This window comes from Artemia franciscana, unplaced genomic scaffold (assembly GCF_032884065.1).
Source record: "Artemia franciscana unplaced genomic scaffold, ASM3288406v1 Scaffold_1174, whole genome shotgun sequence".
Lineage (NCBI taxonomy): Eukaryota > Metazoa > Arthropoda > Branchiopoda > Anostraca > Artemiidae > Artemia > Artemia franciscana.
Genome location: NW_027062754.1, coordinates 1 through 140997, shown reverse-complemented (window position 1 = coordinate 140997; position 140997 = coordinate 1). Strand labels below are relative to the sequence as shown.

Genomic DNA, 140997 nt, shown 5'->3' with positions numbered 1-140997 from the left:
AAATCTAGGTGGTCAAAACTGCAATCATTTTTGTTGCAACATTTTGATCGGAAATTTAAGCATATATGCAAAAACCGACACTTTTTCTTCAGTCTGCAAAACCCTCGTTCAAAGAACCGGCAAAGCATGTTGTATTTACGAGTTCTTACGTCACTTTTCTCTTCGAGCGTCGGAGGGGGGGGGCATTTGCACTAGTTGATGACGTATTATCAGGTTCATTTCGTCTGACAAGATCGCACAGTCGTGGGCTAGGCTTGGGCTAGATGTTATGTTTTGCAATTTATTATCAATGGGTGCATTTCGGTTAGCAACAGCGATATCTTTGTCCGTTTACGTTGACTGGGTAACTTGGTCACGGGAGATTTGCGAAGGGTCACAAGGGCGGGTTTCGATAGCCACCGAAAGTTCTTGTTTCAGCTGGGCTATAAGAAAGTCTTTAACCTCCAAATGGCCTGTCAACACTTTAATTTGATTGTTCTTTTCCTCCATTTCTGACAGAAACGTTGAGTGCCTTGTCCGGATTTCTAAATTTTCTGCTTGACACGCCAATAAACTTGCATCCAGGGTCTTAATTTTCTCACTTAGACGGATTGTTTCAGATTCATAGTTGGGAATGTCAACACTTTCCGCAGACGGCTTAGTCCCTTTCGCTATATCAGAGTTAGTTTTAGGTCCCGTAATAATTTGTGTGAAGAGATGCCGATTCCGCTTCCTCTTACAGGTCTCTTCACACTAGGCTTTTGTGGGGGTTGAGATGCTTGCGACTTCGGAGTCACGGGTATTTTTTTTGCAAGACATTCCATGCATAACCATTCGCCGGAATGGCCCTTTAGTCCGATTTGGGCGCATTTATTAACGCCCGCGTGGTACCAACGGCCGCATCCTGACACGCATTGGACATAATTTGTGGTTACCAGCAGTCGGCACTCGGGACAATAGTTTTTTGGTTTCGACATATCATAGTTGCTTTGGGACTCGAGTGCAACCCAAAGCAACACACTGAAGGAAAGGAAGAATTATTCAATTTTAGTTTAAGTAAGGCACATAAGCAATCTTGAATGCAATTAAATAACACCTCAGTCACTTAGATGTTTTCGCAATTAATAATTAGTTGTCTAATAATTCAAGTTCTGATTATAGAAATATTTTCAGTAGAAGTCCATAGGGAGATCAAATAACTAAATAATCCAAGTTCAATTAAGTTCAAGTTCAATGAAGTCCATAGGGAATCACGATTGAGTCTTACTGTATAATGAGATTATATCCAGATTGTAGTTCAATTAAGAGAAGTCCATAGAAAATCACGATTGAGTCTTACTGTATAATGAGATTATATCCAGATTGTATCAATAAAGGTGTTTACTGTATGAACTCTCAAACAAGACTGTAAACAAGACTTGTAAAGGCGTCGAGGGCTAGACATGTCGTCGAAGCATGAATCATAGCTTCATTTTCACACTGTTCTTTTCTTTCTGCACGTTGACAGCCAGTGACCTTCAACTAGCTGCCAAAAGTGTGGATTTTCGCTGCTCCTTTTTATTGAGCTTTGATTTCTCTTATTAGAAAAGTCTGCAACTGGCTCATTTGACTCCTCACTTTTAAATTTGGTTTTTTTGTTGCTAGGTTTTTTACTTATTGAATCAGTGAATGAACTACTTTATTACCTTTTATCTGTTTTAAAGCCAATCCGAACTTTGTCTCTCTATTTTCCCTATTTTCTCCACCATTCCCATACGTTTCAAAATAACCTTGTATTTCTTCAAACGCGCCAGAATTGACTGAACACTGATCGCCAGAAGTTCCACTCTACCTGCACTGTGTTAATCCTGTTATGTGAACTGTCTGATCCAATTAGGAGTTTTTTGACAGCACTTAATTGTTTTGAATGTCTTTTGCTTTCAAATCGTTGCTTTGAAAATCGGTTCAGATTATTTTCTGGACTTCCTTTGGTGTGTACCAGCCAAAGGAAACAAATGGTTAAAAACGATAAAATGGATAGGCCGGTTTTTGATAACGATTTCTGGGAGAGGAATGGCGGGGGGACATTTTATAGGCAAGGGAAAGGCTAAGAAGCCTTCAGAATGGCTTTTTAAAAAGGTAGCATGGACTTGATATCAGATATATATATATATATATATATATATATATATATATATATATATATATATATATATATATATATATATATATATATATACAAGCTATGTAAAAATATATAGAATAAGCACTTGAAGTACTACTTAAGTAAAATTTTGGCAAGTACTTGATATTTGATACTTAAGTAAGAATTTTGAGAGTACTTATCACTTAGTACTTAAGTAAAAAAACAATAAGTACTTAATACTTAAGTAAAAGTTTGGATGACTTGTTGCAGCACTGTTACCAACCATAGAAAATTTAACCCAGACTGTTTTATATTAAATTTTCTATAAATTGTCTTACAGACAAGTATGAAGGGGAGGTGGTTAACCCTTTAGTTAAGAAGCTGATTCACCAAGGGCGGTTAGCCAAAAGGTAAACTAAATGCCGTAAGTAAAAATATGCTTAAAAATATACAGTAAATATATATTTTTTTTCAAAGAGAAGCATTCAGATCAAATGAGCAAGCTAAATACCTCTGGTAAAAAATACATGAGCAGCCTTGTATTTTTTTCTCCATGGATATGTAATGTCAGATATGAGAGATTCTACAGAATCATTTGTAGGACTCAAAAGATAAACAGCTTCCAAAGAAGGATGTGGCTCCCTACTTCTGTCTAATAAATCTTCAATAGCTGAAAATGAAAGTTAGATCTTTTCAATATTTTGACAAAGCACTCTTAAACAATAGAAAAAAACACAACAAATTAATTGAACACTAATTTAGGCTAACTCATTTAATAATAGTTCAAATCAACAAAAGAAATAGTATAATTCTAGAGAAGGCTCTTTAGAGAAGAACATATGTTAAGGAAACAATTCATACTTCATAATATGAAGAATAATTGTAACTAGCGCATTTTGCATGGAGCACCACTATACTTTACCCTCCACTCCAACCCCTAATGTGCAAACATATAGCCCAAATTATATAGTTCTCCTCTCATCTCCTAATGTGTCTCTCTTGTTTTAACCTGTGTACCTATAAATTGAACCAACTGCGACGAAACAAGAGATAGAAAAACAAGCGACGGACGGCAGACTGAATAGGAAATATATAATTTGGGCTATTGAACATTATCGGGGGGGGGGGGGTAAAGTATAGCAGTGATGCATGTAAAATGTGTTAGGTACAATTTCTGAATATTATGAAGTATGAACTGTTTGCTTAATATGTTTTCTTCTTTACAAATCCTTCTCTAGGTTTATATCCAAAAATTTTCTCACTTCTACCAAAAAGAAAAAATGGTGTTTTTTATACTATACAAATAAGTGTTTTTATACAAAATTAATAGTACTAAAATTGCACTTACAAGATAATAATCAGGAAAAATTGCGTTAAAAGGGAGGGAAGGACAGTTTTACAATTTCTAGAAGGTGTTTTCAGAAGAAAAACCCATAGCCTCCCCAAAAATTGTTCAAATGTGACTGAATTTAATATCAATCAATTCAGTATTTTTTACAGTTTTCTTACAGTATCAATTGAAATTGCCATGTTTTTTAGATGCATTCTAATGTGCCTTTTATTTTGACACTGTTTTGTCTCTGTTTGACTGCATTGAGCCTGGTCTGAATTGGTGTGGTAAGGGTCATAAGGACTCTACACTTTAGTGAACTTATACACAAATTCTAGACAGTGGATTTCTACCAAGTGTTACTTTATTTATAAGATACTTAGAAACTACCATGCCTTCCTATTCTTTATTAAGCTCCTTGTAAAATATATAAGCCGATTAAAGAGACCACACCCCCTCTCATTCCCAAAATATAACTGCGTAATCAAGAGAAAATGTAGGACCATGTATAATCCTTTGTAAGTATAATCTCAGTTAATGTGTTCACTGGTTTATTTTAACTGATCGAAATTGATTTATTTATTGACATTTGAAATCAACTCATGGTATGTATACAAGATTTCATCGCAATTCGGCTTTAGGAACAAGAAATTAGCTCAAATATCAGAACCATCTAAGTTTAATTCCACCTTTAAAATTAATACGCAATATTCCACATTTATTAACGACTTTCAGCCGAAATGGTGATTTTTTCTATTAGATACGAACAAAGCTAATAAAATTGAGAGACAAAAATGAACTTACTTATTTTTTCTGCATTAATTTCATAGACATTGTAAAGCAAGAGGAAACCATTTTCAATGAAAGTCGATCAACAACAAGATTTCTCCAATGTGTGCCAATCTCATTACTTCTGAGAACTTCGCTCATGATTTCTTGTAAAAAGAAAGAAATAAGCATCAAAATATGCAACTGGCAAAAGTAAACAAATTTGAAAATTATTGCCAAGGACACAAAACGTAACGCAAATAGAATTGGATAACTTTTGGAAAACTTAAAAAACCTAAAAGATAAAACAAAATTAAATCCTAAAGAGAACATAGAACAGATTGTCAAATTTTAGGGACAAAATCAAAGGGTACACATCATGAAGAGAAAATCCTACCTATATCCCTTCTTTGCTTATCCGAACTTGTTAGAGAAGGAGCAATTTCCTAATAAATGTATTAAGTAGTAGTATCTTCTTCAAAATGAAAATGACTTGGTCTTAAACAGATTCAAGGACAAAGGAGGATGCATACAGAAGGGGCCTAGGTCTCAAAATAAGATTTCTGAGTGTCTTCCCCAGGCTGCCAGAAAAGGAATTCTTTTATTACTTAACGTTAACTTTTCACCTGTTTTAATTCCTCTTTTAAGCAGCATATTCTTTGTAGCATTTTTCTTCAACCCTCTTGTACCCTGAACTCCCAAAACTCTTCAATTTGATAACATTTTTAGCTAGGACACTAATTATCTGAATAGTTTAAGTTCAGGAGAAATTACTTTTTCATTTGATGCCACTTCTTGTATGCAAAATGCACAAAAATAATACCAATGTAAAGTGTAGACACTAGAAACACAGAGAATTTTCAACTTCAATTTAGATAGTGTAATTATATAATTGCCCAAAAGTGGACATCACAAGTGGACCAGCTAACAGCATCCCCCTCCCTACAAAACAAAACAATTGGGAAGTTCAGAGTTTCTGAAAGAGACCTGGCATTCTGGAGGTAGGTAGAATACCAATAAAATAGTTCTGGTGGAAAGGTAGAATACAATTAACAGATTTGGTACCTAATTTCCCATAAACAGGGGAACCAAGTCTGCATACCTCCAATAAAATTGTTTTTTTCATCAGTGGGCACATTGCCAATTTATGAAAATGTAAATGAGGATAGGGGTAGGGGAAAGGATTTTTTCAAATTGTTTAATAAAGATACAAAACAAAAGGTTTTTTAATCTAGAGGAGGGGGGCATTTTTCTTTATTGAAAAGACCAAAAGAAGCGTTTTCAAATCTTGAAGGATAACCCTCCTCCTTTCTTAAATTAACATCCAGGGCAGTCGGGTACTGCAAGCTAAAGTAAGGTGCTAAATTTATCAATTATGTGTTTACCAGATCAAACAGGAACATTAAACGTTAGCATGAAAGTTAAATTTGTTAGTGTAGTATGTTAAAATTGTGCATATTGAAGATTAAAGGCTGGAGTACTGATGGGCATATAAATATATTTTCCATTTCTATTCTTTGGCCTGTTACATATTCTATTGGCAATAGTTTTGTGCATGGTCTCTTAAAAACCGAACATTATACCATAATGAAAAGATTCTTAGTTCATTTATTCAAGAAAATTCTACCAATCCAATTTCCAAAGTTGATTCCAGTTGAAATGTGTCCCAACCCGCCTGTCCTTAAAAGCTGGGTATAGCTCTAGGATACATAAAAAAAATCCTGAATTAGTTGTTGTTGTTTTTTCTTTGTTTTTTTCATTAGCTTTATGAGCTAATAGTAGATGATAAATTAGCACAAAACAAAGAAACTGTGAAAGTGAGAAAATTTTGCGTTAGGATGGGGAATGGATGGAGCTAACTGGGGTAAACTCAGAGAACAAATTGACACAGTTTTTCTGAACTTTATGAAGCAAATATCTCAGTATTATAGTGTTTAGTTCAAAATAAGTCATGGACAAAACAGTTACCATTTGAATAAATATTATTATTTACTGAAATGAGTCTTATTTGAGAGTTTGTTGGGTAAAAACCTTATTTTTTCATATATAAGAAAGCCTTATTTGAGTGTCCGTAAGGTAAACACCTTATTTTTGAATATAACCTATTAATACAGTAAGGTTATGTGATTTTCCTATGGGTATTTATTGAAAATTCGTTCATAATCAGTTTTAATTCATTTGCTGGCTAACCACATTCTGCAGATGAAGGATGACAGATTGCCAAAGATTTTCCTTTTCAGGCAACAGTCTAGGACTAAATGGAAAGCAATTCGTCTGCGGTTGGGGTGGGAAGATGTCATAAAGAAAGATTTAAAGGAAATGGGAACTTCCTGGGAGGGTGTTAAGAGGGAGGATTTGAATAGATTGTGATGGACAAGGAGCATGCTTAGGTGGCCTCAGGTGAGATATCGTACCAAAATTACCAATCTTTCTCTTGATATGTTTTCTGAAGAATGGACACAGCCCATTGTTGTTCCTCTCCAGCTATAGGTCTGGCTTGGGTTAAATACCCAGCAGTAAGACAACTAATCATGACTTCAACAGTTAAATCATCACAAAATGTCTATTATACCACCCACAGAGCCAAGTATTTCACCCATTTTTTTTCCAAAGTTATCTTTTCTAAGTATGTCATGAGTTTGAATGCTTTAACCACACACAATATTAGTAATTTTAAATGCGTTATTCAACAGTGGAGCCTAATCATGGATGCACACTTTAACATAGAGCCTAAACTTGGAAAATGTCTAATATCAGACACAAGATCCTAAAGTTAGAAATAAATTTTAAAGAACAAGTTTTTTCAACTGAAAGCAAGGAGCAACATTAAAACTTGAAACGAACAGAAATCAATACGTGTATGAGGGGGTTCACCCTGTCATCAATATATCACTTGTTTTAAATAAAAATTATAAATAAATATAAAAAACAACTTTTTTGAATTTAATTTCAGATCGTTTTTAAATAAAGCTAGGAAATCCAGTGCCCCCTTTATGGAAAGTCCCATCCCCCATGGAAAGATCTTCCCATGTAAACCCTACACTTCAAACCCTATCAGAAGAAAGTCCCTCTGAAAATGTCTGTTTACTTTGCAATAACATAAACTACTCACCACAGCACTAAGTTGCCTCAGGCCAACACAGCTACGCATGCTCCCCCTCTTAAACAATCAATTCAAAGCCTCCCTTTATACACCCTCCCAGCAAGTTTCCATTTCCATTAAATCTTTATTTATGATACCCTCCCACCCCAAACAAGGATGACCTACTTTCTGTTTAGGCCTAGAAGATTAGTCAATAAGGAAAATCTTCAGCCATCTGTCATCCTTCATCCTTAGAGAATATCCAAGGCATCTCAACCTTTTTTTTTATTATAGCCCTAGAAAGTGGGATTGAACCATATTTTTCGTAGAGCCTAGTGTTTGAAATACGGTCAGTCAGCCAGGTACCCAGTACAATCTGTAGTTGATTTCTCTTGAAAAGTTTTAGTAAATATTCATCTGCTTTTCAGAGCACCTATGGTTCAGAGCCATTTTTTACCATTGTCATCACTGTAGCTGCCAATATTGTGATCCTGGTTTGCAGACGTATCTTCCTATTCTTTCACAGTTTTTTTTTTATTTTGGCTTAATATGAAAGAACACCCTGAGCCTTTGCTATTCTATTTTTAACACCTTCACTGCTCCCACCATTTTTACTAATAATAAAACCAAGGTAAGTGAAGTTGCCCACCTGATCAATCTTTTCGTTACCTAACGTCACCATTTCATCTTCACTTATTAATAACCCTAGTGACTTAGTCTTCTTAACATTAATTTTCAAACCTATTCTAGCACTCTGAACTCGCAAAACCTCTAAAAGTTAATTCATTTTGCTCAAACTTTTATTCAATATGCTTAAATCTTCAGCATAATCTAAGTTCAGTAGAGTTTTTCCTTCCCAGTTGATTCTGTGGTCTCTGGTTGCCATTCCTCTGCTCCTCAAGACAAATATCAAGATAATCTATATAAAGGGAGATAGAACACAACCCTGCTTAACTCCTGAAAAACAGCTGCTACCCTCATTTCCTACCTTAACCACAGCAGTAATATTCTTGTACCTAGCACTAGTTACTTTAATGTATTTGTCTGGTATACCACATAAGGATGAGACCTTTGCTAAAGCTCTTCTATCAACAGAATCAAACACTAGCTCATAATCTATAAAACTGAGGACCAAAGGTGTTTGACAACTAATGCACTTCTCAATTATTAATCTAAGAGTAAAAATTTAGTCCACACATCCTCTACCTTTTCTAAAACCACACTATTCTTCTCTTAAAACTTTGTCTATAGCATCTCTCAGTCTAAAAAGTATCATATTACTAAGTAATTTGCTACCTACAGACACTAGACTAATGCCTCAATAATTACAACACTTGCCCTTATCACCTTCCTTATACAGTGGTTTAATGTCAGAGCCACCATATTTAAGAAACTCATTTACCACCCTATCAGCACCTGGAGCCTCATTATTTTTTAATCCTTTTAGTACTGTTGTTAATTCTTCCTCATAAAACAAATCTTCCTTCACATCCAAGGTATCAGTGTAACAGTTTAAACAGAGTCTGTAGAATTAACAAGAGTTAGAGATAGCTTGGAGACATCAAACTCTGCTGGTTAATAAATATACAAAGCAAGATAAATAAATATAAGAAGAAGTGCTAAAAATAACCTGTACCTAAAACTTCAGATAAAGTGAACACAAAACAAGAGTTTAAAAAAGAGCAAAGGTTTTATTTTTAAAAGAAGTTTGGTTTTTGGTTTAAATAGTACTGTTTAAAATAAAATTAAAATAGTTTTATAACTTGTAATATAAGTATAATCTTGCATAGTCTTTGTACTGAAATAAGAATTTTAAGATATTTAAATAAACTGACTACTAACTAATATGTGAACAAATAAAACGTTCCAAGGTATTTTAAATTATTACAGCAAGACTCATGTCACGCTGTAGAAACCAGTAATTTTTCATTATGAGATTGAAACAGAACAATTTATTGTGCTCACATCTAAGCGAAGCTACCAATACTCGCCAAGCTCTCAACACCAACTAACTCTTCCAAAGCCCTTTTCATGCCTTGTATCCAATCCTTGTTTGCAATTGGTACTTGTTATTTAACATGAATCAATTCATACAAACAAAAACATTTCCAAAGCTATACCAAGAAGAGATTTAATACATGGTAAACAAACCATACATCTAATAAAAAGAATTCTTACATCAGAAATTTTTTGATTTTCCTCTATACCTTTACCTGCAACTGTATCTTGGTTAAGCATATTCTCAGAATGTTCTGTCTATCTTGCTTTAACTCATTTCTTATCACTAATTGTGACCCCATTCCTATCTTTAACTGGGAAAAGTCTAGATTGACTAATCCCTCTAAGTTCATTAACATGCCAGTATAATATTTTACTATTATGACATCTAGCTGATATTCCAGATCCTGAGCAATAATCAATGGCCTCTGCTTCAGACCTTCTTTTTTTGTATACTACTACTGCTACTAATAACTCACTGCAGCACCAAGCTGCCTGAGGCCAACACAGCTACGCACGCTCCTCCCCCAACCTAGTCTATTTAAAGCCTCCATCTACACTCTCCCAGGAAGTTCCCATTTCCTTTAAATCTTTATTTATGACATCCTCTCAACCCAGGCAAGGATGACCTGCTTTCTGTTTAGCCCCAGACGGTTGGCCAAAAAGGACAATCTTTGGTAATCTGTCATCCTTCATCCATAGAACGTGGCCTAGCCATCTCAACCTTTCTTTCATTATAGGCCCAGAAAGCGGGATTGAACCACACTTTTCGTACAATTCACTGTTTGAAATACGGTCAGTCAGCTGGGTACCCAGAACAATCTGTAGGCAATTTCTCTGGAAAACATCTAGTAAATTTGCATATGCTTTTTGGAGTGCCCATGCTTCAGAGCCATATTTGACCACTGTCATCACTGTAGCTTCCAATATTCAAATCTTGGTTTGTTGACTTATCTTTCTTTTCTTCCAAAAAATTTTTAACTGTGAAAAAACACCCTGAGCCTTAGCTATTCTACTTTAAACATCTTCACTGCTCCCACCATCTTTACTAATAATACTACCAAGGTAACTGAAGCTCCCAGCCTGATCAATCTTTTCGTTACCTTATGTCACCTGTTCATCTTCACTTATTCCTAGCCTTAGTGACTTAGTCTTCTTAATATTAATTTTCAAGCAAATTTTAGCACCCTGAACTCGCAAAACCTCTAAAAATTCATTCATTTTGCTCATACTTTCATCGAATATGCTTAATTCATCAGCATAATCTAAGTCCAGGAGCGTTCTTCCTCCCCATTTGATTCCATGGTCTCCAGTTGCCTTTCCTGTGCTCCTTAAGACAAAGTCCATCAAAAAGATCCATATAAAGGGGGAAAGAACAAAACCTTGCTTAATTCCTGATTTAATACAAAACCAGTTGCTAACCTCATTTCCTACCTTAACTGCAGCAGTATTATTCTTGTACATAGCACAAATCACTTTAATGTATTTTTCTGGTATACCATATAACGATAAAACCTTTGTTAATGCTCTTCTATCAACAGAATCGAAAGCTTGCTCATAATCGATAAAACTGAGGACCAAAGGTGTTTGACAACAAAGGAACTTCTCAATTATTAACCTAAAAGTGAAAACATGGTTGACACATCCTCTACCTTTTCTAAAACCGCATTGTTCTTCCCTTAAAACTTTGTCTACAGCAATCTCTCAGTCTAAAAAGTATCATATTACTCAGTAATTTGCTACCTACAGAGACCAGACTAATACCTCAATAATTACAACACTCACTCTTGTCACCTTTCTTATACAGTGGTTTCATTAAGGTTTTCCTAAAATCATTGTGTACCTCCCCTTTTTTAAAAATCATGTTCATAATCTTCAGTAGCTTATTCCTAACCTCAGAGCCACCATATTTAAGAAACGCATTAATCATGCTATCAGCACCTGGGGCTTTATTATTTTTTAATCCTTTTAGTACTGTTGCTAATTCTTCCTCCCTAAACAAATCTTCCTTCACATCCAAAGTATCACAAACATTTTCATTTTCATCTATATCTTTTCCTGCAACTGTATCTCGGTTTAGCACATTCTCAAAATGTTCTACCCATATTTTTTTTTAATTTTTTCCTTATCACTAATTGTGGCCCCATTTCTATCTTTAACTGGGACTAGTCTGGATTGGCTACTCCCTTTCAATTTATTAACATGCCAGTATAACATTGCACAATTATACTATCTAGCCGCATCTTCCAGATCCTCAGCAATTTTATCCATGGCCTCCACTTCACATCTCCTTAGTTCATATTTTAATGCTTTCTCCACTTTCTTTACATACCTTTTGTTTTCAAATGACCTATCACTCAGATAATTCTTATACAAACCCCTTCTACTCTCTATTAAACCTAGGGCTTTTTCACTAATATTCCTAGTTGCAGTCTTAGCACTCTTCCCTAGGATACCATCAGCAACTTCACAAATTGTTTTTTTGAAATTATTCTATCCATCTTCCACATTGTCAAATTTTAAACTCTCAAGTTTAGTGTTCAACTGTTCCTGGAATTTTTTTTTTCAAATTTTCATCCTGAAGTCTACCAACATCATAACTTTCTGGGAGGGAGTTATACTTCTGGAATTTCAGCTTTAAATTAATCTTAGACACTACTAGATGGTGATCTTTACTTTTAACATCAATAACAACACTCCTATACACCCTAGTATCTTGTATTGATCCTGCTAGTCTTCTGTTTACAATAATATAATTAATAAGGTTTGCTCTTTTACCATTGCGTGAATACCATGTCAACTTAAGGGCTATTTTGTAACCAAACACTGTATTGGTTATAACTAGGTTGTTATACCTACGAAATTGCAAAAGCCTATAGCCATTACTGTTTTCTTTTCCTACACCAAATTTACCTAGGCTAGGATACCATCTATCCCTATTTCTAACAACCTGGGCATTAAAATCTCCTAGCAAAAACAACATATTTCTACCTGGTACCCTGTCTATTTGGTCCTGTAACTGTAAGTAAAATTCATCTGAGTCACTAGTATCTCCATCAGTTGGTTCAATGGGGGCATATACTACTATAACTGATACCCTGAAGTTTTTAGCAATTAGTATTCTATTATTAATACCTTCCCAGCCCAAACAAGACTTAGCAGCTTCCTTATTCATCATGAGCCCTACTCCCTATCTATGTACCCCATCCTTCCTTCCTGAGTAAACAAATTCTATGTCACCTAATTTCATGCTTCCTACCCCTGGGATATGAGTTTCTGAAACTCCTAATAAATCCAGTTCAAACCATCTGAATTCGTCAGTCAAAATGTCGATGGAATAGTCATTGTTTAACATCATAACATTCCAAGTTCCAATTTTCATGGTCTTTAAATTTTTGAAATTATTTTGGCCTCAGGAAAAGCAGTGATCCCGGATACCAGTGCAGGATGGGGACCAACATATCTTCTCAAGTCTACACCAAAGCGCTTAATCCGGCTTAGAACCGGACAGCAAGAAGTCCCTGGGACCTCCAGTAAGTTGGAGGCTTTGTGCAATCCTGGGCCCATCTTGGTCACAACATGGTTTTCAGAACTTGGCGTTGCTCTTCTATCAACAAGAGTCAAAATCCTGCATAGACCATCCCAAGCCAATTACCTCCAACTCATTATATATTCATGCCTACAAATATTATGCTACTACAGGGAGGGATCCCATAGTTGTCCATAAATCTGGATCTTATGCCCTGTCAGTTGTCCTCCATTTTTTGGTCAATTAAAAAGGGCAATAGAAGTTTTAATTTCTGTTCAAATAAGCCCTCTCACAATATTCTACAACCATTGGGTTGATACCATCATCCCTGGGGAAAAATAAAAAATAAACATGCATATGTGATCTTTCTTCTGGCCAAAAATACAAAAATTCTGCATTTCTGCAGATAAGGGCTTGAAACTTCTACAGTAAGGTATTCTGTTTTTTATGAATCTGATGATTTGAATTTCATCAGATTCTATGACTTTTAGGGGGTATTTTCCTCTTTTTTGAAAATAAGAAAATCTGATAAACATTATACATTTGAAATCAGTATAAAACTTAATTCTTTTGATGTAACTATTGGTACCAAAATTCCATTTATTAGAGTTTTGGTTACTATTGAGATAGGTCGCTCCTTACTTACACTTCATTACTGCAAACTGTTTGACAAAGTGTCAAAATCAAAGATAGGCTCAACCATGGATATATATATTCTAACAGCAAGAGTTTTAAAGCACCAACAATGTGTTTAAATTAGATGTGATAAATTAGAAAGTTTAACTTTTGTTTGAGCTAAACATTAAAAAAAAAAGTCTATCTAGGTTACAGTAAACCAATCCTAACAAGCTCAGCCCCAACTATCAGCTGATTTCAACTATCTAGGGCTATGTACATACAATATATCAAAGATTAGGAACCTAATATCCACCATTATTAAAGACAGATTTTAATCAAAACGTTCTTAGGTATTGTCAAGGTTCAATCAGTTTACTGGTTTCATTCTCCATAAGGATTTAAGCTAAAAAAGTCATAACATTAATTCCTTTTTTTATGCTCTTTTTAATTACTGTGGTTACTTTTCAGACAATTCACCTCACCTGTCTGATAGTCCTAAATATAACCCAGAATTTATATAGCAAAACATTATATTTAGCTGTATTTTAAATAAAAAAAGGGCTAAAAGAAAACACTAAAACAAAGAAATTATTACTTTATAGTATGCAGGATGTTTCTACAGGAATCATTATCATGTTTCTTTTAATTTTTACCATATTCACTTTTTAAATCATTTCAAATAATATTCCAATAAATTGTCCCAAAAGAGAGCAGATACCAGAATCCATAACCACTAATTCTCCAATAAAGTGATTGCCCATCAGATCTACCAACGTACTCAATCATAGATTGAAATAAACCAAATGTTTGTGGGCATTAAGCCATGACTAATTTTAGAAAGAGCCAAGACAGATAGCCCAATTGAATGAGAGGCAAATCTGGCATTAAACCCCCTTATTAGGATTGTATAAAAATAATGCTAGCTCATTTGTTAACAGATATGTCTATCTATTATCAATCATTGCATAATTCCTAGGGCAGAAGAACTAAGGCAAATAGTTATAGAACCTAAAGTTTTCCAAGTGTTTGGTCTAATGGCATTGGTAAATGGTGGGGAGTAAGCATGCATCTCTTACTTAACCAATATTTGTTGGTTGTCTTTTAGCAATGTACACCTACCTAGAGCCTTAGGTAGGTTGACCAAAAATACAACTGGATTTAGGAATACAAACTAGAATTTTTTGAGACAATACAGGTTACCTGTTATACAATACATCAAGAGATGAAAAACAAATATAAAAAAAATGTATGATTAAGCTATATTTGGAACCATTATTGAGGGCAAGTGCATTGTTAAAATAGCAGCCATGATATTTGGAAGGTTGAAAAATATGGAATCTAATGGTATGATATTGTTCTTTCTGTTTTAATATGTTTTTAAGTACCAGGAATGTATTACAATACCAGCTAGCTTTGCAATACCAGGAAGGTATGGCAAAGCTACTGTGTTAGCCCTCTTTTAATTTTTTTGTCTTAAAATTTGCCAACTTGACAGGTCTATTAGCTATTGGAAATTAGACAAAACAACATTACACCTTAAGTTTCAGTTTCCTTTTCTCTACTTTTAGTTCTGAGGCAATTCCTGCTAGTTGAGTAAAAGTTTAGGCCATATCAATGTTTTTTTTCTTTTGAACTTAGGAAATGTATTTGCAGATCTTTGAAACCTCATAAATTGGGATTGAGCAAAGTTGTGAAGCTCAAAATACTTTTTTTTTTATTTCATTCAAGTAAAAGATCCATTTTGCATGGTTTAGAAAAAAGGATTTTTGAAGGTCATCAAAGGTCTCTAGATAAGGTAATTTACCTGTTTCTGGCATGCTACATTTACATTAGCAGTCAAGTCTATAGGGATATTAAGGTATTATGGAAATATTTGCCTACATTTTGTGATGAAGAAACAATATAACAAATCAATTACATTTTAGTAAATGTAACAGTACATTCTAGTGTAAAAACCAGAATGCAATTGAGCAAAATTATGCAAATTCAAACACTTATATCTTGTTACTAAATAGAAATTGAGAAAAATTATATACATCAATGAATTGCTAAAAATCTAAGCTATTCATCAGTATGGTTATTATCAAATTATTTTGGATTAAACACTTGAAAATGTTAGTTTATAGACTTACTTACAAATATCTCTTTATGGAAAAACCAATTATCTAATTTTAATGTACATTTCCTTTCAGTGTTTCAGCTTTATTCACATATTAACAGAAATCAGATTTATTTATTCTATAAATAATGAAAATTAAACAATTTTTTCTTTTTGCTTGATTGTCAAAACAGAGACCACATTTTAAATTTATGATGACAGGCAAAATGATTGTATTGATGAATAGGGCTAGCATAGAGGGCAACTGAATAAATTTATCAAACAGTTTGTGGTAACAAACTGTAGTAAGGAGCAACCCGGCTCAATAGTAAACGAAACTCTAAAAAACGGAACTTCGATACTAAAAGATATATCAAAAGAATTGGATTTTTATGCTGATTTTAAATATATAAGTTTTATCAAATTTAGTCTTTGTCATCAAAAGTGACGAGCCTGAGAAAATTTGCCTTATTTTGGAAAATAGGGGGTAACACCCCCTAAAAGTCATAGGATCTTAACGAAAATTACACCATCGCATTCAGCGTATCAGAGAACCCTATAGAAAAAATTCCAAGGTCCAATCTACAAAAATGTGGAATTTCGTATTTTTTGCCAGAAGACAAATCACGGGTGCGTGTTTATTTGTTTTTTTTTTTTTCCCAGGGGTCATCGTATCGACCAAGTGGTCCTAGAGTTTTGCAAGAGGGCTCATTCTAACGGAAATGAAAAGTTCTAGTGCCCTTTTTAAGTGACCAAAAAAATTGGAGGGCACCTAGGCCCCCTCCCATACTCATTTTTTTCCCAAAGTCAACGGATCAAAATTTTGAGATAGCCATTTTGTTCCACATATGTTCGAAAACCATAATAACTATGTCTTTGGGGATGACTTACCCCCCACAGTACCTGGGGGAGGGGCTGCAAGTTACAAACTTTGACCAATGTTTACATACAGTAATAGTTACTGGGAAGTGTACTGATGTTATCAGGGGGATTTTTTGGGTTTGGGTGTGGGGTTCAGGGGAGGGGGCTATATGGGAGGATATTTCCTTGGAGGAGTATTTCATGGGGGAAGAGAAATTCAATGAAAAGGGCGCAGGACTTTCTAGCATTACTATAAAAAAAAACAATGAAAATATAAACATGAAAAAGTTTTTTCAATTGAAAGTAAGGAGAAGCATCAAAACTTAAAACAAACAGAGATTATTACGCATATGAAGGGTTCTAAAAATGCTTTAGCATAAAGAGCGAGGTATTTAGGAGGAGATAAATACTTCGCTCTTTATGCTAAAAATTTTTTAAATAATTTCAACTATTTATTCTACGGCCTTTCTGATTCAGGGGTCATTCTTAAAGAATTGGGATAAAACGTAAAGTAAGTTACATAAGTTATGTACGTTTGTTACGTAAGTTAATTCTTAAGTTACGTTTTTTTTTTACTAATAAAAATGTTCGTTAAAAATTAAAAGATCTAGTTGCCTTTTTGAGTAACCGAAAAATTGGAAGGCAACTAGACCTCCTTCCCCACCCCTTATTTCTCAAAATCATCTGATCAAAACTAAGAGAAAGCCATTTAGCCAAAAAAAGAATTAATATGCAAATTTCATTTTAGTAATTTATGTATGGAGAGCCAAAATCAGACATGATTTTAAATAAAATTAAATAAAAAAAAAACAAGTTTTTTTAAATGAAAGTAAGGAGCGACATTAAAACTTAAAATGAACAGAAATTACTCTGTATATGAAAGGGGCTTTTCCTCCTCGACACCCCTCTCCTTGCGCTAAAGTTTGATTCTTTCTCGCAACTCTACTTTTTAAAACAATAAAAAACTTTAGTACAAGGAGCGGGGTGTCGAGGAGGAAAAGCCCCTTTCATATATGGAGTAATTTCTGTTCGTTTTAAGTTTTAATGTTGCTCCTTACTTTCATTTAAAAAAACTTGTTTTTTTTTTTTTATTTAATGATTGATAAAGGCAGAGATCTTGTTATTCACATAATGTATTGCTGTATTAAAATGGGGCAGTCCAAAACCCATCTTGATTTTTCTAGAATGCCAAAGAAAAGTTGTCTTTCCTAAAGAGGCCTTTTACTCTAGGCCAATGACATGCATGGAAGATTCATACAAAGTACATAATTTATGCTACATATTTGACTATTGGATGGGTGTTAGTAAATTAAAATGAAATACTTTTGGGAATGATACAGCCTAAGTAAGTATTTTCAAATTTTCAAAGTTGTTTTCAGAATTTTTAGTATTTTTCTGATTAGTTCAATAACTACAGTGTCAAGTGCCAAATAAAATGAACCAGGATGAGAAGGTAAAACAGGGAGCAACAGGTCCTCCATTGCACCAGACAAGAGTGCAAACACTTCTCAGTGTATTCTATCCCTCTCTGGAATAGCTTGTCCAAAGTCTCCATCCAGTCTCTAACCAGAGAAGCCTTCAAGAGGGAGAGACCGGCTCAATACTCAATGACTGAACTCTCCAACGGTTAAAAAAAAGCTCCCTAAAAGTTTTAAAAGATTTTGCTTCACCCTCCATGATGTAGCCTACCTAAGCTATTGAACTGGCCTTTGCAACCACATTTGTGGACATACAAGGATTTAACCTAGTTCATTTCTTTAGTAGCTTGCATAAAATTCTATAATAAGCTTACTTTGTCGAACAAGGCTTTTAAAATTCATTTTCACAGGATTATTGCTAGCCTAATGTTTTCCATGCGTTCCAGGCGAAGGGATGTGCTCCAGGCAGAGTTGCCACATTGTCAGCGTAAAAAACGCCCTGGGATTTTCAAAATAAGCCCGAACAAGCCCCAAAACATTTTATCGAAATAATCCACTTTTGAGACTTAACTTTATAGTGAGCGTGTCCAAAAGCTCGTTCCACGGGGAATGCTACATCTGGATGCAAGATTAATGCTGAATTTTCAGTCCGAGAGCTATTCTCATCGTTTTTTCTTTAAACTTCAGGAAGAGTCGTAATTTTGTTTATCTCCCTTCAACATTCGCAGGGAAGAAGGATAAACCTACCCAGCAGACGGGAATACTTGACTTTTTTTGCCGCTTCTAAGTTTGAAATATAAAAGAATTACCTTAAGCTGTATGGCAGCTTAATATATTGAACTCAGGGCTTTTTTTCTGAAGCTAAGCCTTTGCATTGAAAAACTTATGGTGCGAAAGTAAAACTGTCTACTTGGAAACAAATTCGTCCATGGAATTCTTAGACTCGAGGCTTTTGAAATCAAAGAACATTTATTCAGACGTAGGATCAAATTTGGACGATTTAATTGTAACTGCTGCTATTTTAGATGAAAGCAAAATAAAAAAGACAAAGGGGCCATTTCCCAGCCGAGCCCCCGAGGCAAATCTTAATATGTTAGTATTCCTTACAGTTTTAGTTTTCCCTCCAAATTTACACCTTCCAACAGAGTTGCCGCCTCTCCATACCCTTGCGAAAGCTATAGCCCTATACAAATAAAGCCACTTTCCCATGCCCTATCTCCCTAATAAGGGATAAATTGTTTTAATATGTCACTAAATATTATATTTTCTTTATTTATCTGTTTAGAAACCTATTTTCAAGCAAGATTATAATCTAAAAATTACCTTAAGCTACGTGGCAGCTAAGTATTTTGAACTTTTATGGTTATTCAAGACAATACTTTTCACTGAAAACCTTCTTTTTTTTTCTTGTCACCTAGTTTTAATGAGCGCGGCTTTTAGCTAATTCTTAGTGCATTGACATCGTAATACAACAACAAAAAATTCACTAGTAACAGAAAACTCAATGAGATCTCTTCAATAAGCAAAATAATTTTAGTGAGCAAAACAGAATCATGACCAAAATATCAAAACTAGAAATACACAGGCTTAATTACGTCTTTGGATAGAGTGGTAAAAGGCAAAAAAAAGAAAATAATTGAAGGTTGAAATTCTGTATCACAACGGAAAAAAATTTCAAGAGAATCAACGTAATGATTGAAAAGCTCTCAAAACTTTTGGTACATTTTCTTAATACCTCAAGCAAGGTAAATTAAAAATAATTTCTAAGACATGAAATGTAATGTACAGTTTTCGACAAAAAAAAAAATGCTACAATAACTAAAAAGCTAATTGCAATTTAAAAATTCAGTGTCATCACCTTAGGAAAAATACGTATATTAAAAGTTGACTATTTTGTAATACAGCATTTTGGTTTTTATATGCAGCTTATCAATCGGTTTCTTTTACCAATCAGGCTCCAGTCCGAAGACTCGTAGTTTTCACAGAGTCTGAAGAATTCCGACATTTGTTTTTCTTTTTTTTTGAAAACGCTGGTTTCTTATTCGATTTCTATTCGTATCTTGAGGTGCAAACTGAAAAAAATAATCCTATTAAAAAATAATGTCGTATCTTATTTTCCACATTATTTGCTAGAATAATCAGGAAAACGTAGAATATTAAGCTTTTTCGTTGGATTTTTAACCTTTTTTTTGGAAAGTGCTTGGGGGTTATGAAGTGTGTCTCCATCTGTTTCAAAAACAATATCGTATTTGGCGTCTTCCTCTTGTAGATGATTAAATAAAAAAAAAACTAGTTTTTTTTAACTGAAAGTAAGGAGCGACATTGAAACTTTAAACAAACAGAAGTTACTCCGTATATGAAATGAGTTGTCCCCTCCGCAGTCCCTCGCTCTTTACGCTAAAGTTTTTAATTGTTTTAAATAGTAAAATTGTGGCGAAAAGTCAAACTTTAGCGTAAAGACCGAGGGATTGCGGAGGGGACAACTCATTTCATATACGGAGTAATTTCTGTTCGTTTTAAGTTTCAATGTCGCTCCTTACTTTCAGTTAAAAAAAACTAGTTTTTTTTTTGTTTAATTTCTAAACGTTTTTGAATTAATATATGTTTGATTGTGGCTCTCCGCACATAAGCTATTAAAATGAAATTGGCATATTAATTTCTTTTTTTGGCTAAATGGCTTTCTCTTAGTTTTGATCAGACGATTTTGAGAAATAAGAGGTGGGGAAGGAGGCCTAGTTGCCCTCCAATTTTTCGGCTACTTAAAAAGGCAACTAGAACTTTTAATTTTTAACGAACGTTTTGCTAGTAAAAATTATACGTAACTTAAGAATTAACTTAAGTAAAAAACTTTTATATTCTTATATTTTTATTATGTATATGAGGGAGTTTGTCCCCTCGTAAATACCTCGCTCTTTAAACTAAATCTTAACTTGTGTCCGAATTCTTTAAGAATGACCTCTGAATCAGAAAGGCCATAGAATAAATAGTTGAAATTACTAAAAATACTTTGGAATAAAGAGCGAGATATTTATCTCCTACTATATACCCCGCTCTTTATACTAGAGTATTTTAAAACCCCTCATATGCGTAATAATATCTGTTCGTTTTAAGTTTTAATGTTACTCCTTACTTTCAATTGAAAAATTTTTTCATGTTTATTTTTTCATTGTCTTTTTTATAGTAATGCTAGAAAATCCTGCGCCCTTTTCATTGAATTACTCTTCCCCCATGACATATTTCTCCAAGGAAAGATCCTCCCACATAGCCCCTTCCCTTCAACACCACCCTCCAAACCAAAAAAAAAAAACCCTGAAAACATATGTACACTTCCCAATAACCATTACTGTACGTAAACAATGGTCAAAGTTTGTAACTTGTAGCCACTCCCCCAGGGACTGTGGGGGAGTAAGTCATCCCCAAAGACATAGTTTTACGGTTTTTGACTATGCGGAACAAAATGGCAATCTCAAAATTTTGATCCGTTGACCTTGGGGAAAAAATGAGCGTGGGAGGGGGCCTAAGTGCCCTCCAATTTTTTTGTCACTTAAAAGGGAAACTAGAACTTTTCATTTCCGTTAGAATGAGCCCTCTTGCGACATTCTAGGACCACATGGTCGATACGATGGCCCCTGGAAAAAAAACAAACAGATAAACACGCACCCATGATCTTTCTTCTGGCAAAAAATATGAAAATCCATATTTTTGTAGATAGGAGCTTGAAATTTTTGTTGTAGGGTTCCCTAATACGCTGAATGCGATGGTGTGATTTTCGTTAAGATTCTTTGACTTTTAGGGGGTATTTCTCCTATATCCAAAATAAGGCAAATTTTCTCAGGCTCGTAACTTTTGATGACAAGCATTAAATTTGATGAAACTTATATATTTAAAATCAGCATGAAAATTCAATTCTTTTGATGTATCTTTTAGCATCAAAATTCCGTTTTTTAGAGTTTCGTCTACTATTGAGCCGGGTCGCTTCTTACTACAGTTCGTTACCATGAACTGTTTGAGATGTCTCTATTCGATAGTTGTAACTAGTAATCTGCCGTAACAAATAGTCCTTTTTGACTCACTTTACTTAGCTTCTTCTTGTTTTTTTAGTGAATTGTGGGGTATGGTTAAACTTTTCTTTAAATCCGTTCGCTTTCTTTCCTCGGAAGTTTTGTAAAAGAATGAACTTGAAAAAAAAATCTAAAAAAAAACATTATTCTTTTGAGTAGAAAAAGCCCAAAACAAGCCAAATAAAACAAACAATAAGCCCAGTTTCTTGCCCCAAGCCCGCGACAAAAAAAAACGCCCGCCCCAGCCCAGAGAAATAAGCCACCGGGGCTTGAAACAAGCCAATCTGGCAACAGTGGTTCCAGGCAGTATTTCTCTGTCATGATGACAAGTTTTCCGTTCTGTTAGACCAGAAACTCAAAAAATTCCGACGACTGAGAATGAAAAATCCGTCAAAATTTCCGTCGAAAAATCCTAAAAATCCATAACAAAATCTGTCCAAACAGAACTCTTGTGGTAGGCAGTTGTTACAAGCAGAACAGTGTGCTCTGTTGAAACACTTCCTGGAGTTTAATGGGCAGTAAAACGAGAAAAAGAAGCTGAAAATTCCATTTATTCACCCCTTGAAAAAGGTGGTGTGAACGGGGATAGATAAGAGGGTTGGACAAATGATGAGCTGGCTACTTGAATTTCACCTATAATATTCTCAAGCCGAATTGCAGATTAGTAAGTTCGTTCTTACCAAGAGTTGTCTTCCAAGTTTGTATCTTGTTTCTCCCTTTTTGTATTTTTAATTTAACTAGTGACCCACCCACCCCCCACGAAGATACCAAAACAGTTGTAAGATCGATGTTTAACAGTTCATAGATATTTTTCATATAGTCTAGCATGTCGCCGAGCATCTCGTTGCCTGTGAATTGCTGAATGACTTCCACAACTATCTCATTTGTAAAAAGAACATAACTTTATGAAACCAAGTGTGTCAGTGACGCTTGTGCTTGAGTTGGGCTAGATTATATGTCGGGACGCTCGTTTTTCAGTCTCTAGACTAGACTTTCTATCTGATCGTACAGCTCAAGCATACAATACTCTGTTAAGTGGTATACGAATCAGCCCATTGTATGAATAATCAGGCAACTAAACTAACTCAGTAAAGATTATTCTTTTATCGTGATAAAACAAGATCTGCAGTTACTCATACTAGCTTCGATCTGACTGCAATGTCTCCAGAGATTTATAGGCGAGCATCCCAAGATATGCCTCTTTCAAAGTTAGACATTCCCTGATATTTTCAGGGTCCAACTCCAACGCAGACGTCTCTCTGACTTGGCTGCTTTCATAAAATTCATAGTCAAATTACGAATCAGCAGCTCCACTTTTGGTTTTATATGATGGAAGAGCGGGTTTTCACTTTGGAAGAGTGTTAAAATCATTGAATAATTCCAAAGCATAGGTGGCAAATTCAAACTGGATTCTCAGAATTGGATTAGCCAACGCTTGTGCCGCTCGATCGTTAGCGTAAGTAGGGTCTTCAAGAGCTAACTCTTGGAAGTAGAGTTGCAAAGGACTCCACTGTTCGAGAATCCTTTCAACATACAATTTAAGTGAAAGCCAACGTGTCTGCCCTGGCGAGAGCATTTAATGGATATATGTGTCCGTGAATCTTTGGAAGGCAACGAAGTCGCTTTTTCTCTTAGCACTCATATTGAAATGGGCATACATGGTACAACACAAATCTTGTAACCCCTTTGGTAGCTTCTTACTGGCATAATATGCTATTAGATGTATTATATGGCTGCTACACTTCGCAAAGGTGATCCAAGGATACTGAGTCTTGATCTTACTGACAACAGAATGTTCGTAGCCAAACATGGTATTCCAGTTATCCGAACATTAGCCGATCCGGTTCTCGAGTGGTATCTTTCTTTCTTTGATAGCTTCCTCGACAAGTTCAAAGACTGTCTCTGCTCTTGAATCAAGAAATTCGATCATATCCAGCAGGTCAAATTCTATTTCAATTTCTGAGTTGCAAAATATGACGGCAACAGCAAGTTGTCTTAAAACGCTGACATCAGTTGTCTCATCGATAATGGCTGTGAACTGAGTTGACTCGAGTTTTTTGCAAAGTGTCTCATTAAGATAAGGTCTAGCCCTTAACGAACAATGTTAGCTGCTTTCTGTTTCCCAGGAGCAACCTTAACAGCTAAAAACTCATTTGACAGGCTTTTCACAAGTAGCACTAGCTTTTCTATCAGGGAGAAAGCCAAAGGTGGCAACCAGCTTGGTTTCCGTAGTCTCAACGTCTCTACGATCAACTGCAAACACATAATTGATGAGAACAAGGGTTTTTTTCATAGAGTCTATACTCCTCAATAGTTCCTGATGCTCTTCAGATTTTGCATATTTACCGAGCTTAGTTTTTCCACAAATAAACCTCTTTTTACAGTACGTACAAAATTCCTTTTCATCACTGGATTTATCCCTTGCAATCCAAGTTGAAAACTCAGGCATTCTCAGCCAACTAGACTGAAACTTGGACCTCATCGGGCATACTTTTTCTTAGCTGACGTTGATTCTCTTCTTTTTCTTCTATCTTCTTCGCTATCTATTTCCGTGGTACTAGCTGCATCTTCACTATCGTTAGCATCGGAATCAGTGTTAATTATATATGAAAACATGGCAGCTATACTTTATATCTAGATAAAATTTGCTACTAACGAGTGTGGAGTGTCCTTTGACAGTTACAATGACACAGGAGGAAAAAAAGCTACATTGGCCAATAAGAAGTATATATGGTCGAAGTTGAACTTCCATTAAGGCTCAGCCCCATTGTAAGAGACAAATCCACAATGAATTTTTAGAAGTAGGTCTAGTCAGTATAATTACCAAACAACTGTGGAGTTCATTAAAATGTAAAAATAACGACGAGAGTAAATTATGCTTAGAAACTATTAACATAAAATGTGTAGAATCTTCTTCTTTGTTCTTCCCCTGAAGAATATCCAATTTTTTTAACCAAAATCTATTCAGTACTAATAGAAAAAAATCACACTGAAAGATCCTATACTATTTTGATGACAAAGACATTAAATAATTTGACTCATTTGCGAAAGGGGTAGGCCCATTTTGATAGTCCCATTTGCTCCAAGCTACTGAAATTTTCACAGGTGATACTTCACCTAGCCATGCTCCAAAGAAAAAAATATTCTAGCCTGTATTTATTTTATTATTCTAACAGCTGATCAGACCAGATTATAACTAGACCCTACAGCCTAGTCATCTCTGTTATAGATTAATGTAGCAAACTTCTTCAACTGAAAAATTAAATAAAAATAAAACACTAGATTCTAGCTCTGTGTTTAACTACCTTGATTACACTGGCAAAGAGTGTCCTTAAGATCGAGTGGCGGACCCAAAGGGGAGGGGAAGGGGGCGGTTGCCCCCCTCCTAGACACCTTTATTTAATGGGTTTGTATCTTGGCTAGAATTTTTTTCAGTACGTAGAGCGACCGAATCTTTTATTGCATTCGTTTAACAACTCGAATATTAAAAAAGATTTCGATTTCTTTTTACTTTGTCAAAGCAAGTTGAAGCGAAATCCAGTGCTTCCACTTATTTATCTTTAAAATCTTGCCAGGAATCTATGGCATCCTGAAAAATCCTGCTCAAGAAGTCCGAAAATTAAGTCGAAACTTTACCTTTATAGAACTTTGATAACTCTTTTGTGCGACTAAAGTGTTTGAAAGAATACACTTCCTTCTTTTTTACCAGGAAATTACCCATGAAAATTGGAAATTTTCATGAATCCAAACATCAGTTCATGATACTGTCCACTTTATGAAATGCAACAAATAGACTAATAGTTGGGAGTGCATAGAAAATAGCTTCTAGGCCTCATATGATTTGTAAGCCGTACTTTTAATAAGCACTATACAGATGAAAACAAAATTGGTACGACCTTTCTCTCTTATACAACCTTGACACAAAGCATAGCTCAAAATAAAATAAAAGTAAGCATCGTTGTACTTTGTTTTTGTTTACCGTCCTCCCACTATAGCTCGGCTGTCCTCCGACAAAACTTAGTATCTACACAAAAAATCAAATTTGAGTTAGGAGTGGAACCCACCTAATCAGACCACGAGGAATCCAATAATGAACTTGGAATATTTATTCAAGGCTTAGTTTCATAGATCTCACCTAGTATCTACACAAGGTCTCAGCTTTATTTCCGGGCTTTACCTATTGTTTGGGCCAGAACAAGAACTGGGTTTTATTCACAGCCCTTGTAGAAATAGTGAACAAAGTTTTTGGGCCGGACCCTATTATCCTGAGATACCTTACAAAGGGACATAGCCATAATGCAGTAGAAGGATTTCACAGGAACTTCAAGGTAAATATGAAAAAAATGGGAGATACATGACTTTGGTGATCTTCTAACTTGTGTTAATGGATCCAGGAAAGGAGTTAATACCATCACTATGGACAATTCTTTCAGGAATTGGACTTCAAAGAAGAGAGCCTGCACAAAAAAGGTGAAGTTGCCTCACCTGAATCCTATTGTTGATCCAACCCATGAGTATTATGGCACTAATACTCACTTTTGTCATTCTTTACTCAATAATCATTAAAATTACTCATTTGATAATCATCATAATGTGAGTTAAGTTAATAAACTGCTCCAGGTTTGTTGTTCATTTGCAATAAATTTGAAGTAAACACAAATTAAATTTCGATTTCAACCGGGAACACATTCCTAGTCAGATTTATGTTTTCTATTATCTTTCTTTTTTTTCTCCACTGATTCGCTTGATTTTAAGGAATGTACAGAATTTGTAATAGTCACCATCTGCCTTTTTTTCGTAGCATTGGATATTATGACAGGAATGTTAAGAGAGGCAGGCAATTGCATAGAAAGCGTTATTAAAGTTAAACTGAAAAGTTTCTGACTCGAACATTGAAGCAATTTTGATCTATTTTTACTCGTAGTGACAACGAGAGAAACATCGAATTTGCCCACATGGTTCAGCACAAACGTGATCGCTTACAAAGCCGATGAGCCAGCCATGAGAGATGTCCATGAGAAGTCCCGTGTCCTGTTCACAACTTTTAATCATTGATCGTGGGGTAGATGGCGTATCACCTCTGTTGCATGAACTCACATTTCAAGCCATGGCATATGATTTGCTTCCAATTGAGAATAATGTCTACAAGTTTGTTTTTAATTTGTTTTATATTCTTTTATTTTATTTTTTACTTTTTTTTTTAATCTCCTCTTTCTAATCTATTGAATCTGTAATGTGCCGCTAAGCATTACTTCTCTAGCTTCTTAATGAGAAAATTTTTCGCTCAGAAAATGTGAACATGATTCTTTGAGACTTTTTCTAATATTTCCGAACAGGGCTGCGGAGTTGGTTATAAGTCAGTGCCGAATTCAACTCCAACTGTGACTCCAGACATTTTCAATATACTGACTCCAACTTCGACTCCATTCAGCAAAAATTTGCTTAAACTCCGAATCCACAGCCTTGTTTCGGAAGAAGAGGAGCAGTTCTCCTCCCGGAACATCTGTTTTGTTTCCTCGACTATTTTTTTTGGTCGAATACAACCTTATTCTTGCTTTTCTTTTCTTTTGTTTTTTATCCTTTGTTTTCTTTTCTTTCTTTTCTTTTTCATTATTTATTATACCGGAGCTCTAATGTGCCGGATGTAACGTGACAAAACGAAAAAGAGGCTTGAACTCACTTGACGGACCGTAATTTATTTGTCAGAGGTAGTTGGGTCAGTTTAAAGGAACCTTGCTAAGATAATCCCTTGATCCATTGATAATCCTTGACTATTAATTAAGTCGCATTTCATCCAAATTCTGCTAATGCAAACCTTACAGCATTTATAATCAAGGCAAACCCTTATTGGGAAGACGAAAAGAAGGCTGGCAAATATGGAGCAGTCCATATTATTGACCTACGGATAAAGTTAACATGGGAATTGATGCCATTTATCATGCTCCTTCTGAATATAGTAATTGCTTTTGTCGCAAATTTCAATTCGAGTTCTTTTGGAACCCTTGAAAATGAAATTAAAAACAGTTTTTTTAATTTATAAGAAAATAACCCCCTGGTTTATTTCGCAGTCAACCTGCTGCATCTTTTAAAGCATCTTTCAGGAGGAGGCGACTACGAGTTGTTTTCCCTCCCCAAAAATCTTGAAACTTTAGATTTTTTGTATTAGTTTCTACATTTCATTCAAGAATAATATAATATGCACTGGGCAACCCAAGGAATATATACAAAAGTAGTGATTACATACATTATATAAAAGTATGTATTACATACATACATATATAAAAGTAGTGATTACAGACGCATTAAAAGCAAAACCAAATAAACTTCCATTTGTGACGTTTGTACCTCACCTCCATTGCATTCAATCCAAAATTTCCCATCATAGCAACTGTTTTTTGTACTCACAAAAAAAGTTTATGTAATCACAAAAGTGATTACTTTATAGCTTATGCAACATAGATAAGTAATATTGGTTTTAATGAAACTGGTGCCTATAGTTGCATAAGAATATGAGAAAATTGAGCAGCGCTGTCATTTAGTTCTTCTCAAAAATCAACCCAAAGGGTAATATCCTAGGGCTGTGAGACGCCCCGTCCCAGTTTCCTTCCTCTCCTGTTATAACTTGAAGCCTTTTGAGAAAATGAAGATAAAAAAAGAGGACATAAAAGTGATATCCAAGCAAGAAAAGATTTCATTGTTGTTAAAGGTTGGGCGGGGGACCTAACTCTCTTGAACAGAGTTTTCAATAACGCTGATTTTCGTTTCGATCTGACACCATTCCCTTAGTCTTCAGAGTAAATATATAAATAATTATTTAAATAATCAAATGGAAAAAACAGGTTTCTATTTCAAATGAAAGTAAGGAGCAACACTAAAACTTAAAACGAACATATATTATTCTGTATATGAGGGGGACTGTCCCCACTTCGATCCTTCCCTTTTTAATCTGAAGTTCAACATGTTGTCCCGATTCTTCAAGAACCACTGCTTAATCACAAGGACTGTGGAATTGAAATAAGAAGCTGTTTTAAAGTTGTAATAACTTTAGCTAAAAGAGCAAGGTTTCGAAGAGTGGGAAGCCCTCCCTCACGGACGGATTAATTATGTTCGTTTTAAGTTTTATTGTTTCTCCTTATTTTCATTTGAAATAAAAACCTGTTTTTATTTTAATTTCTCAGCGTTTTTGAATCATCCCAGGAAATCCCCCTACGCGGAACATAAATTCTGCCCGGAAAATTTCCTGGCTATAGAAAACTCTCCCAGCCGAAAATCCTTAATACCCCCATATATATTTCTCCCAAGAAAATTTCTATATGCTTCCCAATGACAACATAGCTTACAGTCCTTTCCCCAGGGCCTTTGGGGGATTATGTGCCCAGTTATATGCCCCGAGGCATATACATTGGACCTTTTAACTATACAGAACCAAATAGCCGTCTAAAATTTTTTATCGGATGTCTTCAGAAATTAAAAGAGCGCAAGAAGAGGGCCAGTTGCCAACCAGTCTTTTTGGTCACTAAAAAAGGGCAATAGAATTTTTAATTTTTGTTTGAATGAACCTACTTCCAAAACTCTAGGACCATTTGTTTGGTATCATCACCGCTGGAAAAAAAACAACAAAAAAACAGTAAACAAACATACTTGCATTTGTAATGTGTCGTCTGGCAAAAAAAAACAAACAAAGTTCCACATTTTTGTAGATAGGAGCTTGAAACCTCTACAGAAAGTTTCTCTGATATGCAGAATCTGAAGATGAGGTTTAAGATCACTTGACCTTTTCAGGGTGTTTCCTCTTTTTAGAAAAATAAGTATAATTTTCTCAGGCTCGTTGCTTTAGGTGGACAATATCATCTTTCGTGAATTTTATATATTTTAAATCGTTATTAAAATCCGTTTTTTGTGGCACTTGGTATTGACCAAGTGACATATAGCAATCGCAAATTCTGTCGGTCCCGGTTTTGCTACTTTAGGCTCTTCGAGGTAAGTTAGGACGATGAAAATTGGCAGGCGCATCAGGGACCGAGGCAAACTAAATTAGAAATAGCCGTTTTCCCGATTTGACCATCTTGGGGGGAGGGGGGGTTGGATAATTTAAAAAATAGAAAAAATGAAGTATTTTTAACTTACGAACAGGTTATGGGATCTTAATAAAATTTGATGTTTGGAATGGTATCGTGTCTCAGAGCTCTTATTTTAAATCCCGACCAGATCTGATGACGTAGGAGGAGTTGGAGGGTGGGAACCTAAAATCTTGGAAAACGCTTAGAGTGGAGGGATCGGGATGAAATTTGGTGGAAAAAATAAACTGAAGTCTTAGATATGTGATTGACATAACTGGAATGGATCTGCTCTTTTTTGGGGAGTTGGGGGGGGGCTAGGGTTAATTCTGAAAATTAGGAAAAATGAGGTATTTTTAACTTACGAAGGAGTGATCATATCTTAATGAAATTTCATATTTAGAAGGACCTTGTAGCTTAGATATCCTGTTTTAAATTCCGACTGGATTCAGTGTCATTGGGGGGAGGGGGAATCGGAAATCTTGGAAAACGCTTAAAGCGGAGAGATGAGGATGAAACTTGGTGGGAAGAATAAACGCAAGTCCAAGATCTTTACTGAAATAACCGGAACGAATCTGCTCTCTTTGGTGGGGCTCGGGGGGGGGGGGGGTAATTATGAAAAATTTGAAAAAAGAGGTATTTGTAACTTACGAATGGGTGATCAGATCTTAATGAAAATTTGATATTTAGAAGGATCTTGTGCTTTAGAATTCTAATTTTAAATCCCAACCAGATCCAGTGACATCGGAGGGGGGCTAGAGGGGTAAACCGGAATTCTTGGAAAACGTGAAAATCGAGGTATCTTACGAATGGTGATCGGATCTTAATGAAACTTGATATATAGATGAATCTTATGTGTCAGATCCGGGGACATAGAGGATTGGAGGGGGGAGATTAGAGTGGAGATATCGCGATGAAACTTGATGGGAAGAATAAGCACAAGTTATAGATACGTTATTGGCATAATTGGAACGGATCCGTTCTCTTTGGGGGAGCTGGGGGTTGTTAATTTGGAAAAACTAGAAAAATTGAGGTATTTTTAATTTAACAACGGATGACTGGATCTTAATGACATTATAAATTTAGAAGGAGCTCATTTCTCAGAGCGCTTATTTCAAATTCCGACCAGATCTGTTGATATTGGGGGAGTTTTAGGGGGTAAGCGGAAATCTTGGAAAACGCTTATAAAATGTCGTAGATTCGTGATTGACTTAACCGGATTGGATCTGCTCTCTTTGGGAGAGTTAAGGGTTGGGGCAAAGTGCTTTGACGGATTTGGTGCTTCTGAACGTGCTAGGACGGTGAAAATTGGTAGGTGTGTCAGGAAGCTGCACAAATTGACTTGACAAGTCGCTCTCCACGAAGTCATTGTCACGAAGTCTTGACAAAGTCATTCTCAAAATATTTCACCTATATTACTTTAACTTTTTCCTTACCACTAATTGTGGCCCCATTTCTATCGTTAACTGTGATTAGTCTGGACTGGCTATTCCCTTTCAATTTATTAATATTCCACTATAATATTTTATTATTATGCCGTCTAGCCGCATCTTCCAGATCCCCAGCAATTTCATCCATGGCCCCCACTTCACACCTCCTTAGTTCATATTTTAATGCTTTCTCCACTTTCTTTACATTCCTTTTGTTTTCATATGACCTATCACTCAGATAATTCTTGTACAAACTCGTTCTACTCTCTATTAAACCTAAAGCTTTTCACTAATATTCCTAGTTGCAGTCTTAGCACTCTTCCCTAAAACACCATCAGCAACTTCACAAATTGTTTTTCTGAAATTATTCCATCCATCTTCTACATTGTCAAATTTGAAACTCTCAAGTTTAGTATTCAACTGTTCCTGGAAGTTTTTCCTCAAATTTTCATCCTGGAGTCTACCAACATCATAACTTTCCGGGAGGTAGTTACCCTTCCGAAATTTCAGCTTTAAATTAACCTTATACACTACTAGATAATGATCTTTTTAACATCAATAACAGCACTCCTATACACCCTAGTATCTTTTATTGATCCTGCTAGTCTTCTGTTCACAATAACATAATCAACAAGGTTTGCTGTCTTACCATCACGTGAATACCATGTCAAATTACGGGCCATTGTGTGACCAAACACCGTATTGGTTATAACTAGGTTGTTACACCTACAAAATTGCAAAAGTCTAAAGCCATTACTGTTTTCTTTTCCTGCACCAAATTTACCTAGGCTAGGATACCATCTATCCCTATTTCTACCAACCTGGACATTAAAATCTACCAGCAAAAACACCATATTTCTACCTGGTACCCGGTCTATTTGCTCCTGTACCTGTAAATAAAATTCATCTGAGTCGTTAGTACCTCCATCAGTTGGTTCAACAGTGGCATATACTACTATAACTGATACCCTGAACTTTTTAGTCATAAAATGAGTAATTAGTATTCTATTATTAATACCTCCCCAGCCTAAACAAGACTTAGCAGCTTCCTTATTAATCATGAGCCCTACTCCCTGTCTATGTACCCCATCCTTCCTGCCTGAATAAACAAATTCTATGTCACCTAATTTTATGCTTCCTACCCCTGGAATATGAGTTTCTGAAACTCCTATAAATCCAGTTCAAACCGTCTGGATTCGTCAGTCAAAATATCGATACAATAGTCATTTTTTAACGTCGTAACATTCCAGGTTCTAATTTTCATGTACTTTTAAATATTTGAAATTATTTTGGCCTCGGGAAAAGCAATGATCCCGGATACCAGTGCAGGACGGGGACCAACATATCTTCTCAAGTCTACACTGAAGTGCTTAAGCCGGCTTAGAACCGGACAGCAAGAAGTCTCTGGAACCTCCAGTAAGTTGGAGGCTTTGTGCAATCCTGGGCCCATCTTGGTCACAACAAGCACTTGGTGATGCTTTTCTATCAACAAGAGTCAAAATCCTGCACAGACAGTCCCAAGCCTATTACCTCCGACTCATTATATATTCATGCCCACAAATATTATGCTACTACGAGGGGGGGGCAACCCGTAGTAGACAAATTAGCTAGGAAGAGATTTTTCAGCCCGAAAACGCCCTTCAAAACAAACCAAGCCCTCTTGAACGTGTTTCCACTGACCAACAACTATCGTCACTTTTTCTGATTTTTACCAGTAAAGGCAGAGGTTATCAGGGAGGTATTTTCTAACTTTCCCCTTGTTCGCCCTTGCGTTCAGGTATATTTTTAGTGATCTATCATCAATAATTTACTATTAGTGTCCTATCAGCCTTGAATTGGATGAAAGGGAGATCAATTTTGGAAACGAAATGATGTAAGCCCATTGACCGTAAATTTGAAGTGGTAAATGTTGGCAGACAGAAAGAGAGAAAAAAGAAAGAAAAACATTTATCACCTAACTACCCTATAAGTGCCAATAATCAGCCAGCCTTGCAACGTCAGGTATAAACCGGCATTCTAAATAGAAACCAGACAAAATCGAGGGGGTACTAACTTTCTTAAATCAAGTACACCAGGTTGCGCGTACTGACCAAGGCAAAAGTGTGCCAGAATTGTGAAAAGCATTGCAGGGACTGTGGCACGCATGGTAGAATTATTCCTTGTATTGCGGAGATGTGTGGCACAGTTGCCGCTCCGAGATGTACATCAGATGGCGGAAAGTTGACTTATCAAGCAAGATCCCATCTCTCTAATATTTTGGTCCCAGGTGCAGGGACACCGATTTGGAAGAAGACAGGGGGTGAAAATCCCTAGATTTTGGGATATACCTTTTCGGTGTTTCTACTGAAAAAATTGCACCTCCTCACCTCCGATTGTGAAACGTAATTTTTTTCTGTATCTTCATTTTGAAATTTGGAACCACCCCCCCCTTCATAATTTGCTTTTTCGTGACATGACTTGTGTATGTGTGCACAGAGTAAATATTTGGTAGGACGGAACCAAAAGGCTTTTACCAACTGAAGTGAGGGGGCGGTAGTAAACACAAAAGAGTATTCTTGGTCCGCAGTAGTTTTCAATTTTTTCCAAAAACTTTCTGAAGTAATTCCCCTATCTGCCCCCTCCCTAAGTATTTTTAAAAACCACACTGCCTTTCCATGACGCACAAATAACACTTCAATAGGGAAAAATCCTTTTATTTGACAGTGAACCAATAGCAATAATCTCTGGATATTTCGGTCGTATTTACAGTGGCCGTCATCAGCAGATAAACTTCATATATGTGATCAAAATATCCATATTTTTTTTCGTTTCACTGTAGAATAAAAAAAAACCTTCTGGAATCTTATTTTTACTACCCCCTCCCTTTTCTCTGAGCCGACGTACTCTATATATCTACAGCTTTACCATGATTTAAATTTTTTGTAGAGCCTAGCTGGCATATTTTTGCAGTCTTTCGAATGTAGGCCTAGACACCTATTCAAAGCTTGTCAAGTTACACCAATAGGAATGGACATAGTACGAGTAACTAACAAAAAAGAAGAAGGAAAAAGTAAGATATTGACATATTCTCAAAAAATGTGTAAATATAATACTTCACTAGAGGCCAGCACTAACTAAAAATTTCATAATTTCTGTATTTGCACTAATGACAGCAATACCTTTTCTATTCAATTCAATAATAAATTTAACATTTGCCATATATGTGTCTTATGTTCTTATAATTTTGAAGCTTAGAGAAAGCTCTTTTTGTATAGAGCTTTGCCTCATTTTGGTAAGTAGCTTGTAAAATCATTGTGTTGCGGAGCAACACTACTGCTTTCGTAGTTTGTTGCGGAGCGACACTACTGCTTTCGTAATTTTTTTTTTTTTTTTTTTCACCGTGATCAGCGACCTGTAGCTCCGAAGTGGTAAGAGTTAAAAATTTGAGATTTTTCAGAGGGAAGGGAAACGTGAAACAGAGTAAAAAATTTCTAGAGAAGTTCTTAAAATTTCTAACAATTTTCCATAAAAAAAAATAAAACCGTTTTTTTCTTAGAAACTCTGCGTTCGATGTTTGGCGTCAAGTTAAGACGACCCTAGCTTCGGAAATAAACTTGTTAGAAATACAGTTATGCTGAACTCATGTAGAACTTTTATTTGTCTCTTCGAGAACCGGAGCACAAAATTCCGTAGCTCTTACAGATTTCCCGGAAATAATTCCGGAAAAGTCCATCTCGTTCCGATTTTTTTGGAATTTTCTCAAATTTTCGATTTTGATGTTTCTTATATTTTTATCGAGTAGTGCTATGAAAAGTATGCAAGAAGAAGTGAAGTGTTCTATATACCAAGTTGCTTCGTTCTCTAAGAAATAATTTCCGAAGTTTCGACGTTCTAGAGGTAACTTCTGTTCTGGACCATCTAGAATTTTTTTTCTAACGGGGTTCGACAGGTCTCGATCTCCTAACAACTGGAGCTTACAATAGTTTCTCCGAAATAAAATTCTTTCTTTGGGTTTTTCTATTTGGAAGTTTTGTCATGCCCTCGGGGCAATTTAATTTTTTTGGTGAATTTGGTTTGTTTTATAGTTTCCTAGTTTAGACCATCAAAAGTTAAGCAGAAAACTATAAGACGTTATTTCCGTATCTCTTTCAGATTTCCCGGAAATAATTCCCGAAATGTGCGTATCGAAACATAATACTTCGAATTGGCGTCAAGTTAAGACGGCCCTAGTTTCGGAAGTAAACGTTTTAGAGATAAAATAATTATGAACTCATATAGAACTTTTATTGATGTTTTCGAGAACTGAAGCATGAAATTCCGTAGCTCTTACAGGTTTCCCGGAAATAATTCCGGAAAAATCAATCTCGTTCCGATTTTTTGAAATTTTCTTAAATTTTCGATTTTGATGTCTATTTTATTTTTATCGAGTAGTGCTATGAAAGTTATGCAAGAAGAAGTGAAGTGTTCTTTATATCAAGTTGCTTCGTTCTCTTAGAAATAATTTCCGAAGTTTCGACGTTCTAGAGGTAACTTTTGAATAGTTAGGAAAAGGTAACTTTTGAAAAGTTAAATGGAACAATCATCGACCATGTGTATACGGATAGCGATGTGTCTAAGTGTGGTGTTGCAGTCACATATTTCAGTTACCACAATTTAAGTTTTGCTGTATTTGATATTTGAACTTTTTCTTATTTTAGTTTCTTGGTTGTCATTATTCATGTAGTGCAAACTGTGGTTTAATTTGTATCGTATTATTCTGTTGTACAGGACAAATTCTAAAAGTTAAATTTGATTTCTAGTTTCAATTATTTAAAGAAATTCTGGTTTATCTTGAAATTGTAATTATCCATCCTATAAATATTCAGAATTGTCAACTGTGTTATTGTGTTATTCTCGTTTATTTCTGGACCAGCTAAACATTTTACCAAACTCAGTTTAGTAGGAGCTCGAAATAAAACCATATCAAAGATGCTTCAAGATAACAATCGAAGCCGCATTAGAAAAATGTCCTCTGAAGGACATAATAGAGACTGTTGCTCCGCAACTGTGTCCCGTAGGGCACAGTTGCACGTGTTGCTCCGCAACTGTGCCCTAAGGAACAGGGCACAGTTGCTGCAACACTTCCCGTTGCACAGGCAACGGAGGTCTAGTTTTCATTAGCCTTTGAGCCAGAGAGGCTTCAAAACATTAGTGACTATCTACCCATACCTTCGATAGAACGTGCATGCTTCTGTAAATTCGACTAGCGAATAAAGATTTGAACAAGGAAATATTTTTCTCTTTCAACCTAATTTAAAGGGATATGATAGGCCCCCTTTTGTTTTGGACATGAAAATGTTTACAACATTAAAAAATTACCTAATGACTGAAACTGTTAAGAACCTGAAATGGAAAAATAGAGTCAACTGATAAAAAATTAACTTACAGGTGGACTGCAACAGTGTTTCTAAGCCGATGGCACGCCAAACTTCCGGGATATTGTTAGAGTCTCGAGATGGTACGTGGCGTTGTTTGAAATTGGTATCTGGTACCGAAGACGGCTCTTTAGATTCTAACTCTAGAATGCTAGGCAAATATACGGGTGCGTCTGAGATTTAAAAAGTATATTACTTTGGAAAATTCAGCAAATGATAAGGGAGGTGATCAAAAAGCCATAATCTGCTTGCTATTAATACTACTACAACTATGACCACTACTACTACCACACTATTCCATTTATAGTATTAAGGGGAAATTTGAACTAAATCAAAAGACGCTATGTACATGCACATTGTCAAAATAACGTATCTCAAGAGTTGATTTGGGTATTAAGTTGAAACTTTTAGAGAATACTTAAAGGGGAAGATCATGTCATCAAAAAGCAATATATGTGCTGCACTACTGCAGAATACTACTGTTGTTGTTACATTTACTACTACTACTACCGCTTCTATTACGACAACTTATAGGGTTAAGGGCAATAAGAAAAAAATCTTAAGAAGTATATAAACATACAGGTTATCAAAAGGACATATGAGTAATGTCATAGCAATGGCTAATTGTATTAAGTTGAAACTTCCAGGACGTGATGAGAAGGATGTTCAACTGACCAAAAGGTAAAAGGTTAATACTACTGGTAATAGTAGTACTACCGCTATTCAATGCTATTACTAGTAATATCAACACTACTACTGTGACAACTATTACAACTATGCCTAATGGCATGAAGGTGAAATTTTCAAGAGATTTTAAGGAGGGAAAATGAGCTGAATTAGAACAGGCCCTCTATATACAGGTTGTCCAAAGGATGTAACGGATATATCTTAGAAGCAGTTAGGTGTGTGAAGTTGAAACTGACAAGGCTTGCTGTGAGGGATTTTGAACTAACCAAAAGAAAATATTTGCACCCTAATAATTCTGCTTCTACTCATACTATTATTGCTGTTATTATTACTACCTCTCTTACTGAAAAATAATAAATGCCAATAAAGCTTAGGCTACTACAATTAATTCTACAGCTACTACTACTACTGCTGTTAAAACTAAGGATATTAAGGTGACAAATTTGAGATATTTAGAAGCTCTGTGGAACTAAATCAAAACACACTATGCCAACACAGGTTGTCAAGGGGACGCATCAGAAATGCTTCAGGAATGGTTTGATGGTATGTATTAAGCTAAACATTCAGCATGTGTTGAAGGGGATGTTGAAGAAACCAAAGATGCTATGCCCATACTGCTATTGATGCTGCTACAGCTATTGCTACTACGTAAGCTGAGGGTATTAAGTTGAAGCGTTTAAGGAATATTTAGGTGGATGTTGAACTAAATGAAAAAAAAAACTATGAGCATGTGGACTTTCAAAAAGGCGACAAAGTAATATCTGAAGAACAACTTATATTATTAGTTTAGACATTTAAGGTAAGTTGTGGGGGATTTTGAACTATCCAGAAGGCACTATATGTATACTTCTAATACTATCACTACAGTTATGACACTAAAGGTATTAAGATCAAAATTTTAGGAAATATTAAGGAGTTTCCAGGAAAAACTCTAAGCAAGCAGGTCTTCAAAAGGGAATATAAGAAATATTATAGGCAGCATTACTCTATAATGGCTAGAAATGTCATGAAACTTTTAAAGGAGCTAATTCAACTGAAAATTAAAAGTTCTGGTGCCCTTTTTTAGAGTAAGAAGAGATTGGAGGGCAAGCAGCCCTTCTCTCAAGCCTCTCCATTTTCCAAACGCATCCAGTCAAAATTTTGAGCCAGCCAATTTGTCCAGCATAGTAGAACGGTCCAACAACAATGACTTTAGGGATATTAGGCATGTCAACTCCCCACAATTATACAATTGGCCCATTATGCCTTGAAAGTAAATGCTACTTTAAAATCAATTAAAAGGCATTGTGTTTTTGGTTTCCAATAAGACATCTTAGTAATATATTGAGAACGACTAGGGGTAAAAAGTTGAAACTTTTGGGAATACTACTATTACTACCTCTGATCTTACAATTTAAATAAACAAATAGATTATAAGGATATCCAGGTTGTCAAAGAACATAAATGGAATCTCTAAGGAGTTGTATTAAGTTTTATTTTTCAGAGCAACTTCAGAAGCAACTTAATACAATTAAGTTAAAAAAACACTGTTTGAGTCAGGATTGACAATAGTTGAAATAGCACCTCCAACAAACTAATAGCACCCCATACTGGATTCTTGTAGAAGAAAATGAAAAGATTTAAAATATTATTTTTTACATGAAAAATACTATGTCAATAAAAAAACAAACAGAAATTAAATTAAAAACTTTTCCACAAAACAAATTTTTCGAAGAAAAGCAAAGAGTTCCAATAAGCCAAGAATGAGCAAAAATAAAGTAAAATAATCTTCCAAGCGTAAAACTGTCACAAATCACTATCAATAAATAGATGACACTTAAAATGAACTGAAATTACAGTAAATAGCCAAGTCAAACTCAAAACGAGCAAATTTTATCAGGAGTAGGGCTGATAACCCCCCCCCATGCCTTCTCAAGACCAGAACACAATTTGCGCTTTACTGAAAACAAAATACGTTTGAAATATTTTTCAGTTTTCTTACATTCATAAATAAAAAATTATCAAAACTTTCGGGAATAAATATCAGTATATATCAATTAATTAGCTTTCATTAACCTTCGTTCTGCCTTTGACACTGTTGACAGACCGTCCCTTTAGCTAATCCTAAAAGCTGCGGGCCGACCCGCAAAGATAGTCAGCCTATACAAAGAACTTTACAGCATCACAGAAAGTGCCGTCTTGATTAACGGGAAGATTCCTTCTTCCTTCCCCAAACAAAATGGAGTACGGCAAGGATGCGCTGCTGCACCTGAGCTATTTAACTGCGTCATCGACCACATCCTGAACGAGACGCAACATGCCCACCCTTTCGGCATCAGTTATGCCGGGAGGACTTTGTCTGATGTTGTCTTCGCGGAAGATGTAGCTGTCCTTAGTGACAATCCCGACCAACTTAAGTCTGCCCTCGTGACACTCTCCTCCACAGCCTCTAGAGTTGGGCTGCAAATCAATGGAAGAAAACGAAGATCATGCCCATACAAAAGACCGCATCAGCACCACTCTCAACTATTGAGATTAACAGCCAAGGTGTCGATGTTGTGAGGCAGTTTACACATCTTGGATTAATTATATCCTAAAGTGGCACACTTGACGCCGATATCTCAGCTGGATCAGCCAAAGCAAGCTCTTTGTTCGGGCGACTCATGAGAGAAGTCTTTCACAAACCGCAAATTAGCCGCCATACCAAAGCCTGAATTTACAACGCCCCAGTCTCAAGCATCATGCTGTACTCATCTGAAAGATGGCCGATAACCCAGACATAGCTAAGAAGGGTCGATGCTGTTCAGGCTAGACACCTTCGTTGAGTCGAAGGCTTCAAATGGCATGACAAGATCTGTGATACTGAGACCCTCAAGACCTTCAAGCTGGCGAACCTTTCTACCCAAGTAGAAGCCCGCTCTACAAGGTGGTACGGCCACCTACTCAGTCTCCTGCTAAGTACCCCCGCAAGTATCATCTCGGAATTTAATCCCTAAGAAAATGGCAGGAAACACCCTCGTGGTTTGACCACGAGCTAGATGTTCTGATGTAAAAAACCAGCACCTGCTCAATCGCAACATTAACCTAAATGAGGTCCCATCCCGAGCCCTGGACAGGGCTACCTGGAGAAAACTGACGGTGTTGTCAACCAGTTCACTCTACGCTGGCGGCACTGCTGAACAAGAGCGATAAGTAAAGTAAGTAAAAGTAAGTATATATCAATTAAAGTTACAATCCACGGTCATTTGTTTTTTTGTTTTTTCCATATATATATATATATATATATATATATATATATATATATATATATATATATATATATATATATATATATATATATATATATATATATATATATATATAAATATATATATATATATATATTGTTCAAAATTTGACGAAAAGCTAAACTGATTTATAATAGTCAATCAATCCCACAAAAGGTTGATTTTTTATTCAAGGAGAGAAATATCGCTCGATCAGAAACGGAGATGCAAACTGAAAAGGAAGGAAAGCCATCATCAATAGGAAGTAAAACCGATAAAGAAGGTAAAGAATTCTCCATCTTGAAAAATATATAAAATATATAAATGCGTCTGATCAAATGTTGTTCAAAATAGACCGAAAATCGTATAACAGAAACTCGAGGCATGGATCCATCTAAAAAAAAAAAAAAATTATCTCTATTTATTAAAATAAAACGCTCGCAATCTGCCTTAATACCCATGGCTTTTCGTTTATATTATTTAGAATAGACGCAGGCTCATAGAAACTGGCGTAGCTGTTACGATCAATGTAGATAATTGGGCATTGTTCATACTTTCCAAGCAATTTTAAAATTGCCCTAATATTTATATAAAACATGATGATCTATACAGAAAATATTATATTACCGATAAAATATGACTACTATTTGAAATTGATTGTGCAGTTTGAAGAAACTGTCATCCATGTTTCAAAAATTTTATTCAAATTTTTCATTTATAGATTTGGCATTTACTTTCAAATCACATATAGAAAATGTAAAATCCTAGACTTTCTACTTTTTAAAGCAACTTTTACTGCGGAGACATCTAGAGCTATATAGCTTCTTTTCTTTACGGCACTTGTGACATACTTACAGCCACAATGATTACAGCTTAGCCCCCCTCCCACCTCCCCATCTTGGGCGACATTCCTACACTCTACTTTAGTGAAAACACTGACGTTGGAATTTCTTCGGCAAAAATCTATAAATGATGTCTGTTATTTCAAGAATAAAGGCCACATTCTCTGGCTATGTTACGGTCAGTTTGGTTATTCAAGGCAATTTTCATGATTTTTTGTTATTATTAAAAGTTCCCGGTAAAATAAGAGCACTTAACAATTTTGTGTTTGTCTACAACAAGCAAGAATAATTTGTTACATTGTCATATCATTCAAAACACTGCTATTATTTTTATATGTATTGCAGGGAGTTTCAGAAACTTATTTCCCAGGGGTAAGAAACATGAAATTAGGTTGTACAGAAGTTAATTTCCCAAGCTGGAAGGGTAGGGTGCATAGGAAGGGAGCAGCGCTCAAAATGAATAAGGAAGCTTTTAAGTTTTGCTTGGGTTGGGAAGGTATCAACTATGTTATTCTAGTTGCTCATTTTACGACTAAAAAGCACAAAGTATCAATCGCAGTAGTATATACTGTTGTAGAACCGACTGATTGATATTTTAGTAACTCAGGCAAATCTTACAGTTACAGGAACAAATAAAGAGGATCCCAGGTAGAAGTATGGTAGATTTATTAGGGGATTTTAATAACCATGTTGTTAGAAATAGGAATAGATGGTAGCCCAGTCTAAGTAAACCTGGTCTAGGAAAGAAAAATAGCCACGGCTATAGACTGCTGCAATTTTGTAGGCATAACAATCTAGTTACAACCAACACAGTATTCGGTCATAAAATGGCCTATTCGTGGTAACGAACTGTCGTAAGGAGCGACCAGGCTCAATAGTAACCGAAACTCAAAAAATTAAATTTTGATACCAATAGTTACATCAAAAGAATGGCATTTTAATGCTGATTTTAAATATATAAGTTTCAATCAAGATTAGTCTTACCCATCAAAAGTTACGAGCCTGAGAAAATTTACCTCATTCTAGAAAATAGGGGAAAAAACCCCTAAAAGTCATACGGTCTTAACGAAAATCACACCATCAGATTCAGTGTATCAGAGAACCTTATTGTAGAAGTTTCAAGCCCCTATCTATTAAAATGTGGAACTTTGTATTTTTTGCCAGAAGACAAATCACGGATGCGTGTTTATTTGTTTATTTGTTTTTGTTTTTCCAGGCGTGATCATATCGACTCAGTGGTCCTAGAAGGTCGCAAAATGACTCATTCTAAATGAAATTAAAAGTTCTAGTGCCCATTTTTAAGTAACCAAAAATTGGAGGGCATCTAGGCCCCCTCCCATGCTCATTTTTTCCCCAAAGTCACTGGATCAAAATTCTGAGATAGCCATTTTATTCACCATAGTCGAAAAACCCAATAATTATGTATTTGGGTACGACTCACTCCCCCGCAGTCCCCGTGGGAGAGGCTACAAGTTACAAACTTTGACCTGTGTTTACATATAGTAATGGTTACTGGGAAGTGTACAGACGTTTTCAGGGGGATTTTTTCGGTTTTTTTTTGGGGGGGGGGATATTTGAGGGGGGAGGGTTACCTGGAAGGATATTTCCATGGAGGAACTTCTAATTATTTTTTGTTCTCTCAAACATAAATTCCTGAGAGATAAATTTTCTCATTTAATCGTGTTACAAATGTCTAATAAATAATAACCCAGAACTTGAGATATGGTCGTCCTTTTTTGGTGTTCCCATTGTCCTGGTGGGCTGGTGTGCATAGGAATCCTCCTTCTCCGTTCAGGCAAGGCCCCAGTACTGCATAAATACTTTAGCACGATTATTTGCCGTTGATCACACGGTTTCCGTTCTTCAAAATCCCAAACCTGATTCAGATAACCACACAACTAGAGACTTCGGTCGCTCAACAGACACGTTGGATGGCAATGGATTCTGAGCTAAGCTAATGGGAGTGGCCGTATGGACATTGACTGGAGAAGGTAGGAAGGTTTAATTGAGAATTTGTGTGTGTGTTTTTTTTTTGTTATTGTTGTTCCTTTGCCATGGGATTATCTTATCAATATGGTTGTCATTTATCTCAGGGAGAAGATGTTGGCTACCTAGTCCTAATTATCAGATAAATTTTCTTCTCAGAGGTTCAGTATTGTTTCTTCTCCAAATTCATCTACATTCATTGTATTGTCCCTGGCCGTGGCCACTAAATAAACATCTTGTATCTTTCTTTTAGCTGGGTTTTAAGGATCCACCTCACACAGTGGCTTGTTGTTGTTTTCTTTTTCCAAGCCAATTCAGCAGTTCTTGCTCTGTGCCTAAGACAAACGAATAGTAAATTTCTCACCCTTTAAAAATGCCTATATTTTCTCGCTTAGGTTATCAGAATTTGATAATTTTGCCAGTTCAATATCACAATAGTAACACCATTCAGGAGGTGATAAAACTGAGACAAATTTGAAAAATCAAATCACATAGAAAAGAAAAGAAGCAGCTATTGTTGTATACAAAAATAATAGACTATTTTTCAGAAAGCAGTAAATAAACTATTTTAAGAGAGAGTATCTTTTGGTATGTGGAAAAGTTTCGGCAAATTTTGGAAAGCACATGATTATATAAATAACAGTATTTGGCTGTCTTCTGATATCCAAATTTTTACAAAGTCAAAATTAAGCAAATTGTCACGATACGCCTGCACAGAGAAATATGGCAAATATTCCAGTGTTATCTAGGTCGTAGCTTATCCAGGGGGTACCTAGTTTAAACAACCAACCCCAAATTATTTATTTGACTCATAGAAACGTAACAAAAATGAATATAATGCCTTTTCTTAAGTTTTTATTTTCAACCTCCCCCCCCCCCAATCTTCCAAGAAATCATGGACACGTCCTTGACTGTTATTGTAGTTTTTTTTCAAAAAGACACTATATTTGTAAGATCTTGTATTTAGTTAAAAACAATTTACTTTTTAGACATCAAGCGCTCCTTTTCTATCTGCTCCCTGCCAAGAGATGGGAACTTATCAACTTCATCCTTTTAATGCTAATTTCATGTTTGTTTGAACTTTTTGCAAAAAAAAATCACAAATTGTATATTTGAGGATTATAAATTAAATTTGAATGTCAGGCTTTTAAGACCTTTTATTGTACTTAAATTCAATCAAATTTTAATGGAAGCTGCGCAAAACAACCACCATCCCCTCCCCCTCTCTGCAAAAACAAATTTAGGCTTTATTACTCCTCTCTCTCCTTTCATTTCTCCCTCCCTTGGGTACATGATGTGCTTTTAGTGTCAGACTAAAATAATTTTGGCAACTCGATCGAGTTCAATTTTTTTTAGGCACACACATTTTGTGTTGTGTCTCTTTTAAAGCACAGTAAAACAGATTTATTGGCAATAAAAACGCGAAACTAGCAAAACTATGTAGACTTTAATTCTGTTCATGATCTTATTATTAAAAATTTCTGATATTTTTATTTTTCAAGGTCCCTGGGTCAATGTTTCTCTCTCTAGTCAGATTAATAAAAAAAGTCACTGTTCAAAAGCGTATTTAGCCTTTGTGCTTTCATGTAGGACTTTTTTCTACAGCTATTTTCTTCCTCATATTCTATGAAGCTGTTTAGCTGAAATTTGTGCTGTCTATTTTCAATTCCTGTGAAAATGTATGGTATTGCTAATTTACGACTTTTGTCAGTCCAATCTGAAGAGAAGCACTGCCTTCCCAATAAGGGGGTTAAGGTAGGGGGTGATGTTGGAAAGGCCACATACACCCTATGGTCATCCATTTTTATGTATTTTTGTGTATTTTCATGCATTGAAAATCCTTGCATAATTCCTGCTCAGACTAGGTACAATGTGTCTTCCTTTCTACTTAAGATTTGGTCATGGGGTCAACCAATCCACAGTTTCTTTGGGATTCCTAATAATAAAGTCTGTATAAGCTGTCTTGTTTCTGTGTATTTTTTAACGCCATCTATTCTATTCACGTACTGATACACTGGAAATTTTCCCCTATTAATATTCAAATGTTTTATAACCTCCAGAGTTGGACAAGATATGTAAGAAAATAAATCGACAAGCTCGACCTTAAAAGGTCGAGATAAACAAACATAGATTATTCTCATATCTTTCGGCACCGTTTCGTTGGGGGGTGGGGGTGGGCAATGGGGGCACTTTTCCCCCAATAAAATGAAGAAAGTTAATATACAGTTCTTGCTACTTGTATATTTGGATATGGATTCCTCTCTTCCTCCCTACAAAACTGTTGGAGCTATGCCCCTTCCTCAAAATGTTTTGTTTTTCATTTGACTTGTTTGTAGCAGTTACTTGCTGTTTTTTTCATGCGATACAATTCCTTTTATAAAGTTTAAAAATGTATTTTTACCGCATACAGACTTTTTAAAAAGCCTTTTAAAGTTGTTTTTTTTTTTACATAAATAAGAAAGGGGACTACTGTGAGGAAACGAAAACACTTGTTCACACCAAAATCATGTGAGGATCAGAATTAAGCCATGGAATTTTGTATCTGTCATCAAATTCTTGCACCAAAAAAATTAATATTCCAAGTAAGAAATATTATTTACCCAGGAGAAGGATTTATAAATAAAACATTCATGTTTTCAATAATGAAACAAATATATGAAACTAAATGCTGAAACAAATGATCCAGAAATTTTTGATTATGGCACACCTTTAAGGTTTCGTAAGTAGACCCTAGATTCTATTCCTAATTTAGACCCTAACTTTAAAATAGACCCTAAGTCACCTTCAAATTTTACTTTTCTTCTACCTAATCAACACAATATTTTAGCAAGAATTTAACTAAAAATCATTTATCCTCGAGCTAACAGAGAATTATTGATGGAATGTGCACCTGAAATTGAAAATTCTGGGAAATAATTTTCTATTTCAGAATCAAGTGGAGACGTTCTTTGTTTTTCAGAGTTTATTTTGTCCTTTTTTGCATTTGTTTTTTTAAATTAGGAATGTTGTTTAAAATCTTGGTTTATACATAGAGGTCATGTCTCATAGATTTTGAAAAAGTATTATGATCTCACGAATTGTTAGCAACAAATTTTCGTTAGCTAACAATTGGACAGCAGATATGGGCCTTATTTTAAAAGTCCAAAGTCAAATTAACCAGCTATGATAATAACTGGGACCCAGAGATCGAATCATGCTGCAGTAAAGCACTGCAGGGCCGACGCAGGGACCTTAGTAGTCAAGAAGCGTCGTTAATCTGATACAATACAGCTATGATAATTATTGAAATTATTGGTTTGAGATTATTGATTGTCCCCAGATGGATGGTTAAAAAGAATAATCTTTGGCAATTTTCCACCCTTCTTCTGTAAAATGTGTCCTAGCCATCTCAAGCTTTCTTTACAGACTCTAGGGAATGGGGTCGAACCACAATTTTAGTACACCCAAATATTTGTCCCAAGGTGAGTCGTATTTCTCTTAGTTTTCGTTATTAGCATTGCTTTTGGTTTTCGATTTTTTTTTTTTTTTTTTTTTTTTTAGCGCTAAGGATGCTTACATACAGACAAATTATTATATTGATAAAAATTTTTCTCCTTTGAGTTTTGGAATCTCCTTATTTCCAAAAAGTCCTATTTCTGAAAGGCTTTTCCTAATTCTTTGAGTTTTTAATTAAACTAATTTTGACTATGTTTAAAATTTCCTAATCTACTATCTAACAAGAACAAATGCCAAAATTAAAACATTTCAACTTTTAATCAAAATCATGTCTGACAAAGGAATTTCCAAAAGATTCCTGAAATAGAAACGTATAAAAATATCATCGCAAAAGTGGCACCCAATCAGAGACCACGTAAACTACACTCACTTCAAAGATGTACAGTACAATGTACACTAGCCTTATATACATATAAAATGGCAGCTGCTCTCTCAAGCTGCAAAAACAATTGCACATAAAATACTAAAGAGCTTTCTCAGTTTTATATGTCCCTCGTGTTCCCGCTGCAAAACTTATATACCTCAAGGTATATAGTTCAGTTTTAAAGATCTAATCTATCGAAATCATAATCTATATTGAACGTTTAAAATACCAAGGACAGTGGAAATGGAGAGTTGTCAAAAAAGTTTTTTTTTTCATTTTAGAACAAAAATAGTCTGTGCATCAGGGATTTGTAGAAAGTGATGTAAAAAGAATAATTTTGGATACAAATTCTTTGTGAAGAAAACTTAAAATACTGAGAAGAATGTAAATTAAATGAAAGGTTATCAGACTATTTTGTGGCAGCTCTCGGAATTTACAAGATTCGAAAAAAGATTTGATACTTTTGGAAAAAGAAAACATTTTATCAACCTGGTTTTGAATTTAATAATTTTCTATTGCTATAATAAAATCTAGTCCATAGAATTTTTAATCTATATCAAACTGAGGACATTAAAACTACATCAGATTAGCCGAATCGATGAAGTGGAAGCTCAAATAACATTCAAAAGATTTTCTTTAAAAAGTTTGAAATTAATTTCAAAAATTAACTTCAAAAGTTTGGAAATTTTCACGAATTAAATTTTTATTAATAAAGACCTCGATATGCAATCTCGTTTTACTTAACATTAAAAACTGCTAACTGATAACAAATTTTGGTATTTTTACACGAGCAAATAAATGAAATAAACTCTTCTTCTAGGAAGATTTATTTCTTCATGTCAGTTATTTTGCAGTAGGAAACTCTCTTCAAAGACAACTTTACTTTTGTTCACCAGATTAATGCTAGAAAATTCCTTGTGAAGAAGGCGAATAAAAAACTATTTTGAAACGCTAAATTAATATCCCAGTTGACATAGCAAAAAGTTTTGTCAACAATGTAAGATGAAATCTTGAGTAAATAAATTGGCAAAACTGTATTTTGAATACGAGGAAAAATAAATCGATTCCTTTATTTGTTCTCTTATATTAAACTGTTGGCAAGCAATGGCATTGGAGATCGAAAAACCTAATTTGGTTTTGTTGAAGGTGGGCGGGGAGGAATGCCGTAAAACAAGGACTTTTTCGCATTTTTTGCAGAAGGTTAAAATTAAAGGAAAAATATTATTTTATTAAAATTAACGATCTGGTGCGCAATTTGAGAATTTATAAGCCTTGATTGGTCATTTCTAGCCCCATCTAGTTTAGCACATAAACAAATGGTCTTATATTATTACTTTTATTATGTACTAGCTGTTGGGGTGGCGCTGTCCCATTGTCTGTGCATATAAATAGATTGTCAGGTTTACCGACTCTTGAACATGCAACATATAATTGTCCATGGGAAAAACATTTCGTATTCAGATCTCTACCTCATTATTCTAATGATTGCCCTTGAGCTTTGTTGATGGTGATTGCTAATCGAGCATTCCCTGTGTCCCCGTAGTCATTTATATATCCCCTGTGCCCCCCGGCGTCCCCGTTGTATTTGTGTCTTGTGTCCCGGTCGTCATTTATATCCCCTGTGTCCCGGTCGTCATTTATATCCCCTGTGTCCCGGTCGTCATTTATATTCCCTGTGTCCCGGTCGTCATTTGTGTCCTGGTGTCCCGGTCTGCAATTTCTCTTCGAACATTCCCTGTGTCTTGGTCGTTATTTCTATTTCCCCCCTGTGCCCCCGGCGTCCCCGTTGTAGTTGTGTCCCTGTGTCCCGATCGTCATTTATATTCCCTGTGTCCCGGTCGTTATTTGTGTCCCGGTCACCCAGTCTGTAATTCCTCTTTAAGTGTCCTGGTCGTCATTTATATTCCCTGTGTCGCTTGGGGGGAGGGCGCAAAGCACCCCCCCAAGCCCACCATGCGCGTAAGTCGTTACGTGCCATATTAGTTACGCGCCATTGTAGTTGTGTCCCACCTGTGAATATATATATATACTAGCTGTTGGGGTGGCGCTTCGCGCCACCCCAACACCTAGTTGGTGGGGCGCTTCGCGCCCCCCAAGCCCCCCCGCGCGTGTAAGTCGTTACGCGCCATATTAGTTACGCGCCATTGTAGTGGTGTCCCTGTGTCCCACCTGTGAATATAGATAGATTTATATATGTGTTTCAAACTGCGTAAAAATTGCGAATATACAACATTCTTGGCTTTCCCATTGTCTGTGCATATACAAAGCCGTATGTACTAATAATGACGTCATATGCAAACGCTCTTTACTAACAAACAAACATGCATACACACAACTCGTTTTTATATAGATAGATAGATAGATAGATACAATACAAATTAACTGCGTAAAACTTGCGAATATACAACATTCTTTGCTGTCCAATTGTCGCTGCATATAAACAGATTGTCAGGTTTACCGACCCTCGAACATGCAACGTACAATTGTCCATGGGAAAAACAATCAGTATTAAGATCTATACCACATTTTTCTAATGATTGACCTTGAGCTTTGTTAATGGTGATTGCAAATGCTAATCGAATTGGAAATTGCAATCTTTTAAATTGAAAAGGCAGATCCGTTGGAATCATGGGAATGCGAGGAATAAGAACAGCCTCACCCTCAAAAGGCCCTGTCAAGATTGTGGCCTCTATTAGGTTTTCCATTTTTTTTTTTACGGCAAGTCGCGTGCCATTGCAAAGCTTTGGTGGGTTGATATTTCTTAAAAGTATTATTGGTACGCCTATTTTTAGTTGTAGCACGTGTGGTGGAAACCCTGAAAGATCTATGGAATTTAAAAATTCAGATGGATAATTAACCGCTTCATTTGGTTCCAAAACTGTGTCGACTGACTTGTAAAGGACTGCCTGGTCTCGAATCTTGGTCAAAACAATATTGTTGATTTCGTGGACGTCTATATTTTTGGGTGCGAGAATCGCTCTTTCACTTAGCCATTTATTATTTTTATAATTTTTTAGAATATTCGGAAATACTTTTTCAATCAATTCATTTTTGGACGTCACTAAATTACAGAAATCAGCAGGTAGTTGTATACATCCTGAAATTGAGTCTACTGGGAGCTTTCCGTTTCCAATTGCCAGCAATTGATCTGAAAATGTTTGACCAGAGTCATCGTTTTGCAATCGGACACGCATATTTGTAGTTAATTTTCATATTTTTACGTGTGCCCATAAATTAGAATTTTTCAGGCAAGCATTCATTTCGTCTGCAGGAGTTGATCTAGGTATTATAGGTAATGTTTGCCTGAAATCTCCCGCAAGCAATATTAATGTGCTGCCAAAGGGTTTCGACTTCCCTCTCAAATCTTTCAAGCATTGATCCAGAGCCTCGAGCGATTTTTTGTGTGCCATTGTGCACTCATCCCAAATAATAAGTTTGCATTGCTGCAATACTTTACCCATCCCAGATGATTTGGAAATATTGCACGTGGGAGTTTCTGTAAAATGCAAATTCAGAGGCAATTTCAAAGCAGAATGAGCAGTTCTTCCACCAGGCAGCAATGTTGCGGCTATTCCGGACGACGCAATTGCCAACGCTATATCATTTTTTGATCGGATTGATGCCAGAATCAGTTTTATCACAAACGTTTTGCCAGTACCTCCTGGCGCATCCAAAAAGAAAATTTCTCCAACGTTGTTATCGACACAATGCATTATCGTATCATAAATGTCTTTTTGTTCCAACGTTAACTTGGCAATGTTATTTTGTACATACGACAATAGATCACTCGTACTGTAACTTTGTTCACGATCCAATTCTACACATGTCGAAACAGCAGCGATACGGTTAGGTGAAGGCATTCCCAAATCCTGAGGAGGTTTGTTTGCCATACGTACGCACAAATCTTCTATAATAACTAAAGTGTAGTTATGAATTTCTGATTTAAAATCAAAAGTCATATCTGACGTCTCTAACTGTTTTCGATGGAGTATATCTTCGGACATTTTTGACTTATATTTTCCCCATAACTCTGTAGGGGCTGATGGAGAGCAAGTTGTAAAAATGATGCCAAACAATGCACGAATTTGACTTGGGGTTGACGTTTCGCACGCGTCATTGATGCAGTTATCCCAGTGTTGGTCATTCTCCAATAAATTCAGAGCTTGGCATGCACTACGGTAAGTGTCATGTATAGTACCGTTTACAGTTCTCAAATACTCAAAGGATGTCGGACCGGGTACATTCACCAAAAGCAGGCGTAGAAAGAAGCATTCATGTTGATTGGGGTGAACGGTGTAGAGTCTTCCTATCGTGGTATCTTTGAAGATGGTAGGTTGGCCGTCGACTGACTTACCCTGTTTTCGACGTTCAAATACTTTATTTTTAGTATTCCACGTGTAATACGAAGGCACTTCAGTATACAGCAGTTTTTTTTGCAAAAGAATCATTTTTGCAAAGCGAAAAAAAAGCTGTTAATGTTGTATCTGGTGGATTCAGGGCTCTTTGTTGCACGTTGGTTTCCGTGAAATAAACACGTTGACCATTTTGTAAATGTACCGCTAAGTGAACAACAGCTGGACTACGTTCATGTATCAGAAATGAAAGAATTCGCCAAACAGCTTCATTACTGCTTATGTATCTTCCAGCCTGATATTGTACGATTTCGTCGAAATCTTTGATTTCGGGCTGCAAGCCAAAAACTGCCATGTCACTGCCTTTGTTGACGTATTTACATATGTATTTGATTGCCTTTACGGAGTTACAGTATTCAACGTTTATGTGTGCATTAAATGTTTTTGATAATAATGGGGAATATGGAACAACCCACTGGTTATCTACTTCGATGGTGGTACCGTTACGCTTCTTTATTATTGCTGTTTTACCGCCATCTTCAGTAGATCTTCTTCTATATTGTGGGTAACCATCATTGCCAGTAATTGTGTTTGATACTAAAAGTCGAGGATATTGCTTTGTGCACCTTTCTTTGGCCATGCATGGTGAATTTTCGTTCAGTGCACCGCAAGGTCCATGTATCATATTTTTTACAATAATATTATGTAACCCCTTATTGACATTTTTATCAGGTATTTCAGCGGAAATAACATCATCAATTTCGTTCGAAGTAATTTTTTATGTAGCCAGATTAGTATATGTGCGTGTGGCAAACCTCGTTTTTGCCATTCCACTGAGTACATCCAGCATCGAACTGACCCAAACACTTCAAGTTTTACTATGTAGTTTATCAGTGATTTCAACTTTTGCTGGAAGACACGGGCCGTAATGTCAAGCCTATGAACCACCGATTGTCCTTGAAGTAAAAGCTGCAGTAGCTCGTCCCAAGATTGATTACATGTAAATGTAATAAATAAATCTGGACGACCATAGAGACGAACATACGCAATAGAATCTTGAGCATATTCAGGCATATGACGGGGACTGCCAGCCTATGACGAAGGTAAAATTGTTAATCTTCCAACGTTTGTGGTATTACCGTCATTTATAACTGCATCTCGCAAATGAATGTATTGTTCAGAGCGGAGCTTGGTCTGATTCAGGCGGATATATAGCAAACGTTCTGATTCAATTTTAGCATACATATCAACGACAAATTGGTGAAACAATTCACGGCATTTTAAAATATAATTTTCTTCATCCTGCCGAATCATTAGTCTATAGGAATAATAATGCATTGCACTGCATTTCTTATTCATTTCTTTGTTAGTGGCTGGATTCATCAATTTAATATTAAAGTGATAGCCGTCGGCTCCATCCTAAAAAATGATAGAATATTGTAGGGCATCGTAGCATCGATGAGTTTCAGCAATTTTTAACAATTGAGCGTTTTGCTTAGTGATGATTCATCTTGATGGAACCATCTTGCCCACCCCATAGGATAAGACAGACCAGCCCTTTGGGCAAGACGGACCCAATTGCTCATAAAGATTGACTGTCTCTAAACAATTTTATTTCGAATACTTAAAATGCTAGTAGTAAGTAAAAAAGTAAAAAGTTAGCAACTAACTATATTTAAACACTGTACGAGGCCAAATCTACGTGAAAAACGAACTGAGCCGACTGTCTCGTCGTTCCGCCCGAAGGGGTCGGTTTTGGCAGCTTCATGATGACATCTTCTTTTCGCACGAAGCTCATCTCTTCAGTTGCCGTGAATTTGCTCGATGGAGCTAATCGCTTCCAAAACCGAACTTGGAAACCATTAGATTCACAATCACACACAACTCCAACATAATTCTTGAAGCTCTTCTTGGTCGGCACTTTCACAACCAAGAAATCCCCACTTTTTGGTTCGGTTCCATCAAGAAACTCCTCCTCTTCTGACCCATCCAAATGCAAGCTGTCATCACTTTCATCATCCAGCGCGATATGTTCGTCGAAGCTGTCTTTCCCGTTCCCAGGCTGTTTGGAGAGGTTTCTCTTTTCAGGCCATTTTCTTTGAGCTTTCTTTTCTGATTTTTTTCTTTTCAACTCAAATTCTTCTTCCAGTCTGTTTTTTTCAGGTGTGTTCGTCAGAATTTTGGACTTTGTTCTTTTCCTAGACGTTTTTCCGTCTCTTGCATAGAAACTCGCCTTAGGGTGAGGACGAACCGACTCTGGAGTCACTGGCATAGTCGCAGAAATCACTGAGCTACTGGTAGTCGGCAGCACGTCGTTATTCAAGCTCTCGTCGCCAGGGCTGGTTGATGGAACTGCAGACTGGCCTGTCATGGGAGACGTCTCTGGTGCTGGTCGGTCTGTCACAAAGGCGCTGAGAAAGTCGTGATCTTGGAAAACGTTCCTATTGAAAGGGTATATTCCTGTTTTTTGGAACCCGCTTAGTACGTTTTCCATGACGAAAGCTCTTGGAAAAGCGATTCCAACGAATATTCCGATTTCATAAATGTTAATCCTCCTGTTTGGGTTCGAAATCATCCACGAGTTAGCTGCTTCATTGTAGTATCGCTTGAATGGCCCATAAACAGCAACATCAAGAGGCTGCAGCTTGTGACTGCAATGTGGCGGAAGCGTTAAGACGTCAATGCCGTTTTCTCTGCAAAGATTAATCACGCTCAATGAGACGTGCGAATCATGGTTATCCATAATCAGCAGAAGTCGATTTGTGGGCGAGCAACTGGTTTGGGAGATCAGATGGCGTATCATATCCGGGAAGATTTCGGCTGTCATCCATCCAGACGGCTGGCATTTTCCTGTGCTTCCAGGGGGCGTGCCATGGTGAAAACTTTGCAGCCAGTTCACTCGTGGAAAGACAAAGAAAGGGGCTATCGACTGGCCAGCTGCGTTGATACACCCTACGACTGTTACCTGCGTCCCTCGCTCAGCCGAAGTAATGCGTCCAACTTGCTTTGATCCCTTTTCTGCAACCACCTTTGGTGTCTTCTGAACGGTGGTTACTCCAGTCTCGTCAAGATTATATATTCTATTCGGCGGACACTTGTGCTTTATAAGCAGCTCTTCTAAATTATTGAAGAATTTGCTGACATTCGTCCTGTTGAAGCTGGTGCCTCTGGCAAGGCTTGTCGCTTCGGAGGACCTTAGGGAAAGCCCAACACGACTCATAAAGCTATTCATCCAGTCTTTTTCTGCACACTTATTTTCAGTCCAGTTCTTCGGCATATTCTTCCCTTTGGCCTGGGCATATTCATATGCAAGCTGACCTGCTTCCTTTTTCGTAAGTCCATGATGCATGTGCTGTGCCGTGATCATATAGTCCTTCAGAAGTATCTCTTCGTTTGCTGAGAACACACTTTTAAAGTTGAAGGTAGTTGCCAACTACACTGATTGGGGATCTTCTGCTGCGTCGAGTTTTGCAACTGCTCTTCGCACTGTGCTTCGTGGCAAACCAACCTCTTTCGAAACTTTGCGAAGCGGCGAACCAGATTTAACTCGCATAGCAGCTGCTCTCAGTAAGTCCTGGTCGTGGAGACCGCGGGTGGTTTTCCTAATATACTTTCCCATTCTGCAAAAGAGAGACAGCTTAATATATTTCTAATTGACATGCGGGAACAATAAATGCAACACAATATTCACAAAATACGTAAAAAATAATAACTTCAAAAAAGATCCCAGATGATAGGGGGCAAGACGGACCGGTCCGTCTTACCCGCTGTCTCTGTGGTCCATCTTACCCTAAACCTGCTTTTTCGGAATAGTTAAAAATTATAACATAAGATGGCTCTGCAATGAAAAAAATTAATGTCTCACACACTCTCCTAGACCTCCATATTTGTAAGAAAAATTACCAGAGTATAAAACTGAACATTAGAAACACCAGAAAAGAAAAACATTTACCTCAAAAGCCAATTTCGAGAATGTGAAAACGAATAAAAATATTTTTCTCGAAGACAAGATTGGCTTCAACTCTCAGACTTCGCTCCGAAACTTGCCACTAGATGGCCGTTGTTTCTAGCTCTACAAGTGATAAAAAGGTGACGCTCAAGTCGAGCAATGACAAAAGGTCCGTCTTGCCCCCCGGTCCGTCTTACCCGACTCTCCCCTACATAGAATTGCTTCAATAAGAACACTGAAGCGACTCTATTTGGCTTCTGTGGTAATCAATCACAGCTGCAACAATTGCATGTATAGATATTTTTTCACGAATTTTACTCAATTTTAGGCTATTTTAGATTTTATCTTCATTTTTTAACGTTGAAGACGCCTTGTTCTATAGGCGAAATATCCGTATCGTTTTCGTTTCCCTTTTCCTTCTACTGGCCATAGTCCCATTTATTTTACGCATCATGAGATTTCTCTCTCTTTGTTTTGTCATGGCTGGCCAGTTCGGCTTAAGCCTATTTTTAATCCACAAATAAATTTATGCATCCTTATCTTCTTTTGATAATTTTCTTTTTCTGTTTAAAAAATAAGAAGAATTCAACATTTTCTGTCGCAGCGAAAAATCTAGTTCCATAGAATTCATTAAAGGAAAAGTGGTGTGAATCAACCCTATTCTTAATCATATGAGAATTTCCCCGCACACCTTTCATGAAATGGCATACCGATCTTCCTCATTTCAGACTCTCAAGGCTTATGAAAACACACCTTAATTAAATTGTTAATTTAATTAAACACTAACTTAAGCACTAAATTGACTCTAAACAATTATTTTAAACACCAACTATCTCACTCTTAACACTAAAAAATTAAATACAAACACTAACTTAATTTTAAAAAAACACTACTTAATTAATCATTCCTTTATTAGGATCTATGGCTAACTTCCTATGCTAATTCCCTACTAACATGGAAAAAAATTTACGTATTTTATGCTAATTCTGTGTTCATTCCCTCCTAATATGGAATGAAAAATTTCTACATTCTATGCTCATCCCCTCCTAATATAGAAAAAATTCCGTATTCCATGTTCATTCTATGCTTATTCCCTCTTAATATTGAGTACTGAATTTCTATATTCTATGCATATTCCCTCCAAATGAGGAATAAATAATTTTCGTGTCAATACCTGTATTAGGATCAATAGTAAACTTCCTGTGTTCGTTCCCTCTTAATATGGAATAAATAATTTCTGCATTGACTCCTGCATCCAAAGAGGTTGCAAAAACTTTAATAACTTCTGTCCCAAGATGTGCATCTTCAGGTACAGCAGAAAAATAAGTCTTTGATTCAAATTCTGGTGGATTGTCATTGACGTCAAGTACGACAACAGTGACAAACGCGGTGGAGCTTAGCTGTGGACTCCCTTGATCTTTGGCAATAACAGCGAGGTTGTGCATTATATTTGACTCTCGATCAAGAGACTTTGCTAAAGTGATGATTCCACTAACGTCGTTGATCATGAAATGGTCATCAGTTGATGCAGGAAAAGAGTATCGGACTCGACGGTTGTTACCCAAAATAACATTTACTGGGGCTAATACAATTAGATTTTAGGGAGCAAATGCAGTAGAACAGAGAAAGAGAGACAGGGAGACGGAACGATAGAGAGACAGAGAGACAGAACGATAGAGAGAGAGAGAGAGAAAAGGAGGAAAGAAAGAAAGTGACAGAGAGTGAATGAGTGAGTAAGTGAGTGAGTGAGTGAGTGAGTGAGTGAGTGAGTGAGAGAGAGAGAGAGAGAGAGAGGGGGGGGGAAAGAAATAGAGGCAGATATAGACAAATATAAACATTTTAGAAGAACAGAAATACTGAAAGGCAGAAAGAAGTCTTTCTCCTGTCAGGGCTGCTAATTACGGGGTGAAGTAATTAACCCCGTATATTCCCCCTTCCTCCGTTAATTTTGAAAATATGTTTTTCTCCCCTCTATATTTTCGTAAATTGACACGCCTTTCTCGTATGTATATAAAGATTTTCTTTAGTTTGAACATAAGGCTGAAATCAGAAATTTTTCAACCAAAGATACTAAAAAAAATTTTAAGAATGCTAAACGTTTTGACCCTATCTTTGAAGACTGTCTTCAGCAGCAACAAAGAAGACCACACAAGACAAGATGACCAAACTAAATAATCAATACAATAGTTCCAGTTAAATTATTTATTTATTACTATTGTCTGTTTATTATTTATTATAATACATAAATATTACTTCTTAACATTATTGTGTGATTATTATTTTATAATATTTGTTATTATTTATCGAATATTTGTCCATTTAGCACAACCCCAAACTACCTGAGGCGCTTACAGGTGGTCATTTATTAAGTGATATCGAGGCAGTCCCCAATAATGGATGGTGTTTTGCACCCCGCCACCAAGCTTAATCCTTAAAATTGTCCTTCAATAATATCTATATAGTAGATTTAGCATACTTTGCTCGACTCATTTTTGGTCAATATATTTATGGTCTATATTTAAGAAAAAAAAATTTATTGGATCATTCGAAACAATAAAAATCTCAACAAACAGTCCTGTTTGTTGAACCTAACCTAACCTAATTAATAAGACATTTAAAAAGGTTAAAAGCCAAAGTAAAAAATATTGAACGAATTGGGATTAAAAAAGGGTATACGGAAAAAAACAACCCTCAGACTAAAGGAAAAATTTCAAATTCTCAAATTAAATAGAATTAAAAAATAAAAAACTTCATATAGTTTAAAGAGGAACGATGAGAAAATGTCATGGGAATCAAAATCCTTTAGCCATATTCACATCTTTTCCCGTAAATGCCTTAAGTTTGGACCCTAGATGGATCCTTTTCCTCTTTTGTACACTCCTATGCAGACAAAAGTGTTAATTGTTTTTTCAATCCGATCTTTTACCGTAGAAAATATTAAAACAACATCTATATCCTCCCATAATGTTTTAATATTTTTAATATAACATATTATCCTTTTATTGATGTTTCTTTGCATAAAATATTTATTTATTATTATCGATTTTTACTTTATTCAATTCACTTATTTACTTTGTTTATTATACATATTTATTTATTTTATTTATCAAAACCATTTAGTTATTTACTTGTTCTATTTTTATTTATTTATATTTTATAAATACTTTATTATTTTATTGTTACTATTTTCTGTTTATAACTCTCCCTAATATATTTTTCCGAAATTAAATCGAAACTTCTTAGTGTCACAAAAAATTAAAATCAAATCATACAAAACAGTTTTTCAATAGCCTATTTACAACATTCCTCAATAAATACCAATTCAACGGACTTCACCCCTCAATAATAAATTTAATCACTTAAATGACATTGATTTAAAATCACCAAGGTTCTTATGAAGTTTTCCTGGGAACTTTTCCTTCTTGACATGAGAAGTAATGTGAATTTAAGCTTTCAAAAAAATTACTAAAGAATTTCTGATGAAACATTTCCGCTGTGAATTAATACTTCAAAAGGACTTTAGTCAGGAGTGTCAACTGGGTGAAGGGGAGGAGTATTTGCCACCACCCCCCCCCCTTAAAAATGGAAAGCATCTTTTTCGGTAATTTCCTTTGCCTATTATTGCAAAATACCTATTTTGATAGTCTCATCAAACAAACACATACAAAATTGCTCTCCCTATATTTATAAAAATACATTTCGATCCCCCCCCCTTCTGCCTCACATTTTCATAAACTGACTCCATTGACTTAAAGAATGAATGTGTTCAAGTATTTGCTGCAAGACTTAGCTAGTGTCATATGGCTTTCTTGACTAGTTTCTGTGATGTCGTCAGCTCCACATACCGTATATATTTTTATACTCTAGACATACGTCAATGAAATAGTTTTTTTTTTTTTTTTTTTTTTTTTTTTTTTTTTTTTTTTTTTTTTTTTTTTGCAAAGATAATTTCAGGGTACATAATGTATATGTACTTTATAATGAAATATGTAATGTATTGCGTGCACCAGTACCAGTGTAATGTATATATATACTGTATGTCTAGATAGTAATGGATATGCATATGTACAGTATAATGAAATGTTCAATGTAATGTATTAACAGTATATATATAACAGTATTCATATGTATATGTACTGTGTAATAAACACGAATATAAACCATTCGTATTTATAGTAGAGAGTCATATTCCTTTTTTAAGCGAAAAAACTAAAGCATGAAATCTCATTAAATGTACAACCATGCACAACCCCATTAAAACCCAAGTACAACCCTGTTAAACCAATGTACAACCCCATCAAATGCTAACCCATCTATTCAACTGTTTATTCAGTCAGTTCATTTTTACACATTAGGGTGGGTATACCTTCTTTACATTGATCACTTATATATCACATTTTATATACAAATTTTATAAATCCTTAGGTGAGAGCCATTGTTTATGCTTCGTAGAATGTTTCAATGTACCCGAAATGTGTCAAGTACAATGACTGAAGCATCAAAAGGAATTCTTTAATTTCAGTGAAATAAAAGAGGCTCTTCCAAAATTTCAATGGTTGTCGTCCCAGGATATTTTTCAATCAATTGGTTTTAATTTAGCAACAGTAAATAAACATAAGGTACAATTTTAGAAAGTTCGACAGCCATCTAAAACCTCGATAAAAGACTAGCGGCAAATCAGATATTTAATTATACCTAGCACCACATATTTAGGAATAAAAAAAATTGACCATTTGAATGTATTCCAACTGGAACTCGTACCTTAAAAGACGCAAAGCCGTTAATATGAATAAATTTTCGGTTCCAGAAATTACTAGAACCGAATGCGTCCAGTATGGGTGCAGTGGATTGATCTCTTCTTTGTAATGCAGAACCTGCAATTCGATCTCAGCTGCACAACAGTGTAGCAACCCAACGCATGGCAGAGAATTTCATTCCGATGATACGATTATGCAAAAATGTGTCCATGATAAAAAAAAACTAGATTAAGAGCTTAAAGAAAAATTTTTACTGTTTACTGTTAGTAAAAAGACCATGAAGTACTCGATGGCACCTGAATCGCACTCGATGGCAAATATTATGAAAAAGAAAGAAAAACTAAGCAATTCAGTTTCATATGTTCAGAATAAAAACGGCAATTCTACAGTTTTTCATTAAGTTGTCGATGGCATAACACGTGAAAACATGGCACAAAACGACGGTACACCACATTTTTTACAAAAATGAAAAGCAAAAAAGCTGCGCCAGCCTACCTTCGTCATAATCTTATGCATGCACTTTGGTGATCAAACTTTTGACTTCAAGGTCTTCAGGTACAAGAGCAGTCAAGTTTTCCACTTTGAACTGAGGTCTGTTGTCATTGACGTCACTTACTATGATGATTACATCAGCCGTACATTCCCACAAAAGTTCCTCCAGATCTTGGACATGTGAAACAAGTCGATATTTTGACTGACTTTCACGGTCCAGCATCCTGGCAATTTTTACCTCGCCTGAAATCGTAAGAAACTATTTTAATTAAATTTATTCCCCGTTTACTTCGGTAAATCGGTTTTATTTAGCCAGTGAATGGTGGAAATCTTATTTAGTCAAATATAGAATACGGTCATATTTAGAAATTATTGAATAGAGGGATTGAGCAAAACTTATTTGTGAAGGATTTAGTGAATCGATGGGTTCGCAGTTTTGTTTAACACAATACTAAATGTGAGCCCATTCACAAAAAAAAATGGAGTAAATCGACAAGGGAAGCTTAAATGTAATGTAAGCGTTTTATGTGGGCTCATAAATTCACAGTAATTTATCAGGTTTGTGTATGCTGAGATCTTTGAGTGAAGGTCAAGGTATCGTAGGAAGTGAGTGAGTGGCCAGAGAGTATTTGATGATTTACCCACAACTAGGCCGATATACTTTTCTGGTTTGAGGTCCAAGCTCAGAATTACACCTAGGTCCTTTTCACAGGTAGATTTTGTCAGGTTGATACCTTTCATTTTGTATGATTACTTCGGATTTTGGCGGCCAAGATGGCTGACAGAGCATTTTGCTACAATTGGTGAAAGTTGCCATTCTTCGAGCTTCTCTGTCAGGGCGTCCAAGTTGCTTTGGATTTGTGACGATGCACTAGCTTCTCCCAGGAGCTTCGTATCGTCTGCAAACAGGCCGAAGTCGGTTTGGGAAATGGCATTTATGCAAATGTCTATGTAAATGACGAACAAGACTGGGCCGAGAACACTACCTTGTGGGACGCCACTGGTTGTATCTGTCCATGTGGATAGTGTGTGTGCAACCTTGACTGCTGTTTTTCTATCATTCAAGTATGCTGAGAGTCAATTTTTTAGCTGTCCCTTGATTCCATAGACTTCCAGGCAGTGGATGAGTTTTCGTAAAGATATTCGGTCGAAGGCCTTAAGTAGATCGATTAGAATAATATTTATTGGAATCCCACGGTTCAGGGCAGACTGGATGTAGTCGTGTATTTCTACTAGTTGGGAAACAGTAGAACGATTTTGACGGAAGCCATGCTGATGATCTGAGATGAGGTTGTTCAATTCGAGCGTCTTTTCATGTAACCATATATTACCATATATAACCATATAACCAGCGTTGTCAGAAATCTATTACAAACCTATCTATGTCAGAGTTTGGAATATCATCAATAATTTCGGTTACAATTTTTAGCTAAATCACTGAGGAATAGAAAGTTCAAAGTAGAATAACTGCTAATGCTAACTAGACTGTATAAATTGCGTAGCCTTAACTATGTAACCTTAGACGATATTGCTAAATAAACCCCAAGTTGGAAAGAAACACAAGTTACTTCAAGAAGGAATTTCATCAGTTGAGGTTTGAGTATTTGGTATCACGTGCCATAAATCTTGAAAAATATGTACTACATTGTTTGTTTTTTTAGTAAATAAAAATAAATTACTGGATTAAATGAAAGGCAATAAAAGGAAGACAAGGAGAGAAGCAAGAAAATGAAAAGAAAGTAAGGAGTTTAATGTTAGGCTTGAGTATTTGGTTGGCATCACGTGCCATAAATCTTGAAAAATATGTGCTACATTGTTTGTTTTTTAGTAAATAGAAATAAATTACAGGATTAAAAGAAAGGCAATAAAAGGAAGAAAAGGAGAGAAAGCAAGAAAATAAAAAGAAAGAAAGGAGCTTAACGTTGGGTTGTGTTGTGTTTGAGTTTTGGCTGGCATCACCTGCCATAAATCTTGAAAAATAAGTACCACATTTTTGTTTTAGTAAATAAAAATAAATTAGAGGATTAAAAGAAAGACAATAACAGAAAGAAAAGAAGAGAAAACAAGAAAATGAAAATAAATAAAGGAGCTTAACGCTGGGTTTGAGTATTTGGCTGGCATCACGTGCTGTAAATCTTGAAAAATATGTGCTACGTTGTTTTTTGTTTTTTTTAGTAAACAAAAATAAATTACAGGATTAAAAGGAAGGCAATAAAAGAAAGAAAAGAAGAGAAAGCAAGAAAATAAAAAGAAAGAAAGGAGCTAAACGTTGGATTACATTAGGTTTGAGTATCTGGCTGGCATCACGTGCCATAATCTTGAAAAATAAGTACTACATTGATTGTTTTCTTTTGTAAATAAAAATAAATTACAGGATTAAAAGAAAAGCAATAAAAGAAAGAAAAGAAGAGAAAGCAAGAAAATGAAAAGAAAGAAAGGAGCTTACCACTAGTCGAGTCAATAGAAAAATCTTCTGCTCCTCGCCCAGTAAGAAAGTAACGAACTCTTGATTCTTCCTTTTCATCAACGTCCTTGGTTTCAACTTTGAATACTAGTGTGTCCAATGGAGCATCCTCTGGAACGGACTCTTTATATCTGAATTTAGAGCAATAGGGTGTATTATCTAAAAATACAAACAAAATGTATTCATTATTATTTGATTTCTCAATTTGGGGAGTATGGAGAGGCACCAACTCACGAAAGTGTAAAGGGAGGGGAAGTGAGAAAAGATTTTGCCTTTGTTGCAAGTGAATATACAGAAGAAGTTATTGCTCAAAATCTAATGGAGGGAGGGGATTTAGTTTTCTAACTTTTACCAAAATAGAAAAAAAGTATATTTCAAAATTTAGTGAGGGGCGGGCAACTACCCCTGTGCCCCCCCCCCCAATTGACACTCTCCTAAGTGTGAACCCACCTGAACCATCTCTTGACTAGACCATTGAATAAATAATCATTCATTGCAAGATGAAAAAATTGAACCTAATATCTCCTCTAACTTGGTGTAAAAATTGCAAATAACTTATAGCCTGCTCTGTTCTCTTTTCCTAGGAAAACAAAGATCAAAGCTTTTCCACTGAAGAAACAATACTCTTTATTTTCTAGTCCCTTGGGATTCGTTGGGGAAAGATAGGATTGAGACTTCAAGCACAAGTCGAAAAACTTTGTTTTTGTTAAAGTTTCCCAACTTACGTAAGAAATAAATGTAAAGAAAAAATACAAGTGGAAGCATATGGCAAAACCAGAATACTGTTTTTATCAAAAACTGGAAAGAATTTAAAGATGGATACAGTTAATTTTGGACACTCCCCAGGAAGCTTCTCTATCCAATATCAACCCTCTAAAGAAAAAAGTACGTAGACGCACTAAAATTAATTTTCAGAACTATTCAAGTGTTGGTTACTTTTGGTTACTTTGGGCCATGGTTCTTTACTAGGTTGCAGTGTGATCAAGCCGTGTCAATGAGCAGAAGAAAAAAACGAAAGATATTCACTAGCCTAAAATGTACATTGACTAAGAAATAGAAATAAAAAAAACTTTAAGAACAGAAACTGAATAAAATAGTATGGAGTTACAAGGGAGATAAATAGCCATCTTACAAAAATCACTAGGGAAAATGACGTCACCCTTCAGGTACGGGGAAATGACAAAACTCAAAATTGATAAATATACATGCACATTCCAATCATAAAAGACTTATCCCTTTCCTTAGCTAGAGCCTCCCTCCCCTGAAATAGAACTTTGGTACACCCCCTTACTAATGCATCATAGTAAACTTTAAAAAACGCTTTTCTTTGTTTTTACTTAATCTGTCAATAAAAATCATTAAGTATTTTACCATTGTCATCACTGACGTCTCATCTACAGATACAAAAATCAATCTGAAAATATCATTTTCCTTTATGCGCTGTCAATAAATACCAATAAAGTATTTCATCATTGTCACCAATGACATCTACAGATACAAAACTTAACCTTAAAATATTATTGTCTTTTGAATGATGTCATTAAAGTATTTTACCGTTGTCATCAGTGACATCTATAGAAATGGAAGTCTAGGCAACAAAAATCCCATCGGTGGCAGCAACTCTCAACTTGTAAGGCTTTATATCTTCTCTATCCAGAGGCTTAATGACCGCCAATGCTCCATTTGGTTTAATTGAAAACTGAGAGCGAGGATCGCCACTAGTTATATAATAGAGCAACCTTGAAGCTGTCAAATCTTGGTCTGTAACTGCTAGTGTTACTAAAGTTGAACCAATGTCGACGTCCTCGTTCACTGAAATAATTTTCAAATGAATTACGAGTATGGATTCATGAATGAGGCTTGTAATAGCTTAGAATTTTTTCTTCTAGATGAAAAAAATACAACAAATTATAAAAAATAGAAGATAACAGCGTAGAATGATTCGTTTTATAACATAAAAACACGTTCACAGATTTAATATTTTCTTAGGGGAGGGGGATTATTCACTAAAATGACTTATTTACTGTTCTAAAGGCCCTCGGCCATGACACTTAAAAAATAAAATTCAATTCCAATTGACACTACATAAACAAAAACATTGCACCAATTACGAAGATCTACAATTGCAAATTCATTGTTAATATGAAGTTCTTTTGGTATAATAATTTAGAATATTTATTGGTAAAACATACAATTTTTGTTTCTATTTGACAAACATAGGGATTGGACAGCAATTATTAAAATTCGACTGTAAAAGTTACCATTAGAAATTATTCTTGCAAATAAATATTAATATATTTAAAGCAGTTTTACGATAAGGAGCAGAGCAACATTGCCACAGTTACCCTGCTGTCCTTCCTCTATAGTGTCAAAGCTATTCATGTGAAAGCGAAACTACAGGTAGATCAATTACGTTAAAATACATGTCTTCATCAAATTAGCTCCAAAATTCTCTGACTTATGGTAAATTCCTCCGAAGGGCTCCGTTCGGAGAAGGAGGAGGGGTGGGGGCTTGTGTGAACTATAATTTTTGACTGAACAACAACTATAACTTACAGAGTGTGAGCTTCTTTGTGTTTTTTTTCTTGTTTTTGTGTTTTATTTTTCTTTCTTATTTTTTTTTTTTTTTTTTTTTTTTTTGTTAATTCGTATAGCGTTTGTTTTTTCTAAAAAAATTTTATGTGTTTGTTACTTTGCTTAAACTAGTTTATGTTCTTTCTACTTTTTTTTCGTTAGCCAAGGATTCCGTATGTGAAGTCAAGATTTAGACTTTTATTATTATTTGTTCATAAAAGTTTTTCTTGTTTCTGTCTTATTAAAACATTTTTCCAGTTTTTCAACATTTTTATTTCAATTTAATTGTAAATTGAACTGCAGTGGGGCTAAGAAATTGTTTCAGTTTGGGTCACACCAAAATGCCTTTCCTGGACATTCAAGAAAACACAGCTTTAATATGGTCCCAGATTAATTTTAAACTATTTTCCCATACAGATGGTTCCATCTTACATTAAAATTGATGTAAATTAGAAAAGACCTTATAATTAGAGTTAGGGACAGGGACTTAAGCATAAGAGGCTAAAAGAAATATTAGACAAAGTCAAAAGTTGAAACCGATGCAATGTTAAGCATAAAAAGGCTTATTCTTAAGCATAAGAGGCTAAAAGAAATATTAGACAAAGTCAAAAGTTGAATAAAAGTCCAAAATAGGAAAGAACTGCTTTATTTACTAAATTACTAAAACTGATGCAATGTTAAACATAAGAAGGCTTAATCTTAAGCATAAGAGGCTAAAAGAAATATTAGACAAAGTCAGTAGTTGAATAAAAGTCCAAAATAAGAAAGAACTGCTTCATTTATTAAATTACTAAAATCAATGCAATGTTAAGCATAAGAAGCATAAGAAGACCCATGCAGGAGAATTTAAAAAATTAGTGTCTTATTAAAAAATCTGCCCGTTTTTTAACATCTTCATTTCTTTTTAATTAAAAATGTACATAGTAATTAATAGCATTTAAACTACAAAACCGCAGAATACATTTTTTTTCATGACCATTATTGAACCTGATCTTTCGCGTGGATCCATATTAGCCCGATAACCCAAATGGTAAAAAAAAAGAACTTTTACTAATGTGACGCAATTTGTTAAACATATTCTTAGAAATACATGCACTTAATCAAGTTTCATCCACTTTTACACATCAAAAACTTATCCTCTCCCAGGCAAGTAGATTGAAGAAGCGGGGGGGGGGAGGGGAGGGCTCCAATAGTTTTTTTTTGTTTTGTTTTTTTTACCTGGCCTTCCCATGATTTTGGCAAACTTTTTTTTGGTATTTTCATAGTAAAAAATCGATATAACAACAAAATTGCCCCTTCTGAGATTAAAAAAAAAAGAAATCTTGAAACCCCCTCTACATTCTCGTAAATTGACGCCTATGTCCCCTCCCACTCAACGAATCCCTATAATCTAGTTCAGAAATAGTTCTAAGTAATCAAAAATAGAAAGCACTGTAGAATCCAAGCTTTACTAAAGAAGCAATACAATGTCTTGACGAAATTACCTTAGCTACCATGGCTACAACAAAATCAGATTAGAGTTTATGCAAAAAAAAAAAAAAATGATAAATAATAAAAGGAAACTGCCATAAATCAAATTACACAGAAACGAAATAGGAAAAACAAACTATTCACTGAATTAGGAATGCAGTTGAAAATTTCAGAGCGGATGAAAATTAATTGTAAATATGGATAAATTTAGGATTAATCGAATCAAATGCAGAATTGAATCGAATCGAATACAGAATTGAAACGAATTGAAATGCAGGAATTCGTTTTTTAGATGCAAATGAATAAACCGGTAGGTCTATTACGGACAGGTTTGTAAGAAGGGATAGGTCGTTCAACAAATACAGAAGGTGCAAAAGAAATTTTAATGGCTTGGGAAACTTACTTTGATGTCACTGAAGATGTCAACTTTAACAACTGTCAAATTTTCAAATGTCAAATGCAATAAACGTCGAATTTCAAAATGTCAAATTTCTTTTAATGTCACTTTATCTTTACTGAAAAAAAATCGAATTTTTCTTTCGGAGAAAGTAAAGAACACAGGTGAACTTAAAACCAAATGAGATTTGGGACAAAGGCGACTTCCGGCTCCAAATTTATATTGAGTTTAAGCTATTCAAAACATACAAAGAGATTAATAAAACTCCCAGTAAAGGATGACTTAAACTCTATCACAGAGTAAAGAAATTATAAATATGAGGGGGACAGTCCCTCTTAGGAATAGCATAATCCTTGTTTGTTTTAGGTTCCATCGTCGTTCATGGTTTCATTTGAAAATATTTTAGATATATTTTAATTTTTTTATATTTAAGTTATAGTTTTCAATATATTTAATTTCTACTCGTTTCCAAAATTTCTAGTTGCATGAAAAAAGTGAGAAGATATAGTTTTAACTTAACCCTACTTACTTAATTTCTTATTCTACTTATAAAATCTTATCAAACTTTCTGTTCAAAAGAGCCCCCTTTCAACATTTTACGACGCTTCAGTTTCAGAAAAGTAGCTTTCGTGATTATAGTTTTAGGATATATAGCGATGAGAAGAGAATGGAGCCCTTCAATAAAATAGAACTGAATGAGCTGTGTAAGTCTAATTCAAAGTGTCAAAATTCAACTTTGTTTAGTTACTCAAGTGGTCATTATGCCTGAAATATCACATTTGCCTAAGTTGTTTGTCTGTATAATGGGGGTCTGTATTGGGATCCTAGAATATCTTCAAATGAATTTAAGAACTGTTCAAATTTACGATTCCTAAATTTATATCTGTCTTTACTCATTTATTCTTAAATTTTTTTTTTGGAGGGGGGGGGGGGGGTTCAAGTCAGTTATGATAAATTACCAACCCTCTGTGTTCATATGGTATCCTGGCTGCTAAAAAAAACAAAAAAAAGCTAGAAATGCGTGAAAAGTCTTTGAAGTGAGAATAAATTTGTCAATCAACAACTTGAAAACAAACGTAAAAATAACAAAACAACTGTTAATAGAAATCTATTATATTTCAGAAAATTAAGTTATTCAGCCGGTTTTTGTTTGAACTTGATTTATTTTATTCCAAATATCTAGCATGTCTGTTGTAACCTGATTGCACCTGAGCTTTTGCTTTTTTATGCTGCACTAAATTACAAATAAACTTTACATAGTGACTATAATCAAAGAAGTGCCATTCACGTTCAAATGGGAACCAATTGCCGTTAATGTATTGAGGGGGTTAAATGAACATTGGTCCCTCACCCCTTAAGGTTTCATTTTGAAATTTTTATGGTGTTCGAATAGTTCCCCTCTTTTATGAGGTCTTGACAAACTTATCCACCCTTCCCCGAATAAATTCGGCTGTTTTTAAATTCACAATAACATTGAGAAAAGAAATGAAAAGAACAACTGAAGCACAGAATAGAAGTCCTTTGTCGATCCTAGCCGAATTCAAGACTACTACACACACAAAAAATAAATACATGTAAAATTTACATAAAATTTGTTTGTCTTTTGCATTTGTTTGTTATGGAAAGGCAGTGGGCTCTTCGTCGCTATTTTCTTCTTTATGATGTTGGAAATTAATTTAAAGATTAAAGTAACTTAAAGATTTAGTTAATTACACTTGCTAGATAAAACGTCTGACTGAAACTGAAAAGACTGACACTAACATAGCCAACTTCAAAATTAACTTCCTAACCTACCTGTAGCAAAATAACGGGTTTGAGTAAAAACGGGTGGATTGTCATTAATATCCCCAACGTCAATTACAACATTGGCCAATGATGATCTCCGAGGGAATCCATTATCAGACGCAATTACATCAAACTCGTATCTAGCCATTTGCTCTCTATCCAAAAGGTTAACAGTTGAAATCCAGCCAGATGTGGAATCGATTTTAAATTTTGAATGAACTTCTTCAGAAACGTTGGCAGCCAACTGGTAGGCTATTACCTGGTTGGCACCAATATCAGCGTCCTCAGCCGTTACTAAGGGTTTCAAGGTCGTATTAATTAAAGATTTAACACTTAGATAGGAAAAAAGGAAGGTGCAAGCTGAATCTTTATTATAGAGCCTTTCCGTCACTGAATAATCTTTTTTTCAAAACGAGAGAAAAGGTTCTATCATTCGCTAATACTTTCTCAAAATGGAAATAAAATGAAAGAAAGAACACCCTCAAGGGCTTGGAGGAGGGCCTGGTGCTTCAGATGATGTTGAGGAGATACGATGGAAAAAATACTTGGAAGATTTAAAACTAGTAGCTTAAACGGAGTTTCAGCAGTTGAGATGGAGAAGAGGAATGCCGACAGTGGCGGCTCTAGCCTCTCTTGCACCCGGTGCAAATCTCGAGTATTCCCTCCCCCTGTCTCCCACATAATTTTTAGGCCAAATTTAAACAAAATTGTCATTTATTAACAAAATTAAGTTCAATCTTACTGCTAAATTATTTTTAAATGATTATTTAAATTATTGAGTTATCATTTGTTATTTTAATTCAATTATTTTCATTATTACTTTTTCATTATTTTTAATTTGTTTTATTTTTTCAATTAATTAGTAACTTATCAATTATTTTCGTTTATTAACTGCACCTTCTACTTTTTTTTAATAAAACATTTCAAAAATTATAACCGCTGACGGTATATTTGAAATTCTGCACTAATTTTTGCCCCGTGGCAAATGTCCCCTCTATCCCTCCCTAAAACCACCTCTGAGTTTCCACCACTATCTTTGCCTTAGGAGTTATAAAATGGAAAAGAGTAGTGGTTGTTGGAAAAAAATTTAAATATCAAAATATAGCAATAATTGTATCTTTTATTTTTTGGTCAGATTTTTGGCTTCATACATTTACAACATCAGAAAAAATATAAGCATATTTTACAAAAAAAGCAATATAAAGACTAAAAAAGAAAAATAAGCAGATAAGTAGGTATGCTGATTTACATTAGAGTTTTTAAAATCAAATTCACCCTGACTAGAATAGGAGGGGATACAGTAAAATAACATATTCACATATCTATAGAAACATATAAAATACTTCTACTGTTTTCAGTTCCGGATTAAAGTTGAGAGAGTTGTTTTTCAATAAGGCAAAAATGGGCTTATAGTACATAAAATACCCCCAATGGTATTTGATCCAAAGAATCCCACCCCAGGAAATATAAAAAGCCGTGGCCTAAAAGCTCCACTTTTCTTGCTTTGAATCCCACGGGGAAAACTCTCTGGGAATTTTTTTTTCAACAAAAATTAACAGGTTATTGCACCGTCGTTAAGCTGTTTAATGGGTCATTTAAAAGCTCCTAATTATGTCTATATATTTTTTATAATTTCATCTTATAACCTTCATATGTAAGTGCTAGATGACACTACTTGATTAGGTATATGCGATTTTGGGTACATATTTGATCATTAGAGGGCGAGGGGGGGGGTTCAGAACTTGCAAAAGTAAACGAATCTTATATTTAGATTCAGGATAAAGTTCTGAATCTAAAGGTAAGTAAGAGTTTTCTGCTTTTATATTAATAAAAATGTGCTATTTCTACTTGATTTAAATAACTTTAAATCATTTCTAAACACTTTCTAAAAATCTCTAAAAATAAAAAAAATTCTGAACACTTAAAAAATCTGATTTCATAAGACATACAAATCAGAATTTACATAGCGACTTGATCGTTTGTCACTTGACTAAATTTACCATCTTCTGTCAGAGCTTGGCTTCAATTCATATTTCACACGACTACTTTCCAAATCTCAAAATGAGGGAAAGAAATCCCCCTTATCTTCAATGTCCAAAGTTATGCTGACAAAGAGATATCATAAAGCATTCACTTAGCAAGTGCGTAATGATATTACAAGCATAAAGCGGTGAGAACAGAGCTACAGAGTGTATTGGAAAACTTAAGTCTCCTAGAAGAAATAAAATCGGATTTCACGGGCACATATCGATTTTGACGAATTAAGAGATAAAACAAATGTGAAATCATGCAAAGAAGGTTACTGCTTTCTAGGACTATAATTAAAAAGATGAAGGTTAATATGTCTAGGCCACGTTTCGTGGTTTAAGGATGATAAATTGCTAAATATAGTACTGTTTGGCCAGCAATCTAGGGCCAAACGAAAAGCAGAAGAAGTCGTAATGATGGATTAAAAAAAATTAAAAAGAACTTCATGAGGAAGGGGGGGGGGAGAGTGAAGCGTTGCATAGATCAGGGTAGAAGAAGTGTGTGTGCAGCTGTTTGGGCCTCCCCTGTCCTCAAGGACAAAGAATCTCAATTCTATGATGCCAGCTACTTGGCTAGAACGGCTCGTGGCTAGATATTCGTAGGCTTGTACTTTTTGGCCAGCCATCTAAGGCCGAACGAAAAGCGGAAGAAGTCGAAAAGAAGAAGAACGAACAAAATTTAAATAGAACCTCCTGAGGAAGGGGGAAGGGGAGATTGAAGCCTTGAATATATCAGGGTAGAAGAAAGGTGCGCGCAGCTGTTTGGGCCTCCCCTGTCCTCAAAGACAAAGGATCTTAATTCTAGCGGGCCAGCCACTCGGCTAAAACGGCTCGTAGCTAGATATTCGTAGGCTAGATGACAATTAATAATTTTCCTCATTAAAGGGAATAAGTTAATACATCTAGGCCATGTTTTATGGTTACTTGAATAACAAATGGAACTATGTCAGATAAATTTGGAGACGTTGATGTAGACGCCTTCACCATTAAAATAAATGTGTCCTGAAATTATATCCAAGCGAGATCCAATATTAAAAGTCTATAAATTACATTGAGGAGCATAATTTTTAGTGCAAGAACTAGAGAAAATTTATGTGCAGGCAATTAAACAATTTTTTTTAGACATAAAAACATAAAATACGTTTTTATTTTCCAACACAACTTTCAATTGTTAATGCTAAAATGCAATCAGGTCTTTTCTATTTCATCTTTTTTTTTTTATGGTAGCAACAGTTGTACCGAGAAAAAACTTAATTTTTTTTCTATCGGGAATACCTAAATAAATAATAAAAAAAAAAAATCGAAAAAACTTGAAAAAGCTTCACGTAAAACCCTAGACGCTATGCAGAATTTTATAGCTTTTTACTTTTAAAATGGGAACCTACATTGGTTGCCTTTCTTAAGAAACTTTAGTTTTTGAATGGTCAAATATCCTAAAAATTCACAAAAAAAAGTCTTAAAAGCTTAAGACAAGTTCAGAAAAATTCATACCACCACTCAATTAAATATATTATACAGATCTAAAAAAAAAAAATTAAAAATATCAAATCACAAAAGCTATATTCAAATGCATTGAATAATAATTTTTATTTTATAAATTTAGAAAGGTTATTACTGTTGTTCCCGCCACAGGAATATAAGCATGTGGGGGTAACGATTTAAAATTTATCTTACGTAAATTAAATTGGTTAAAACATTCTTTAGCTCAAGCAATTCATAGATGGTTCTAATAGTATGCTGACAACAGATAAAAAAGTTTTTTTCTTTAAAATTTCAGAATTTTTCAAGGTTCGAAAAGTCCAATAATACTGTTGAGTTTAAAATGAAAAGGTATATTACTAAATTTTTCAAAATATGCAAGATTTCTATTAGTTTTTTCTAAGAGTACACTCTTCTAATACTCGGAAAAAAAAATTTAAATTGAAAAAAAAAGTAAGCGGATGGACATTACATTTTCAATTTCAACATTAAAAGGTACGTTATGACTACTCAGGTTGTCCGTATTATATCTAAGTGCAAAAAAAGTACAAAAAAAGAAAAAAAATTCAATTACATTGAATATTATACATAAATATATGCCCTTCCACCAAAACGTCGTTATTGCCAGCGATAAGCTGCTAAATCAGGTTTCCATTTTGAAGAGATCCACCCATGTCTACTGAGGGAAGGAGATTTCCAACTGCAAATAGGTCTTTAACTGAATATTACACGCTTACAAATTAAATATTTTCGTTCAATTTTCTTGTTTGGGAGGTAGGTTAAGTTCCATTTTCTGTTTTTTTTTTTGGGGGGGGGGGGTGTTATGTACAAACCCCACGCTCTTCCCACTGAGACTGGCAGACAGATGAGTTGGGCATTGTATCTGCTTCCACCACCAGAGCTTCCAATTTTTTATGATTTCTTTGCATTTGCAGATTGTCTTCATATAATATGCAGATTATTTATGTTTACTTCCCTCCCCCCTTAAATTTATGGATGCATAAATGATCGCACTACCTCCAATATCCGAGCAGCACGGGGTAGGAGGCAACGTGTTGTGACACAAATCAATATCCTTTGTAACAGCATTGCCTTTCCATCTGTCTCTTTCCCCCTTCATCCTCACTTTCTTTCTTTGCTATCAATTTGGTTACCATGAAGCAAAGTAACAAGTTTGTTCCTCGTTCTTGGACAGCTACCACTCCAATAATTATGTGTCTATGACAACACTACGCCTGAATTAACATAACTTCAAATCTCCGAGATTGTTCCCTAATACCTTTTAGTTTTATTACCCAATAATGGTGTTAGATCAGCTTGAAATCGGGGATAAGATTCCTTAAAGTTTGAGCCGTTTTCGTAGGCAAATCCTATTATTTTGTAAAGGAACAGCGAAACATAACTTTTTGAATGAAAGTAAAAACGATGTTTTCTATGTTGGATCCCAAGGGATTAAATAACCAAATTTAGCCCTAAAAAGCTTCCCAGCTTTTTCACGCTTTAGAATACCCATAAGTTTAAAAATATTCCGTCCCATGTCTTTGTCCTAAACCTCAATCACGACTAACAGAAGCGTGTTGGGTTTCTACGGCCTCTTAGACTAATATATAGGTTGAACTGGATTTCTGTAGCCTTTTCAGCTTTTCCGCGCTTTAGTTTACCCATTAGTTTAGCGATATTTCATCATAAAAACAAACATTTAAACTATCTTTCAAACACAACAGTTAGAAACTTTTTAGATTTCTGTAGCTTCTTAAGCAAATATATAGGCACATCCCTCGCATTTATCGTAGAAAATTCCCATTAATCCATGGATGACAGCTGGACTATTAGCATCATCTTCTGAGTTATGGCTTAGATCATAGCTTATTACTCCTTTTATAAAGTGGAAATGTTGGATGCAGGGGCGGTTCTAGTCCTGAGTAGAAGAGGAAGCTGCCCCCCCCCCCGGTTATCTTACATCTCACATTAAATTCCTTTCGTTTTATATTTTTACAATTCTATTGTATATCTTGACCCCCCCCTCTAGATTATGAGGCTTAAAACCACTACTGGCTGGATACTCGGAAATACCATTGGCATAAAAACCATAGTGTCAAGTGTCAATATCAACGCCACTCGTGCCTCGTGCTCAAAGGATATATAAGAACACCCTTAATAATAAGGCGTTTTTTAAACTGGTTTATGTGGCGTGTTATTACTTCTGAAGGAACATTTTTGGAATCATAATTTTTTGGTTTAGTATGGTTATTGGCTGAATGTTTTTGCTAGATGCTTGGAAATACCCCTCGCATAAAGACCACACTGCCACTCCATAATATCAATGCTATTCGTATTTTATATTCAAATGATATGCGGAAAAAACAAACTTCAAGATGAGATCTCTTGGTTTGCTTTAACAGGGTTTATATGGCATGTTATTAATTTTGAATGATATTTTTCGGGATCATATTTTTTTGTCTATATCGGGTTATTGACTGAATATTTTTCCCGCTAATTTAATGTACCACTGGAAGGAGAGAAGGTTGAATTATTAAAAATTTTTATTCGATGGTCAGGTATTCCACTGGAAAGGTAGGACCGAGAAATTTGTGAGTTCCTTCTTAATTAAAGTTAATTATTCTGTTTGTTTATACCTCGTTTATATGGCATTTTTTTATTCTTTTTGAGACAACTTCCTATCAAAATACTTGGTAACTTGCCCTTTTTGTTCGAGATCGATATTGAAAGCTCTTTCTTTATCTCTATTCTTTTTTCTACCATTGTCATAGCCTAATTGTTCTAGGAATGTAATTTTCCCCGCTATTACTAGACTTGTTTCCGTATTTAGCTGTCATATTTCTTGATCAGTTTCCAGGTATTTAACTTTACAGGTATTCTTTTTTACTTTAACTATGTTAAAGATAAAAGTAATAATTACTATACTTATAATAATTTTTTCATACTTATTATTAGTTGGCCTAACAACTTCTATTTGCTCCCCTTGAAATATATAGTTAAGACTAAAAATACGTATAGACAAAAAAGGAAAACAATCCAGCAAAATAGCAAATAGAGAGATCATACCAATATTGACTTCAGAGTGGAGAGAGGAATAGAAAAAGAAAATAATGCTAAAGAGTGAAAAGCCCAATAAATAATAACAAGTAAAATATTAAAATTGGATACTAAAGTAAATTTAGAACACAACAGAGCTAGGACAATATTTTAAAATCTGTTTAAAATACTGTAAAGTTCTGTTTCCTTTCTTTTTACGCCTTCTTAGGCCTTCCTTTCTTTTTACGCTTTCTTTCCTTTTAAAGCCTTCTGTTTCCTTTCTTTTTACGCCTTCCTTTCTTTTTACACTTTCTTTTTACTTCTTTCTTTTTAAAGCCTTCTGTTTCCTTTCAAATTTTTCAAAAACAAGAATATTCGCCAAATCCAACAAACATGAAATTTAGGAGTTACCCACTAGGTCCATGATTCCCAAAATGGGGCGAAGGCCCCGCCATTGGGGCATGGGAATATTTTGGTTGGCCATGGGCAGGACGTGCAACCTTCGGCTGACTATATTTTAGTCTTATTTTCGCAAAAAAAAAAAAAAACATTTTTCCTGCGAATGATGTCACATTCATATACATTAAATGAGCAAAAACAGATGCATGATAGTATTACAATGATGTCGAACATTGAATAAAAAGTGTTATATTCAGACAATATTTTTCATTAGTATAAAATATGCCTAGGAGACGACCCGAAAAAAGTCACCTAGTTATTCCCTTTTAAGCATCCTTAAAATAGACGTAAAATATTGAAAAACAAAATTAAATATCACTGGGGGGAATTTTAGCAACACCTAGATGAGACATGGCCAAAATTGGATGGGAACCAATGCTCTAGGCAGTAACTTCGTCATATAAACGTTTCCAGGCAAAGCGTCACTTCCAGTCAAAATCTTACGTTTTTGTACAACTTCTAGTATATTATCTTTTATTCTGTTTGCTCTTTTTTCCGTTTTAATAATTTTTCCTTGTAAAGATTTTAAACTATTACGATTTTCTTTTTCTGTCTCTGAAGTCTTAAAACGGCTTTCTTTTAAAATCCTTCCATGCTAGTTATTTTTTTTTAATTACTAACAATTATGAAAACAAAAAGGCTGGTTCATTCCCGTTTGCTAATAGCTCTCTAATAGTGTCATTACATACTGTTTGGCTTGAGATATTTTTAAGCCTTCAATTTCTTCTACAAAATCTTTTAAAAATAGAAGATCAAGGTTTAGTGACTTATTACAAATTGAATATAAAAAAAACATGTTTTTTTTCAACTGAAAGTAAGGAGCAACATAAACAGATAAAGCGAATAGAAATTATTACATAGAAACTCGGTCGATTGAAGAGATAACCACGCCAATTTTTAAATAAGGAGAGTGGTTCGATTACAATATTGGTTCCTATAAATCTATGATAAGGCTTGTTTATATTAGGAGGATCAAATAATGTTTTTCCTCATTAAAAACGAAGATCATCTGACCTTAGTAATAAATGTTGAATAGAAAAGTTACAGTGAAAAAAAAACAAGTTTTCCAACGAAAGTAAGGAGCAACATTAAAACTTAAATCGAACAGAAATTATTACTTATATGAAGGGGTTCTCCCCCTCGTCAACACCTCGCTCTTTGCGCTAAAGTTCGAATTTTGTTCCATTCTATAAGAATGTTCCCTGAATCACAAAGGCCGTTTAATTAGAATAAATAGCTCTTTTGAAAATACAAAAAAAAACTATAATGTGAGAAAAAAAGAAAAAAAAATCTTTTTTTTTCTTTTGAGCACTGAAGACGGCTTGGCAGAGTTGCTGTCATTACCCTCGCTTTTTTTATTATTTTCAAACTATGTTTTTCATACATTTTTTTTACCGTTTGTAAAACGTCATATTATTTACATTATATCTTGTATTATTATCAATTCTTATTTATAATATTTATATTATTATTATATATTAAGTTTATAATATTTATAGTATTTGTATTATTCCTAAAATTTTACGATTGATACCATAGTCTCCCTTGTTGAACCCCGCCATAAGTTAAAATGTCTCCAATTACAATGTTTGATGATTTTTCTCCATTTATTACGCCTAATGCAGGGGTATTTCCGGCCTGTTTTGCATCCTGGTTTCTCCAAAAAGTAAAATTAGAAAGGTGATACTACTACTATTATTAACAACTCACCGCAGCACCAAGCTGCCTGAGGTCAATGTAGCTTCGCATGCTCCTCCTCCATCCCAATCTATTAAAAGCTTCCCTCTTCACACCCTCCCAGTAAAATCCTTTTTCCTTTAAATTGAAAGGAGAGCGGCCTTAAAAAAATCAACAAGAACTATCTCCATTGAAGAAAGAGCCTGCAATGGCTAAAGCACGATACAATTCATGTCTTAAAAGAAAGGAACTTACTCTTGAACATACAACATATAATTTTCTTTTCATCTCTTTAAATCATTTTCTAATATTTGTTATAAGCTAGCTCAAGATAGTTTTTGTTATGCAAATGAATAAAAAAAAATTCTCAGCAAAAATTTAGCTATCATTTTCTTTTCTTTACATTTGGCAGAAGATGTAAGACTTAACTTTACCAATAAGGTGCTGAAGCCTTTCTTAGTTCTTAAGTTCTTGAGTGAAAAAAAAGAACAAAAAACCTTCAATTACATGACGATTACACATGAATATCTGCCCTTCCATAAAAACGTCGTCATTACCAACGATAAGCTGCTAAATCAAGTTTCCATTTTGAAGAGATCCACCCATGTCTTTATAAAAATAAAAAGGCTGGTTCTTTCCCGTTTGCTAATAGCTCTCTAATAGTGTCATTACACACTATTTGGCTTCAGTGACTCTCAATTACAAATTACTAAACAAATTAAAAATTACTAAACTTTACTCAATTACTAAACAAAAAAAAAGGTTTAGTGACTATTATTACAAATTAAATAAAAAAAACAAGTTTTTTCAACTGAAAGTAACGAGCAACATTAAAAGATAAAGCGCATAGAAATTATTACTTATATGAGGGAGTTCGTCCCCTCAGTACCTCCCTCTTTACTCTAAAGTATTTTTAGTAACTCCAAAAGAGCTATTGATTCTCATTAAATTGCCTTTGTGATTCAGGGGTCATTCTTAAAAAATTGGAACCCAATTCGAACTTTAGCGTAAAGAGCGAGGTATTGACGAGGGGTCACTGAGTCTCTAATTTAAGTTTGTCAACTCGGGAAAGGATAAAACGGACCCTATACTAGGTAGTGGTGTCTACAGAGTCCCCTGTTCATGTGGAAAATTTTACATTGGAAGGACCAATCAACAACTAGGGGAAGGATTGCAAGAACACAAAATTTCAATAGATAAGTCCCTGAGATTGGAAAATAAAAATGACAACTTTGATTCAGCTCTGGCCCAGCATATATTTGAAAATCCTGCCCATTTAGTTCTTTTTGAAGAGGCAACTTTAATATCTGCTGTAAATGGTCTACCGCAATCTTTTAAAGAGGCTATTGAGATAAAAAAAACATATAAATAGAAATTTGGCTATAAATAGAGACACGGGAGATATTTCCTTAAGCCCAATTTATAATAATTTAATATTAAAAGACTCTATGAATACTTTCGCTCAGTCTAATTTAAGACAACCAGTCCGCATATCTAATGAAAACCGAAATTGTAGACAGGCGAAATCTGTTGCAAGGCAAAGGATACTTATTCAATCTAATTGGTAACTTCTCTTTCATTGATTTAAACTTGGTTTTTGTTGGTTGAGTCAGTGTCTGTCTTCCTCTCGTATAGTTCACTTATAAAGGTTAGATTTTGCTGTTTTTTTTTTTTTTCCTTTGTTTTCTTTGAGAACTGAGGACGACTTGGCGGAGGTCCTTGTCGAAATATTTGCTTGTTTTTCATATTTAGCTACTGGCTGATAAAATCCTCGTTTTTTCACCTATTTGTTTTTTCTCTTTTCATTTTTTATTCCCTTTCTTTGTTTTCATACGTCATGCATAGCCAGTATAGTCTCAGAACGTATTTACGTATATCTTTTGCTAATAAAAACATTCGTACAAAATTAAAAGTTCTAGTTACCTTTTTAAGTAACCAAAAAATTGGAGGGCAACTAGGCTTCCTCCCCCGCTCCTTTTTTTCTCAGAATCTTTCGATCAAAACTACGAGAAAGCCATTTAGCCAAAAAAAAAAAAAAAATGCAAATTTCGTTTGACTCTTTCTCTTAACTCTACTCTTTAAAACAGTAAGAGGCTTTAGCGTAAAGAGCGGGGCGTTGAGGAGGAAAAGCCCCTTTTATATACGGAGTAATTTCTGTTCGTTTTAAGTTTTAATGTCGCTCCTTCCTTTCCGTTATAAAAACTTGTTTTTTTTTATTTAATATAGAAATAGATGTTTCCCAGTCAATTTTCAGTTCAAATTTTAATTAATAAAAACTGATAATTATCAAATTGCTTAAAACAAGTTCTTTGTTAAATCTACACTTTGTGAATTAAAAGTTAAGGTGCTGCGCTTGAACAATTGGATGGTTCTAGATCGCTGTTGTAAGATTAGGTTACACAAGAATAGATTTCACCAAAATTAAAATTTTTAGTTGAATATAAAGCAATAAAAACTGAAGTATCAAATTGATTTAATTTTTGAAAATATCCAAAGAGAATTAGCTGCTTCTGTAAGTATTTCAGAAATAGTTGTAGGTCTACATAACCGCGAAACTGACCTAAAACCTAGAAAACCAACATTTCCATAGACAATTCTCTAACAACTGATTATGGGCTTTGTTTTCTAATGCGAGAATTTCTAATGGACGTATTATTTAATTAAGTATAACCAAAGGAAATGCATTGTTAACCCAGTGGAATGATTAATGACATGTAACATTTACATTAAAATTGTTAGTGAAAAATAGCTTAAACCTTCAATTTGTCTTTATTATATATACTCTTAAAATTTTAGGGTTTCATTGGGACGTATCAGACTGGGCAAATGCTAGTGTTACGACCGATATTGCTGAGGTTGTGGGAGGATCCACGGTTGACGCAGTCTCTTGCCACTCCTACGAAACCAGTGATTACAACTATGGAAGCAAAGTACCAGGTATTGGTTTTTCTTTTCTTTTTTTATTTAGTTTTAATATTTATTTGTTTCAATTTTTAATTTAGTATTTTATGAATTATTGTTTGTTTACTGAGTATTATTTTATTAGTACTTGCTTACCCATCGCGCGTTGTTGCGATCTTAAAAGAAAAGAAATTCAAGGAAAATTCCCCATGGAAAATTCCAACTTCAAGAAAAATTTCCCTCGCGCAGGTCCCCGTAGACAATCCTCCATCCCTTCCCTGTGTAAACCTCACTTCCCATACAGATTAGTAACGATCGTACTTTTAAATTCAAAAGCATTAGAAGTATTTCCCTCTGTAAACGTATTCTCCTCCTGGAAAATTCCTGAAATACCGGAAAATACATATTTGTATTATTCATTTATCATTTTATTAATTGGTATTTATTTGTATTATTATTTATTATTTTATTTATTGGTATTCATTTACTAGCATTATTCCTCTTGTATTTTATTTATTAGTATTTATTTATTAATATTATCTATTCAGTATTTTTTTTATTTGTGTTATTTATTTAATTTTTCATTTATTGGTATTAATTTATTAGTATTATTTATTACTATTTTATTTATTTAGTTTTCAAGAAGCAAAAAAATGCAAAACTGATTTACTGACTCTAATATTTTCTTTTGTTATATACGGTTATCTTTGTCAACAAGTTATGCAGCGCGACAGTCAATAAGCGATATATCAAATGTATGTGATTTAGTAGAAACGGATTGTGAGGAGGCGGGGAGAAATTCCAGGATCAGTTATGCAAACTGCATTATAAGCAAAGAGAAAAGGGAAGATTTACTGTGGTGAAAGTGTGCTATATTTAATTTGTTTACCTCTATGATGCATTTTCGTAAACCAATCACACTTAATCCTTATTTCTTGCGAGACAAATAGCCTGTCTTTAATAAATTAACTGGTTTTAACACCTACTTCGTGAAATTTTGGGTCACAATAAAAGACGAAAACTTGAATTTCACCTGATTGGTGGAATTTCGGGAGAGATAGATCATTCTTTTAAAACTTAAGTGGTTTTAAAATCTCCTGTGTGAAATTTCGAGTAAAAAAAAAAACGAAAATATAAATTCCATCTGATTTGTTTTCCTCTGTGAAATTTTTGCCATTTAAATAAACGAAAGAAGGACTCGAGTTTTGAGTCGTAGGATGTTTTTTTAAGTACTCCCTCAATTTCTCTGTGTTATAACTATTTTAACAGATCTATTTTTACAATAGTCAAAATTATATTGTCTAATATTTTTCAGAAGATATTATATTTGGCTTGAACCAAAATTAATTTAAATTCGTTGAATATTCTTATGGTTAATGATATAAAACCAGCGAATATTAACTGATTTTTCGCAAAAATTTGAATGTTTGGAAACCTTTATTTGGCATTAAATTTTGTTTCCAAAAATTATTTAGATATTCAATTATTTTCCATTTTTATAATTATTTGAATATTTTAATGCCCTGTATTTGCCATTTACATTTTTTTCCTAAAGCAACTTGAATTCGTTAACAATTTGTTTTATTAGTAACCCCAATATAAAAACTAAATATATTTAAAAAGATCAAATTGAAGACTTTCTACCGTATATTTGTAACATTGTTTTTTAGATTTGAATGGTTATTTCGATGAAAAAACAACTTTGTTTGAAGTATTGTAAACCTGTTTTCGCTAAGTATTAATTTTCAAGTGTTTTAGTAACAAGACAAATTGCCCAGATTAGAGTTTAAACCAGGCTACTATCCGTCCAAACGGTTTCTCCAGTTTAATGGCAAAATATTGTTTGGACATTCATGACTTCAATGTTGTTATTTAAATTAGATTTTAGAATATGCACATTTTCTTTCAAACTTTCATTTTCGCAGCCCATAGTAACCGAAAAGTGGAGTTTTCAAGAGATTGTCTAGTGACAAATATTTCCCAGTCGACACTAATTCTAGAAACTTTGATATTTTAGGTATGTTTTAATTGTTGTATTTGAGAAGTGATAAAGCATATATTAATCATTTTGGTTATTGAATATCTGTGTTGTTGAAATTTTAACTAATTTGGTTTTAGTTCTATTATGAGAAATTGTTTTTAGGGTTTTATTATATTGCCATCTATCAAAAAGGTTTGTCGCAGTAGGTTAAGATATAATTATTATTATAATTTGTTTTCTTTTGTTTAAATATTCTTAGAACCAGACATTTTTTTTCTGTAAAATTTCCATGGAAAAGCAGGATTAGCTCCAGATTTTATATCTCTGAAATTGTTTAGCAGATTTTAAGCAGCAGACTATACCCTATTTTAGGTACCCAAGTACCCTACTTTTTCTTGGGGGGGGGGAGAGCTCTTAATATGTAAATGTTGCTATTTAACTAGCTTATCCATTTGCAACTGTGCTCGATCGAAACCTGTCAGAATTGAAAATAAAAATATTATGCCTTATTTTTACAAAGTTTTACATTCACAAATAAACACCTTAATCGTTTCTTTCATTACTCATTACTATTGTTTTTCCATTTTTTTTTTGTTTGTTTTTTGTATAGAAGAAGAAAATATTTTGTTCAAAACAAAACAGATATTACTCAAAGAAGTAATTTGTCAAGCCTTGTAATTTAAAAAGTAATTTATAAAACACTGTTAAAACCTTTTTTTTGTGTTTAGTCGTGCTTTTATAACGGCTTAATAGCTAATGATTTAGCCGTTAACGGCTAAATAATTAATAGCTCAAAAATATTATTTTTTTAATAGATTTTGCTAATGCATCGAAAGAGAAGATATAATCCTATTTTTCTGATGAAACAAAAACAAGACTTATCTATTGATTAAGGACACATTTTTTTTTTCTTTCTTTTTTTTTCAATAATCGACAATTTTTAAATAACGTGATTGATGATCACCTCACTCAAAGTAAAGTATTAGCTGCTAATTTTAAATATTGTTTAAAGTTTTTTCATTTCTGCTCGTAGTCTTAAGATTTTTGCTCCATATGAACCAAGCAACTTTGTGACTAGCCTACAGTTGTAACAGAATATTATACTTATGTTATTTGATTAATCAGTTTCAGATTGATTAGTTTCAGATCATTCAGATGAAATTAAAATTCCAAGGCTATTAAAAAAAAAAAAATTGACCCCTTGACCCTTTCTTCAATCCTTTATACCTGAAAACTGTCATTTTTTTCTTTTTCTGTCTTTTTCAAAATTCGGAAATTTTTAGAATAATATCGTCTTTTCCTCAGTGTTGCCGTGTCGAGCTGCAAAAATAAATAATAACAAATAAATAGCTATGTTTGCTAGCGCTTTTCGTTTATAAAAATTCAAAACTAACAATCTGTTATTTCTTAAAGACAATGATATCTACAAAGAAAAGATACACCTTTTTACCCTGTTTGTTGTCATTTATTTTTAGATAATTTTTACTAATTTTTCATTAATGTTTCTTTTTTTTTCTATTTTTTTTTTTTTAAATTTGGTGCAAAAACTGCATATGGAGGTCTTTATTGATAAAAATTAAACTCGTGAAAATTTCCAAACTTTTGAAGTTAAGTTTTGAAATTAATTTCAAACTTTTTAAAGAATTTTTTTTTTTTTTAAATGCTGATTTTAAATATATAAGTTTCATCAAATTTAGTCTTTGTCATCAAAAGTTACGAGCCTGAGAAAATTTGCCTTATTTTAGAAAATAGGGGAAAACACCCCCTAAAAGTCATAAAATCTTCACGAAAATCATATCATCGCATTCGGCGTATCAGAGAACCCTATAGCAGAATTTTCAAGCTCCTATCTACAAAAATGTCGAATTTCATATTTTTTACCAGAAGACAAATCACGGGTGCGTGTTTATTTGTTAGTTTGTTGTTTTTTTTCCAGGGGTCATCGTATCGACCAAGTGGTTCTAGAATGTCACAAGAAGGCTCATTCTAACGGAAATGAAAAGTTCAGTGCCCTTTTCCAGTGACCAAAAAAATTGGAGGGCACCTATGCCCCCTCCCACGCTCACTTTTTCTCCAAAGTCAACGGATAAAAATTTTGAGATAGCCATTTTGCTCCGCATAGTCAAAAGCCAGAACAACTATGTCTTTGGGAATAACGTATTCCCCCACAGTCCCTAGGGGAGGGGCTGCAAGATACAAACTTCGACCAGTGTTTACATATAATAATGGTTATTGGGAAGTGTACAGACGTTTTCAGGAGATTTTTTTTTGGTTTTGGGGGTGGGTTTGAGGGGAGGGGGATATGTGGGAGGATCTTCCCTTGGAAAAATATGTCATGGGGGAACAGAAATTCGATGAAAAGGGGGCAGGATTTTCTAAAATTACTATAAAAACAATGAAAAAATAAACATGGAAAAGTTTTTTCAATTGAAATTAAGGAGTAGCATTGAAACTTAAAACGAACAGATATTATTACGCATATGAGGGGTTCTAAAAATACTTTATTATAAAGAGCGAGGTATTAAGGAGGAGATAAATACCTCGCTCTTTATGCTATAGTATTTTTAGTAATTTCAACTATTTATTCTACGGCCTTTCTGATTCAGGGGTCATTCTTAAAGAATTGGTGTAAAGAGCGAGGCATTAACGAGGGTACAAATCCTATTATGTATATGAATACATAATAAAAATTTAAGAATATAAAAGTTTGTTACGTAAGTTAATTCTTAAGTTATATTTTTTACTAATAAAAAAATTCGTTAAAAATTAAAATTTTTAATTGCCTTTTTATGTAACCGAAAAATTGCATGGCAACTAGGCTTCCTTCCCCATCCCTTATTTCTCAAAATTGTCGGATCAAAACTAAGAGAAAGCCATTTAGCCAAAAAAGGAATGAATTTGCAAATTTCATTTTAATAATTTATGTGTGGAGAGCCAAAATCAAACATGCATTAATTCAAAAACGTTCAGAAATTACATAAAAAAAAACTAGTTTTTTTAACTGAAGGTAAGGAGCGACATTAAAACTTAAAACGAACAGAAATTACTCCGTATATGAAATGGGTTGTCCCCTCCGCAATCCCTCGCTCTTTACGCTAACGTTTGACTCTTTGCCACAATTTTGCTTTTTAAAACAATTAAAAGCTTTAGCGTAATTCTAAAGACAGAAGAATATTTTTTGAATATTCTTCATAGAAATTGTCTGAGAATTGTTCTAGGCACCCGTTTGATTTACCTTGGGACATATATTTGAGTGTACTAAAATTGTGGTTCGACCCCATTCCCTAGAGGTTGTAAAGAAAGCTTGAGATGGCTAGGACATATCTTACAGAAGAAGGTTGGAGGATTGCCAAATATTATTCTTTTCGACCATCCATCTGGGGACAATCAATAATCTCAAACCAATAATTTCAATAATTATCATAGCTGGTTAATTCAACCCTGTACTTTTAAAATTAGGCCTATTTCTGCTTTCCAATTGTTAGCTAACGAAAACTTATTGCTAACAATCCGTGAGTTCATAATACTTTTTTCAAAAGCTATGAGACATGACCTCTATGTCTAAACCAAGACTTTAAACAACATTCCTAATTTCAAACAAATACAAAAAAGGGGAAAATAAACTCTGAAACACAAAGAACGTCTCCACTTGATTCTGAAATGGAAAATTATTTCTCGAGATTTTCAATTTTAATTTCACGCGCACACTCCATCAGTAGCTCTGTTAGCTCGAGAATAAATGATTCTAAATAAAATTCGTGCTACAATATTGTTTTGATAAGGCAGAAATAAAGTAAGAATTGAAGTTGACTTAGGGTCTATTTTAAAGTTAGGGTCTAAATTGGGAATAAAATCTTGGGTCCATTTACGAAACCTTGAGGTTTGCCATATTTCACAATTACTGGATCATTCTGTTTTCAGTATTTAGTTTCATATACTTGTTCCGAAAAAAAAATAATTGAAGAAAAACGGGTTTAATTTCTTATAAAGCAGTGACAACAAAATAAAATAAAAACTACACTTTAGCTAACCAAAAAATAAAAATACTCCGAATATTTCGGCCCCACGTCCGGGAGCCTTTCTCAACGGAAAAAAACAAACAAAAAAGGAGAAAATTACAACAATTTAAGACGGTTTGCCCAAGAATATATGGTTTGCCAAAAATACATAAAACAGACATTCCTCTAAGACCTATAGTGTCAACAAGGAACTCACCAACAGAAAAAATTGAAAAATGGGTAGCAAAGACGCTTAAACCTTTATTATATCTCCAAAAGTCTTATATAAAAAACTCAGTATTTTTAAAAAATAAACTTAAAAATATTGAAATATCAAGTGATTCTAGACTTTTTAGTTTTGATATAAAGTCAATGTATGCGTATATACCTTTCAATAAATCTGTTTTTGTTTTATCAAAAAAACTTGATGTGCATAAAAGTGAAATGGAAGAATTGTCTGCAGGTATCGAGATTGAAACTATATTAAATCTAATTAAAATAACTAGCAGGTATACTAATTATTTCAAATTTAGAGATAATTTTTACCATCAAGTTAGAGGATTAGCAATGGGAGGACCCTTAAGTCCACTGTTAGCTAATATTTATGTGGAGTATGTAGAAAATTTAGCTATTGATACATATTTTTTAAAACCTAAATTTTGGGGCAGATATATGGATGATGTATTAGTTATTTGGAATTATGGGGAACCACAAATTGAAGGTTTTCTGGAACATTTAAATAATTTGGGAGGGGAATTAGTTTTTACAATTGAAAATGAAACAGAGAAAAAAATTACCGTTTCTGGATATTTGGATCCATAGAAAGAATAATAAACTAGCGTTTTCAATTTACCGTAAACCAACTAATAACAACCGCTATTTGTCTTTCACATCAAATCACCCGATCCAAGTAAAAAGGGGGGTAGTTATTTCTCTAGTGGATAGAGTGTTAAATTTAGCTTCACCAGAATATATTAGTAGAGAATTAATTTTTATTAAGGATATTCTAGTAGGAAATGGATATCCCGAAAATATGATTTCTCAAATAATTGAAAAAAGGAAAAAAAAAGTTACTGGAACCTGTAAAATTAGAAGAAAATGGATCAAATCAAAAACCAAATTACATAACTTTGCCTTATATCCCAAGGTTGTCACAGAAATTAAGGAAAGAATTAAAAAACCATAATATAAAAACAGCTTTTAAATCAGGACAAAATATAAGCTCATGGTGAAATAACGGAAAAGATAAAGTTCCAAGAAATATACAACAGGGGGTATACAAAATTCCATGCTCTTGTGGTAAATTTTATGTAGGTAGAACACAGCAGAATTTAAAAAATAGGCTACAGCAACACAAAACTGCGATAGATTGCTCGCTAATACAGAATAAAAACCTGATACTTTTGAATCCGCTATAGCGGATCACGTGTTTAATTTTCCTCATCATAGTATTTTATTTGATCAGACAAAAATTGTTGATAAGTCTGTAGGACTTTTACAAAGTTTCAGAGAAATTATACAAATAAAAAAGATTATCTATGGGGGTATTAGTATCAATAGAGATGAAGGGGAATTTAAAATAAATTCAATTTATAATAGTTTAATTAAAGACCAGTCAAAAACTTCAATGAGTATTGAGTTGCATAATTGTCCTGAAACAAGTAATAACCTTGCGAACAGAGGTCAAAGCATGGTCAATGCTGTAAGAAGTCAACGGACGGCAGCTAAAATAGCAAATGAAACAAGAGCTAAGAGCTCATATGGCACTTGTGACGAGGTCGGAAGAGCCGAGAGCTCATATGGTACGAGGTCGGAAGAGCCAAGAGCCAAGAGCTCATTTGGACGAGGTCGGAAGAGCCGAGAGCTCATATGGTACGAGGTCGGAAGAGCCAAGAGCCAAGAGCTCATTTGGCACTTGTGAGAAGGTCAGAACCTAAAGTTAAACTTTATAGCACAAGATCCTTCTAAATATCAAATTTCATTAAGATCTGGTCACCCTTTCGTAAGTTACAAATACCTCAATTTTCAAAATTACCTCCCCCCTCCCAATTCCACCAAAGAGAGCAGATCCGGTCCAGTTATGTCAGTCACGTATCTTAGACAGGTTTCTATTCTTCCCATCTAGTTTCATCCTGATCTCACCGCTTTAAGTATTTTCTAAGATTTCCGGTCCCCCCAACTGCCCCCCCCCCAATTACGTTTGATCCGGTTGAGATTTAAAATAAGATATCAGAGTTACGAGGTCCTTCTAAATATGAAGTTTCATGAAGATCCGATCACTCCTTCGTAAGTTAAAAATACGTTATTTTTCTTATTTTTCAGAATTACCCCCCCTTCCCCCCGCAATTGAGCGGATCCGTTCCAATTATGTAAATTACGTATGCAAGACTTTTGCTTATTTTTCCAACCAAGTTTCATCCCAATCCTTCCAATCTAAGCGTTTCCCATCATTTTAGGTCTCCCCACCCCAAACTTCCCCCAATGTCACCAGATCCGGTCAGGATTTAAAATAAGAGCTTTGAGCCACGATATCCTTCTAAAAATCAAATTTCATGGAGATCCAATCACCCGTTCGTAAGTTAAAAATACCTCATTTTTTCTAATTTTTCAGAATTAACCCCCCCCCCCCCCCCCCAACTACCCAAAAGAGAGCGGATCCGTTCCGTTTATGTCAATCATCTATCTAGGACTTGTGTTTATTTTTCCCACCATGTTTCATCCCGATCCCTCCACTCTAAGTGTTTCCCAAGTTTTAGGTTCCCCCTCCCAACTCCCCGCCCCCATCACCAGATCTGGTCGGGATTTAAAATAAGAGCTCTAAGACACGATATCCTTCTAAACATCAAATTTCATTGAGATCCGATCACCCGTTCGTAAGTTGAAAATACCTCATTTTTCTAATTTTTAAGACTTACTCCCCCCCCCCAACTACCCCAAAGAGAACAAATAAGTTCCGATTATGTCAATCATGTATCTGGGACTTGCGCTTATTTTTCCCATCAAGTTTCATCCCGATCCCTCTACTCTAAGTGTTTTCCAAGATTTTAGGTTCCCCCCTCCAACTCCCCCCAATGTCATCAGACCCAGTCGGGATTTAAAATAAGAGCTCTGAGACACAATATCATTCCAAACATCAAATTTCATTAAGATCCAATCACCCGCTCATAAGTTAAAAATACTTCATTTTTTCTATTTTTCCGAATTAACCGGCCCCTACTCCCCCCCCCCCCAGATGGTCAAATCGGGAAAACGACTATTTCTAATTTAATCTGGTCCGGTCCCTGATACGCTTGCCAAATTTCATCGTCCTAGCTTACCTGGAAGTGCCTAAAGTAGCAAAACCGGGACTTTAGGTTTTCCCCCTCCGACTCCCCCCAATGTCATCAGATCCGGTCGGGATTTAAAATAAGAGCTCTAAGACACAATATCATTCCAAACATCAAATTTCATTAAGATCCAAATACCCGCTGATAAGTTAAAAATACTTCATTTTTTCTATTTTTTGCGAATTAACCGGGCCCCCACTCCCCCCCAGATGGTCAAATCGGGAAAACGACTATTTCTAAGTTAATCTGGTCCGGTCCCTGATACGCTTGCCAAATTTCATCGTCCTAGCTTACCTGGAAGTGCCTAAAGTAGCAAAACCGGGACCGACAGACAGACCGACAGACAGACCGACAGACAGACCGACAGACAGACCGACAGACCGACAGAATTGGCGACTGCTATATGTCACTTGGTTAATACCAAGTGCCATAAAAATCCATTCAATTTATAATTCATAATTGTGTCTCATTAACCTGTAAGATTTTGGTTGGATTTGGGGTTGGGTGACCTCTTTTCGTATTGCTGCAAGTATTTATATTTTTCATTTTTAATAGATTCCCATCTATACATCGATCGTGGCAGAGGAAAGTGCCAATTACTTCAGTTTTTCTAAAGTTACATTCAGTTGCGGGAGTGTTTGTTTTAAAATGTGAGTTTTTGTTTCTTATATATTTGATTGTTTATATTTTTTATGTTGGTTTAGTTGTCGTGGCATTTTTATAATGTCTTAAATATAGTCTTAAATTGTTGTAATTTTCTCCGTTTTTGTTGTTTTTTTTTTCCGTTGAGAAAGGCTCCCGGACGTGGGGCCGAAATATTCGGAGTATTTTTATTTTTTGGTTAGCTAAAGTGTAGTTTTTATTTTATTTTGTTGTCACTGCTTTATAAGAAATTAAACCCGTTTTTCTTCAATTATTTTTTTTTCGTAAATGGAAAAGCAGTGTGGTCTAAGAAATTATTTATATACTTGTTCCATTATTGAAAATATGAGTGTTTTATTTACATATAACGTCGTCACTTGCCCTCACTGATCCTGCATTTTCTGGGATAAGCAGGACTGGTGTAATTTATCCAACAGCTAATCCTAACCATTTAAAGTACTTACCCTCTTAGCCTTTGACATTGTTTATAACCCGTCCAACGATACAAAGATAAGTAACCGGGCTTTTCGAATAAATAATCTTGCAGTAATCAAACACAGTATAAATTTTACTTTCTGCAAACCCTTTGTAAAAGCAAATGATGGATTATGAAAGTTGGAAATCCAAACTATCTTTACAACTGTCTCACTCTGCAGTAAAGATTTTGGTGTCTAAAAACAGCGTTATTGAATTAGCGTCATTTCTCTTTTGGTATTTGACCTGTCAACAACTAATTGAATTTAAGCCAGATTAACTCTGTACCTGTTCGGAATAAATAACGAGTGAAATACTTTTGAACTTGTAATTGAAACTTGTTAGATAAATTTATAAACTTGTACATGATTACGGCTTAAGGATTATTTATGAATTGTGGCGGTGAGTTAGTATTCAGCACTACTATCATCTGAGTCGTGCATTTAAATATTTGGATTACTTGCCCCACTCAAAGATAAGTTATTATTTATTTTCATTGCATTCGTGTAGCCAGTATGGATCATTTCATAATGGTGCTTATTAAGAACTTCTCTGTGGATATACCTTTTTCGATTAATTGTTTTTGGACTGATGCCGAGTCGTGAGTGAAATTTGCTTATCATAAACAATTGGAATACCAGTACGCTTTATTATTGCTCAGTTTTGAACTTTGCTCAGCACAATCTCAATGAGGGGTTGGACTATCAGTCGATTATGAAATACGCTATTGATTTTTTCCCATATGAAGATGTTCTTGGCGCTAAGAAACTTTTATGTAGCAATTGATTCCTAAATGAGCCTATACCTCGTCGTTCGGGACCCAGTGCTAAGAATAGTTCATTGTCGGACATTATCGCTACTCTTTTTCGCTGCCCTGCAGAAAATATTGATTTTCCAGAGTTCGTGATCAAATCCCCCTCTGAAGTCCCTAGCATTCCGGCGTCAGCTTATTCTATCCTCACCGCCAAAGTCAACCAGTGCCTTGATCAGCTACAATCGCTTGCTCACCTCAATGGTCCAGCAACGTCTATAAATGGTTTTTTGGTCTCAGATAGTAAGGGTACCAATTCCAAACTCTCGTATGCCGTCGTTCTTAAATATCTACCTCCAGAACTAAGAGACCCCGTTTCTCGCAAGGAAAAGCTTGATTCTTTCGCCAGACATGACGGAATTGTGTCGGTAAAGTCGATCCGGTAAGGAAAATATGGGTTGTTGTTACGCGGGATAAAGTTTCCGCCAATTCTCCAGCCGCATCCGCTGTTGCGAGCTATTCAAATATTCTTGCTAAAGTGATTGATCGCGAACCTCTTGGAGTAATTAGGGGACTTCCCGATAGTGTTTCAAGCAGTATACTCATCTCCGCTATTCCTGGTCTTGTTGAGGCCACCCAGATCGGCTCTTCTCATACATTCCGTTTAGAGTTCCTTGATTCCGCTGCAGTAAAATCTGCCATCGCTATAGGTCTGTACTTGGGTTACGAGTCTTTTAAAATATCGGAATACAAAGAACTGCCCAGACGGTGTCTTAGATGCCAAAGTATCCATCATTCGTTTGCTCACTGCCCATGTGCCCCGTATGAGATGAAGTGCTCTAAATGTTCTGGATGCCGTTCAAATACTAAAGACAATCTTTGCTTAGAGGCTCGAAAATGTGCCAACTTCGGCGAAGCTCATGTTTCCTATAGTATGAATTGCCCAGTGATCAAACGAGCTCTGAACTCTGCTCCGAAATGAACCAAGTCACTATTTTAAGTTTTGCTTCTCTCAATATTAATGGCACAAAAGACAAAGACTTGTTAATTAATTAATTATTAGTCCATGAAATATTGTTCTTGCAAGAACATGTTTTGACCAAATCAAACGTTTCTAGCCTAAAGCAATCTTCTGTCCACCATTTTTTTCGGAAAAGGCTAAGAAAACTAGAGGCCACTTTTCCGGTGGCCTAGCAATTTTCTTCTGTTTCCCATCAAAGCCCTCTGTGATTCATTGTGATGATAACATCTTAGCGATTCAATGTGACAGTACCGCCTTTATAAGCGTTTACTTAGCTTGCAATCGACGTTCTATAGCATCGTTCATATCTTTCGCTAAATGTTGCTCTAGTTTAAAGTCTTTACTTGAAAGTCGACGTTTTAAAGTCCAAAATTGGGTTTTAGTTGGTGACCTTAACTGTGACATTCTTGGTACCTCCGATAGGTCAATCCTCTTGCTAGAATCACTTCCTAGTATATATCACGTCATAGTTAAGAGCCTCCCATTCACGTATATTCATAACAGAGGCTTTTCAAAATCAAACCTGGATCACCTGATCTCTTCCAGTTCCAGCTTAATATCATCGATTGTCAGGGTGGACGAAGAGAAGACTGATGACGATCACCTTATTCTTAGCTATAATTTGTCTTGTGAGCTATCTGGCAAAACACTTTCGGCTCAGCCGAAGTGACATACGAAGTTGAACTGGGATCGTGCTAATGCCCACTATACCTTGCTACGCTAACTGCTTTACTGTTGACCCTAAAAGTGCCATATCACCTGCTGCAAACTTCAGTTTCCTCGCCTTCAAGTAGAGTTGACCTAAATTGCTAATATTATCAAATTGTCCATTGCCTTAAACTAGCTTCCAAAGCTGCAGTGCCTGTGAATAAAGTTTGGATTGGTACAAGAAAGCCTAATTAGAACGTTGATCCTGAAGTAAAACGTGCTAAGCCAAAAGCCAAATTTTGGCTACGCATGTGGATATCATGTGATCGACCATCGTCTGGAGCTGTTTTCTCTGTGAAACAAAAGTGTAAACTTGAATATAAGGCCAGTTTGAAGAGAGCACGCTTGAATGCATGGCCAGGCCCCACCGATAAGGCCTCCTGGAATTAGGTTATTAATAGTGAGAAATGTCCCCCATCTACCCTATCTTGTCTCCTGCTAGCTAATTTTGTTGATCATTATAAACGTGTGTTCAGTATATTTAATAGTTTTCTTCAGTCTTTTTATTTCACGTTGCTTAAACTGCTTTTACCATACTGTCTCCTGCAGGCTCCCGTCCAGCCTGTAGCAATATCTGAAATTCGCCGGGCTTTAAAAAAAATTAAGCGTTTAAATAGCCTTGATGGTGACGGCCTTTCTTACCGATTTTTGGCTTATGACTGTCCTGCTCTACTTAACCATCCGCAAATATTTTTCCAGTCTTGCTTAGCACAGTCGCTTGTTCCTGATAGTTTCCTTTGTGGCCGTGTAACGTCTATTCAAAAGCGAGGCAAGGACCCCACGTCATGTGCAAATTATCGTCCCATTACAGTATTGTTTTTTTTAAAGTAAGTTCCTTGAACAGTTGCTACTACCAGAAATTGAGTCGAATTGTTATTTTACGCCTTTTCAATTTGGTTTTCGGAAAAGTTTCGGTTGGTCCCATGCACATCGTGTTTTACGCCGACTCATGAAAGATGCCGTAAAAACTAAAATGTTTTTATACTGTCTTACTGTTGATATTTCTGTCAACAATATTGTGCACTCTCAGGCTCTATTTTCCCTTGCGTCTTCAGGTGTTAATCCTTCCGTACTAAGTTGATTGTCTTCTTGGTATTCAAAGTCTAAGATTTAAGTTACCTGGAATGGCCAAATATCTGACCCGGTAAAAATTAATAAGGGAGTTCGGCAAGGTGCCATATTGTCTCCTAGTATATTTAAATGCGTGCTTGCATTGTGCCTGCGTCCCCTTAGAAGTTCTTTTTTTTACGGTAATATTGGTTTGTCTTCTATTGCATATGCAGATGACGTTCTTCTTGTTGCCCGGACTCGCCGTGGATTGCTTTCTAATTTTACTATATTAACCAATGAACTATTTAAGATTAGACTGTCAGTTAATGCGTCTAAATGCGAGTTCATTTCTTTTAATAGCCCTCACGCGGTCGCTCCATTCGTTGCTGAAACTGCGGTTTTACCATGTTCTTCTTTAGTTATTCGGCCTGGTCTGTGTTTCGGCCCAAAACTTTCCACAACCTGTTCATCCCTAGTGAATCAAGCCGTGAAAAACCTACGCGTCGCGTATGGAAAAATATCCCCAAACAAAAGCTGTTACAACCGCAACGGTTTGTGCATGATTTATAACCCTTATTGCGCCCCTGTGCTTTTGTTTTTATCAGGCATTGCTCATCTGTTTTGTAAGAAAGATCATCATACTCTAAGTGCAGCTTATTTAAGATATTCTGAATTCCTCCTCCGGCTTCCTAGATGGAACCGAAAAAAAAAAATAATTGATCGATTTAGTTTAATAGATGTGCCTTCTCGGATTCCATCTTTCAGTGATGATTTATGTAAAAATATTATCAACTTTATTCACATTTATGACCATCTGCAGCCTTTTATCCATATTAATACTGGTTAATTAGTCCATGTTGTCTTTTGTCAGTTTTAATTTTTTTCTTCGCTGTTTATCGTTTTTGTTTTTGTTTATTTATAATATTCCGTACTTTGTGTTTTTTATACTTTTACGGGTAATAAAGCTCATTCATTCATTCATTCATACCCTAAGAACTTGTGTGGAGGAAGTTTAACCTTTGCTTAAGTCTCCTATGGGCTTGAACCCAGTTGAGTTGAAACAAATGTATTAGTTTGATCAAGATAAGAAATTGGAATTCTTGTGTGTTTCCTCACCTGCATACTATCTTCCTCTTTGGTCCTTAAATTCATTGAATGTGAGTAAACCAGTAGATATTTTGGTAAATCTTAGTTATGTAATCATTTTTCTATCTCAAAGCAGTACTGTCATCTAGAAAACATTTTGATTTTTTTAATAGTAAACCAACTGTTGGGGTAACGCTTCGCGCCACCCCAACACCTAGTTGGTGGGGGCACTTCGCGCCCCCCAAGCCCCCCGCGTGCGTAAGTCGTTACGCTCCATATTAGTTACGCGCCACTGTAGTTGTATCCCTGTGTCCCATCTGTGAATATAGATATATATATATATATATATATATATATATATATATATATATATATATATATATATATATATATATATATATATATATATATATATATATATATATATATATATATATATACATATATGTATATATATGTATATATATATATATATATATATATATATATATATATATATATATATATATATATATATATATATATATATAAAAATAAGTTGTCTGTGGATCTGTGGATCAGGTGACGATCCACAAAAAAGGTAAAAAACTAAAAAAAAAACTGAAAAAACTAAAAAAAGGCAAAAACTACAAAAAAAACTAAAAACTAATAAAAAAAATAAAAAAGCTAAAAAACTAAAAAAACTAAAAAAACTAAAAACTAAAAAAAAAACTTGAAAAAAGGAAAAAAATGAAAAATAGAAGAGAAAAAGAAAACTAATAAAATTAAGAATAAAATAAAAAAAAATAAAAAAGATAAAAACTAAAAAAAAAGTAAAAAGAAAAAATGAAAAAAACTAAAAAAGGTAAAAACCAATAAAAAACTAAAAAGAAAAAAAGGAAAAAAAACTAAAAAAACTAAAAACTAAAAAAAAAACTTAAAAAAAGGAAAAAACTGAAAAATAGAAGAGAAAAAGAAAACTAATAAAATTAAGAATAAAAATAAAAAAAAATAAAAAAGATAAAAACTAAAAAAAAAAGTAAAAAGAAAAAACGAAAAAAACTAAAAAAGCTAAAAAAAGGTAAAAACCAATAAAAAACTAAAAAGAAAAAAAGGAAAAAAACTAAAAAAAAATTTCATCTAAAAAACTGAAAAAAACTGAAAAATAAAGGAGAAAAAGAAAACTAAAAAAATATAAATAAAAATAAAAAAACTAAAAAGATAAAAACTAAAAAACCTAAAAAAAGGTCAAAACCAATAAAAAAAAACTAAAAGGGGAACACTGGGACACAAATGACGACCGGAATACTGGGAATATAAATGACGACCGGGACACAGGGAATGTTCAATTAGCAATCACCATCAACAAATCTCAAGGGCAATCATTAGAATCATGATGTATAGATCTGAATATGGATTGTTTTTCCCATGGACAATTATATGTTGCATGTTCAAGAGTCGGTAAACCTGACAATCTAAATAAATGACGACACTCAAAGAGAAAGCGACCGGGACAAAAGGAATGTTCGATTAGCAATCAACAAAGCACTGGGACACAGGGAGTATTAATGACGACGACCGGGACACAGGGACATAACTACAAAGGGGACGCCGGGGTGCACAGGAGGATATATAAATGACGATGGCGACTCAGGGAATGGTCGATTAGCAATCACCATCAACAAAGCTCAAGGGCAATCATTAGAATCATGAGGTATAGATCTGAATACGGATTGTTTTCCCATGGACCATTATATGTTGCATGTTCAAGAGTCGGTAAACCTGACAATCTATTTATATGCACAGACAATGGGACAGCAAAGAATGTTGTATATTCGCAAGTTTTACGTAGTTGAAAACATATATATATATATATATATATATATATATATATATATATATATATATATATATATATATATATATATATATATATATATGGCGCGTAACAACTTACGCGCGCGGGGGGGCTTGGGGGGGGGGCGCGAAGCGCCCCCACCAACTAGGTGGTGGGGTGGCACGAAGCGCCCCCACCAACTAGGTGTTGGGGTGGCGCGAAGCGCCACCCCAACACCTATAAACGATAAACAGCGAAGAAAAAAATTAAAACTGACAAAAGACAACATGGACTAATTAACCAGTATTAATATGGAAAAAAGGCTGCAGATGGTCATAAATGTGAATAAAGTTGATAATATTTTTACATAAATCATCACTGAAAGATGGAATCCGAGAAGGCACATCTATTAAACTAAATCGATCAATTATTTTTTTTTTTTCGGTTCCATCTAGGAAGCCGGAGGAGGAATTCAGAATATCTTAAATAAGCTGCACTTAGAGTATGATGATCTTTCTTACAAAACAGATGAGCAATGCCTGATAAAAACAAAAGCACAGGGGCGCAATAAGGGTTATAAATCATGCACAAACCGTTGCGGTTGTAACAGCTTTTGTTTGGGGATATTTTTCCATACGCGACGCGTAGGTTTTTCACGGCTTGATTCACTAGGGATGAACAGGTTGTGGAAAGTTTTGGGCCGAAACACAGACCAGGCCGAATAACTAAAGAAGAACATGGTAAAACCGCAGTTTCAGCAACGAATGGAGCGACCGCGTGAGGGCTATTAAAAGAAATGAACTCGCATTTAGACGCATTAACTGACAGTCTAATCTTAAATAGTTCATTGGTTAATATAGTAAAATTAGAAAGCAATCCACGGCGAGTCCGGGCAACAAGAAGAACGTCATCTGCATATGCAATAGAAGACAAACCAATATTACCGTAAAAAAAAGAACTTCTAAGGGGACGCAGGCACAATGCAAGCACGCATTTAAATATACTAGGAGACAATATGGCACCTTGCCGAACTCCCTTATTAATTTTTACCGGGTCAGATATTTGGCCATTCCAGGTAACTTAAATCTTAGACTTTGAATACCAAGAAGACAATCAACTTAGTACGGAAGGATTAACACCTGAAGACGCAAGGGAAAATAGAGCCTGAGAGTGCACAATATTGTTGACAGAAATATCAACAGTAAGACAGTATAAAAACATTTTAGTTTTTACGGCATCTTTCATGAGTCGGCGTAAAACACGATGTGCATGGGACCAACCGAAACTTTTCCGAAAACCAAATTGAAAAGGCGTAAAATAACAATTCGACTCAATTTCTGGTAGTAGCAACTGTTCAAGGAACTTACTTTAAAAAAAACAATACTGTAATGGGACGATAATTTGCACATGACGTGGGGTCCTTGCCTCGCTTTTGAATAGACGTTACACGGCCACAAAGGAAACTATCAGGAACAAGCGACTGTGCTAAGCAAGACTGGAAAAATATTTGCGGATGGTTAAGTAGAGCAGGACAGTCATAAGCCAAAAATCGGTAAGAAAGGCCGTCACCATCAAGGCTATTTAAACGCTTAATTTTTTTTAAAGCCCGGCGAATTTCAGATATTGCTACAGGCTGGACGGGAGCCTGCAGGAGACAGTATGGTAAAAGCAGTTTAAGCAACGTGAAATAAAAAGACTGAAGAAAACTATTAAATATACTGAACACACGTTTATAATGATCAACAAAATTAGCTAGCAGGAGACAAGATAGGGTAGATGGGGGACATTTCTCACTATTAATAACCTAATTCCAGGAGGCCTTATCGGTGGGGCCTGGCCATGCATTCAAGCGTGCTCTCTTCAAACTGGCCTTATATTCAAGTTTACACTTTTGTTTCACAGAGAAAACAGCTCCAGACGATGGTCGATCACATGATATCCACATGCGTAGCCAAAATTTGGCTTTTGGCTTAGCACGTTTTACTTCAGGATCAACGTTCTAATTAGGCTTTCTTGTACCAATCCAAACTTTATTCACAGGCACTGCAGCTTTGGAAGCTAGTTTAAGGCAATGGACAATTTGATAATATTAGCAATTTAGGTCAACTCTACTTGAAGGCGAGGAAACTGAAGTTTGCAGCAGGTGATATGGCACTTTTAGGGTCAACAGTAAAGCAGTTAGCGTAGCAAGGTATAGTGGGCATTAGCACGATCCCAGTTCAATGTCACTTCGGCTGAGCCGAAAGTGTTTTGCCAGATAGCTCACAAGACAAATTATAGCTAAGAATAAGGTGATCGTCATCAGTCTTCTCTTCGTCCACCCTGACAATCGATGATATTAAGCTGGAACTGGAAGAGATCAGGTGATCCAGGTTTGATTTTGAAAAGCCTCTGTTATGAATATACGTGAATGGGAGGCTCTTAACTATGACGTGATATATACTAGGAAGTGATTCTAGCAAGAGGATTGACCTATCGGAGGTACCAAGAATGTCACAGTTAAGGTCACCAACTAAAACCCAATTTTGGACTTTAAAACGTCGACTTTCAAGTAAAGACTTTAAACTAGAGCAACATTTAGCGAAAGATATGAACGATGCTATAGAACGTCGATTGCAAGCTAAGTAAACGCTTATAAAGGCGGTACTGTCACATTGAATCGCTAAGATGTTATCATCACAATGAATCACAGAGGGCTTTGATGGGAAACAGAAGAAAATTGCTAGGCCACCGGAAAAGTGGCCTCTAGTTTTCTTAGCCTTTTCCGAAAAAAATGGTGGACAGAAGATTGCTTTAGGCTAGAAACGTTTGATTTGGTCAAAACATGTTCTTGCAAGAACAATATTTCATGGACTAATAATTAATTAATTAACAAGTCTTTGTCTTTTGTGCCATTAATATTGAGAGAAGCAAAACTTAAAATAGTGACTTGGTTCATTTTGAAGCAGAGTTCAGAGCTCGTTTGATCACTGGGCAATTCATACTATAGGAAACATGAGCTTCGCCGAAGTTGGCACATTTTCGAGCCTCTAAGCAAAGATTGTCTTTAGTATTTGAACGGCATCCAGAACATTTAGAGCACTTCATCTCATACGGGGCACATGGGCAGTGAGCAAACGAATGATGGATACTTTGGCATCTAAGACACCGTCTGGGCAGTTCTTTGTATTCCGATATTTTAAAAGACTCGTAACCCAAGTACAGACCTATAGCGATGGCAGATTTTACTGCAGCGGAATCAAGGAACTCTAAACGGAATGTATGAGAAGAGCCGATCTGGGTGGCCTCAACAAGACCAGGAATAGCGGAGATGAGTATACTGCTTGAAACACTATCGGGAAGTCCCCTAATTACTCCAAGAGGTTCGCGATCAATCACTTTAGCAAGAATATTTGAATAGCTCGCAACAGCGGATGCGGCTGGAGAATTGGCGGAAACTTTATCCCGCGTAACAACAACCCATATTTTCCTTACCGGATCGACTTTACCGACACAATTCCGTCATGTCTGGCGAAAGAATCAAGCTTTTCCTTGCGAGAAACGGGGTCTCTTAGTTCTGGAGGTAGATATTTAAGAACGACGGCATACGAGAGTTTGGAATTGGTACCCTTACTATCTGAGACCAAAAAACCATTTATAGACGTTGCTGGACCATTGAGGTGAGCAAGCGATTGTAGCTGATCAAGGCACTGGTTGACTTTGGCGGTGAGGATAGAATAAGCTGACGCCGGAATGCTAGGGACTTCAGAGGGGGATTTGATCACGAACTCTGGAAAATCAATATTTTCTGCAGGGCAGCGAAAAAGAGTAGCGATAATGTCCGACAATGAACTATTCTTAGCACTGGGTCCCGAACGACGAGGTATAGGCTCATTTAGGAATCAATTGCTACATAAAAGTTTCTTAGCGCCAAGAACATCTTCATATGGGAAAAAATCAATAGCGTATTTCATAATCGACTGATAGTCCAACCCCTCATTGAGATTGTGCTGAGCAAAGTTCAAAACTGAGCAATAATAAAGCGTACTGGTATTCCAATTGTTTATGATAAGCAAATTTCACTCACGACTCGGCATCAGTCCAAAAACAATTAATCGAAAAAGGTATATCCACAGAGAAGTTCTTAATAAGCACCATTATGAAATGATCCATACTGGCTACACGAATGCAATGAAAATAAATAATAACTTATCTTTGAGTGGGGCAAGTAATCCAAATATTTAAATGCACGACTCAGATGATAGTAGTGCTGAATACTAACTCACCGCCACAATTCATAAATAATCCTTAAGCCGTAATCATGTACAAGTTTATAAATTTATCTAACAAGTTTCAATTACAAGTTCAAAAGTATTTCACTCGTTATTTATTCCGAACAGGTACAGAGTTAATCTGGCTTAAATTCAATTAGTTGTTGACAGGTCAAATACCAAAAGAGAAATGACGCTAATTCAATAACGCTGTTTTTAGACACCAAAATCTTTACTGCAGAGTGAGACAGTTGTAAAGATAGTTTGGATTTCCAACTTTCATAATCCATCATTTGCTTTTACAAAGGGTTTGCAGAAAGTAAAATTTATACTGTGTTTGATTACTGCAAGATTATTTATTCGAAAAGCCCGGTTACTTATCTTTGTATCGTTGGACGGGTTATAAACAATGTCAAAGGCTAAGAGGGTAAGTACTTTAAATGGTTAGGATTAGCTGTTGGATAAATTACACCAGTCCTGCTTATCCCAGAAAATGCAGGATCAGTGAGTGCAAGTGACGACGTTATATGTAAATAAAACACTCATATTTTCAATAATGGAACAAGTATATAAATAATTTCTTAGACCACACTGCTTTTCCATTTACGAAAAAAAAATAATTGAAGAAAAACGGGTTTAATTTCTTATAAAGCAGTGACAACAAAATAAAATAAAAACTACACTTTAGCTAACCAAAAAATAAAAATACTCCGAATATTTCGGCCCCAGGTCCGGGAGCCTTTCTCAACGGAAAAAAAAAACAACAAAAACGGAGAAAATTACAACAATTTAAGACTATATTTAAGACATTATAAAAATGCCACGACAACTAAACCAACATAAAAAATATAAACAATCAAATATATAAGAAACTAAAACTCACATTTTAAAACAAACACTCCCGCAACTGAATGTAACTTTAGAAAAACTGAAGTAATTGGCACTTTCCTCTGCCACGATCGATGTATAGATGGGAATCTATTAAAAATGAAAAATATAAATACTTGCAGCAATACGAAAAGAGGTCACCCAACCCCAAATCCAACCAAAATCTTACAGGTTAATGAGACACAATTATGAATTATAAATTGAATGGATTTTTTCATTTGCTATTTTAGCTGCCGTCCGTTGACTTCTTACAGCATTGACCATGCTTTGACCTCTGTTCGCAAGGTTATTACTTGTTTCAGGACAATTATGCAACTCAATACTCATTGAAGTTTTTGACTGGTCTTTAATTAAACTATTATAAATTGAATTTATTTTAAATTCCCCTTCATCTCTATTGATACTAATACCCCCATAGATAATCTTTTTTATTTGTATAATTTCTCTGAAACTTTGTAAAAGTCCTACAGACTTATCAACAATTTTTGTCTGATCAAATAAAATACTATGATGAGGAAAATTAAACACGTGATCCGCTATAGCGGATTCAAAAGTATCAGGTTTTTATTCTGTATTAGCGAGCAATCTATCGCAGTTTTGTGTTGCTGTAGCCTATTTTTTAAATTCTGCTGTGTTCTACCTACATAAAATTTACCACAAGAGCATGGAATTTTGTATACCCCCTGTTGTATATTTCTTGGAACTTTATCTTTTCCGTTATTTCGCCATGAGCTTATATTTTGTCCTGATTTAAAAGCTGTTTTTATATTATGGTTTTTTAATTCTTTCCTTAATTTCTGTGACAACCTTGGGATATAAGGCAAAGTTATGTAATTTGGTTTTTGATTTGATCCATTTTCTTCTAATTTTACAGGTTCCAGTAACTTTTTTTTTCCTTTTTTCAATTATTTGAGAAATCATATTTTCGGGATATCCATTTCCTACTAGAATATCCTTAATAAAAATTAATTCTCTACTAATATATTCTGGTGAAGCTAAATTTAACACTCTATCCACTAGAGAAATAACTACCCCCCTTTTTACTTGGATCGGGTGATTTGATGTGAAAGACAAATAGCGGTTGTTATTAGTTGGTTTACGGTAAATTGAAAACGCTAGTTTATTATTCTTTCTATGGATCCAAATATCCAGAAACGGTAATTTTTTTCTCTGTTTCATTTTCAATTGTAAAAACTAATTCCCCTCCCAAATTATTTAAATGTTCCAGAAAACCTTCAATTTGTGGTTCCCCATAATTCCAAATAACTAATACATCATCCATATATCTGCCCCAAAATTTAGGTTTTAAAAAATATGTATCAATAGCTAAATTTTCTACATACTCCACATAAATATTAGCTAACAGTGGACTTAAGGGTCCTCCCATTGCTAATCCTCTAACTTGATGGTAAAAATTATCTCTAAATTTGAAATAATTAGTATACCTGCTAGTTATTTTAATTAGATTTAATATAGTTTCAATCTCGATACCTGCAGACAATTCTTCCATTTCACTTTTATGCACATCAAGTTTTTTTGATAAAACAAAAACAGATTTATTGAAAGGTATATACGCATACATTGACTTTATATCAAAACTAAAAAGTCTAGAATCACTTGATATTTCAATATTTTTAAGTTTATTTTTTTAAAATACTGAGTTTTTTATATAAGACTTTTGGAGATATAATAAAGGTTTAAGCGTCTGTGCTACCCATTTTTCAATTTTTTCTGTTGGTGAGTTCCTTGTTGACACTATAGGTCTTAGAGGAATGTCTGTTTTATGTATTTTTGGCAAACCATATATTCTTGGGCAAACCGTCTTAAATTGTTGTAATTTTCTCCTTTTTTGTTTGTTTTTTTCCGTTGAGAAAGGCTCCCGGACGTGGGGCCGAAATATTCGGAGTATTTTTATTTTTTGGTTAGCTAAAGTGTAGTTTTTATTTTATTTTGTTGTCACTGCTTTATAAGAAATTAAACCCGTTTTTCTTCAATTATTTTTTTTTCGGAACAAGTATATGAAACTAAATACTGAAAACAGAATGATCCAGTAATTGTGAAATATGGCAAACCTCAAGGTTTCGTAAATGGACCCAAGATTTTATTCCCAATTTAGACCCTAACTTTAAAATAGACCCTAAGTCAACTTCAATTCTTACTTTATTTCTGCCTTATCAAAACAATATTGTAGCACGAATTTTATTTAGAATCATTTATTCTCGAGCTAACAGAGCTACTGATGGAGTGTGCGCGTGAAATTAAAATTGAAAATCTCGAGAAATAATTTTCCATTTCAGAATCAAGTGGAGACGTTCTTTGTGTTTCAGAGTTTATTTTCCCCTTTTTTGTATTTGTTTGAAATTAGGAATGTTGTTTAAAGTCTTGGTTTAGACATAGAGGTCATGTCTCATAGCTTTTGAAAAAAGTATTATGATCTCACGGATTGTTAGCAATAAGTTTTCGTTAGCTAACAATTGGAAAGCAGAAATAGGCCTAATTTTAAAAGTACAGGGTTGAATTAACCAGCTATGATAATTATTGAAATTATTGGTTTGAGATTATTGATTGTCCCCAGATGGATGGTCGAAAAGAATAATATTTGGCAATCCTCCAACCTTCTTCTGTAAGATATGTCCTAGCCATCTCAAGCTTTCTTTACAACCTCTAGGGAATGGGGTCGAACCACAATTTTAGTACACTCAAATATATGTCCCAAGGTAAATCAAACGGGTGCCTAGAACAATTCTCAGACAATTTCTATGAAGAATATTCAAAAAATATTCTTCTGTCTTTAGAATTACGCTAAAGCTTTTAATTGTTTTAAAAAGCAAAATTGTGGCAAAGAGTCAAACGTTAGCGTAAAGAGCGAGGGATTGCGGAGGGGACAACCCATTTCATATACGGAGTAATTTCTGTTCGTTTTAAGTTTTAATGTCGCTCCTTACCTTCAGTTAAAAAAACTAGTTTTTTTTATGTAATTTCTGAACGTTTTTGAATTAATGCATGTTTGATTTTGGCTCTCCACACATAAATTATTAAAATGAAATTTGCAAATTCATTCCTTTTTTGGCTAAATGGCTTTCTCTTAGTTTTGATCCGACAATTTTGAGAAATAAGGGATGGGTAAGGAAGCCTAGTTGCCATGCAATTTTTCGGTTACATAAAAAGGCAATTAAAAATTTTAATTTTTAACGAATTTTTTTATTAGTAAAAAATATAACTTAAGAATTAACTTACGTAACAAACTTTTATATTCTTAAATTTTTATTATGTATTCATATACATAATAGGATTTGTACCCTCGTTAATACCTCGCTCTTTACACCAATTCTTTAAGAATGACCCCTGAATCAGAAAGGCCGTAGAATAAATAGTTGAAATTACTAAAAATACTATAGCATAAAGAGCGAGGTATTTATCTCCTCCTTAATACCTCGCTCTTTATAATAAAGTATTTTTAGAACCCCTCATATGCGTAATAATATCTGTTCGTTTTAAGTTTCAATGCTACTCCTTAATTTCAATTGAAAAAACTTTTCCATGTTTATTTTTTCATTGTTTTTATAGTAATTTTAGAAAATCCTGCCCCCTTTTCATCGAATTTCTGTTCCCCCATGACATATTTTTCCAAGGGAAGATCCTCCCACATATCCCCCTCCCCTCAAACCCACCCCCAAAACCAAAAAAAAATCTCCTGAAAACGTCTGTACACTTCCCAATAACCATTATTATATGTAAACACTGGTCGAAGTTTGTATCTTGCAGCCCCTCCCCTAGGGACTGTGGGGGAATACGTTATTCCCAAAGACTTAGTTGTTCTGGCTTTTGACTATGCGGAGCAAAATGGCTATCTCAAAATTTTTATCCGTTGACTTTGGAGAAAAAGTGAGCGTGGGAGGGGGCATAGGTGCCCTCCAATTTTTTTGGTCACTGGAAAAGGGCACTGAACTTTTCATTTCCGTTAGAATGAGCCTTCTTGTGACATTCTAGAACCACTTGGTCGATACGATGACCCCTGGAAAAAAAAACAACAAACTAACAAATAAACACGCACCCGTGATTTGTCTTCTGGTAAAAAATATGAAATTCGACATTTTTGTAGATAGGAGCTTGAAAATTCTGCTGTAGGGTTCTCTGATACGCCGAATGCGATGATATGATTTTCGTGAAGATTTTATGACTTTTAGGGGGTGTTTTCCCCTATTTTCTAAAATAAGGATATACTTGTGAAATTCTAAACCAGTGCATATTCCCTTAAAAAAATTTCCTCTTAAAAAAAAAGATTATTGATCGCACCAGCCTCTTTTTCTTTCTTTTTCATTCTTTCCTTTTTTTTTCTTACTTTTTGCTCCAATACTCACTGAATGTCTGCCAAAAGGGTGGGATTCAACCTTACAATAGGCTTTGGAGAAACTGAGTAATATTCTTTATCCAATTTTGGCCACACGCCTCCACCTGCCCAAGATAAATGCTGTTAGGCTAAACAACATTAGGAAAATAGGCAACCCCTGGAAGAACTGACCCCATCTAAAATGTTTTAGATGTGTATTAACACTGTTCTTGGCTGGAAGAAGTAGCATGGCACGTTCATTTTTTAAACGAAAAAGATCGCATTACGATAATTTTTCAAAATACGAATTAAACAACTGCAAAACAAAGTCAAAAAAATTAGTAAATGAGGATTCCTTCAACACTGCGTAAAATATATACAAATATTTCAAAATTATATGAATGTATTTCTTATTGATGCTTTTTATTTTATTTTGATTTATTTATTGATTACACTTTAGTTTTTATTAGCCTTTTGGTGGTTGTCTCTGAGCTATGTTGGGTATTTTTATTGGGCATAGTACCTTATTGTTGCGAGAGCAACGCTTTTTTTTTTCTAGAACCTCGATTTCAGCTTATTCCTAGATAGCGGTAAGTGTATAACCTTTGCGGTTTTTATGGAAACTGTGGACCTTAGGCCAGATTGATGAATATGACTTTGCATTTGGAAAGATTCGTAAAACTCTTGCCTGGGGCCAAAAAGGATAATTTTTGCTTGTGTTTCTACCCATTTCTGTTCGCGATTTCAGCTTAGTTTATCATTCGATTTGTCGCACTTAGGATTGCGGTAGAGAAATGGTATCAGATTTGCCTCTTCAACTTTAAAAGTTCTCTTATTGCTGAAGAAATTAGAGTATATCCTTTGTTCCTTTCTAAATAATGACGTTAGAAACTTGGCCAAAGGCAAAAAAGTCAACTTTTGAACTAAGACAGATATATTATTTTCGACGGCAGTCATTCGCTCTTGATGAACCAATCAAAGCATATGTCATCCATTTTTTGGTAGAAAAATTCCTTCATGAGATATACCAGTTTGAAAGTTTAAAGGGGTTGACAACTTCAGTAGTAAGGTACACATTGAAACCAAAAATTGACCGATACCAATTGTGAAACATATAGGGGAGTTTTAAGCAGCAGTCAGCTGCTAGCTCATAATCATCTTCGGCAGTGAGGGGTTCGCAAATTTTGCTAGTTGGTGTACCTATTATTTGTTTCCGTTGTATTTGATGGTAAGAGCAACTTGGTTCCAGTGGTAAGACATGTAGGAGACTTGTAAGTAATAATCGGCTGTTAGGCTACAATCATCTTCAACGATGAAGGGTTTGTAACATTTGCTAGTTGCAATGAGGGGTTTGCAACTTTTGCGAGTTGGTGTAACTAGTATTTATTTTAAGATTCCTACAGATTAACAACTTCAGCGTTTAATCGAAGCGAGGAAACAAAACCAAAGTGTTGCTATCGCAATTTTTACTCGGCGAACCCGAACAAAGATTGCCGTAACACATCAAGTTGCCCATGTAACGTAGATCTAGTTTTGACTTGGTTTACAGCGGGTGGTACACGTCATTCTTTTCTTTTTCAGTATATTTTTCTCTCTCTTTACCAATACCTGAATTACTGGAAACGCGGCCTTGGAGGGGGAATATGCTCAGTTTTTTTTTTTTTATTCAAATTTGTTTATGTAGTTGAACCAACAGACTCTGAACTATTATTTTGATTGTATAGCCAATAGCCATCCTCGACCAAACAAAGAACAAAAGCTGAACCAAAATCGTAAAAACATTACAAAGTCAGAAACTCAGCATAAAAGGTTCAATCAAATAACAACGTTTTTCTTCTTTTTGTTTCGAGTTGTGTATTTTTTATTGACTCTTATATCTATGATTTTGCTTTATTTTTCTTTCAAAGCTATGAGAACAGCTATGATTATAAACCCAAAATATGTGTTCTGTCACATTCCACCGATCTTGAATAGTCAGAAGAGAAATGGCAGTAATATCACACAAATACAACAATACCCACATTTCCATTGAGCTAGAAGTTGCCTAGAGAGACCTGGGCATCAAACTTGAACCATGCTTGAACTGACAATGAATTGGCTGATGAATTAGTCATTGAGGTGTTCGCAAGTGCTCGTTAAGACTATTTCAGAGAAATACATGGATTCGTTTTCAGTTGTGCTGCTACTCTGTTAGCTACCATTCCCTTAACAAGTACAGTTTTCAGCAGGACTTTTTGGATTTCAGGGATTATTTTAAGCACCACAAACTGGCTGAAATCATACTTCAAAGAAACACAAAGGAGATTGAACACGCTTATCTACAAATTGGGATCTGATGGTGAATACTGATCATGTTTTAAGCAATTGAAGAATTCAAAACATAACAAACACTTCCATAGTTGGTATACTTTTGCATCTGAGCCAGAGCATAGCAAGGCTTATTCAACAATAACCATGTCAGCAACAGCAAGACATATTGAAGAGGAGACGTACTGCTTTACAGTGCCCTACCCTCCTGAAACTCCACAAACCAGTATAAAAATGTTAAAAGGTTTGACAAAAGCGGACATTTGACACTTGATGCGGTCACCATCGATAACAGATTGGCGAGGATCACCCCATCCCCCTCAGCTTTAAACAGTCATTAGCAATTAGAAAATACTTATCGTCAAAATTATACGCTTTACAGCAAACAATGAGAAGAAAATTCATTTTTCCTCAAGGAAAGATTGATTTATCTATTTTTTAAATAAGTTTTTTATATTTTTTTTATTTGTCGGTTGTCAACAGCTCTTCTGTGTTTTTTTTTTTGGCAGAAATCTAAAATCTAAATCTTCTTCTTACTAAAATTACTTTCTTAAGCTCATGATGGTGCCACTAGGGAGGATTCTTCTCTATGGGTAAACAGAGCTACCCCACCCTCAGTTGACTCCACAGCCAACTGTTAAAAAATCTTCAGAAATAAATAACGAATAGAAAAGGGGCTATAAAATCATTAGCTTTAAAAATTACATTTTACATCTAGATGACTCTTCTGTTATGGAGAAATCCGAAAATCTAAATGTTTTTTAAAACCAAACCTTATTTCTTAAGATGTTCTTATGGCTCTTTCCGTAGCATTTACTATGTGTAGGTAAACAGAACAACCGAACCCTCCTAAATCTCTGTGGTACAGGATAGAATAACTGCAGGAACAGCTTGGGTCCTTCACATCTCGAACAGCCCCCCTCTTTAATGCTGACTTTTTAGTAGAAAGATAGATATTTGTCATTTTATTTGAACTTGAATCCTACAAAATTTTCAATCAGTATGATTGGAGGCAAAAACTGGGTCTATGGGCCTTCCAACGGTACCTCCCCTAGCAGAGTTTACAAAATAAGATGGACATATTCTACCTTGTTTGAAGCAAAATTTGACAAGGATTTTCTCCCGCATTGTTGGAGGCATAAAAAAGATCCACTGCCCCTGCAACACCGCCCTTATCGCAAGAACAGCAGCAGAGAAATGAGTAGGTTTTAATTCAACTGGTTAAGAAACTATCTACAACCAAGTAATTTTTGACCAAAAAAATCGAATATTGGCCCCCATTCTATGTTTTCAAAATATGTTTCTGGGCATTTTCAATGAAAAAAAAAGCCAAAAACCTCACTCCCATCCAAAAGTTTTTGTGTGTCTTTGCGGGAGTTTTTCGTGTGCGTGCATTCATTAGAGAAAATCATAAAAAAGTTTTCACCAACCGCTTAAAAAGGATTTTGCATATGGTCCAGGCGCTAGCAGCCTTCGAAGGATTTTAACTCTATTACTGAAAGCGACTTGTAAGCAAAGATCCACGAGCATTTTCATTGTCAGGTTGGGGGGTTAGACACTTCTGTTAAGCGTCTATTATTAGATTTTGATAAGCATTTGAGGATAAAAAAAAAATCGTCTCCATCTCTATCACATAGGATGACTTGTAGTCAAAAATCGTAGAGTATGTTCATCATCAGTTGCAAGGAGCTACAAATGTTTGGAAGTTGACCATTGATTGTTATGACATTGATTGATTGTTTATGACATTGACTGTCATTGATTGTTATGATCATTGATAATTACATTTTTTAAACAATCAAACAAATCGGAAACTAATGGCATATTTGAGACAAAGCACCATCTTATATTCTTAATTTCCATGCCGGCTTGGGTTCAGCTCCGAGAGATGAGACACCATCCTCTTCCAAGACTTCCGGTTTTGAGTAGTCGCAAGTACATCTTAAAGTCTTATTCCTGCCTTGCTAAGGAAGTGATGTAGGCTTTCAAAGTTTCGGAAGACCATTCTTATTCTTGGACGACCACATGGTCGCCCCCTGCCTCCAAAGCAACATAGCCAATCTATTCTGCTTATTGCATCTTCAGGAATACAACGTGAATCGGGTTAGGTTTTATATTTTTGGGCAATGTAACAAAACATTAGGTGTATACATAGTGCACTTTTAAAAGATGTCAGGCGCAGTGCCAGAAAATGAATAAAAAAGTTCGTTTTAAACAGGAACAGTGTATTTTGGGACCATCTTTCAGAAACACATCATAATTTTTATTGAAGAAAAAGGTCTTCTTTGAACATCATTTTTATAAGCTTTGAAACGTTGACAACGACAATGTCGAGCAAAATTGATTAAAGAAATAAACCATTCTTTTAAGTTTATCTTTTAATTATTGTCCACATTTATTTTCATTGGTGGCTCTTCTTTGGTGAAAAGAAAAAGTTATCAATTCTAACCTTTTGACAAGTTTGGAAAAAAGAACAACAGAGAAACGTGGGGACTACTTACCAAAAATCTTGAGACTCAAATTTTTTTTTCTTTTTAGCAGCTTGAAATTTCATGCTGGGCACAGTGAAATCAATCAAGTTTTTGAGAAGTAGCGGTATTTGTCGCTCCAAGAAAAAAAATTTGTGACAGCTTACGAAATATAAATATAAAGGATTTTAGATTAGATTTTAGATTAGATTAATTTATTTCAAAACATGTATACAAAACATTTTGCTGCACTTGAGATAAGTGAGTAGATTTATAGATAAGTGATTTTTCTTTTCCTCTTTAATAGAACTAATAACTAACCTGACTTTCATAAGGAATACAATCAATATTGATTTCCTTCAAAGTTTCTAGGAAATTGGACAGCTTGAGACATTTGACAACTTCAACAATTTTGTTGAAAAGCTCATCTGGACACGCTGCATGCAAATAAAACATAGAATTAGTTAAAGGCAACGACAAATAAAGCGAAAAAATACTTAAAATAAAGCAATTTGAGAGTGAAAACTAAAATTTTTTATTAAACTTTCCTAACCTAAAAAACAGCTAACTTTATTCTGATATAACGAACAAGTGAAGTTACTAGGCATATTTTGGTTGCCAAGTCCCCCTTAAAAATTTCAATTTAAAAACTTGAATCCTTTAAAATACCTATCTAAATCAGAATATTCAACTTCGTCTAATCATATTTATAATAGTTAATATTAAACGTGAAATTACCGTCTAACTTAATTCAATCAAATTCCAGGTTGTTACGTCTGCTAGAAAGCTAGAATTTCTGGTCTTTCTAGAAAGCTTTAATATACATAAAATGAGAAATCACTTGAACACCTATCTAAAATAGTTTATCAATAGCAAGTGTTCTCCGATGCAAATTCGGACAAATGGGTGCAATACATCCAACTTCTTTGTGGAGTATTTTTTAAGTGTTGTTGTTGCATATTAACTTCATTTACAATGTTTTTTCTCTGTGTTTCATTTTTCACTGTTTTTGCTGCTTGTTCGTTTTAAAAGCAGCTAAAAATGGTTATCTTTTCTTATTTGTAAATGCAATCTTACCGGCCGAAAAAAAAAAAAAATAATTTCCAACCCGAAAAAGCCAACCGATACTAAAACGTATTTATCATCAGCCGATATGGGATTCAGCTATCGAGGTCAAATTCGACTCATTTCAAAACATATCTTCAGGGCTCACCGTATTTAGACTTTATCGTATTTAAGAGGCACTATGTTTGACGGCAGTTAGTTTCAAATCTAGATTAAGGATGGTTCTCCCCCAATCTTGACATGGGGAATCCAAAGGGCCTGTTAGAATTTTTCTATCTGATTTACTTTCTAAAATACAGCCTGGTATCTACAGGGGTAAAACCTGACTTTATTGTTTCCTAGAGGCAAGACATGACATAAGTATGGCACAAGAAAAGAAAACTTAGCATCTTCATTCAGCAGAATATGAGTTGCAAAGACAGGAGCAAAGCAAAATTTCTTAAATCTATTCATAAGATTCTTTATCTGTTTCTTCTGATCAAAAAAAAAAAAAAAACAAAAAAAAACAACAAAAACGCTGTTTTGAAATTTTCGCAAAAAAATTGTAACATGCGTCGCTTTTCAGTACCTTACAAATAATAGTCTTTTACTGACTATTAAATGAAAAAACAAGCTTTTTAACGAAAAGTAAGGAGCGTATTCATTTTTAACATGTGTGTATTTTGAGCGTGTACTTCAGCAATAGCGATTATGTCTGATCTATATATTTTAGAAAAGGAGTCTAATTCATTAAGTTTTTCAAAATTAAGACTTTCAGCGTTGCTTAACAAAAGTGTGGGAAATTTAAAACGACCTGCAAAGGTACCATTTTTACACTTAACTTTATTTAAATTACAAATGGGTACAGGGGGTGTGGTGGGATTCTTAGCGGGGGCCAGATTAATGTAGTCAGAACAAGGGACCAAGGGAGCACATTTGACTTTATTGGATGACTATTAGGGTCAACATCGATAGATGAATTATCTTGTTTCCGAAACAACCCTCTTGTTTTCCAAAATTCAGGAGTGACATGAGCGAAAACACATTCTCTGTTGCTACAAGTTAAGACACTACACAAATCTACGTGGTCAAAACTGCAATCATTTTTGTTGCAACATTTTGATCGGAAATTTAAGCATATACGCAAAAACTGACACTTTTTCTTCAGTCTGCAAAACCCTCGTTCAAAGAACCGGCAAAGCATGTTGTATTTACGAGTTCTTACGTCACTTTTCTCTACGAGCGTCGGAGGGGGGGGGGGGGCATTTGCACTAGTTGATGACGTATCACCAGGATTCATTTCGTCTGACAAGATCGCACAGTCGTGGGCTAGGCTTGGGCTAGATGTTATGTTTTGCAATTTATTATCAATGGGTGCATTTCGGTTAGCAACAGCGATATCTTTGTCCGTTTACGTTGACTGGGTAACTTGGTCACGGGGATTTGCGAAGGGTCACAAGGGCGGGTTTCGATAGCCACCGAAAGTTCTTTTTTCAGCTGGGCTATAAGAAAGTCTTTAACCTCAAAATGGCCTGTCAACACTTTAATTTGATTGTTCTTTTCCTCCATTTCTGACAGAAACATTGAGTGCCTTGTCCAGATTTCTAAATTTTCTGCTTGACATGCCAATAAACTTGCATCCAGGGTCTTAATTTTCTCACTTAGACGGATTGTTTCGGATTCATAGTTGGGAATGTCTACACTTTCCGCAGACGGCTTAGTCCCTTTCGGTATATCAGAGTTAGTTTTAGGTCCCGTAATAATTTGTGATGAAGAGGTGCCGATTCCGCTTCCTCTTGCAGGTCTCTTCGCACTAGGCTTTTGTGGGGGTTGAGATGCTTGCGACTTCGGAGTCACGGGTATTTTTTTTGCAAGACATTCCATGCATAACCATTCGCCGGAATGGTCCTTTAGTCCGATTTGGGCGCATTTATTAACGCCCGCGTGGTACCAACGGCCGCATCCTGACACGCATTGGACAGAATTTGTGGTTACCAGCAGTCGGGCACTCGGGACAATAGTTTTTTGGTTTCGACATATCACAATAGTTGCTTTGGGACTCGAGTCAGGCAGTTGCAACACTAGACAGGGAGAGTCAAGCAGTGGCAACACTGGAGGAAAGGAAGAATTATTCAATTTTAGTTTAAGTAAGGCACATAAGCAATCTTGAATGCAATTAAATAACACCTCAGTCACTTAGATGTTTTCGCAATTAATAATTAGTTGTCTAATAATTCAAGTTCTGATTATAGAAATATTTTCAGTAGAAGTCCATAGGGAATCACGATTGAGTCTTACTGTATAATGAGATTATATCCAGATTGTAGTTCAATTAAGAGAAGTCCATAGAAAATCACGATTGAGTCTAACTGTATAATAAGATTATATCCAGATTGTATCAATAAAGGTGTTTACTGTATGAACTCTCAAACAAGACTGTAAACAAGACTTGTAAAGGCGTCGAGGGCTAGACATGTCGTCAAAGCATGAATCATGGCTTTATTTTCACTCTGTTCTTTTCTTTCTGCACGTTGACAGCCAGTGACCTTCAACTAGCTGCCAAAAGTGTGGATTTTTGCTGCTCCTTTTTATTGAGCTTTGATTTCTCTTATTAGAAAAGTCTGCAACTGGCTCACTTGACTCCTCAATTTTAAATTTGAGTTTTTTTGTTGCTAGGTTTTTTACTTATTGAATCAGTGAATGAACTACTTTATTACCTTTTATCTATTTTAAACCCAATCCGAAGTTTGTCTTTCTATTTTCCCTATTTTTTCCACCATTCCCATACGTTTCAAAATAACCTTGTATTTCTTCAAACGCACCAGAATTGACTGAACACTGATCGCCAGAAGTTCAACTCTACCTGCACTGCGTTAATCCTGTTATGGGAACTGTCTGATCCAATCAGGAGTTTTTTGACAGCACTTAATTGTTTTGAATGTCTTTTGCTTTCAAATCGTTGCTTTGAAAATCGGTTCAGATTATTTTCTGGACTTCCTTTGGTGTGTACCAGCCAAAGGAAACAAATGGTTAAAAACGATAAAATGGATAGGCCGGTTTTTGATAACGATTTCTGGGAGAGGAATGGCGGGGGGACATTTTATAGGCAAGGGAAAGGGCTAAGAAGCCTTCAGAATGGCTTTTTTCTAAAAAGGTAGCATGGACTTGATATCAGAAATATATATCATGAAAAGAGAAATCACCAATGCTACAGCACAAACACACAAAAAAAAAAAAAAAAAAAAAAAAAAAAAAAAAAAAAAAAAAAAAAAAAAAAAAAAAAAAAGAGACAGAAGGAGAAAAGGAAGACTGTTTTCCTAAATTAGTGATTAATATAGACCAGCACTTGAATGAGGACTTAACCCTACTCATCCATACAATCACATAGGTATATCTGATTCCATAGAAAATTTAACCCAGACTGTTTTATATTAAATTTTCTATAAATTGTCTTACAGACAAGTATGAAGGGGAGGTGGTTAACCCTTTAGTTAAGAAGCTGATTCACCAAGGGCGGTTAGCCAAAAGGTAAACTAAATGCCGTAAGTAAAAATATGCTTAAAAATATACAGTAAATATATATTTTTTTTCAAAGAGAAGCATTCAGATCAAATGAGCAAGCTAAATACCTCTGGTAAAAAATACATGAGCAGCCTTGTATTTTTTTCTCCATGGATATGTAATGTCAGATATGAGAGATTCTACAGAATCATTTGTAGGACTCAAAAGATAAACAGCTTCCAAAGAAGGATGTGGCTCCCTACTTCTGTCTAATAAATCTTCAATAGCTGAAAATGAAAGTTAGATCTTTTCAATATTTTGACAAAGCACTCTTAAACAATAGAAAAAAACACAACAAATTAATTGAACACTAATTTAGGCTAACTCATTTAATAATAGTTCAAATCAACAAAAAAAATAGTATAATTCTAGAGAAGGCTCTTTAGAGAAGAACATATGTTAAGGAAACAATTCATACTTCATAATATGAAGAATAATTGTAACTAGCGCATTTTGCATGGAGCACCACTATACTTTACCCTCCACTCCAACCCCTAATGTGCAAACATATAGCCCAAATTATATAGTTCTCCTCTCATCTTTTAATGTGTCTCTCTTGTTTTAACCTGTGTACCTATAAATTGAACCAACTGCGACGAAACAAGAGATAGAAAAACAAGCGACGGACGGCAGACTGAATAGGAAATATATAATTTGGGCTATTGAACATTATCGGGGGGGGGGGTAAAGTATAGCGGTGATGCATGTAAAATGTGTTAGGTACAATTTCTGAATATTATGAAGTATGAACTGTTTGCTTAATATGTTTTCTTCTTTACAAATCCTTCTCTAGGTTTATATCCAAAAATTTTCTCACTTCTACCAAAAAGAAAAAATGGTGTTTTTTATACTATACAAATAGGTGTTTTTATACAAAATTAATAGTACTAAAATTGCACTTACAAGATAATAATCAGGAAAAATTGCGTTAAAAGGGAGGGAAGGACAGTTTTACAATTTCTAGAAGGTGTTTTCAGAAGAAAAACCCATAGCCTCCCCAAAAATTGTTCAAAAGTGAGTGAATTTAATATCAATCAATTCAGTATTTTTTACAGTTTTCTTACAGTATCAATTGAAATTGCCATGTTTTTGAGATGCATTCTAATGTGCCTTTTATTTTGACACTGTTTTGTCTCTGTTTGACTGCATTATGCCTGGTCTGAATTGCTGTGGTAAGGGTCATAAGGACTCTACACTTTAGTGAACTTATACACAAATTCTAGACAGTGGATTTCTACCAAGTGTTACTTTATTTATAAGATACTTAGAAACTACCATGCCTTCCTATTCTTTATTAAGCTCCTTGTAAAATATATAAGCCGATTAAAGAGACCACATCCCCTCTCATTCCCAAAATATAACTGCGTAATCAAGAGAAAATGTAGGACCATGTATAATCCTTTGTAAGTATAATCTCAGTTAATGTGTTCACTGGTTTATTTTAACTGATCGAAATTGATTTATTTATTGACATTTGAAATCAACTCATGGTATGTATACAAGTTTTCATCGCAATTCGGCTTTAGGAACAAGAAATCAGCTCAAATATCAGAACCATCTAAGTTTAATTCCACCTTTAAAATTAATACGCAATATTCCACATTTATCAACGACTTTCAGCCAAAATGGTGATTTTTTCTATTAGATACGAACAAAGCTAATAAAATTGAGAGACAAAAATGAACTTACTTATTTTTTCTGCATTAATTTCATAGATTGTAAAGCAAGAGGAAACCATTTTCAATGAAAGTCGATCAACAACAAGATTTCTCCAATGTGTGCCAATCTCATTACTTCTGAGAACTTCGTTCATGATTTCTTGTAAAAAGAAAGAAATAAGCATCAAAATATGCAACTGGCAAAAGTAAACAAATTTGAAAATTATTGCCAAGGACACAAAACGTAACGCAAATAGAATTGGATAACTTTTGGAAAACTTAAAAAACCTAAAAGATAAAACAAAATTAAATCCTAAAGAGAACATAGAACAGATTGTCAAATTTTAGGGACAAAATCAAAGGGTACACATCATGAAGAGAAAATCCTACCTATATCCCTTCTTTGCTTATCCGAACTTGTTAGAGAAGGAGCAATTTCCTAATAAATGTATTAAGTAGTAGTATCTTCTTCAAAATGAAAATGACTTGGTCTTAAACAGATTCAAGGACAAAGGAGGATGCATACAGAAGGGGCCTAGGTCTCAAAATAAGATTTCTGAGTGTCTTCCCCAGGCTGCCAGAAAAGGAATTCTTTTATTACTTAACGTTGACTTTTCACCTGTTTTAATTCCTCTTTTAAGCAGCATATTCTTTGTAGCATTTTTCTTCAACCCTCTTGTACCCTGAACTCCCAAAACTCTTCAATTTGATAACATTTTTAGCTAGGACACTCTAATTATCTGAATAGTTTAAGTTCAGGAGAAATTACTTTTTCATTTGATGCCACTTCTTGTATGCAAAATGCACAAAAATAATACCAATGTAAAGTGTAGACACTAGAAACACAGAGAATTTTCAACTTCAATTTAGATAGTGTAATTATATAATTGCCCAAAAGTGGACATCACCAGTGGACCAGCTAACAGCATCCCCCTCCCTACAAAACAAAACAATTGGGAAGTTCAAAGTTTCTGAAAGAGACCTGGCATTCTGGAGGTAGGTAGAATACCAATACAATAGTTCTGGTGAAAAGGTAGAATACAATTAACAGATTTGGTACCTAATTTCCCATAAACAGGGGAACCAAGTCTGCATACCTCCAATAAAATTGTTTTTTTCATCAGTGGGCACATTGCCAATTTATGAAAATGTAAATGAGGATAGGGGTAGGGGAAAGGATTTTTTCAAATTGTTTAATAGATACAAAACAAAAGGTTTTTTAATCTAGAGAAGGGGGGCATTTTTCTTTATTGAAAAGACCAAAAGAAGCGTTTTCAAATCTTGAAGGATAACCCTCCTCCTTTCTTAAATTAACATCCAGGGCAGTCGGGTACTGCAAGCTAAAGTAAGGTGCTAAATTTATCAATTATGTGTTTACCAGATCAAACAGGAACATTAAACGTTAGCATGAAAGTTAAATTTGTTAGTGTAGTAGGTGAAAATTGTGCATATTGAAGATTAAAGGCTGGAGTACTGATGGGCATATAAATATATTTTCCATTTCTATTCTTTGGCCTGTTACATGGATTCTATTGGCAATAGTTTTGTGCATGGTCTCTTAAAAACCGAACATTATACCATAATGAAAAGATTCTTAGTTCATTTATTCAAGAAAATTCTACCAATCCAATTTCCAAAGTTGACTCCAGTTGAAATGTGTCCCCAACCCGCCTGTCCTTAAAAGCTGGGTATAGCTCTAGGATACATAAAAAAAAAAAAATCCTGAATTAGTTGTTGTTGTTTTTTCTTTGTTTTTTTCATTAGCTTTATGAGCTAATAGTAGATGATAAATTAGCACAAAACCAAGAAACTGTGAAAGTGAGAAAATTTTGCGTTAGGATGGGGAATGGATGAAGCTAACTGGAGTAAACTCAGAGAACAAATTGACACAGTTTTTCTGAACTTTATGAAGCAAATATCTCAGTATTATAGTGTTTAGTTCAAAATAAGTCATGGACAAAACAGTTACCATTTGAATAAATATTATTATTTACTGAAATGAGTCTTATTTGAGAGTTTGTTGGTTAAAAACCTTATTTTTTCATATATAAGAAAGCCTTATTTGAGTGTCCGTAAGGTAAACACCTTATTTTTGAATATAACCTATTAATACAGTAAGGTTATGTGATTTTCCTATGGGCATTTATTGAAAATTCGTTCATAATCAGTTTTAATTCATTTGCTGGCTAACCACATTCTGCAGATGAAGGATGACAGATTGCCAAAGATTTTCCTTTTCAGGCAACAGTCTAGGACTAAATGGAAAGCAATTCGTCTGCGGTTGGGGTGGGAGGATGTCATAAAGAAAGATTTAAAGGAAATGGGAACTTCCTGGGAGGGTGTTAAGAGGGTTAAGAGGATAGTCAAAATGGCATAGATGCAATATCTTAGGGCAAGAATAGAAAATTAAGTAAAAACCATCAGGGAAAGTTGATGAATTTTTAGAGATATTACTACTACTATTACTGATGCTAGTACTCCTATGAAACTAAATAAAGACAGTCTAGGAGCATCCAGATTGTCAAAAGGCCACAGATGCAGAACATCAGGAAGGAAATAGAGTATTCGGGTATAGGAAATAGGGTATATGCAGGACATCAGGAGGAAATAGGGTATTAGCTAGAAACTTTAAGGAAAATTTTTTATTGCTAGAAAATTAAATCAAAAGCAGTTTGTTCGTGCTGGTTGTCAAATGGAGATATCAGCAATATCCCTGAAACAGTTGAATGAATGAAATGAAACCAAATGAATGAAACCATTCATTTCTGAAGAATGGACACAGCCCATTGTTGTTCCTCTCCAGCTATAGGTCTGGCTTGGGTTAAATACCCAGCAGTAAGACACCTAATCATGACTTCAACAGTTAAATCATCACAAAATGTCTATTATACCACCAACAGAGCCAAGTATTTCACCCATTTTTTTTTCCAAAGTTATCTTTTCTAAGTATGTCATGAGTTTGAATGCTTTAACCACACACAATATTAGTAATTTTAAATGCGTTATTCAACAGTGGAGCCTAATCATGGATGCACACTTTAACATCGAGCCTAAACTTGGAAAATGTCTAATATCAGACACAAGATCCTAAAGTTAGAAATAAATTTTAAAGAACAAGTTTTTTCAACTGAAAGCAAGGAGCAACATTAAAACTTGAAACGAACAGAAATCAATACGTGTATGAGGGGTTCACCCTGTCGTCAATATATTACTTGTTTTAAATAAAAATTATAAATAAATATAAAAAACAACTTTTTTAAATTTAATTTCAGATCGTTTTTAAATAAAGCTGGGAAATCCAGTGCCCCCTTTATGGAAAGTCCCATCCCCCATGGAAAGATCTTCCCATGTAAACCCCACACTTCAAACCCTATCAGAAGAAAGCCCCCCTGAAAATGTCTGTTTACTTTGCAATAACATAAACTACTCACCACAGCACTAAGTTGCCTCAGGCCAACACAGCTACGCATGCTCCCCCTCTTAAACAATCAATTCAAAGCCTCCCTTTATACACCCTCCCAGCAAGTTTCCATTTCCATTAAATCTTTATTTATGATACCCTCCCACCCCAAACAAGGATGACCTACTTTCTGTTTAGGCCTAGAAGATTGGTCAATAAGGAAAATCTTCAGCCATCTGTCATCCTTCATCCTTAGAGCATATCCAAGGCATCTCAACCTTTTTTTTATTATAGCCCTAGAAAGTGGGATTGAACCATATTTTTCGTAGAGCCTAGTGTTTGAAATACGGTCAGTCAGCCAGGTACCCAGTACAATCTGTAGTTGATTTCTCTTGAAAAGTTTTAGTAAATTTTCATCTGCTTTTCAGAGCACCTATGGTTCAGAGCCATTTTTTACCATTGTCATCACTGTAGCTGCCAATATTGTGATCCTGGTTTGCAGACGTATCTTCCTATTCTTTCACAGTTTTTTTTTTTTTTTTTTTGCTTAATATGAAAGAACACCCTGAGCCTTTGCTATTCTATTTTTAACACCTTCACTGCTCCCACCATTTTTACTAATAATAATACCAAGGTAAGTGAAGTTGCCCACCTGATCAATCTTTTCGTTACCTAACGTCACCATTTCATCTTCACTTATTAATAACCCTAGTGACTTAGTCTTCTTAACATTAATTTTCAAACCTATTCTAGCACTCTGAACTCGCAAAACCTCTAAAAGTTAATTCATTTTGCTCAAACTTTTATTCGATATGCTTAAATCTTCAGCATAATCTAAGTTCAGTAGAGTTTTTCCTTCCCAGTTGATTCTGTGGTCTCTGGTTGCCATTCCTCTGCTCCTCAAGACAAATATCAAGATAATCTATATAAAGGGAGATAGAACACAACCCTGCTTAACTCCTGAAAAACAGCTGCTACCCTCATTTCCTACCTTAACCACAGCAGTAATATTCTTGTACCTAGCACTAGTTACTTTAATGTATTTGTCTGGTATACCACATAAGGATGAGACCTTTGCTAAAGCTCTTCTATCAACAGAATCAAACACTAGCTCATAATCTATAAAACTGAGGACCAAAGGTGTTTGACAACTAATGCACTTCTCAATTATTAATCTAAGAGTAAAAATTTAGTCCACACATCCTCTACCTTTTCTAAAACCACACTATTCTTCTCTTAAAACTTTGTCTATAGCATCTCTCAGTCTAAAAAGTATCATATTACTAAGTAATTTGCTACCTACAGACACTAGACTAATGCCTCAATAATTACAACACTTGCCCTTATCACCTTCCTTATACAGTGGTTTAATGTCAGAGCCACCATATTTAAGAAACTCATTTACCACCCTATCAGCACCTGGAGCCTCATTATTTTTTAATCCTTTTAGTACTGTTGTTAATTCTTCCTCATAAAACAAATCTTCCTTCACATCAAAGGTAATAGTGTAACAGTTTAAACAGAGTCTGTAGAATTAACAAGAGTTAGAGATAGCTTGGAGACATCAAATTCTGCTGGTTAATAAATATACAAAGCAAGATAAATAAATATAAGAAGAAGTGCTAAAAATAACCTGTACCTAAAACTTCAGATAAAGTGAACACAAAACAAGAGTTTAAAAAAGAGCAAAGGTTTTATTTTTAAAAGAAGTTTGGTTTTTGGTTTAAATAGTACTGTTTAAAATAAAATTAAAATAGTTTTATAACTTGTAATATAAGTATAATCTTGCATAGTCTTTGTACTGAAATAAGAATTTTAAGATATTTAAATAAACTGACTACTAACTAATATGTGAACAAATAAAACGTTCCAAGGTATTTTAAATTATTACAGCAAGACTCATGTCACGCTGTAGAAACCAGTAATTTTTCATTATGAGATTGAAACAGAACAATTTATTGTGCTCACATCTAAGCGAAGCTACCAATACTCGCCAAGCTCTCAACACCAACTAACTCTTCCAAAGCCCTTTTCATGCCTTGTATCCAATCCTTGTTTGCAATTGGTACTTGTTATTTAACATGAATCAATTCATACAAACAAAAACATTTCCAAAGCTATACCAAGAAGAGATTTAATACATGGTAAACAAACCATACATCTAATAAAAAGAATTCTTACATCAGAAATTTTTTGATTTTCCTCTATACCTTTACCTGCAACTGTATCTTGGTTAAGCATATTCTCAGAATGTTCTGTCTATCTTGCTTTAACTCTTTTCTTATCACTAATTGTGGCCCCATTCCTATCTTTAACTGGGACAAGTCTAGATTGACTAATCCCTCTAAGTTCATTAACATGCCAGTATAAGATTTTACTATTATGACATCTAGCTGATATTCCAGATCCTGAGCAATAATCAATGGCCTCTGCTTCACACCTTCTTTTTTTGTATACTACTACTACTACTGCTACTAATAACTCACTGCAGCACCAAGCTGCCTGAGGCCAACACAGCTACGCACGCTCCTCCTCCAACCTAGTCTACTTAAAGCCTCCATCTACACTCTCCCAGGAAGTTCCCATTTCCTTTAAATCTTTATTTATGACATCCTCTCAACCCAGGCAAGGATGACCTGCTTTCTGTTTAGCCCCAGACGGTTGGCCAAAAAGGACAATCTTTGGTAATCTGTCATCCTTCATCCGTAGAAAATGGCCTAGCCATCTCAACCTTTCTTTCATTTTAGGCCCAGAAAGCGGGATTGAACCACACATTTCGTACAATTCCCTGTTTGAAATATGGTCAGTCAGCTGGGTACCCAGAACAATCTGTAGGCAATTTCTCTGGAAAACATCTAGTAAATTTTCATATGCTTTTTGGAGTGCCCATGCTTCAGAGCCATATTTGACCACTGTCATCACTGTAGCTTCCAATATTCAAATCTTGGTTTGTAGACTTATCTTTCTTTTCTTCCAAAAAATTTTTAACTGTGAAAAAACACCCTGAGCCTTAGCTATTCTACTTTAAACATCTTCACTGCTCCCACCATCTTTACTAATAATACTACCAAGGTAACTGAAGCTCCCAGCCTGATCAATCTTTTCGTTACCTTATGTCACCTGTTCATCTTCACTTATTCCTAGCCTTAGTGACTTAGTCTTCTTAATATTAATTTTCAAGCAAATTTTAGCACCCTGAACTCGCAAAACCTCTAAAAATTCATTCATTTTGCTCATACTTTCATCGAATATGCTTAATTCATCAGCATAATCTAAGTCCAGGAGCGTTCTTCCTCCCCATTTGATTCCATGGTCTCCAGTTGCCTTTCCTGTGCTCCTTAAGACAAAGTCCATCAAAAAGATCCATATAAAGGGGGAAAGAACAAAACCTTGCTTAATTCCTGATTTAATACAAAACCAGTTGCTAACCTCATTTCCTACCTTAACTGCAGCAGTATTATTCTTGTACATAGCACAAATCACTTTAATGTATTTTTCTGGTATACCATATAACGATAAAACCTTTGTTAATGCTCTTCTATCAACAGAATCGAAAGCTTGCTCATAATCGATAAAACTGAGGACCAAAGGTGTTTGACAACAAAGGAACTTCTCAATTATTAACCTAAGAGTGAAAACATGGTTGACACATCCTCTACCTTTTCTAAAACCGCATTGTTCTTCCCTTAAAACTTTGTCTACAGCAATCTCTCAGTCTAAAAAGTATCATATTACTCAGTAATATGCTACCTACAGGGACCAGACTAATACCTCAATAATTACAACACTCACTCTTGTCACCTTTCTTATACAGTGGTTTCATTAAGGTTTTCCTAAAATCATTGTGTACCTCCCCTTTTTTAAAAATCATGTTCATAATCTTCAGTAGCTTATTCCTAACCTCAGAGCCACCATATTTAAGAAACTCATTAATCATGCTATCAGCACCTGGGGCTTTATTATTTTTTAATCCTTTTAGTACTGTCGCTAATTCTTCCTCCCTAAACAAATCTTCCTTCACATCCAAAGTATCACAAACATTTTCATTTTCATCTATATCTTTTCCTGCAACTGTATCTCGGTTTAGCCCATTCTCAAAATGTTCTACCCATATTTTTTTAACTTTTTCCTTATCACTAATTGTGGCCCCATTTCTATCTTTAACTGTGACTAGTCCAGATTGGCTACTCCCTTTCAATTTATTAACATGCCAGTATAACATTGCACAATTATACTATCTAGCCGCATCTTCCAGATCCTCAGCAATTTTATCCATGACCTCCACTTCACATCTCCTTAGTTCATATTTTAATGCTTTCTCCACTTTCTTTACATACCTTTTGTTTTCATATGACCTATCACTCAGATAATTCTTATACAAACCCCTTCTACTCTCTATTAAACCTAGGGCTTTTTCACTAATATTCCTAGTTGCAGTCTTAGCACTCTTCCCTAGGATACCATCAGCAACTTCACAAATTGTTTTTTTGAAATTATTCTATCCATCTTCCACATTGTCAAATTTTAAACTCTCAAGTTTAGTGTTCAACTGTTCCTGGAATTTTTTTTTTCAAATTTTCATCCTGAAGTCTACCAACATCATAACTTTCTGGGAGGGAGTTATACTTCTGAAATTTCAGCTTTAAATTAATCTTAGACACTACTAGATGGTGATCTTTACTTTCAACATCAATAACAGCACTCCTATACACCCTAGTATCTTGTATTGATCCTGCTAGTCTTCTGTTTACAATAATATAATTAATAAGGTTTGCTCTTTTACCATTGCGTGAATACCATGTCAACTTAAGGGCTATTTTGTAACCAAACACTGTATTGGTTATAACTAGGTTGTTATACCTACGAAATTGCAAAAGCCTATAGCCATTACTGTTTTCTTTTCCTACACCAAATTTACCTAGGCTAGGATACCATCTATCCCTATTTCTAACAACCTGGGCATTAAAATCTCCTAGCAAAAACAACATATTTCTACCTGGTACCCTGTCTATTTGCTCCTGTAACTGTAAGTAAAATTCATCTGAGTCACTAGTATCTCCATCAGTTGGTTCAATGGGGGCATATACTACTATAACTGATACCCTGAAGTTTTTAGTCATAAAATGAGCAATTAGTATTCTATTATTAATACCTTCCCAGCCCAAACAAGACTTAGCAGCTTCCTTATTCATCATGAGCCCTACTCCCTGTCTATGTACCCCATCCTTCCTGCCTGAGTAAACAAATTCTATGTCACCTAATTTCATGCTTCCTACCCCTGGGATATGAGTTTCTGAAACTCCTAATAAATCCAGTTCAAACCATCTGAATTTGTCAGTCAAAATGTCGATGGAATAGTCATTGTTTAACATCATAACATTCCAAGTTCCAATTTTCATGGTCTTTAAATTTTTGAAATTATTTTGGCCTCAGGAAAAGCAGTGATCCCGGATACCAGTGCAGGATGGGGACCAACATATCTTCTCAAGTCTACACCGAAGCGCTTAATCCGGCTTAGAACCGGACAGCAAGAAGTCCCTGGGACCTCCAGTAAGTTGGAGGCTTTGTACAATCCTGGGCCCATCTTGGTCACAACATGGTTTTCAGAACTTGGCGTTGCTCTTCTATCAACAAGAGTCAAAATCCTGCATAGACCATCCCAAGCCTATTACCTCCAACTCATTATATATTCATGCCTACAAATATTATGCTACTACAGGGAGGGATCCCATAGTTGTCCATAAATCTGGATCTTATGCCCTGTCAGTTGTCCTCCATTTTTTGGTCAATTAAAAAGGGCAATAGAAGTTTTAATTTCTGTTCAAATAAGCCCTCTCACAATATTCTACAAACATTGGGTTGATACCATCATCCCTGGGGAAAAATAAAAAATAAACATGCATATGTGATCTTTCTTCTGGCCAAAAATACAAAATTCTGCATTTCTGCAGATAAGGGGTTGAAACTTCTACAGTAAGGTTTTCTGTTTTTTATGAATCTGATGATTTGAATTTCATCAGATTCTATGACTTTTAGGGGGTGTTTTCCTCTTTTTTGAAAATAAGAAAATCTGATAAACATTATACATTTGAAATCAGTATAAAACTTAATTCTTTTGATGTAACTATTGGTACCAAAATTCCATTTATTAGAGTTTTGGTTACTATTGAGATAGGTCGCTCCTTACTTACACTTCATTACTGCAAACCGTTTGACAAAGTGTCAAAATCAAAGATAGGCTCAACCATGGATATATATATTCTAACAGCAAGAGTTTTAAAGCACCAACAATGTGTTTAAATTAGATGTGATAAATTAGAAAGTTTAACTTTTGTTTGAGCTAAACATTAAAAAAAAGTCTATCTAGGTTACAGTAAACCAATCCTAACAAGCTCAGCCCCAACTATCAGCTGATTTCAACTATCTAGGGCTATGTACATACAATATATCAAAGATTAGGAACCTAATATCCACCATTATTAAAGACAGATTTTAATCAAAACGTTCTTAGGTATTGTCAAGGTTCAATCAGTTTACTGGTTTCATTCTCCATAAGGATTTAAGCTAAAAAAGTCATAACATTAATTCCTTTTTTTATGCTCTTTTTAATTACTGTGGTTACTTTTCAGACAATTCACCTCACCTGTCTGATAGTCCTAAATATAACCCAGAATTTATATAGCAAAACACTATATTTAGCTGTATTTTAAATAAAAAAAGGGCTAAAAGAAAACACTAAAACAAAGAAATTATTACTTTATAGTATGCAGGATGTTTCTACAGGAATCATTATCATGTTTCTTTTAATTTTGACCATATTCACTTTTTAAATCATTTCAAATAATATTCCAATAAATTGTCCCAAAAGAGAGCAGATACCAGAATCCATAACCACTAATTCTCCAATAAAGTGATTGCCCATCAGATCTACCAACGTACTCAATCATAGATTGAAATAAACCAAATGTTTGTGGGCATTAAGCCATGACTAATTTTAGAAAGAGCCAAGACAGAGAGCCCAATTGAGTGAGAGGCAAATCTGGCATTAAACCCCCTTATTAGGATTGTATAAAAATAATGCTAGCTCATTTGTTAACAGATATGTCTATCTATTATCAATCATTGCATAATTCCTAGGGCAGAAGAACTAAGGTAAATAGTTATAGAACCTAAAGTTTTCCAAGTGTTTGGTCTAATGGCATTGGTAAATGGTGGGGAGTAAGTATGCATCTCTTACTTAACCAATATTTGTTGGTTGTCTTTTAGCAATGTACACCTACCTAGAGCCTTAGGTAGGTTGACCAAAAATACAACTGGATTTAGGAATACAAACTAGAATTTTTTGAGACAATACAGGTTACCTGTTATACAATACATCAAGAGATGAAAAACAAATATAAAAAAAATGTATGATTAAGCTATATTTGGAACCATTATTGAGGGCAAGTGCATTGTTAAAATAGCAGCCATGATATTTGGAAGGTTGAAAAATATGGAATCTAATGGTATGATATTGTTCTTTCTGTTTTAATATGTTTTTAAGTACCAGGAATGTATTACAATACCAGCTAGCTTTGCAATACCAGGAAGGTATGGCAAAGCTACTGTGTTAGCCCTCTTCTAATTTTTTTGTCTTAAAATTTGCCAACTTGACAGGTCTATTAGCTATTGGAAATTAGACAAAACAACATTACACCTTAAGTTTCAGTTTCCTTTTCTCTACTTTTAGTTCTGAGGCAATTCCTGCTAGTTGAGTAAAAGTTTAGGCCATATCAATGTTTTTTTTTTCTTTTGAACTTAGGAAATGTATTTGCAGATCTTTGAAACCTCATAAATTGGGATTGAGCAAAGTTGTGAAGCTCAAAATACTTTTTTTTTTTATTTCATTCAAGTAAAAGATCCATTTTGCATGGTTTAAAAAAAAGGATTTTTGAAGGTCATCAAAGGTCTCTAGATGAGGTAATTTACCTGTTTCTGGCATGCTACATTTACATTAGCAGTCAAGTCTATAGGGATATTAAGGTATTATGAAAATATTTGCCTAAATTTTGTGATGAAGAAACAATATAACAAATCAATTACATTTTAGTAAATGTAACAGTACATTCTAGTGTAAAAACCAGAATGCAATTGAGCAAAATTATGCAAATTCAAACAATTATATCTTGTTACTAAATAGAAATTGAGAAAAATTATATACATCAATGAATTACTAAAAATCTAAGCTATTCATCAGTATGGTTATTATCAAATTATTTTGGATCAAACACTTGAAAATGTTAGTTTATTGACTTACTTACAAATATTTCTTTATGGAAAAACCAATTATCTAATTTTAATGTACATTTCCTTTCAGTGTTTCAGCTTTATTCACATATTAACAGAAATCAGATTTATTTATTCTATAAATAATGAAAATTAAACAATTTTTTCTTTTTGCTTGATTGTCAAAACAGAGACCACATTTTAAATTTATGATGACAGGCAAAATGATTGTATTGATGAATAGGGCTAGCATAGAGGGCAACTGAATGAATTTATGATTGATAAAGGCAGGGATCTTGTTATTCACATAATGTATTGCTGTATTAAAATGGGGCAGTCCAAAACCCATCTTGATTTTTCTAGAATGCCAAAGAAAAGTTGTCTTTCCTAAAGAGGCCTTTTACTCTAGGCCAATGACATGCATGGAAGATTCATGCAAAGTACATAATTTATGCTACATATTTGACTATTGGATGGGTGTTAGTAAATTAAAATGAAATACTTTTGGGAATGATACAGCCTAAGTAAGTATTTTCAAATTTTCAAAGTTGTTTTCAGAATTTTTAGTATTTTTCTGATTAGTTCAATAACTACAGTGTCAAGTGCCAAAAAAAATGAACCAGGATGAGAAGGTAAAACAGGGAGCAACAGGTCCTCCATTGCACCAGACAAGAGTGCAAACACTTCTCAGTGTATTCTATCCCTCTCTGGAATAGCCTGTCCAAAGTCTCCATCCAGTCTCTAACCAGAGAAGCCTTCAAGAAGGAGTTCATCAAGACCGGCTCAATACTCAATGACTGAACTCTCCAACGGTTAAAAAAAAGCTCCCTAAAAGTTTTAAAAGATTTTGCTTCACCCTCCATGATGTAGCCTACCTAAGCTATTGAACTGGCCTTTGCAACCACATTTGTGGACATACGAGGATTTAACCTAGTTCATTTCTTTAGTAGCTTGCATAAAATTCTATAATAAGCTTACTTTGTCGAACAAGGCTTTTAACATTCATTTTCACAGGATTATTGCTAGCCTAATGTTTTCTATGCGTTCCAGGCGAAGGGATGTACTTCAGGCAGAGTTGCGACATTGTGAGGGTAAAAAACGCCCTGGGATTTTCAAAATAAGCCCGAACAAGCCCCAAAACATTTTATCGAAATAATCCACTTTTGAGACTTAACTTTATAGTGAGCGTGTCCGAAAGCTCATTCCACGGGGAATGCTAACTCATAAAAAAACTCAACATGCGCTCAAAAAATATAGAAGACGTTTTGTAAACCATAAACTGTGCAAAGATACAGGAATAATTGTCATTTAAGTGTTGGATAAGACCTCCAATGTTTTGGTTATCATAGTTAATGCGATAGATCAAAAGATATACACTGCCAAAACAACAAGAAAAATACATATAACGAAAAACATAGAGAAAAACTCAATATGCACTTAAAAATATATAAGAGACGTTTTGTAAACCATAAACTGTGCAAACATACAGGTATAATCGTCATTTAAGTGTTGGGTAAGACCTCTAATGTTTTGGTTATCATAGTTAACGCGATAGATCAAAAGATATACACCGCCAAAACAGCAAGAAACATACATATAACGAAAAACATAGAGAAAAACTCAATATGCGCTTAAAAATATATAAAAGACGTTTTGCAAACCATAAACTGTGCGAAACAACTTTTTTTAGGTGAGCGAAAAAAGGAAAATTATTATTGATCAATTGTTTTTTATACCTGTAATCATTGTATTACACGCATACAAACAAAATTTTATTGTATATTAATAAACACTTGTTATTCTGTAAATTGCTATACATTGTACATTCTGTATGTTATATATTTTGCATTCTGGATTATATATCCTGCACTGTTATATGTATACACTGTATATCAGAAAGGGTGAGGGAAAGCACAGGATGGCTAGCCCCCAACCCCCAATTACACTTCCAGGCTGAAGGGCCTCAAAACGGAGATCAGCACCGCCGGTTTGAGCTTGAAGGGTCTAGTGCCGTATCTTTTACCTTATCTTTTTTACACTGTACATCATTATTTGCGACATCATAACGTAATTGCGATAATTTTGTAATTGCGAATAATCGTAATTGCGACAATCTCGTAACTGCGATGATCCGTTATTGCGGCAATTTCGAAATTGCGACAATTTCTAATTGCGACAATTTCGTTAAAACTCTAAGGAGCATTACCTTTTTGTGTCGCTTGCTTTAAGTAAATCCACTAATAAAAAAAGTACATTTTACCTGGACTATCAATTAAGAGTCCAAAATTAAAAAAAAGCGAAAAGTCCAAATTTCAATTTACCGTTATGAATTTCTTCGTAATATTTTCCTGCTAGATTATGCTCCATTTCTGGCCAAGGCTGTTTCCGCAGCTCTCCTTCATCCAAACCAAATGCTTCATGGACTTGTCCACCATTTAAATTCGAAAACTCAGACTGGACATATGAGTTGAGCATAGGCAGGGTTTCCAGTTCATCACCAGCTGAGCCGTAGCTTCTAATAGTATCTAGATTGTTTAACGCGACATAGTTCTGCTCATTTCCGCTAGGAGAATATGATAAAGGACGGGGTGGCAACATTGGTGGAACCTGGAACATGAAAAAGGAGAGGAACCATTTGAATATGCGATGACAAAGCCGGCCACTTACTTTCACCAATTCTTGCTTTGTTCAAAAAAGCTACATTTCTTTAAATTGCATATGAACATTATAATGAATAAGTTTTGTGCTACAGAAAAATCCTTATTAAGTTCTTGAATTTAGCACGCAAAAATACGTTAGAGGCACAAAGAATTCTTTTCAGGGCAAAAGCTATGCTGTAGAGTATTGTATTTAACGGATTATTTTTGCAGAAAACGTTCATAAATTGAAATTTCATAGTGTAATTGTCTAAGATATATTTGAATCATTAAAAGGCTACAACCAAATAGATTAATTTATAAAGAATAGAATTATCTAACTTCAAAATATTATTTTAATAAAAAGTATCGTCTGATACTATTAATACTATCATGCTGCGTAATTACACATCTGGGAACCCTCCTCCTCCAGCCAAATTTGTTCAGATTCACTCTACATCCTCTCCCATAGAGTTCCTTTTCCTTTAAATGTCCTTCAGATCCTTTCTTATGACCCCATTTCGGATGGGAAGCCCACCCCACTTTTCATTTGACCCCAGATAAATGGTTAAAAATTTCATCTTTGTCCATCTGTCATTCTTCCGCTGTAGAATGTGCACTCGCCATCTTTATCTTTCTTTAATTATTACCCTAGAAAGAAGGTTCTAGACATATTTTTCGTACAGCTTACTCTTTGACATTCAGTTAGTCAAAAGAGTTCCTAAGACTATCCTTAGACAATTCCTCTGGAGAACATTTAACAAAAGTTCCTGGAAAAGTTTCCGGATCACTTACCTTAGAATAAGCAGACTAAGAAAACGCAGCTGAATTTTATTGTTCTTCATCATCTTTATACCCCTAAAAAATGGGGTTAAACCACTTTTTAATCTAAAATAATCCCCGTTTTAATATATAGAACTGAGAACTAGACCCAGCGGCGGATCCAGGGGGAACAGGACCCCCCTCCCTTGACGTAGTGGTGGATTTGTGATTGGAACCCCTTGCTCTGGTTTGGGTTGGGACGGAAGTTATTTTTTTGTAATCGATTTTTTATTGTCGAGTTTTTAAAGACTGTTTTTTTTTTGCAAACAAGTTTGAAACACGGTTTTAGTTACTTAATGCAGTCTCTGTTAGATTATACTAATGACACATACCGCCAAAAAGTATTTAATTAAATTTAGGTTTATCAAAAGAATCTGTCCCCATTACCACAATAGTGAACTTGGAGGCGAAAATCTTCATTTCGTAATAACAAGAAGGGGAAATTTAGAATCCTACTTCTTTAGGCTGCCGAAACGATATTTCAGGATTGTGCTATCACAACGCGGCTGGAAAGCAAAATATTTATTTCTTTTTTCTGTCAAAATTTAGTTTTCGAGCCTTGCTAAGTTGCTGAGGTGAAGAAATTGATATCATTACTTTTTCGGCTGTCTGTTTTGGTTTTTGTGGTGTTTTTTTTTGCGAAGCAGGTTTGTTTTTTATTTTTGTTTTTTACAACAGTGTTGTTTTTTTGGGGGGTTTGTATAAAAAAAAGTAAATGTATGAGAAGTTCTAAAATTATTAATTTAAGTTTTGGATTTTGGTGAGCAAATGGTGGCCAGTTTACTGCCGATTTTAATCAAAATAAAGCTCTGCATTATGTGACATATCACCTCCTCTGTTCATCCTAAAACATTAAAATAATGGCCAAACTCTTTAGAACTATAATAAAGGTTCGTATAAGAATATGCTTAAAACCAAGTATATAAGTCCAAATACTCCTTCTAAGGTCGGAGTAATCATTTTAGAAGAATAGATTTTCGGAAAATTGTTTATAAAGGAAGGCAAATAATTATGTTTTTTTTCTAGCTGGTATAGATGGGTCTCGGAATTCTCAGTTTGAATCAGCGGAATGGCATCAATTTTTTTTCGAACATTTACTAATAAAATGTTGATAAAAAGTGAAAAATCACACAACTTGAGTTAACCACGGAAACGGAATGCAACTACGATATTACTTCAGAATTTCTCACCTTCTCAATACAAATCAGTCACAAAATATAGTTATGTTTTTATATAGGGATTGTATATATTTGTCCATAAAATTGTCTAAACTGCTATATATGCCACTGAGGATTTTTACACTTATTTTGATACATGTCATCCAATTATATTTCCACGATTAGTTGTTTATAAATAAAAAGTTTTACATGACAATTCTCTTACTTAATGCTAAAAATCTGAGTCAAATTTCAAATTTCTATTTTCGTGCGCAACAGAGATATCGAGATTTAACGTTTGAATTGAATATCTGAAAGTCTCAAAAATAAAAAAAACTAATTAGAAATCTCCACAGCTTGAAACCCTGAAAATTTAAATCACCAATCTACACCTATCAAATACAAAGATAACAAACACATAATTATTTGCTTTTTAAGGAGCATTTTGACTCATATACTTAGTTGGAAGAACATACCTACATCCATCTTTATTAGAGTTCATATTTTTCTGATGATTTTGGTCTTTATTCGAATAACGAAAAGTCACAAAGAGTGCATGACCCCAAAAGATGGTTCAAGACCATTTTTTTCCTTTTACAATAAAAACCTTAACTCACTTGTTAAGTTGTCAGAAGCGCAAAGGTGAAACTTATGCAGAAAATATTAAACATCATTTTTGTATCGATATTTTTATACCATTTTAATTTCAACAGATTTATTAGAACTTTAACCCTCACCAGTTTTTAGATTAAATTTACGACCAATTCGAATTCCTACCTACGACATATAATGTTGACGTTCCCTTTAAATTAAGGATATTTCTTTGTTCGCAAATGTATCAAAGCAACCTATTATGCACCACCCCCTAAAGAAAATCCAGGATCCGCCACTGACTTTGACCTTATGATTAACCTAAGTGTGACAGTTACCCACCCCAGATTTTCCAGGGGGTCCAAGCTTCCACCAAAAAGGGTCCTTTGCCGGCTATAATAATAGCACTATTTGCTATTAACCATTGTAAACTTTGAAAGCAGGTTAGATACATAATCTAATTCTCAATTTCTGTCACATGCCCGTTTCCTAGATGATTATATTAGTATTATAAATTCTGAATATTTGCAGTAATTCCTCTAAGTTGATAGACTAAAATAGGTCAGTTCCTGGCCAATCATTTCTTGATGGAATCATTCCTTGTTATCTTCCAATTGCACTACATAGAAGCAATTACGCGAGCGACGAAATCACTGTCTCAGCAACTCCATGCCGTCGCCGTCGACTTGGTTATTTCTCGATCGCGCACCCTGATTCAGGCCACAAGAAGCAAACTCACCGACCTGCGTTCAGATGCTTCATTTGTATCGCTTTTCAAGAGGGCTAAAGAGTTTGCAACATAACTCGAAATTGAAGTACCTGCTGTGAAGAACCCGCGACTAGACCCTCCTCTGTTGGTCAGAAAGGACGACCTTGAAGAATTCAAAAGATCACCAAGCATCGGAAACAATTTGTGACAACTTTGACGCTAGGAAAGAATTTCATTGAATCAGGAAATTGGACTACTACTTTGGCGGATGAAATGAAGCAAGAATACTTCAAAACTTTAGACCGTCTACTAGCCGAATTTGACAGAAGGTTCACAGATAACTTGCCAGTACTAAGTACGCTCGAAGCCTTGGATACAAGCTCAACCAAGTTTATGGACACAGAGCTGCTCGAGCTTTTCTCTTCTCTTTACGGTGAGCTGGATATCGACGGCATTCTTCTCGAATCCCAAGCTGGTATTGCCAAGCATTTCTTGCTCAATGAGGAGAAAAAGCCGGAAAAATTGCTAGACATTGTCGACCATCTTCAGGCATTACCAGTGGCTTACTCAGAAGTAATTAAAGTACTTCGTATTGCTGCCACACTTCCTGAGAAAACAGCGAGCAATGAGCGTTTGTTTTCTAGCCTAGAAATAGTGAAAAACTACCTGCGGTCTACAACAGGAGACGATCGTCTCAGTCATCTCCTTTTGATATTTGCAGAGAAGGATTTAGTAAAAAATTTGGACTACAACCAGCTTGTTGACGATTTTGCAAAGATGAAAGCTCGACGGTTCCCCTTGTTACCTTGAATGTTGTTATATTTTTTTTTCTTGTTATGTTTTTCCTTTTTGTAAATATATTTGATCTGGAAGATTTCTGCTGAGGGGACACTGAGATTTTGGTTACAACCCTCAGAATAACAATGAAGGTTACTTTCACCGACGTATTGTTTACTTAAATAAGAAAGTTTCTCGCTGAGGAATGCCAGCCTGTAGTCTGGTTGAATTTTCTACTTTCAGTTTAATCACTTAACCTCATTGATTGTATTCTTTGTTGTTATAATTAATCTTAGAGGTCAGTGTGGCTGAGTTCCACATTTGGTTACAGTACATTTCCAAGCAACACACGGGTGCTGAAAATGCATTTTTACTTAAAATATTCGATCAATGTGCTGCCAAAACCCGGATTTTTCTTACTCGAAACAAAGTAAATCCGGGGGGAGGGCAGATGGAGTTCATGACCACCCCAAGATTTAGCCCAAATGGCGCTTCTTGTTAAGAACCTTTTATAATTAAAAAGTACATGAAGGGTCGACATAGCTCATTACTAATGGGGACTATGTAAGTTTCATCAAATATTGCTGAAATTAATAGTACGAAATAAACTCAAGCTCATAATAACTGAAATATTAAATTAAATATATTCGTTAACTATAAAAAGTTATTTACATAAAGGACTGATATAATTAATTGTAAATGGGATTATGTATGTTTCAATGGATATAACTGAATAAACAACATAAAACAACAAGTCGCGACACATATTAAGTAAAAGTTTTGATAAAATAATCATATTTTGAAAAGTTACCTTTTTGAGGTGAAGTGCCATACTGAGGATTGTTTCTTACTATTCCAACCAAAAAAAGCCATAGTTTTTTTTGTAGTTACATAAGCGATTGATATAGCTTATTATGAATGGAGAGTATGCAAGTTTCATCGGATACCGCTAAATTAATAGTAAGGAACAAAACCTAGCCAATAATAACTGAAATTTAAAAATGAAATATATTTTTCAAGAGCAATTTACATAAAGAATCGATATTGTTCGTTATAAATGGGAACAATGTATTTTTTTTCGGGTAAAACTGAGGCCTAGAAAAGAAAAAAGCATGGCGTCTAATAAATAGAAGCTAAGATAATACAATCCTATTTTGAAAAGTTCATTATAAATTGGAAATATTTAAAATCCATTGAATAGAGTTGGAATTAATTGCAAGGAACGAGATGTAGCCCATAATAGGTGGAATATAAAAGATCCTTATGATTTTGAGTACCCTGGTAAATGCAGAAAAGGGAAAACGGAAAATAATAATGCCGTCGAGGCAGTTGATGCAAAGGAATTTTGAGTGTCCTATATAGGGCTATTAGGAAGGTGATTTGTTTTTTATAATGAGGGATTTACATGGAGGATTGATGTAGTTCAATTAAAATGGGGACTATTTAAGTTTCATCGAATATAGCTCAAATCTAATTTTTAGATTTTTAAATATAATCAATTTTTATGAAAACTGTGCTTAACTATAACACTTTAATAACTTATAATTATAATTATAATTGTTATAACTTATTGTAAAAACTCATGTTATAATTAATAGCCTTTGTTAGCTTATATTAAGATAATGCAATAATCTTTAGAAAAATTACTTTTCAGGGGTATGGTGTCATACAGACGGTTGTCTCTTATTATTCCAACTAAGAAGAAAACATAGGCTTTTTTCCTGTTTATAATTATATAAAGGATAGATTTAGCATATTATTTTAACAATGTATATACATACTATTTTAAATGGGAAAAATGCAAGTTTCATCGGATAAAGATGAAATTAATAATAAGGAATGAACTTTAGCCCAAAATATGCAAAAAATTAAAATAAAATGTATCTGTTTACTTTAAAGAGCAATTTATATAGAGGATCGATTTAGTTTATTATAAATGGGGAATATGTAACTTTTATCGTATATAGCTGAAACCAAATTTCAAAAAATTTAAATCTAATAATTTTTTTTAAGAAAAACTATTTATTTTTCAGAATTTATCACATTCTTGTAATAAAAAAAACACTAGCTCATAGTAACTGAAATATCAATTAAGTAGTAGCCTTAGGATTAATTGCAGCCTTATAATCGTTAAACTTTTCTAAGGTAAGGTACCTTATTGATCTGGGTTGTAGCGGCAGCTAGCAATCTATTCAGAGACGATCCTATCCTATACTAATAAAAAAAAACCCATGACTCATGAGACTAGAGTCAGTTCAACAGAAATAATACGCTATTTCAACCGTTAAAAGATATATAGGTTTATATTACTTAGTGCATGATTCCTGGACTAGTATTTTGCGGGAAAAGCTGTTATAGCATTGTTGAAAAACATACAGTTCTGCAAATGGCTTTGAAAGAGGATAATGAACTGTACATGTTTCTTCTGCGGACCCACCCAGTAAAATTGCAATTTCAACAAATATTTTGGTTCATTTTGAAGCAATAAATATTTAACTCTTGTTTAATGTAAAATTGGAGTATAATAAAAGACTTCCTTCCGATCATTCACTCAGGAAACCAGTATCATGATGACCATATATGACGCAGGTCTTATTTATGTTTTAAAATCTGCAGACTTTACGAAATATTTATAACCATTTAATTTCAAGTGTTTTATATATTTTTCACGAGGTAAAAAACTGTAATGTTTTGCGTAATTCATTTTCTTGTTTAATTATTTCTTCATGAACCAGTTTTACCTGATTTATAGGTATCAAGCAATTAAAAATAGAACTAATAAACAGTTTTATACACAGCCTTTCCTTCTGCTATTCTTAGAGATTTTTCCAGTATTTGAATCAGAACAGTCCTACAACTGTCGTACCACTTCTTAGAGCAGCTTTACCTATACTTTGTATTGGACGTGATTGTCTCTTACTAGGCTGCTAGTTTACCGCTGTAACCAGGATCTTATATATAAATTTCCTTGTCGAAAAAACAGCGTGTGCTGTATCATCTCGTAAATAATTATTTATTTACATAATTTAAAAGCTATTGGCTATAGTTTGTTGTAAATAACGACGAAGACCAAACTTCCTTTCCATCACGAATACCAAAACAAAGAAGAACAATAGGGAATTTTTTAAGACAGTGGGAAACAATTTAGAATGAATATCTCGGCCCTATGTCGACACAATTTCAAAGCTACTGATAATTGTATTTTCAGAAATATTTACGTTTTTGAATTTTTCAGCTAAATCAACTGAATTACATATATAAGATTTCTGAGAAAAAAGTCAAGGCTATACATAACTATTTTCCAATGTTGGAGGCGGGGCTTTTGTACAAGCTACAATTGGCCTTAAAGGAATGCCTTGCTTATGTAATTTTGGTAGACCATAAAATTTTGGACAAAAGCTGCCTCGGAGGAAAAACTTTATTATATAATTGTAGAGTAATTTTACCATGCAAATTTTTACTTGCAATTAATTATACTTGCGAATTCCCAACATTTAGTTTAAGTCAAATGGCTTAGCTTCCCAGCTGAACTAACTCTTGTCAAGGCAAGACATCTCTTTTACTTCGTGATATTTCTCTTAACTGTGAAATCCTGTGTTACATCAATTACTGCATGGTTAATTCCGGGGCCCCTCATATTTGGATTTAATGAAGAAAGGGGCCCATGCCTGTAAGTTTCTTTGATATGTCAGTTTGATGAATTTAGGAAACAAGCGAGCGTACCGTATATTTAGCAATATATTAATTACCAATATAATATAATTATCGATGTCTGTCTCGAAAAAGTATTTCGATGAGCGTATTGACGACTTGAAGCAACTGACTGAAAATATTCGTAAGGAGAATACAGCGTTAAAAAAAAGAAAACACTGACTTGAAATCTGCACTTGTTGCAGTTAAAGACCAGTGTTTAAGAACCCAATTGTCCGCTAAACGCAAGAATCTTCTTATCCATGGGATACCCAACAAGGAAAATGAAAACATTGAAGAAACTGTTAATGATTTTTTATCAGAAATTTCGATACGGAACTACAGGGATATTAAGTTTACGGCCATCTATAGACTTAGAAGTAAGGCTATACGTCCCATCAGACAA

The 140997-nt window shown here is 34.8% G+C and overlaps 4 protein-coding genes and 1 long non-coding RNA gene across 7 annotated transcripts in view; 1 reads left to right on the top strand and 4 right to left on the bottom strand.

Annotated features, from left to right (window-relative positions):
* LOC136042362 (syntaxin-binding protein 1-like) overlaps positions 1–18273 on the bottom strand; it is a 56058-nt gene extending 37785 nt beyond the window's left edge. The window contains exons 1-2 of the mRNA XM_065727330.1: positions 18181–18273; positions 2616–2774 (exon numbers count right to left, since the gene is read on the bottom strand). Coding sequence (XP_065583402.1) covers positions 2616–2774; positions 18181–18208 — 187 coding nt within the window. The 5' untranslated portion in view covers positions 18209–18273. The remainder of the gene's footprint in view (positions 1–2615; positions 2775–18180) is intronic.
* Positions 18274–31887: 13614 nt separating this feature from the next.
* On the bottom strand, positions 31888–32340 carry LOC136042361 (craniofacial development protein 2-like). Its single transcript, XM_065727328.1, has one exon. The coding sequence runs from the start codon at positions 32338–32340 to the stop codon at positions 31888–31890; it is 453 nt and encodes a 150-aa protein (XP_065583400.1).
* Positions 32341–55151: 22811 nt separating this feature from the next.
* On the bottom strand, positions 55152–64853 carry LOC136042360 (fat-like cadherin-related tumor suppressor homolog). Its single transcript, XM_065727327.1, has 6 exons — positions 64835–64853; positions 63363–63539; positions 60959–61159; positions 56842–57249; positions 55508–55556; positions 55152–55338 (listed from the first exon to the last, which is right to left on the bottom strand). The coding sequence occupies exons 1-6, from the start codon at positions 64851–64853 to the stop codon at positions 55152–55154; spliced, it is 1041 nt and encodes a 346-aa protein (XP_065583399.1).
* Positions 60472–131325, bottom strand: LOC136042363 (syntaxin-binding protein 2-like). 3 transcript variants are annotated; one of them, XR_010621278.1, is made up of 8 exons: positions 131188–131325; positions 118576–118704; positions 116955–117113; positions 112603–112718; positions 69616–69900; positions 64935–65192; positions 63363–63539; positions 60472–61159 (listed from the first exon to the last, which is right to left on the bottom strand). XR_010621278.1 is itself a non-coding variant. In XM_065727331.1 (5 exons), exons 1-5 carry the CDS (start codon positions 131213–131215, stop codon positions 103168–103170), a joined length of 531 nt encoding a protein of 176 aa, XP_065583403.1. In that variant the 5' UTR covers positions 131216–131325; the 3' UTR covers positions 102909–103167. The 3 variants fall into 3 exon arrangements, 1 of the variants encoding a protein (XP_065583403.1); XR_010621279.1 differs by lacking the exon at positions 60472–61159 and having other exon boundaries at positions 62684–63539; XM_065727331.1 differs by lacking the exons at positions 60472–61159; positions 63363–63539; positions 64935–65192; positions 69616–69900 and adding an exon at positions 102909–103266.
* Positions 80602–91403, top strand: LOC136042366 (uncharacterized). The gene is made up of 2 exons (XR_010621280.1): positions 80602–81221; positions 91046–91403. It is a non-coding gene; the product is annotated as an uncharacterized LOC136042366 (long non-coding RNA).
* Positions 131326–140997: the final 9672 nt, after the last annotated feature.

Excerpts from the sequence above, each read along its gene's own strand:
- LOC136042360 (XM_065727327.1), bottom strand. Across the intron at positions 57,250-60,958 it reads TGAAGACCTTGAAGTCAAAA|CCCCAGTAAATGTTATTTTG; the intron begins GTTTGATCACCA and ends TAATTGTATTAG. Across the intron at positions 55,557-56,841 it reads TACTATTGATCCTAATACAG|AGCCATCTTATGTTATAATT; the intron begins GTATTGACACGA and ends TTTTCATTGCAG.
- LOC136042363 (XM_065727331.1), bottom strand. The coding sequence starts at position 131,215 with ATGAATGTTAAAAGCCTTGTTCGACAAA. Across the intron at positions 112,719-116,954 it reads TCATGTATTTTTTACCAGAG|CGTGTCCAGATGAGCTTTTC; the intron begins GTATTTAGCTTG and ends ATTTGCATGCAG. Across the intron at positions 103,267-112,602 it reads GTATTCCTTATGAAAGTCAG|ATTCCCATCTATACATCGAT; the intron begins GTTAGTTATTAG and ends CATTTTTAATAG.
- LOC136042361 (XM_065727328.1), bottom strand. The coding sequence starts at position 32,340 with ATGACTAAAAAGTTCAGGGTATCAGTTATAGTAGTATATGCCACTGTT.